General features: G+C 36.3%; 14 protein-coding genes and 1 long non-coding RNA gene across 22 annotated transcripts; 10 read left to right on the plus strand and 5 right to left on the minus strand.

The window, feature by feature from the left end:
• The first annotated feature begins 3,377 nt into the window (after positions 1-3,377).
• On the plus strand, positions 3,378-7,029 carry LOC103342573 (Leucine-rich receptor-like protein kinase family protein). The gene is made up of 2 exons (XM_008246205.2): positions 3,378-5,174; positions 5,274-7,029. Exons 1-2 carry the CDS (start codon positions 3,622-3,624, stop codon positions 6,748-6,750), a joined length of 3,030 nt encoding a protein of 1,009 aa, XP_008244427.1. The 5' UTR covers positions 3,378-3,621; the 3' UTR covers positions 6,751-7,029.
• Positions 7,030-9,750: 2,721 nt separating this feature from the next.
• Positions 9,751-15,127, minus strand: TIF3H1 (translation initiation factor 3 subunit H1). The gene is made up of 12 exons (XM_008246204.3): positions 14,924-15,127; positions 14,747-14,826; positions 14,319-14,435; positions 14,122-14,225; positions 13,741-13,807; positions 12,090-12,223; positions 11,938-11,986; positions 11,240-11,311; positions 11,052-11,153; positions 10,906-10,973; positions 10,374-10,526; positions 9,751-10,032 (listed from the first exon to the last, which is right to left on the minus strand). The coding sequence occupies exons 1-12, from the start codon at positions 14,931-14,933 to the stop codon at positions 9,975-9,977; spliced, it is 1,014 nt and encodes a 337-aa protein (XP_008244426.1). The 5' UTR covers positions 14,934-15,127; the 3' UTR covers positions 9,751-9,974.
• Positions 15,128-24,523: 9,396 nt separating this feature from the next.
• LOC103342588 (Transmembrane amino acid transporter family protein) lies at positions 24,524-26,632 on the plus strand. The gene is given in 4 exon segments (XM_008246223.3): positions 24,524-24,839; positions 25,119-25,568; positions 25,571-25,725; positions 25,895-26,632. Coding segments are annotated over 4 exon segments (1,407 nt in total). The 5' UTR covers positions 24,524-24,577; the 3' UTR covers positions 26,435-26,632.
• Positions 26,633-41,435: 14,803 nt separating this feature from the next.
• LOC103342586 (CRIB domain-containing protein RIC4-like) lies at positions 41,436-43,308 on the plus strand. Its single transcript, XM_089044643.1, has 3 exons — positions 41,436-41,715; positions 41,814-41,939; positions 42,594-43,308. The coding sequence occupies exons 1-3, from the start codon at positions 41,517-41,519 to the stop codon at positions 42,872-42,874; spliced, it is 606 nt and encodes a 201-aa protein (XP_088900769.1). The 5' UTR covers positions 41,436-41,516; the 3' UTR covers positions 42,875-43,308.
• Positions 43,309-45,257: 1,949 nt separating this feature from the next.
• Positions 45,258-50,718, plus strand: LOC103342571 (putative protein phosphatase 2C 33). The gene is made up of 6 exons (XM_008246203.2): positions 45,258-45,601; positions 45,740-46,145; positions 46,316-46,645; positions 46,858-46,975; positions 47,820-48,043; positions 50,112-50,718. Exons 2-6 carry the CDS (start codon positions 45,840-45,842, stop codon positions 50,361-50,363), a joined length of 1,230 nt encoding a protein of 409 aa, XP_008244425.2. The 5' UTR covers positions 45,258-45,601; positions 45,740-45,839; the 3' UTR covers positions 50,364-50,718.
• Positions 50,719-57,686: 6,968 nt separating this feature from the next.
• LOC148920393 (uncharacterized) lies at positions 57,687-58,912 on the plus strand. Its single transcript, XM_089046835.1, has one exon. The coding sequence runs from the start codon at positions 57,860-57,862 to the stop codon at positions 58,871-58,873; it is 1,014 nt and encodes a 337-aa protein (XP_088902961.1). The 5' UTR covers positions 57,687-57,859; the 3' UTR covers positions 58,874-58,912.
• A 470-nt stretch (positions 58,913-59,382) lies between these two features.
• LOC148920394 (uncharacterized) lies at positions 59,383-60,682 on the minus strand. The gene is made up of 2 exons (XR_016124446.1): positions 60,225-60,682; positions 59,383-60,005 (listed from the first exon to the last, which is right to left on the minus strand). It is a non-coding gene; the product is annotated as an uncharacterized LOC148920394 (long non-coding RNA).
• Positions 60,683-61,202: 520 nt separating this feature from the next.
• Z-ISO (15-cis-zeta-carotene isomerase) lies at positions 61,203-63,784 on the plus strand. Its single transcript, XM_008246202.2, is given in 5 exon segments — positions 61,203-61,548; positions 61,551-61,810; positions 62,532-62,678; positions 62,811-63,020; positions 63,256-63,784. Coding segments are annotated over 5 exon segments (1,155 nt in total). The 5' UTR covers positions 61,203-61,346; the 3' UTR covers positions 63,592-63,784.
• A 1,930-nt stretch (positions 63,785-65,714) lies between these two features.
• Positions 65,715-72,161, plus strand: LOC103342569 (Eukaryotic aspartyl protease family protein). The gene is made up of 10 exons (XM_008246201.3): positions 65,715-66,111; positions 66,206-66,335; positions 66,450-66,697; positions 68,292-68,519; positions 68,831-68,993; positions 69,111-69,184; positions 69,675-69,762; positions 70,306-70,381; positions 71,050-71,121; positions 71,631-72,161. Exons 1-10 carry the CDS (start codon positions 65,834-65,836, stop codon positions 71,777-71,779), a joined length of 1,506 nt encoding a protein of 501 aa, XP_008244423.2. The 5' UTR covers positions 65,715-65,833; the 3' UTR covers positions 71,780-72,161.
• A 1,367-nt stretch (positions 72,162-73,528) lies between these two features.
• Positions 73,529-75,612, minus strand: LOC103342568 (PHD finger protein). 3 transcript variants are annotated; one of them, XM_089044326.1, is made up of 2 exons: positions 75,368-75,612; positions 73,529-73,900 (listed from the first exon to the last, which is right to left on the minus strand). In XM_089044326.1, exons 1-2 carry the CDS (start codon positions 75,441-75,443, stop codon positions 73,587-73,589), a joined length of 390 nt encoding a protein of 129 aa, XP_088900452.1. In that variant the 5' UTR covers positions 75,444-75,612; the 3' UTR covers positions 73,529-73,586. The 3 variants fall into 3 exon arrangements, with proteins under 3 accessions (XP_088900452.1, XP_088900453.1, XP_008244421.2); XM_089044327.1 differs by lacking the exon at positions 75,368-75,612 and adding an exon at positions 74,084-74,498; XM_008246199.2 differs by lacking the exon at positions 75,368-75,612 and adding an exon at positions 74,051-74,374.
• A 1,300-nt stretch (positions 75,613-76,912) lies between these two features.
• On the minus strand, positions 76,913-92,246 carry ATX2 (trithorax-like protein 2). 4 transcript variants are annotated; one of them, XM_089045877.1, is made up of 26 exons: positions 91,383-92,246; positions 91,217-91,268; positions 91,029-91,103; positions 90,676-90,895; positions 89,696-89,819; positions 89,473-89,577; positions 88,754-88,959; positions 87,988-88,080; positions 87,704-87,801; positions 86,794-86,970; positions 85,926-86,069; positions 85,707-85,754; positions 85,387-85,504; positions 85,240-85,305; positions 85,101-85,162; positions 84,819-84,875; positions 83,772-83,840; positions 83,371-83,569; positions 82,524-82,808; positions 81,960-82,021; positions 81,801-81,878; positions 79,693-79,788; positions 78,573-78,676; positions 78,350-78,497; positions 78,095-78,136; positions 77,168-77,308 (listed from the first exon to the last, which is right to left on the minus strand). In XM_089045877.1, the coding sequence occupies exons 1-24, from the start codon at positions 91,976-91,978 to the stop codon at positions 78,356-78,358; spliced, it is 3,276 nt and encodes a 1,091-aa protein (XP_088902003.1). In that variant the 5' UTR covers positions 91,979-92,246; the 3' UTR covers positions 77,168-77,308; positions 78,095-78,136; positions 78,350-78,355. The 4 variants fall into 4 exon arrangements, with proteins under 4 accessions (XP_008244420.2, XP_088902004.1, XP_088902003.1 ...); XM_008246198.3 differs by lacking the exon at positions 78,095-78,136 and having other exon boundaries at positions 76,913-77,308; XM_089045878.1 differs by lacking the exon at positions 78,095-78,136 and having other exon boundaries at positions 76,913-77,308; positions 91,206-91,268; positions 91,383-92,060.
• A 9,709-nt stretch (positions 92,247-101,955) lies between these two features.
• Positions 101,956-112,086, plus strand: KU70 (ATP-dependent DNA helicase 2 subunit Ku70-like protein). 3 transcript variants are annotated; one of them, XM_089045929.1, is made up of 19 exons: positions 101,956-102,195; positions 102,291-102,368; positions 102,734-102,850; positions 102,973-103,087; positions 103,816-103,921; positions 104,096-104,213; positions 104,300-104,383; positions 104,493-104,551; positions 105,209-105,342; positions 105,445-105,488; positions 106,787-106,887; positions 107,427-107,574; positions 107,781-107,842; positions 108,527-108,587; positions 109,700-109,792; positions 109,876-109,996; positions 111,026-111,128; positions 111,259-111,445; positions 111,635-112,086. In XM_089045929.1, exons 1-19 carry the CDS (start codon positions 102,130-102,132, stop codon positions 111,746-111,748), a joined length of 1,911 nt encoding a protein of 636 aa, XP_088902055.1. In that variant the 5' UTR covers positions 101,956-102,129; the 3' UTR covers positions 111,749-112,086. The 3 variants fall into 3 exon arrangements, 2 of the variants coding, with proteins under 2 accessions (XP_088902055.1, XP_008222687.2); XM_008224465.3 differs by having other exon boundaries at positions 106,811-106,887; XR_016124131.1 differs by lacking the exon at positions 111,635-112,086 and having other exon boundaries at positions 111,034-111,128; positions 111,259-111,399.
• Positions 112,087-112,902: 816 nt separating this feature from the next.
• LOC103322560 (pentatricopeptide repeat-containing protein At4g19191, mitochondrial) lies at positions 112,903-115,343 on the minus strand. The gene has a single exon (XM_008224483.3). The coding sequence runs from the start codon at positions 114,856-114,858 to the stop codon at positions 112,936-112,938; it is 1,923 nt and encodes a 640-aa protein (XP_008222705.2). The 5' UTR covers positions 114,859-115,343; the 3' UTR covers positions 112,903-112,935.
• Positions 115,344-124,325: 8,982 nt separating this feature from the next.
• LOC103322538 (putative pectinesterase/pectinesterase inhibitor 35) lies at positions 124,326-127,485 on the plus strand. The gene is made up of 2 exons (XM_008224464.3): positions 124,326-125,502; positions 126,417-127,485. The coding sequence occupies exons 1-2, from the start codon at positions 124,431-124,433 to the stop codon at positions 127,115-127,117; spliced, it is 1,773 nt and encodes a 590-aa protein (XP_008222686.2). The 5' UTR covers positions 124,326-124,430; the 3' UTR covers positions 127,118-127,485.
• A 2,089-nt stretch (positions 127,486-129,574) lies between these two features.
• Positions 129,575-130,479, plus strand: LOC103322537 (transcription factor IBH1-like). Its single transcript, XM_008224463.3, has one exon. It carries the CDS (start codon positions 129,679-129,681, stop codon positions 130,165-130,167), a length of 489 nt encoding a protein of 162 aa, XP_008222685.2. The 5' UTR covers positions 129,575-129,678; the 3' UTR covers positions 130,168-130,479.
• The last annotated feature ends 11,947 nt before the right edge of the window (positions 130,480-142,426 follow it).

A 142,426-nucleotide genomic window follows, 5' to 3' on the forward strand; every position in this document is an offset into this window, starting at 1 on the left:
AGGGTTACTGGTTTAAACCTATTTACAATTAAAATTTCAACCAATAATTTTATTGTCATTCGCAAAGGAGGGAAAGGGGAGTATTATATTGGGTTGTCTTAAGGTTGTCTCATACGTTTAGAGAGTAGGAGAGAATTTGACCCACTTTTCCACCGTGTTGTCATTCAATGTGTCTACCAATTCTTTAATTATAAGTTTTAATTAGGGTTGGTGCCTGTCGCGGCGTATAGTAGAAGCTGGAATGGAGTTTGGGCTACCCATGATGTTTGGTGGATTAAAAGGTCCTTGGGCTTGATTGTTTTTCGAAAAGCTGATTTGCTCAAAATTTATCGTAATTTTTGCTGGTGCTGTTCTTGAGCCTGAAAATTGTGGTGAAATGCCTCACTTTGTGAGCAAGTAAAAGTTGAGTACCGGAGACTCACACGATTACTTAAACTCTAGTCACTGTCAGTGGTAGCATGGAAATACAACGATCGCACCTTGAATTTTATGAGAGTTTTACCATGATGCAATTTGGGTTATTATGGATTTGCTTAACTAACTTACGCACTTTCTGCCGATTAAAGTAACAAAGGCACTTACCAAACATTGGAAGAAAAAAAAAAAGTAATTTCATCTTTTCCAGCAAACCAACGCAACCTTAGGGTTTGACATCGGTGATGATGTACATGTTCCTCCATGTAAGAAATTAAAGAGGTCTTAAATGGAAGACGATTCAGCTCCAAGGTATAACGCTAGCGCCATAGCTTTCGAGCTATAAAAATGCTCCCTACATTTTGATGCTTTAAATGTATAAATTAGACCAACCTCACAATTAAGATGGGGATTAAGTATAGAAAAGCACACCCTAAACTTGAACGTTGATGATATTACTTCATTAATCATACATGCTAATCCTACTTAAAAAAAAAAAAGAAACATAATATAAACAAAAAATATATAATTTATTATTTATTTAGTTTTGTCAAATTGAATTGAGATGATTGTGCGTAGTGGAGTTGAAGTCAATATAATTGTGTTGAATGATAGTTTAAGGTGAAATTAGTGTTATAATGTAAGATAAGTATTTATAATAATAATAAATTAAAAATTCGGGAAAGGGGCGCATGGATAGTGGTCCTGAACCGGCCCATTGCCATCCCTAATCTCCCATGAGACTTTCTAACAACTAACCTATCATCCATAATTAGATGATTAAGACTTCCATAGACACCGGCCCAAAAAAAAAAATTGAATAGACAATTATTCAGTTGGTCCTCTTTTAGCTCTCTCTGCTCTCATAGGTATTTTATGAAATTGATGAAACAAATAGATTTGAAGGGTCCCTATTGGGCATGACTATATCTGTAATGTGAGAGTACCATTCATCTCTCCTGTCGCAATGGAAGCCCTAAGATTTCAATTTCAAGTAAAAGACAGAGGAAGCCCCACTCTCCCATTTTCAATAGTTGGAGTTGGAGTTAGGGACATGAACGCCGTGACAGACTAGCAATGCAAAGTGAAGGACCCCACACTGCCTTTGTCTTTGCCCTAAACATGTCCGCAAGCTGCCAAGGGCGTCCCCGTGAACCACAATTTTCATCATGTGAGCCCGGCAGCTGTCTTTCTCACAAGCCACCCATGCATTGCGTTCTTTAGATTTACTCAATTACCTAGCGACGTAATTTTGACTCCTTTCACTCTTTTTCTAGTTCTTGTTAGGGTAACTTAGCACTAACGGACATTCATTAAATATGTCGATATTCCTTTTAATTTAGTCATTTTGCTGCACGGATTTGAGATTTCACTTATAGATGGTTTGAGATTAATGTGTGGTCTAATTCTCTATATGCCAATTGACGACTCCTTACAAATTTAATGTAGGATTCTAACATATCTCTATTATGAGCCAATTTTTCCAATAACTTTGCCAGTAATGATTTTTTTAATTAATTGTACTATTGAACTGGGTTTCAAATTCATTTTAATTTTTGAAGGACACAAAAGAAAATGAGTAAATCTGTCGTTTGTGCTTGTATAAAATTTGAAAGGACTTTGTTTTAAGTAGAGACAGAGTTCATCTCAAAAGTTGTAATTCATCCCTATATTTTATCAGGCCGAAACAACAGGCATATTCCAAAGGAATCCTGGGGTTGATCAATAGTTGGTTAACTAAAAGTTAGTAATAATGACAAATGAATAAAACAAGAAACTAGTGTATGTTATACATAACATTAAGTAAGCAGAAAGGAATGGATTACTAGCTTTTGGAACTCTTGTAACATACAAACATATATGCAACAAATTATACTTAGTCGCATTGGAAATTCTTATCAGGACCAAGTGGGGTCATTGAGCTTGACGCATGGACAGATTGTTATGATATTATATTAAAATTTGAATATTCGCAAAATCAATCGGCAATAAGTAAAGAGGCCTAAGATGTTTGGAGCTCTTAAATTCACATTTTCGTTATTCGATTCGATGATGTGGGATACTCTCAATGCTTATGATTGTTGGATGAAGAGGAGGAAGACTTTACAACCCATGCAAATGTTTTGTCAAAGCCATCAATATGCAGACACAGAGAGAATTAGAGTTCGAAATGCTGGGAATATTAAACTGAATGATTCAACCAAGTAGTATTCAAACTCTTGCTATTTATCATGAAAGATGTTTTGCATGTATAGGAATTCACTTTCCCTATCGCAGTATACAATATATTATGTTTGGAAATGGCAGTTGGTTTGGTCCTGCACTGAATTATTATTAGTATTTGAAAGTTGAAACTGGAAAGTGAAGGAACGAGGCAACAAGAAGATGTGGCAAGCGACAAAGATAAAGAAAATTGCCTTGGTGTGCGGTTGGCAGGCACATGCTAGTAGAGACCCCAACACCCACGTTTTGGACCATTAATTTCTGCTAAATTGTCTTGGCTTGGGGGGTTTCACATACACTCAGTCCTTTTATTTATTTATTTATTTTTCAACATTCTTTCTTTCACAGGCTAGGGAATGTATACATATATGGTTATGCAAAGTTGTTTTAGATTGTGAATTTAAACCATTAATCATGTTGATTTTTAGTGACCGAGCCAATTGTGATCGCTTCACTCGACTATGATGGCTCCACATAGGGCTTGAATAGCCTTCAATTTGGTTTACAATATTTTAAAATTTGTGTTATTAGCCCCTTCTCCCCAAAAAAAACATTTATACTATGGTTTTGTCAAGATTAATTTTTGTCAGAATATGTGGTAAAGTAAGTATGACAAAAGAATATCACCCTTTACAATTTTGCCATCCACTCTCTTTTGCGTTTACAAAGGACCATCACACACGAAACTCCTAGTTTCACCCACCATTCCCCATTTCCTCCCACTTTTTTGCCTTTACAAAGGAGACATTACACATCCCATTTGATTTGATATTTAGTATAACTCTCTCTCTCTCTCTCTCTCTCTCTCTCTCTCTCGTGAGCTCACAGTGACAAATTAGTTTTCGTCCGTGTAGAGTAACAGTCTTCCATGGCAGATTTTTCGTGACGTATGGTGTTTCAGATGTAGTGTTTCTCTGGCCTAGCAAGCTAACCAGCCAGCAAGCAAGCCATTTTCCATAACTTGTAAAACTATTCTACTCAACAATGGGCTCTCTCAGACTCCTCCAACATATGCTGCCATCAATATTGATATTGGCTTCTCTGCAAGCCTGCATGGGAGACACAACCGTCCCTGCCCAACTCAACAACGACGTCTTAGGCCTGCTCGTCTTCAAATCCGACCTCCACGACCCTTCCTCCTACCTCGCTTCGTGGAACGAAGACGATGATTCCCCATGTTCTTGGGACTTTGTACAGTGCAATCCAGCCACTGGAAGAGTCTCTCAGCTGTCCCTTGAAGGCTTAGGCTTATTGGGAAGAATTGGTAAGGGGCTTCAAAACTTGCAGCATTTGAAAGTCTTGTCTTTGTCCAACAACAATTTCAGTGGTGACATTAGCACAGAGAAGCTTGCTCTCCCTCCCAATCTTGAAAGCCTTAATTTGAGCCGCAACAGTCTCTCAGGTCTCCTTCCCACTGCTCTTGTCAACATGAGTTCCATAAAGTTTCTTGATCTTTCTGAGAATTCACTCTCAGGACCCCTCCCTGATAATCTGTTTGATAACTGTTTTTCGCTTCGGTACCTCTCCTTATCTGGAAATTTGCTTCAAGGACCTTTTCCTAGTACACTGCCTAGATGTTCTGTTTTGAATGGCCTCAATCTCTCCAATAACCATTTCTCCGGTAACCCGGATTTCGCTTCTGGGATTTGGTCGTTGAAGAGATTGCGTAGTTTAGATTTTTCAAACAATGCTTTTTCTGGGTCTGCGCCACAAGGGATATCAGCCTTACACAACTTGAAAGTGCTTCTATTGCAGGGCAATGACTTCTCTGGGCCAGTCCCCGCTGATATAGGACTATGTCCCCACTTGGGTAGGGTTGATCTCAGCTATAATCTTTTCACTGGTGCATTACCAGACTCACTTCAGAGGTTAAATTCTTTGACATTTTTCAGTCTGTCTGATAACATGTTTACTGGTGATTTTCCTCAATGGATTGGTAACATGAGCAGCCTCAAGTATTTGGACTTCTCAAACAATGGCTTCACAGGCAGCCTCCCAGCCTCAATTGGTGACCTGAAATCACTCAGTTATTTGAGTTTGTCCAACAACAGACTTGTTGGTGCCATTCCATTGTCTCTTGCTTATTGCAATGAGTTGTCTGTGATTCGGTTGAGGGATAACAGCTTCAGTGGAAGCATACCAGAGGGTTTGTTTGATCTGGGGTTGGAAGAAATAGACTTTTCCCAAATGGGACTTACAGGTTCTATTCCACCGGGTTCGAGTAGACTGTTTGAATCTTTGAAGATGTTGGATCTGTCAAGGAACAATCTCAAGGGAAATATTCCAGCAGAAGTGGGACTTTTCTCCAACTTGAGGTACTTGAATTTGTCATGGAACAATCTTCAGTCAAGGATGCCTCCAGAGCTTGGCTTCTTTCAGAACCTAACAGTGCTAGATCTTCGAAACAGTGCCTTATTCGGCTCAATCCCAGGGGATATATGTGATTCAGGGAGTTTGGGAATTCTCCAATTGGATGGAAATTCATTGAATGGCCCCATTCCTAATGAGATTGGGAACTGCTCATCTCTCTATTTGATGTAAGTCTGATCACCTTCTTTTTTTATTTCTTCTCAAATATCTGTGTTTTATTAATTTGAACTGTACTAATTGTGATACTTTTTGTTTGTTTGTTGTAGGAGCTTATCCCACAACAATTTAAGTGGTCTTATTCCCAAATCCATTTCAAAGTTAAACAAGCTCAAGATTCTTAAATTAGAGTACAATGAGTTGAGTGGAGAGATACCACAAGAGCTTGGAAGACTGGAAAATCTTCTTGCTGTTAACATATCTTATAACAGGTTAGTAGGGAGGCTTCCTGTTGGGAGTGTATTTCAGAGCTTGGATCAAACTGCTTTGCAAGGAAATTTGGGTATTTGTTCACCATTGTTAAAGGGGCCATGTACAATGAATGTACCAAAGCCCCTTGTTCTTGATCCAAATGCCTACAACAACCAAATGGGTGGTCATAGACACCGTGATGAATCTCCGATGTCAACAACAGGCCGTCACCACATGTTCCTGAGCATATCTGCTATTGTGGCAATTTCAGCTGCTACCCTGATTGTTGTTGGGGTAATTATTATTAGCCTTCTAAATGTATCTGCAAGGAGGAGGCCTGCATTTGTGGAAACTGCCTTGGAAAGCATGTGTTCAAGCTCTTCGCGATCCGGTAGTTTGGCCTCAGGGAAGCTCATTCTATTTGACTCAAGGTCATCCCCGGAATGGATTAGCAGTCCGGAATCACTGCTTAACAAGGCCTCGGAGATCGGTGAGGGAGTCTTTGGAACAGTTTACAAAATCCCACTTGGAGTTCAGGGAAGAGTAGTAGCAATCAAAAAGCTGGTTACATCAAATATAATTCAATGCCTTGAAGATTTTGACAGAGAGGTTAGAATTCTGGGAAAAGCAAGGCATCCAAATCTAATAGCCCTGAAAGGATACTATTGGACTCCACAGATGCAGCTTCTGGTAACAGAGTTTGCCACCAATGGCAGCCTACAATCCAAACTCCATGAAAGGCTTCCTTCGACTCTGCCACTTTCATGGGCTAATAGATTCAAAATTTTGCTTGGCGCAGCAAAGGGACTTGCCCACTTGCATCATTCGTACCGCCCGCCAATCATTCACTACAACATAAAACCAAGTAACATCTTGCTTGATGAGAATTACAACCCAAAGATTTCAGATTTTGCACTGGTAAGGCTTCTAACAAAGACCGACCAGCATGTAGTGAGTAACAGATTTCAGAGTGCACTGGGTTATGTGGCACCAGAATTAGCATGCCACAGCTTAAGGGTCAATGAAAAATGTGATGTATATGGTTTTGGTGTATTGATCCTTGAGCTTGTGACTGGTAGAAGGCCTGTGGAATATGGGGAGGACAATGTTGTAATATTGACTGACCATGTTAGGGTTTTGCTTGAGCAAGGCAATGTGTTGGGGTGCATTGATTTAAGCATGGGTGAGTATCCAGAAGATGAAGTCCTACCAGTGCTCAAGTTGGCCTTGGTTTGCACCTCTCAGATACCATCATGCAGGCCTACCATGGCAGAAGTGGTTCAAATTATGCAGATTATCAAGACTCCAATTCCACACACATTGGAGGCTTTCTAATTTCTAAGATCATTTCAATGTTTGCTTGACTTCAACAACAAAGAGATTTGCCCTCCAACTTGTTGGAATTTCTTACTAGTTTCTATGTGGATTGATAGGGAACTGCTCCAATTGTTAATTGTGGTTTTTTCTCACCTACAGTTACCAGATTTTCCTGCGTGCTAAATTGAATATGAGCATATATTGTGACATCCCTTTTTCTTTGTGTTTTTTTTTTCCTTTTGTATTCATTCTAATTTTCAAAGTGGTAATGGAACTATCATATGCTTTCAAATTGAATGATTTGATTTGTTTCAGATGAGTGGTTCTGATAAGTGAATGGTTTGAAAACTTTTGTAAAGGTATGTGATTCAAGAAAATTGGTTTAGAATTCTTGCACCTCAAGAAAATTTAGTACCGGACAAAGAAAATTACCGTGCGCTTGGCCCCAAATATTAATGTCATGAAAATGAAACTTTTCAGATCCATTATATTTGATGGGACTTGTTTTTTTTTCACTAGCAATATAAGGGGATAGAGAGAATTAAACAGAACAAGTCGTCTGAACGAATAACCGCTCATAATAACTTGAACTACAAGTTTTGTGTGCTGATTTAGGAATTGTTACTCTATTGGGCTATATTAAACTGGATTGTATTGTACTATACGAAGCTCTTAAAAACTCTTTAGAATGATGTAAGCATGTCTTAAGCATCATATCATGAGTCGTGTCTTAGCAACATAAAACGCAGTCTAGTGTAGTTAAGTACAAACTTGTTCTATTTAATAGATTGTATTGAACAATTTGAACTGTTCATAAAAAAAAGAGCACAAATGGATTTTTTTTTCTCCAAAATCATTATTCTTGTAAACTTACCAAAAAAAAAGAAATATATATGTTTTAAAAAAAAATAAAAGAATAAAGGGCAAACGCATGTCTTGTTTTTCACCTTCATCTGATCCCCATAGGACATCTTCCGCTTTCTTCTTTAGGGATTAGCTTTTGTCTTGGTCTTATTTTAGAAACTTTCCATATACTTTGTTAGCATGATATTTGAGCCAAATTTCGATCTTGAGACCTGTAAGATGGAGAACAACAAATTAAAACTAGTCATGCTCAGTTGTCTCTTCGTGCTAAGCTTGCATTAAGTCAGTGTCTTAGTTTTCACCTTTACTCCGATTCCCCGTAGGACATCTTCCGCTTTCTTCTTTAGGGATTGGCTTTCATCTTGGTCTTTTTCAGTATTTGCTGCTTTCTTTTTCAATATTTGTTAAACAACAAATATTGAAAAAGACCTAGACGAAAGCCAATTCTTAAACAAAACAGCAGAAGATGTCCTATGAGGAATTAGAGTGAAGATGAAAGGCTAGACACGAGTTTAATGCAAGCTTATGTTGTGCGGTGAGAGAACTAAGCAAGGCTAGTTTAATTTGTTGTTCTTCATCTTACAGGTCCCAGGATCGAAACCTGGTTCTGATATCATGCCAAACAAAGTATATGAAAATTTTATGATATGTATTGTTCTCCAATATGGAGGTATTTATAAAGAAGTACAAAATGTGTTAATCTTAAAAGATAAAACATGAAATAAATCTCAATATTATAATAAAACTATATAAACGAGTAAGTAACTAAAATCCTACCTAAATAAGGATTAGAACTATATAAACGAGTAAGTAACTAAAATCCTAAGTAAATAAGGACTCGTCAACGGTGCACATATGAAGCATCTCCATCTACTACAGTTGGAATGCAAATAAAGAAGACGAATTTTTGGGAATAAAGTTCACGGGGTTGAAGACGAGTAGTTAAAAAAAATCACAATTTGATTGTGATTTTGCATAATATGAATTGCATGTGTAAATGGACCCTACACACGAGAGGTGACTTCTTTAACATTGTTTGTTGGTATGCTTTCCATTCTGTGTGAGGTAGACGACAGAACGTTTCACGGGTCTCCTTAAAATTCACTTGGGATATTGTGATATAAAACGACATCATCAAATTGTATATAATATGAAGGAATATAAAGAGGAAACAGGACCAGCCAATTTGCTTATGTCCTAGTGTGAGTATTTTTTAGCATTCTTTCTTATAAAAAAATGTCGAGATATAACGACAGGTTGTTCAATTATGTTATGCCAAATATGATATATCAGTTCTTCTTTCATATGGACATCATTGTAAACATAGAGAAAAGCATAGAGTGATAGTAGAAAATACATAACGTCCACACGATAATAACGTCCGGACGTTCAAATAGAAGAAAATCTATATAAATGTATATATAAAAAGTTATAACTATACAATCGAAAACCATTAAAAATAAGATTTGGTCTTCAGAAATTGCGGGAATAGAATAATACAAAATAACTCCCAACAGATAAGAAGAGTTTTCAAGTCTCCGAAGACCTTATTTGCTGATCAAACAGAGAACTGCAACTTAATTAATTGATAACTCAAGTTAGCATAAACAGGGCAGAGTGGAAAAACAAATCCTAGGTTCATTCTTTATTTTATTTTTTTGCAAAGAAAAATAAAAAATTTCTTCTCTAATTCGGTTAGATGGTGGCATAAGTCAAAAACAACCAAGCAACTATCATTCTAAACCAAAAACAAATTAAAAGGGATTTAAATGTCACTAGACTGGATTGGTCATCAGAAAATAAAATAAAATAAAATTGTTTGTATATGTAGACATGAACCTTTAATTTCCTCGTACTATTTAGGTTCCTTATAAATAAAAAATAAAAAAATTTAACAAAAAAACCACCTTCAAATTCCTTGTGAGTTTTTATATTTTATTTTTTTTCAGAACTCGAATTTTTCTAAAATTTACTTTGCTTGAACAAATGAACGCACCAGGGCATTTGAATCTTATATCCAACGAAACGCACCAAAAATACTATTTCACAATCAAGAAATGTCTCATGCAATCCAAGTCATTTGTAACAGAGTTCTACTTGACAAGTCAGCAGAAGATAATACCAGAAAAGAGGGAAAATGAAGAGCTATCAGACTAGAACGAATTGTTTGGTTAGGCATATTCCATGTTGGAATCATAATCTTACATCCAAACTTGATATTAAACTTCATACAAAATATTGCTCAAAACTTGACAGATTCATAAAAATGAATTTAAGATTAATAAAAACAAAAACTCTAAACTCATTATCTTATACAGATAGCAACTGCTAAGGATAGATAGTTCTCCTTTCGACGAACAATCGAATACAGCATTACATCAGTTCTCATGCAAAGCCTTCGTCAAGTACAATCTGCTGAAGCTCTGGCCAGCTACCCTGTAAATGGTACAATACAAACATAAAAATGAAATTAGTAAAACCCAAAATTTTCAATAACACTGTTAGAAGTGCAAATGAAACCCTTATCCCCCGTTACAGGCAGAAAACAGCCTGACCAACCTCTTAATGTACACATGTGTTAGTAGAAGGGCAGAGATATCTATTGAATATGTTATACTATATTACCATTAGTTTCTTGCCTTGACTCGAGGTTAAAAAAAAAAAATAGAAGTCCCCTACAACCAATATCTAAAGATACCAACTAAGTTTTACAAGGTAAAACAAACGAAAATGACTTGGTAAGATACGATCGGTCGTCAACAGAATTTGCAACATACCCATTAATTTGGTTGCAGTAGTTTGAGATTTGATTTGTTATGAGAAAGCTATCCAAACGTGATGGCTCGGGAAGTGGCTTAAATACAGGGTTTGAAGGATCCTCCTCAGGTAAAGGTTCTTCTCCTGTGGCCTTTCGTGCCATATTCTCCGCTCTACAAAACAAAGAACAGAAAACTAAATATGCAAAAAATGTAAATGCAATGAACACAGGCAAACTACATAACACAACCCTGAGTGGACAAAATCAATCATGCTCCAAATGTTGCAAGAGAAAAAACTAAGCAACAGATTGTATGATAGACCACATTTTTCTACTAGACTTTCTTCCAATTTTAGAATTCAACCAAGTTCATAAAATTGACCACCTAGCTTTATCTTCTATATGCATGCAATGTCTCTTAACAATAAAAAGCAGTATTGAAAAAAGAAAATTGCAAAGCTGAACACCAATCAACGTGCAAAATCCCCAAAGAATAACAAATCTATGAAATAGTGAGGATAAAAGAATCCATTTCAAATTCACTATATTACCTTCTCTTTTGAAGCCATGCTTGCTGTTGGGCTTGCTGACGTGACAGGTTTCTATAATAGTATTGGAACTGGAAGACAAGAAACAAATCAAGATATGTAAACGAGGAATCATAACTTGAGAACCTTCAGGTAAAGAGAGGACAAACCTTCTGCTGTTCCGTTGACAAATCGTCCATGCATTCAATAAGAAATTCCATATTCCTCTCCAGAAAAGGACTGGTTGACAATTGCAGACGATCATAATCACACTAAAACAGCAACATGGATAAAATAAGTCCTCAAATAATTTTAAAACTCATATAGAATTTCCCATGAAAAAGATCGTAATACAAACCTGGACAACAGGTGTATCAGCTTCCAGCTCTGTCATAAAGGCACTAATAAGTGCAGAATTGGAAACCTTGATCTGTCAAGTTCAAGCAGCATAAACATCAAAACAAAATGGTAAACCCATGTGCAACCTCAGGCAAAGATCAGGCAAAACAAATTAAAGGAAAAAAAGGCATAAAAAATTTCACCAGCAGCTATTAGAAAAAATGGAGGGTTTGAAAGTTTCATTAACAGGAAAATAACTCCATATCAATCAATGAACATATCTGGGATGTTTATATTTATTATGGTTTTTTTGGAGTAGTGCGTCTTCATTGGTTCTTTAAACTTCTGTCAATAATTTAAAGGATAAAGTTCTTGGCCCCATAACAAATTCATGTTACTTTTCAAAACATATTGGAAATTATGCTATGCCTAACGTACTTAAGAACTACTTAGAATTCTGTGGCTAAATTCTAGTACAGCTGATTGGTATGACCATCGATAAATACTCTGGTTACTCAAGTTCTACATACTGAATAACGGAATGGTTAACTGTAACCATTAATTTCCAAGTTGAAGAGTGATAATATAGAGAAATAATTAAGAAATAAAACATACAAGTCATGATATAAAAACAAAAGAGCATTTCAAGATATGAGCAGGCACAAGCATAGACTGTATTATGCTAGTACAAGAAATAATCAAGCTCAAAGCGCTTACCGGTATTTCTTCAAATATATCCACCCATGATAGATTTTTCTCCCTCAACCTAATGACAAAAAAAAACAAAAACAAAAACAAACAAAAACAAATGAGTTTCCATGCAAAAGTATAGGTTAACATAAAAGCATTGAAACAAAAAGGTAACATACTTCTCTCCTGTAAAATTGTTAGTGCGGTAAAGCTCCATGAATGAATCAGAAAGCTTCAACGCCTTGAGTGCTAAAACGCCTTGATTGGATTTCAATGGATCATAGATTATACACACACAACGCCGAATATTTTCCTGCAAAAATGATACTTATCAAAAGATATACAAGAAAAACAACAACCACATGAAAAGGGAAAAATATCTGAACTGAAGTAATCAGGTATGAAATCTAATGCGGTAACACTTAAAGCATGCGGTATTACTTTTAACTGCTTTGCTTTTTTGGAAGCCCAAGGCTACAGCAATGTACATTACAACGCAAAAATAAGACTTTTGGTCCAAACACAAGTGTCCACCGTAGGGTTTTTCCAATATCAATATTTTATCTCAGCTTGAATTGACTTTCATGCAATGGAGTAGGGTATCATTTTGGCAACTACAAAACTTTAAACAAGATGAGTAGGGTTTGGCTTTTACCTAATCGATTGATTTCTAGTAGATTTTGATTTATTCTCGTTAACAACTCTTCACAGTCCAAATATAAAAAAACTGAAACCAACATTTTCCAAAGAATTTGGTTCAATTTTGGGTAGCACATTATATACTGAAACTTCACCAATTATTATTTATATGTGTGTGTGTGTGTGTGTGTGTGTATATATATATATGAAAATTGTTCAAGCGTGAGCATACAGATGCAGACATGTAAGGGACTTGTGGACGTCTGCACCTATACTGGCCTTTGTGTGTGTGTGTAACTTGATACATGCCACATCTCATTAGCCACTACAATTGCACTAACACCTGTGTCCCTCATGTGAACACCCTTGAATATGATATTGCCCCCTTGACACCACCATCACCCTTATTTCCAATGCCTTGGACAGCCCTTTTTCTAAACTTGAGACTAGACGCATGAGCTGAAGCTGTAATCTTCAAGGAGTCCAATTTTTCACGACTAAGGCAGACAAAAGTACTTTTTATAGCATTAACCACCTGAATATTATCCAGTTCAATTTCATTCTATCACCAAACCTCCTCATAAACCGCCTCTTCACCCTATTTTACTGCAGTCTTCCTATTCCCCTCTTTTCAAAAGAAGACAAGTTGCATTATTCACAAACTAAACGGAAAGTTTCTTCATGTCCCTATCCAATCCTAGACTCTCCTACATTTAACACCCTAGAAGGCAACCTTTTGACAACTCTCAGGCATACACTAGCATATAAAAAGGCAGAAAATGAGAATAAACTAACTTTGCTGCTTAAATCCTTAACCTGATGCAACCAAGGCACCTTCTTTTGCCATACATTCCTATCGCTTGCCCACTCTCAATTAACTTACAAATCCTAAAATTCTTGAAGCACACATTCTTAGACTTGAAATCGAACCACAAAAGAAACTTGTAGGCAGATTTCTAAGTCACCTAGATGTGTTCAAATTCTTAAATTTTAGGAACTCGATTTAAGTAAAAACTCTATTTTATGTGGGCATGTCCAAATATTATGGTTCCACCACATCAATATTCTTGACTGAATAAAAGAATGTGTGTAAAAGGGTAAATCAGAGAAGTGAAGAAAAGAAACCAAAGGATTTTATCTTCTTTTTCATGAAATTACACATAACTAAAATAGTAATTTTAAAACCATTACCTGGTAGTTCATGAATGTCTCAATAAGCTCCACGGTTTGAAAAGAACCTAACAGTGTTGATTGGTACCTGAAGAATATTAGGAAGGAGTGTTATATATTACACAGGAAAAAAGAAAAAAATAGGTAAACTTTGGATCAATATCTTGACTCACACTATTCGAAGATGTCCATTCATCATAGTGTATATTAGGGAACTCATTAATATAAATATGTGGATATGCATATGAACTACCAGCTACACAGCTTGAGAAAGAAACAACAAATTCATAGAGAAAGAAAAGGAAAACAATAAAAAATTACTAAACACACAACTTGAAATCTTTTGACATGCTTTGTTTGTCTAAGAAAGCATGTTAACTCAAAAGAAAAGAAAAAACTTACCATCCAACAGTGTTATTGTCAACATTGACCTCTCTCAAACATCTCATCATCTCAAGCTGGTAATTGGCGCCATCAGCTTCAATTTCTTCATCCTCCTCTCGAATCTGAATTTTTTTACACACGAGGTGGAATTTTAACAAAAGAGGAGGGAAAATGCATTCAAGTATCACAAAACAGAAGCTAACACATCATCATACCGGGAAGGGGAAACAATTAGTAACTTCGAGAACACTGCCAACATCTAATCCCAGAAGCTGCCCTGTGACCAAAGCCGGTGAAAACTCCTTGCAATGTTTGATTATCTTTAAAATAACCTGTTTTTATTTTTATTTTTTGTAAAAACACAAAAAATATATATATATTAATACCAACAATAAGGTAACTCGGCAAACCCAGTTCCAAAAGCAATCAATTGGGGTTTCGTAAAAAGAGGAAAAAAAAAAAATCAGTATAACAAAAATCATAAGCTTACGAATGAGATTCTAGAATGGTACTAATTATGTGCCTAGTCTGATATTTTGGGAGACATTAAAACAATGTAACATTAAATTGAGCTCCTTTTCCTTTTTCTTTCGCAATTTACAAGCAGCAAAACAGAGAAAAGTCGATAATCATGGAGAGTTACCAATCCCTCGATCTGAACAACTCTGAGAGGGGAAGCAACCTCTTCTGTCGCTGCCACCTGAAGAAAGGATCTTGCCACCGCTGTACAATCAACAAAACAAAACCAAATTTTCACAAAGAAGAAAAACAAAAGCATTCAAATTTACAGATAAAAATACAGATAGAGAATTGTACGAACGGGTTGCCATGTTGTAATTTCACGGAGAGAGCAAAAGAAGAGAAGAGAGACACAGCAATAGTATAAGATGGGAAGATTTGTCTCTCTCGGGCGCGGAGGAACCTCTGTGTATAGTGAATGTGAAGATGATAGCTAAACCCTAGTTGTCGAAGGACTGGAAAATTGGGCCTTGAAAGCTCGTAGGGCCTAAATGAAGGGCCACGCAAAGTCCAAAATGCTTTCGGAAACCAAAAGAAAAAGGGAAACAAAAAGAAGAAGGAAACAATTATTTGTATTTAGGGTATACTAATAATCTGTCCCCCTGAATTTGTACTTAACTTTCGATTGACCTCCTATCCTTTTTTCTTTTTTTTTCAAAAATTAAGGATATGAACTTTTTTTTTCACCAATTTCCCTCCTGCCGTCTAAATCTGCAACATTTCATCCAATTTGCAGTTAAATGTGAGGGCAAAATGGACATTTTATACATTAAAAATAAATAAAAATGAAAAATAAAATAAAAACCAGAAAATTCAAAAAATATTCTCTCTCTCTCTCTCTCTCTCTCTCTCTCTCTCAATTGTTCGACCCTCAAAGACCTTTGTGAGCAGGCTGTAGAGCGAAAAAGAAAACTCCACAACCAAAGTTATGAATTTTCAGTTTTTCTAGAATTAAAGGATGGGGCTCTTCGAGGAAGAAGAAAGACTCTGCTTCTCACTTTTGATTTTTTTTTAAATGGTCCAAACCAAAGTCCATTTCTAATTGGCCTAACTTAAAAAATTCATTTAAAACTCATAGCCAAAAAATTCACAAAAAATTACCCAGAGGTAATCTCTGACCTCCAAATCACATGTGCTTTTGGTTAGATTAATTGGTATTAATTTTGGTTAGATTAATTGGTAGGGGTAATTGACATGGGGTGGTTCATATTAATTGGTAAAATTCTTATTTGATTGGTTTGGGAGTGGAGGGTGGTGGTCATGTCATGGGGAATGAGAGGAGAAGAAAAACCAAGAGGAGAGGGGGGGCTGGGTTTGGGGATGAAAATACTGAAGGAGGTAGGGGAAAGGTTTGTGGGGTGGGGATTGGTGGGAGTAAAAGATGGTGGTCATGGGGAATGGGGGTGGAAGGGAGGAGATGGAAGGGGTTGGCATTAGGTTTACTCTTTTTCTTCAATTTTTTTCAAAAAATAATAATTTTTTAAAATGATTTAATTGAAAATTGGATGAAATGTTGAGAATTTAGATGGTAGGGGGAAATTAGCCAAAAAAAGAAGTTCATATCCTTGATTTAAAAAATAAATAAAAAAAGATAAGGGTCAATCGAAAGTTAGGTACAAGTTCAGGGGGCAAATTACTAGTATACCCCTGTATTTATTGCACGGTGTTGTAAAGAATAAAGTAGTGGAGCCCACTTACTATTTGTTTGAAGACTTTGGTGTATGAGCTCACTGCACATTCACGGATCTTCCCTTGTACATAGGGCCACTTTGGGATTGTTGTCACTTTTTTAAAAAGTTGGTTTTGATGTGCTTTGAAAATAATTAACTGTAAAGTAAAGCAGCTTCATATTTGGTAAATAATATTTTTAATGTATTGTTAGTATAAAAAGCAGTGTCAAAATCATTTGGTAAATTTTAATATGAAACTATTGTAATTGTGAATAATGACTAAAATAAACATGATGTTCAAAGTTTTATGCGCTAATCATGTGGTGGTAGTGGTGGTGGTGATGAAAGAGATGGAGATGAATGTGGGGGTGAAAGAGGTGGTGATGAAGGTGGAGGTGGTGGATATGGTGGAGGTTGAGAGTGAGGGATAAGGGCGTGGTGATGGTGGTGGAAGGCAGTGGCAGAGTTGGATGTGGATGCATGTGGAGGTGGTGTCATTTAAAAAAATTAATGATAGTATTTTGAGAATTAAAAAAAATTCATTAAATGTTCATCTCTGCTTTTTTTGAAAGCAACTTTGAGAAGCAACCCAAAGCCTGCTTTTAATAGTTGTTGTCTAAATGCCACTGCTTTTAAAATAATCAGAATATTTGATTTTTACCAACACCTTAAACTGCTTAACTTTAAAGTGAAGTAGGCTTTTAGCAAACAAAAGCAATCCCAAACGTGGCTATAGTCATTTCCTTAGAGCATTTCCACCCATCTGTCATGGCAAAAGGTAAGGAGAGGCAAGAATTGTTACTATTCACATAAATAGTATCTGCCCTAGCAATTTTTTTGTTAGTTTTCCACCAATTGACATGGCAACCCAAGAGCAACCACTATTCACATGAGATATGAGGAGATGAATTTTTATAGAGTTTTGGTGTGAGAAGTGAAAAATATGGCTAGGTATTTATAAAAAATCTAAAATAAGATCTAAAAATTATGGTTTTTTTTTCCTTTTTTAAAAATTTAAATTGGCTGCTGACGTCACAATAATGTCAACATTAGGTCAGCTTGCCTAAGTATCAGCCTAGACAAGTTTTGCCTTTGGGCTTGCCCAAGTTGGTGGAACCCAGCTCTTACCCTGCAAGATTTGGGCGCTAGAAACGGGATTGAGGGCCTAGGGCCTCTTGCCCGGGCTGGGGGAGAACGGTGAAAATGATCTTAGCCTATAAATAAGACATTATTCTACCTTTGCATAACACACCAATTGAGAGGAAAGAAAGCACCATCATGAAGAAAATGAGAGCCCAGGCAGAGAGGAAGGGAGAAAGAAAGGAGAGTGAGAGGAGAGAAAAGAAAGCAAAGAGAAATTCTTCGTCATTAGGTCGTTGGTCGGGAAAGGATTGCCCTAGGCTGACGATCATGGATGGGCAAAGACCTAAGCACCCTAGGCCACACAACGGCGGCCCGAGCTAGAAGATGAGCTGAGGGATTCATAAGTTTCAGGTGGCGTTTCCGGCGGCTCCAACCACCATTTTCATCAATTGAGGTTTGAAACTTCATCCTCTTTTCGTGCTCTACCTATTTGTATAGGTTTTTAGGCTTGATTTTCTTGTTTGAGGGTTTGTTGTGGACACCCATGAGGGTCGACGGTTAGAGAGTGTTTTGGGGCTAAACTGGCCACCTTGAGTCATCGAGTCAAGTATAAAAGTTAGTCAGAATGTGTTGGTATCAGTATTACTCGTCGATGTGGAAATTTTCCATCTTCGGAAACCACCTCAATCCATCGCCTTTGCTAGTGGAGTGTGGCGGCTTGTGGGCCACTGTTAAAATTATATTTTGGTCCCATAATTATTCTTGTGTCGTCTTAAGCATGACGGTGTGCTCGGATACGCAATATTCCACCATTTGGTTGGCGATTTGGAATTTCATCTATTATGTGATTTTTGAGTTATTATCAGAACGTCGAATGGGTCCCGTTTTAGAATATGTCTTTCCCTGGATCTCTAGGGTCATGTGAGAATAGGATGTTTGTATTGAATTTGTTTGATAGTTTAAAGCCTGTTTGTTAATTGGGCAAGTTTGATTTCTTTTTTAATTATCGTTTATAACAGGATGAATTTCAGTGTTTATGAATTAATTATTTTATTGCTTTGCTTTTCAAGTGTGATGTATTTATGTTTCTTATTTAGATATGGCCTTAGGATGATTTTTAAATGTTTACGCATGTTCATAAATGGTGAATAGTTTGGAAAGTGGAAAATGGGAAATGGTTTTTGTAATGTGGATTATGGAAAACTGAATTCAGTTAAGGATTTGGAAAAATATTGGGAAAAATATTTTTATAAGTTTCCTTTGGGAAAGAATATTGCATGTACCTGTAGTTTGGATACAGGTGTCCGGCTAGGAGCATTTGCATGTACCTACAGTTGTAGGTGTTGGGACAATAAATTGCTTGTACTCGTATCACAAATACGGGTGTCTAACCAATGGGTTGCCTGTACCTGTATTGATATTGCTCTGCAGGTGTTCAACGAGGAAAGAATTGCATGTACTTGTATTGATGTTGCTTTGCAGGTGCACGCCTAGGGAAAAATTGACTGTACTTGTATTGATGTTGCTTTGCAGGTGTCCGACCAAGAAGGAATTGCATGTACCTGTATTGAGGTTTCTCTACAAGTGTCCGCCCGGGATTTCCCAAAGAATGGATTTTAGGAAAAAATGCTTGATCTTGGAGATGGTACGAAGTTAAAACTGTAATGGGATTAAACGAATAAGTTAGTAAGGTTTCGTGATATGATAGTATGTATATAATTTGACAGTAGCGAAAGCAATTGATGTCTTTAGCTATGTATCTGGATGATTTCTTTTTGGTTTTATGGTAGAAAGAACTATATGTGGCTTGATCCCTTGAGAAAAGGGTTACATAGGTAGCTTGGGGTTTCACCTAGGTGTAGCCGCGAAATAAAATATATTTTTGGGACTTTAATATGGTTATTGAATTCAAATCCTATTTATTATTTTTGTTGGGTTTGGTTTTGAATATGTTAGTGGGCCTGAAGCCCGATTGAAATTTGGGCGAGATAAATGCTTGTTTATTTATTAGTTATTATTGAATGGATATTAATAGAATGTATATGTGGTTATGAAGAGTCTGAGACCGTTTTGAATTGATGAATGATTTTGAATTTGATTGTATGGTGTAACAAACCTAAGGCCCTTAGAACTGCTTGTGATTGTGCATGGATGGTAGACATTGCATGCTAAAAGTTGAGAAATTATTTTATTATTTTTATGTAGGTTAAAAATGTGGGAAATGCTCCCATTACAAGGGAAGTTCTGCCGAAATTTCGGTAGAAATTAGAAATTTTAATTGATTATTTTTTTGTTTGTTTTGTTGGACAGGCACACGGTTAGTCACGGGTTCCAAGAGAGAATCCAGGACGAGTCCTGCCAAGGAGTGGGCTAAATCTAAAATTTGATTTCTTCAGTGTTTTTATAATCATTGTCCTTTAACTCTTCATCCTTCTCTTTTTCTTCATTTTCATATTCACTACCACCTTATTCAACTTCCTTATTTTCCTTTTCATTGTTTGTTTCATTACCATCAAATTCAACTTGCACATGTTCCTTTTCAGCTACATTTGCATACTCCTCATAGTCCAACAATGGCCATACCTCTTCTTTTTTACTGCCAAGTGTGTTCTGGTAAGTTGGATCATAAAAATACAGTACAACAACTCCATTTGATGGAATAGTACCAACTAAGTTTGCAATGCACCTATCATCTAAGATCTCCTTAACAACATCTTCTGCATGCACTTTATAAAACACTTTTAGGCTAGTCATCTTCTGGGTTATATCCACTTTATACCCAAGCTCTGCCCCAATTTTCTTTAAATCCAATAGTGACAAATAGTCATCCACACAATTGTCTGCAAAGCACACCTTCCCACCCTTATATACACAATTTTCCAACAAACCGAAATGGTGAAGTTCTAAAGTGCATAGCTCGGGTTTATCTAATAGAAAAAATAATATTACTTAGATTACAACATTTGACAGAAAAACAATATTTTGAAAGCTTTGAAACCACATTTTCTTGTTTCAAAGCAAGGACAACAACACAGGACCACACATATAGCCAAAACAAGGACAACAACATAGGACCACACATATGCAGACAAAGCTTAAACCTATAAAATATTCAACGCACTAAGTTAAAGTTGTAGTAACTTACCATAGTTTGGATGCTCTCCAAACCACCTAAACACTGTCCCCATGTGAAGTCTCTCTGTAAACACCGAAACATTGTCACTTTCAACTGTCCCAAAACTGAACCCTCGAATCTTCAATAATGCACTAATACTTCAATCAACACTGTCTCCCTTTCAAATAGAGCACTTTCGACCACAAATCGCACTTTGATGACCTTCGATACCTTTTAGTTTCAAAATCGCGAAACACTTTTCATCGGTGAAAATAGATTTGTGCCCATGCCACGGTGTAAGCTTTCTAATTCGGTTGAATCTTTTTAATGTGGAAAATACATTTTTGCCCATGCCAAGTAGGACTCGTCCATGCCATGCCATCAAATTAAACGGAAAATTTGATAAAGATGATGGAAAGGACTGTTTCTGATGAGGCATAATTAAAGTACTATGGTAATAATTTAGCAATGTGAGAGATGAAAAGTAAAGTTGGTGATTAGACCAGGGACCATTGCTACAATTTTGCCTTCAATATAATTGGTCCATTTCTATTAAAAAAAAACAATAAAAAAAATAGGTAGCATTCATTAAAACTTTAAAATATGCATAAAACAACGCAACATTAAATTATAGGGAGCTATTAGGAGTTATTTCACTCTCCTCATATTTAGGAGCTCCTAGAGGTCTTCCTATTTTAGGAGGTGAATAGGGAGCATGGTTGGAGTTGTATTTTTCCAATTCCTCTCTAAAATTTGTCTAAGAAAATGATTTAGGGAAACCCATAAGGTGCTCCCTAGTATGTGAACATGACAAGAATAATGGATGATATAGAACTCACCTTGATGTTTCTTTATCGTGGATGATATATATTAAAACGTGAATCCATAAGGTGCACGTTATGCAACATATTCTCCATGGAGCATTACCAACTATTTGCTTTTCTATATTTTCAAATTCAGTGAGTTAATGTAAGATTGTGTACGATCTTAGGGATTCGTTGTGATTCTTTTTGTGTATGTTTCTTTTGTTTTTTGTTTTTAATTAAAAATTCTGATTTAGGTATATTTAAATTGTCAAAATTTAGACAATAGCTAGTGCTTACAAATTAAAGAATCGCATCTAAGCTTTTTATTATATAATATTGTTATATCAAATGCATTTAAGAATTAATTTCGAAGCAAATGGGGATTCTCATTCTTCAGGATCACTTAGCATAAATGGCAATTGACATTTTGAACCAAATGAATTCGCTTACATGATGCTGCCGATGATCCCCATACTTTTTTTCTTGAGCAGCCTTGACATGCATTAGAATTTAGAATTTAGATCGATAAATGTCCAAAAGTATATGCAATAATTAATTAACAGCATCTGCAATGGTTATGATCAATGCAATTTTATTGCATAAAATTGAAGTAGAACAGTAAAATTTCACTTGTAATAGTGTGATGAACCCTTTATTGCAATTGCAATAGGCTAACTATGGGACCCACATGCCAATAAAAAATACAGTAATTAATGTATTATGTTGTTAAGAGCATCCGCAATGGTTGTTCAACAGTTCAATGCAATAGAAAAAATACAACAATTAATTTTTTTTTTCAAATATATTCAAAATTGATCTCTTTTTAAAGATCTCTTTAAGAATATTTCAATGGTACAATTTTTTATTATTATTAAATGTATCCCTTTCATTTTATTTGAGTATGTAAAAAAACATCCAAGTAAATATAACTGGAGAGATTCACTATTATACCCAATATAGGAGCACAAATTATTAAAAAAAACCATATATGAAATGGACTTTAGAAACACACCCAAAGCCCATTTATAATATAACAAAAAGGCTTAACTTATTTTAAATTACAAAATTGCAATTGATTTCTTAAAACAAACCCAATCCCAAAACCTCATAAAAAAACTTAAAACACTCAATATGGCATCAAAGTAATTTAATAATCAAAATTAAATTCAATAGGGCGTCATATTTTGGGTTTTTTTTTTGGTTTGTTTATAGAAATAAAATGGTATAGGATTTATCTATATTATTAGTGTTAAGAATGTGTATATGACTAAATATCTCATATAATTATTGATCTGAAGCTATTGAACTATACCATTGCAAGTAAAACTGCAATTCAATTCAATAGATGCCAAAATACTTCAATAAATTGAACTATTGAACAACTATTGTGGATGCTCTAAATATCATATATATACAGTGCATAAAAGGCACAAGGAATATTAACGGGGTCTAGCCCAATAAAAAAACCTTTACTTGCATGCAGACTAGTGATCTCATGTTCAAATCCTCATGACACTTTGGTTCGTAGTGCAAGTGGGAAACTCTCCTCCCCTTGTAGTTTAGACTATTACTTGTATTTAAAAAAAATCAAACAAAGAAATGACATCACCCATTTGTCCCCCATATCCAAAAAAGTAGATATTATAGAATCCATGTCTACGCATTTTAGGTTATATAAATGGTATCATTTTTTTTTTCTGTTTTGTTTTTGCGTTCCAAGCTGCAAGGGGAATGATGGTTTTTGCGCAGTTGCACCGGGTTCTTTTGGCATAAATTTTTGTCCTACATGTGCCAATTAGGTCATGTCACATTTTCAACTGCCGTTCATTGGTTTGGTATCATTTTCCTACCAACACTAGTTAGGGAATTCCATGTCTTAAAGATACCAAAAGAATATAAAACATTGTGAGAATAAAAGGGTACAAGAAAATTCGTGTAGGATTCCTTTCCCATTTTTGTAGCAGCCATGCAATGCATTTCTATTACGAAATTAACCACATCTTCTTTCCCATATGCTCGGCGTTGGTGGCAGATGTCTTTCGCGTTTCAAGTCATATTTTGAATATTTTTAATTATAACAGTTAAGTTGTCGATATTGTCTTCAATTTAAACACCACAAGTTTTATGTTGATATTTATTTTAAAAAATCCCGATGCAAAAATATATATATTCCACTTGATAAACAGAATATTAGAGAAAAAATTGTATTCGATCTACAAAATTCCTAGCTTGTCAAAATTGATATATGACAGAAATACCAAGAGCATATGCATTGAGTAAGTGTTGGGGGTGTATGGCTTGGTAGAAGTCATAGATGGGGATAAGTATATAATCTCACATCAGCGATGTATTACAATAATATACAACTTAAAAGTAGGTGGTTTGCTATGGCACCGAGGCTTATTTAGGTGATTAAGTTTAAGATTATATCAGTGCAATCTTAGACTTAATAGTGAATCCCAGCGTGTCCATTACACAACAAAAAGAATTGGGAATATTCATGACGTCAGGTTGGTTATTTGTCACTGGGCTCATGATGCCCAACACTTGTGTCCACACCAATATTGGCCTGTCTGCGTTAGCTAGAATGAAAACAACTTGTTCCATTTGCCAACTTTCCCAAGCAAATTTCCCAGAAGTATCAACCAGGTGGACGCCAAAACTCCCACTGAGTATCCACCAGATGATTAGCTATTATATTCAATATAGGAACCCAAATTGTAAAAAATCTTATATGAAATGGACTTTAGAAACACACCCAAAGCCCATTCACAATATAACAAAGAGACTTCTAACTTTTTTAAAATTATAAACTGCCATCGATATCTTAAAACAAGCCCAACCCCGAAACCTCATAAAAAACCCAAAACACTCAATAGGCATCAAAGTAATTTAATTCAAAATTAAATTCAATGGGGACAACTGTCATTTTTTGAGTTTTTTTTAGGTTTGTTTATATAAATTGAATGGTGTAGGATTTATCTATATCATTAGTGCTAAGAATGGATATATGACTAATTATCTCTTAAGTATATGCGTACAAATTTCATTTTGTCATAAATATACCCACTCGTTTTCTTCTAGATTTGCAAGACTGCAAAAGTATCAATTTATCTAACACAAAATTCTTTCAAATAGTAGTGAGTAGACTATACGAATATTGGCTTTGTTTAGGTATAAATATATTGTTGAAGCAAGGTTCACCAAGTATCTCTTAGGAAGCTTTTATTTGGCTTATAGAGTATCCTCATTTTCCATATTAAGCTATCTTGTACCAGAACATGTGGAACACCATTGGAAAATCGTTATGGCTTAAATCAAACTGCCTCTTCCACCAAAATCAAGTTGCTAGTGACTCGGTGCATCGTGGGAACTTGGCTTTGCAGCAGCTGAGCTGCAATGCTTGTCTGGAGGAAAACAAAGCGTGTAAGTGTGATCAAAGTTTTGAGAGCTGCAAGAGAGTCTCGGGTGTTGATGAGCACCATGCAGAGGCCAACAATTCTTTTACTCATTCAGTGATCAACATGACTGGGATGCTCATTGGTAATTTTTTTCAAACACTTACTAGTTTGTTTGATTCAAAAAAATATTTAGTGTTTTTATCATTTGTATGTTTACACGTGCATTTGTATATGTATGTGTGTGTATGTGTGCGCGCATGCGTTGCCAGATTGTGAATCTGAGAACCACGTTTAAAGCAGTATAGATTCACAGTCCAGCTATATATAGATGTACACAGAAAAACATCGATCTCTATTTACAGTTTACATGACTAAGAAAATATTGTAAGTAATTGATTTTTGCATATGTATGATGCTGCAGGTTTGGGGCAGTTATCAACTCCATATGCCTTAGAAACTGGGGGGTGGTCTTCTGCATTCTTAATGATAGGACTTGGGGTAATATGTGCATATTGTTCTCATATACTTGGAAAATGCCTTGACAAAAATCCCAAGTCAAGAAGCTACACAGATATTGGACAGCAGGCATTTGGAACCAAAGGAAAACTTATAGCAGCAACCTTGATTTACATGGAGATCTTCATGGCCCTTGTATCCTACACCATCTCATTGCATGACAACCTAAACACAGTGTTCTCGGGGACGCAATTTAAGATGTCATGGGCCAAGTTATCAAAATCTCAGCTCTTAACCTTGATGGCGGTGTTGGTAGCTCTGCCTAGTCTGTGGTTGAGAGATCTCTCTTCTATATCTTTCCTTTCATTCGGAGGTCTTCTCATGTCGCTTGTCATTTTCACATCAGTGGCATGCACGGCATTTTCGGAGGGGTGAAAGCTAACCACACCATACCAGCCCTCCGGCTTCATAATATTCCAGCAATATCTGGCCTTTATATCTTCAGCTATGCAGGACATATTGTTTTCCCCAATTTATACAAGGCAATGAAAGATCCATCCAAGTTCACCAGGGTTCTTTTCATCTCTCAAATTATAATAACTAATGAAACATGTGAGTGCTGATCATTGGATTTTTTTATTCAATTGGTGACCATGGAATTTTATGAACATGTGCTCCAAACAAAACCAATTTGTTTTCTGTGTTACTAACTTTGTTTTTCTGGTTTAAAAATTTCTGCAGGTGTCTATAGTGAGCTTCACTTTAGCGACGATACTTTACGCGACCCTAGCCTTCATGGGAGCCAAGTTGTTTGGTCCCCACGTGAATCCTCAAGTCACTCTAAGCATGCCTCCACATCTTATAGTGACAAAAATTGCATTGTGGGCAACTGTGGTGACACCAATGACCAAATATGCTCTGGAATTTGCACCAATGGCCATCCAGCTTGAGCACAACCTTCCTCATTCTATGAGCTCCAGAACAAAGCTGATCATCAGGGGTACTGTGGGTTCAGTGCTACTTCTGGTGATTCTAGCATTGGCTCTCTCTGTCCCATATTTTGAGTATGTTCTCAGCCTCACAGGATCCCTTGTAAGTATTGGCATTTGTGTCATTTTCCCTTGTGCCTTCTACCTCAAGATCTGTTGGGGTCAGATTTCAAGGCCTCTCCTGCTCCTTAACTTCACTCTCATTGCATTTGGCTTACTTCTGGGAGTAGTTGGAACCATTTCCTCATCAAAGTTGCTCATAAAAAACCTCAAAAGAGCTCACTCAGGCTGAAAAGATGAACCATGATATGCAAATAGACTTGCATTTTTCATTCTGGGATGTGTTGCTTCTCCTTCTCCTTTGATTTTGTTTTTATTTTTTCACCTTTTTTATTTTTAGTGTAGTATTTTTGAAGATTACACTCTACAGTGATGTATGTATCTGCGGTTGTCATCATATGAATAATATTTTCAGAAACAGTATTTTTTTTTTCTTTTTTCAATATAATTTTTGTTTTCTGGTGGACTTTTTATAACAAAATAATAAATATATATGAAGCCAGTGGCCTTGCGTAGAATATCACACAAATTTTGCTCGCCAACAGACCACACAACATGCAAAATCTGTTGACAACAGAAAAAAGCAGCCCGACTGAATGAATGAGAGATGATAATTGGTTATATATTCATATGGTTGATGGTTGCTCAACACCTCTCCACTCAAAAGAAGAAGTTTCCTATAAGTACTCCTGAAAATGGGAAAAGAAAAAGTTGTTCTCCCAATTGGGGAAGCAATTGTATGAAAACAAATGCATGAACCTGAACAAACTGAAAAAAAAAAACACAAGTGTAGGAATTAAATTTCTCACCAAGAAATATATACCAACATTTTTTGGTTTATTTTGATAAACCAAAAAAACTTACTAATTCTGAAATACTTGTTTAATCTTGATAAGCCAAAAAAGTTTGGAAATATCCTTGAATCGTAGCATTGAATCATAATTCCATCAGCAGATCGATAACAGTAAGTCCTAGTTACCAAGATAACATCCTATTTTTGATACACTATGTGTTTTTCTGGTCAAATGATGCTTTCATTGAAAGCCAGACAAGAGCAAAACAAGGAACAATACAAGGATCACCTTAGTAAAAGAAAAGCAGCAGAAAACTACTTGTACAAATACGCAACCTCATCAAACATTGACCAGGTAGGAGGGGGCTGACTTGCCCATCAACCATTGCTCAGCCTCTCATTCGCAAGAGCTGTGCGATTCCCAATTCCAGTTTACTCATGCAAAGCTCTTGTTACAAGGACCATATTATTACTTCCATTCCTTTCCATAGCTTTACTGTGAACTTCTACCACCAATTGGGGTTCTCTTCATATGACCACCAATTTTTTGACATTCATCATTATTAATTCGTCCTCTTCTGCACCAAACTTAGATGAATGCTTGTTGCTCTTCAATAATGAGTTTGACTTTTCAAAATTCCGTTTATTTAGTTGGATGCCTTTATTTTAAAAGACTTATTTACTGTAGTACTCCCTGAAACAATGGTCAAATTTCACTATACTTCCTGAAAGTTGAAGTGACCTAGAATGCCCCTTTGACCAAAGTTTGGTCGTTCACTTTGCCCCCCACCATTAACTATGTTAAAAATGTTGACATGGCACAAATTTATCACACCCTTTGATTGAAATGTAAGCCATGTGTGAAAAAACAATAAATATTTTATTTTAATAAATTTTAATAAATAGAAAAAAAAAAATATTTACAAAATTACTTTGTTCTCTCTCTCTCTCTCTCTCTCTCTCTCTGTGTACCCACCCCTTGCCACCCAAACAACAACCCACCCACGAGACACACCCTACCCACAAACTCACACACACAAAAAATATTCTTCTGTTTCCAACGTCCAAATTTAGCCCAATACATTTCTTAATTGAGGAACAAGGGAAGAGTACATTCACATATTGCAAAGCTTATTAAGTTTAGAGAGACAAAGAATATGGGAAAGTATATCGATATTCCTTGAATGAATATTTACAGCATCATACAACCATTATATGGCGATAAAGGAGAGCTATTACAGGAAAGAAATAATGTACAATATTCCTATGCTATAATTAGGGAATATACAACTAATCAATGGGATTTTGTCTAACACTCCCCCTCAAGTTGGCAAGTGAATGTCATGAAGTCCCAACTTGCTATTTAAGTGATGAAATTGTTCATTTCCCAATGGTTTGGTGAAGATGTCCGCAAGTTGAGAACGGGATGGTACATAGGATGGTGTAATAATGCCAGCTTGTAATTTTTCTCGCACAATGTGACAATCAATCTCAATATGTTTCGTGCGTTCATGAAAAACAGGATTTTTGGCTATGTGAATAGCCGCTTGGTTGTCACAAAATAAATCTACCGGCTGAGTTTGTGGAACCTTGAGATCTTGCAAAATATATCGCATCCATGTAATTTCCAAACAGGTTATGGCCATAGCTCGATATTCTGCTTCAGTGGAAGAACATGCCACATTGGCTTGTTTCTTTGACTTCTAGGAAATTAAAGAGTTTCCTAAGAAGACACAAAATCCAGAAACAGATCGTCGAGTCGTCGTACACCGTGCCCAATCTGAGTCACAATAAGCTTTTAAAATTAGATCATTAAAGGAAGGAAAAAATCATCCTTAACCTTTGAAAGGTGCCCGGGTGATTTCTCAACCTTAACCAGGATTGCCTTTAATGAACCATAAAACTCTCAAAGCAGCTTCCTAATGAGGTGTACGAGGATTCTGCATAAATTGACTCAGGATTTGCACAGAGTATACTATATCAGGCCTTGTCACTGTGAGGTAAATTAATCTCCCAACCAATCTCCTATATTTGGTGGGATCATGAAACAAATCGTCATCTTCAAGATTTAATTTTAAATGCTCCTCCATTGGGAAGGAATTAGGACGAGATCCCAATAATCATGCATCCTTCAAAATATCTAATGCATATTTTCGTTGTGAAACAAAAATCCCTTTTTGGGACCGAGAGACTTCAAATGCCAAGAAAATACTTTAGATTTCTAAGATCTTTGATGCGGAATTGTTGCAAGAGAGTATCTTTGAGGGACTTAATGGTGTGTTCATTATTGCCTGTTACAATAATATCGTCTACGTAAATGAGCACTGCAGTAAAGGAGTTGCCTTCAAATTTGGTAAATAAGGAATAATCGGCCTTTGATTGAATGAAACCTGCCTATTGGATAGCATGATAGAATTTCGCAAACCAATTGTGGGAGGCATGCTTTAAACCATACAAGGACTTGTTGAGCCGACATACCATATTCTCCCCCCGTCGGCGAAGACCAAAAGGAACATCCATGTAGACTAGCTCATCAAGATCACCATGAAGGAAGGCATTTTGAACATCCAATTGATGGAGGAACCAATTGCGAGAAGCACCAATTGCTAAAAGACACCGCACAGTTGTAAGTTTGGCAGTGGAAGAAAAAGTCTCCTGATAATCAATCCCTTCAAGCTGGGTATAACCCTTAGCAACAAGACGGGCTTTGTAGCGTTCGACAAAACCATCAGAATGGTTTTTTATCTTGTAGACCCATTTGCAACCAATAGGCTTATGATTGGCGGGTAAAGGAATGAGAGTCCAAGTATCGTTGTGCATAAGGGCATCAAGCTCAACTTGCATAGCATCCTACCATTTGGGATCTTGGATTGCCTGATTATAGTGAGTGGGCTCATGAAGACCAGAAATATTAGCAAGAAAAGAAAAATGGGAAGGAGAAGTACGAGAATAAGATAAAAAAAATTAGAGAGAGGGTGTCTTGTACCTCGTTTAGAACTGGACAATGGAGTCAATGATTGATGGGGTCCACAATGAGCAAAGTTCACGTAGTAATCTATTTGCCACGTGGGTTGGGTACGGGTAAGTGGAATGGCAGGGGGTGGAGGTGTGGGAATGGGAGGAGCTGGAGGTTCAATAGGTGGGACCAAGTGAGTATCAGAGTGGGAAACTGGGGAGGTAGGTAAAAGAGCTGGTTTAGGGGGCGCGATTGGGGAAGTAGGTTGACTGGTGGTGCAGGAGGTAGGAGAAATGGGGGGCCGGAATGGAAAGGTCAACAGACGAGTCAAAAAATGGTGCAAGAGGGAGAGGATGTGAAGTGGGCATGGGGTCCAATTGAAAAGTTGGAGGAAAAACTGTGGTAGGATCAGATGAGGTGATGGGTTTAAAAGGAAAAGTAGTTTCATGGAATCGAACATCCCTATTAACAAAAAATTGCCTAGAATCCAAATCAAATAATTTGTAACCCTTTTGCCCAGAAGGATACCCAACAAAAATACAACGACGAGCACGTGGAGCAAATTTGGAAATGGGATGGACTGTATTAGCATAACACAAACAACCAAATGTACGAAGATGATCATATGAGGGTGTGTGATTTATATAAACGTTCAAAAGGTGTGATGTTAGAGAGAAGTGGGGTAGGCAAACAGTAATTAAATAGACTGCAGTTAACACACACTCACCCAAAAAGCGCATAAGTACATTAGATTGAAAAAGTAAAGCATGAGCAACTTGTAAAATGTGGTGATGCTTTCTTTCGACAACGTCGTTCTGTTGTGGGGTGTAAACACAAGAACGTTGAAATTCAACACCATGAGTAAGAAAACAAGAATGCAATGAAAGAAATTCAGCACCATTATCACTGCGAATGATTTTAATGTGGGAATTAAATTGAATGGAAATAAAAGTAAAAAAAGACATAAGCAACTGAAGAGCATTAGATTTATGATTCATAAGAAATAACCATGTGCAACGAGAAAAATCATCAACTATGGTTAAAAAATATCGTGCACCCGAATGTGTAGGGTGTTTATGGGGTCCCCAAATATCACAATGTATTAAGTGAAAAGGAAATTTAGAAGAAATAATACTAGATGGAAAAGGAAAATGAGTATGTTTTGCTAAGGGACAAATATCACAATTATTATCAAATGAGAGATGAATAGAGGAAACAGACTTAGACACTAGACGCAGACATGCAAGAGAAGGATGGCCAAGGCGGTGGTGCCAAATGGTACTGGAAGCGGTGGTGTGACAGACTGCGAAGGACTTGCGAACTGGTGACATGAAGTAGAGGCCACCACTTTGCTTACCCCATCCAAGCATTTTCCCCATAGCCAAGTCCTGCAAAACACAAAAATCAGGAAACAAGATCACGCAACAATGCAAAGACTAAGTGATTTTACTGGCAGATAAAAGATTTAAGCGAAAGGAAGGCACATGAAGAACATCTTTTAAAATAATATCTTTGTTAAAAAGTATCATGCCAGTATAATCAATGAGGATGAAATAACCAGTAGGTAAATGAATAGAAGGTATGGTAGAAGGATGTGATTGAACAAATAAAGAGGAGTTTGAAGTAATATGGTTTGTAGCACCACTATCTAAAATCCAACAGTCCAAAAAATTGAATGAACAAGAGGGATAATTATACAGACCTGCTGCATTTGCATATGCATCAATATTACCCTTAGGCAAGTGGGCCATATTGGCCATGGCAATGGTCAACTGATTATATTGCTCGGTGGAAAGTCCTGGGATAATTGCCTGAAAATGATGGCTGTCAGAGGTGTTGATAGACCCATGGGAAGACAAAATAGAAGTGGAGCCGTGAGGATTATAGCCATTGATGGACTAGGAACCAGCGTCATTTTCTGCTGCATTTTCTGTTGCATGGATGGCATGAAAAACATGGTGTGAGGACTGGTCCATGTGTTGTCCTTGTCTATGACTATTGCCTTGGTTTGGCTGGTGAGCTTTGGACTTGAAATTGGGGTCATGGCTTGGGTGCCCAGGTGGGCATCCATGGAGTTCAAGACATGTCTCAATTTTATGTGTGTCCTTCTTGCAATATCTACAAAATAATCCCTCATTGTTGGAATTAGAGGAAGAATGAGAAAACGAGTTACCGGAAAATTTGTTGTTGGAATTCTTGAAATTTCGGACAGCCTACTGCTACTAAATTTTTTTCTACAATTGAATTGTTTCCAATTTCTCATTGTTTCTCCTCTTGAGTGACAAAATTGTATGCTTCCCGCACATTTGGAAAAGACTTCATAAGGAGGAGCTATCCTCGGACGGACATTATAGGAGTCATTAAGTCCTATGAGAAACTGCATTAACCGATCTTGTTCCTTTCGTTTTTCTATGGCTCGAACTTCAGTGTGTTTACTAGTTGGAGGAGGATGGTAAACTGAAAGCTCATCCCAATAAGATTTTAATTTAGTGAAGTAAGCAGCGATGGTAGATGTACCTTGCGTATGTGAAGCAATTGCCTTCTGAATTTGATAGATTTTGGGTGAGTTACCTTGAGTGAAACACTCACGGAAATCTTCCCACACTTCATGGGCTGTTGATGCAAAGACAACGCTAGATGCAAGATTGGGTGCTACCGAATGCATGAGCCATGAAAGAGTCATATTGTTACAATTCTCCCACAACTCATATTCGTCGAGCTACTTGGTTGACGATGGAGCCTCGAATTTGCCGTTGATAAAGCCAAGTTTGTTTTTGGCAGAGAGAGCCATTTGTACAGATCGACTCCAAATGGCATAGTTTTCACTGTTGAGCAATTCGATGACTAATGATTGATTGGGATTTTCTCCATGATGAATGTAATAGCGATTGTTGGTATCTAATGAGGTTGAAGAATCTGGAGTTACCATGGAGATGTTGAAAAGATGGAATTTTGATTAATAGGTTGTATGACGGCTATGGAGGATGAGAAGGTTCAAGAGTTAGGGTTGCTCTGATACCATATTAAGTTTAGAGAGACAAAGAATATGGGAAAGTATTTGATATTCCTTGAATGAATATTTACAGCATCATACAGCCATTATATGGCGATAAAGGAAAGCTATTACATAAAAGAAATAATGTACAATATTCCTATGCTATAATTAGGGAATATACAACTAATCAATGGGATTTTGTCTAACAAAGCTCATCAACATTCTCTTGGAGCATCTATTGTTTTACATGTATCAGGCCTTCTTGTCTAACGATTTGATCCAATTTTATATTTTTTTCCTTTTCTCAAACACACAACTATCTTCCATGGCCAACCCTGATTCTCCCACTCCAAACAATGCCCCACTTGCTTCCACTATCATTAACCTCTCTGCAATCAATACTACCATGCCCACCGTCATCAATATCACGCTTGATTGATTGAACTATCCACTTTGGCTAGCTCAGATTGTTCCCATTTTGAAGAGTCGAGACCTTATGGGGTTTGTGGACGGCACCTAGTGCTTGTCCACCATCAACTATTGCTGGAAGCACACTCTGTTGGATCAACAACTCGCTTACACACTTTGTTTTGTCAATTGTGTCATAAATCAGAATGCTCGCACAACCTGGTTAGCTTTGGAGAGGCGTTATGCTTCCACCTCTCAGAACATAATTTTGCATCTGCCCAATGAACTACTGCGCACAACTAAAGGTGATTTGTCTGTCAATGACTACCTTGATCGTATGAACGCTATTATTGATAACCTCTGGACAGACAATGAATGATGATGAATTGGTCCATATTTTCATGAATAAACTTGGCCCATCCTATGATATGATAGTTAGTGCAGTCCAAGCTCCCGATACACTTATCACATATGATACTTTTGAGGCTCTTCTTTTGAAAACTAAGCGACGAATGCAAGAACAAGTGGTCCCTATGGCTAACAATGGACTTGTGGCGTGTATGGCTGCTTGAAGACTTGTTACGGGTCTTTTTTAGGAGTCTTCTGCTTCGACTACCCCAAGAATTATTAGTCAAATCTGTGGAAAAGATGGCCATCCTGCTGTGGACTGTTTCCAGATCATCAATATGGCTTACGCAGGCAGAATTCCAGCTCAGCACCCCACTTTCATGGCCTTATCTCCTAGCACTATAACCCATCAACCAAATGGATCCTAACTTCTTAACACAAGTGCAAATGCGCACATCACTCCAAATTTACAGAATATTTTGAATCCAAAGAAATACAATGGTAATGAAAAGGTTGGAGGTGTAGGTAATGCTTCTACTTTACAAATTTCTCATTTTGGTTCAACTACTATTAACATTGATTCTAGCAAATTTTCTCTCAATGATATCTTACATTATCCCACAGCTTCTACCAACCAAATTTATATACATCGGTTTACTTCTAACAACCATTGTTACATTCTCATTTTTCCTGATCGTTTTGTTGTGAAGGACCTCAAGACTCGGAAGACGCTTTTCCAAAGGAGATGTGAGAATGGATTGTATCCATTTCATAGTGGCGATGACGTCTCCAATAAACCCTTTTCAACATTTGTAAGCACAAAAGTCTCAGTAAACTAGTCGCATTTTCGTCTTAGTCATCTAGCAAGTTCAGTTGTTAGGTTTTCAATTTCCAATAAACAAGTGCCAATTAGTGGCAAGAAGTTGGGTAGTAACCTAAAATAAATTTGTAAAATACAACTTTAATTTAAATCACAACCCCAACAATTTATAATAAAACATAAGAGTTTACAATGAAACGACAACATAACTTCCCAGTAGAATAAGAATATGTGCAGTAGAAGATGCATAGGATACAGGTTTAGTAGGAATCCAAATCGGGATTTGAACTTGAGTCGAGGTCGGAGTCGGAGTCGAAGTCAAGATCTGAGTCCGAATCATAAAGCGATTCGGGTCGGGTCGTCATCGGAGTCGGGGTCAGGGTCGTTATCAAATGGGATCTTGATTCAGGATCTGGCATCAAAATAGGATCTTGATTCAAGATTAGGTTAGGGGTCAAAGTCTGCATTTGTAGGAACTAAGCCACCTCGGCACTCAACTCGGCTATGGTTGGTTGAGAAGGAGAGAATGAGTCAGTGGTGCTACTTTCATGAGGTTTGACAAAATCATCAACCCTCATAGAGGCGACGGGGGTTTGAAACTAGAATCAACAATTCCAAGATTGTCACTCTGATACCACGCTAAACAATACAAATTGACATGCAAGAAAGAATTTGAGCCTACATCAATACAACAGACATGAATGAGTGGGTGACACTTCAACACAATCTGAAATGATGACACTTCTTTAGATTTAGCTCAAATGTTGACAAGTTATAGTCAAGACAAATATAAACAACTTTCATGAGGGGCAAGATGTCATTAGAGCACAAGAAAGCTATATTCAAGAGTGATTAAGTCAACATTATAGTTAAACCAACCGACAAAAAGAAAGAGAAGACTAGCACCTTGAAAACGATCTCAGGTAAATAGACATCTCCAATTCCCTTGAATTTTGGGTATGTCATGGCTATTAAACCAACGAACAAAATTTATGAATACTACTTCACCATAAGAGCAATGGAAAATAGACACGCAAGGCCAAACCCGAGCCTTACACAGAGCACCAAGCTGTGACAAATAGTGGAAAATAAACATGCTTTTGAGGTAGCTATACTTCTTCGATTGGGCTATATTTTTTATATGTTCTAGAAGACAAGAAGATAAACAAGTCTGAAGAATGAAGCATTTCGTTTTGAGCTCAGGAGAAATGGGTTTCGAAGCATGCAACAAGATTGACGGGTTTGGAAGGCTGTGAGGAGTTTGAGAGAGTTTTCTTTGGAAAATAGAAGAGAATGTGTAAATTGTAACATCCCTCATTGACCAACGGAGAGGGGGTGATGTGCCTTATATGTACATGTCCGCCTTCATTTAGCACGAGGCCTTTTGGGAGCTCACTGGCTTCGGAGTCATGGGAACTTCGAAGTTAAGTGAGTTAGGGCTAGAGCAATCATGATGAATGACTCATTGGGAAGTTGCTCATGAGTTCTCATAAACAAAACCTGTGAGGGCAGAGAAGGGGGCTCAAAGCGGACAATATCGTGCTATGGCGGAGCCGATTCCGGAAATGTGACATGATCATATGTGGGAGATCAAAGAGGCAGGTGTCTCTTTTTCCTTGTCTTCATCCTTGCCGCACCAGCACATGTGGGAAACTAGAGGCTGAAATGTGTCATAACCTAAGTGAAACAACTCCAAAAACTTATCTGAGGTCCGAAAAATTCGCCGAAAAATGCTATGAGCTCAACATCACCTCTATGATTCTTACGTAACAATCTCTCCTCCAAAATCAATCAGAATATTTTTCCAAAAATTCAATCCTCACCATTTTGAGTCCAGATTTTTTTTTTCTTCATGCAGATGGCTCCAACTAAAAATACAAATATTTTCAGAAGCTCACAGACTATAAGCCAAGAATTCAGTGCCTTGCAAACAAATTGGACTTGGACTCTTATCTTGTGTTAATCCAATATGAATTTGCTACCCAACAAGTGGGTATTTAAGATTAAATCGAAGTTCGATGATTCAATCAAACGGTATAAAGCAAGATTGATTGCCAATGGTTTTCACCAAAAGGAAGGTGTTGATTACACCCAGACCTTTATTCCTATCGTTAAACACAACATTATTTGGTTGGTTTTGAGTTTAGTTGTTTCCAATCGATGGCATGTGCTCCAATTAGATGTTCAAAATGCTTTCTTGCATGGCTATCTTGCCGAGGAAGTATACATGTGTCAACTGGTAAGTTTTGTGATTTTCAATTCCCAACATGTGTGTAAATTGCAGTAAGTCTCTATGGATTAAGTAGGCGCCCAAGGTTGTTTCAACATTTTTCTGATTATTTGCTGGAGCTTGGTTTCAAGAATCCAAATGTGACTACTCTCTTTTTGTATATAATTAGAAAGGTGTTTGTTTAGTCTTGTTGATCTACGTTGATGACATCCTTCGTAACATGTAATGATCAATCTCAAATTTCTCTTCTTATTCAGTAGCTTCGTACTTCCTTTTCCATGAAAGATTTGGGACGACTACACTATTTTTTGGGCATAGAAGTGATGATTCCATGTACTTAACTCAATCTAAGTATGCATTGGATTTGTCTGTCTCAAACAAAGTTCATTGATGCCAAGCCGATTTCTACACCTACACCGACAGGTCAGAAGCTCAATTTCGCAACTAATAGAAGCATTGTAGGTCCTCTACAATACCTCACCATCACCAGGCCTAATTTTGCATATCTTGTAAACTAGGTCTGTCAATTCATGCAACACCCTTCTTCCACTCACTGGTACACTATGATGAGGATTTTGTGTTACTTGAAGAGTACATATGATCATGGATTGGTTTATCGTCATGGTGACTTGCAACTTAATGCCTTTTCTTATGCGAATTATGCCAACAATCCAGATTCGCGACACTCAATTGGTGGTTTCTGCATTTATTTGGGCAAGAATATAATCTCATGGAGTTCTAAAAAGAAAAAAATTGTGTCTCAATCGAGCATAGAGGCTGAGTATAGGCAACTTGTGCATACTGTCAAGCAAAGTATGGCAAATATTCAGTTATGCTCAGATACGCTCATATTTTTATTCTTCTCCAACATTGAGGTATTTATATAAGTACAAAGATGTGTTAAATCTAAATAAAATATGAAATATATCTAAATGATACAATAGAAAATAAATCTCTATTACAATAGGACTAAATAATAATTGGTAAGTAACCAAAATTCTAACTAAATAAGGAACCAAAATCCTAACTAAAGTAAGGACTCGCCAACACTCCCTCTCAAGTTGGGCAAAGATATTTCGCACACCCAACTTGACAAGCGAGTCACAGAACACCATACTTGAGAAGCACCAATTGTAGAGACGGTATTTTCATCAACCACGAGTGAAACAAGTGACAAACTAAAGAAAAGTTCGCAACAGAAACACAAGAGCAAACCCTAAAAAATAGGGCACATATCAAAACACAGAAACCTTGTGAGCATGTCAATAGGTAAGGAAGAACACATAAACCCTATGAGCACGGCAGCAGATAAGGCATAACACAAAAACCCTGTGAGCACGGGAATAGGTATGGCAGAAACCAAACCCTAAAAAATAGGGTAAGGCAAGGTAAAGCCAAACCTCGAAAAAATAAGATAAGGTAAGGCAAAGAAATTCAAGAGCAAAGGCAAGGTCAACGGGCATGACCACAACGGAAACACACCAGTAAAGGCATGAGCAACAATACTGGTACCAACAACAAAGACATTACAAGGCACCGCACCAGAAGAGCAACAAGGAGGGACATAACAGGCATCATCAACATATATCAACATTGTCCCTAACAAGAGTCATAATAGGCAGGAGCAATAACATTGTCCCCAGCAAGAGACCCAACAAGTATGAGCAACGGACTGGCACCAGCAAAGGACATTGTAGTCAGCAACAATAACAATGACAAATACTTCCATTATCGCAGAGACAACTTCTCTTCATTCCCCCTCTCCCCCAAGAGAAGGGGTCGTTGGAAATAAGAAAAGTGGCACTTAAGAAACAGAAGTTGACTAACGCTCAGATGTATAAGAATCAGCCAAGGCAGATAAGTACTGAATTGCAGCGGAATAGATGAGCAGCGGTGTCACTCCCCTTCAAATTCGACGATGTATGAGAGTCGAGATTTGGAGAAAGCAACACCGAAAAATAAAGTTGGCAACACCCAAATAAAGCTGCATCTATCTCCCCATCAAATCCAACACTTGTAAAGGGTCGAGATTTGGAAGAAGAGAAATTGAAATAATAGTAAAGAGACTCAAACATGCCAGTCTCATGGCATAAATAAATGCAAGGGGGAAAGATGGTAGTATACGGTTGTCCCATGAAGAAAAACTTCATAAAATGAGAATAGTAAGGGAGGAAACCCAGCAATCATGAACAGAGACAAAGACAAAGATAAGGTGCTCAAACGGGAATTAGAGCAAATGACACCCAAAAAAGGAAACCCTTCATGTGTGTAATAGGAATAGATAGAATGCCCATTAAAAGGAAGCAATATTATATAAGGGAGCTGTGAAAGCAAGAGATAATGTAGTGAGAGAACAATAAAATGGAAAAGGTTGGTAAAAGAAAGATGAGAAATAGAGAGGACATGAAAAAAGTTTAGCTGTATAGCAGGGGAAACCACATCAGTAGATCAAAGAGGAAGAAACTAAAGATATTAAAAAGTAAGCATGGGAAATTGCATGTGACAATTTTTAAAAAGAAACTAGTGGAAGAAAGTGAGGTGCTAGAACCGAAAAAAAGGAGAGAATAATAATGTGATTGAAGGAAAATAATGACAAAGGAAGGTGTCTGTGAGGAAATAGACAGACAAAGAAAGGGATGAATATTGGAAAGAGGCCAAAGGTAGAAATAAATAAGCATAAGGGTAAAAGGGAAGGAGATAGAAAAATAAATAATAAACACCCAACGGGAAAGGCTAGAGTGATAGAGATGGAGCGATGGCGTGGGAAAGAACACAACAAACACTAGCCATTGGGCATAGACAAACAAAAGAGATAAACATAAATAAAAGAGAGCTAAATAGAGCAAAGAGAGAAACAGAGAAAGGGTGCTCAAAACTGAGAAGAAAGGCAACTCAAGAGAGCAGCCGAAGAAGACAGAGACCGTAGACAGTCAAAGGAAAGGCTCGAGCGGTGACGAGGCTCATGAGGAAAGCAAATGCTGGGTGAGCGATGATGAGGCTTGCGAAGTAAAGAGACTTATTATGAAGTTTCAAAGATAGAGAAGTTGAGACATCAAGAAAGACCATCTGGAATACAAAGATGAAAAATAAAAAATTTGGAACAGTAGCAAAGAAGCATGTGAAGGCTAGGTGCGGTGAAAACACATATGAGAGGATGAACAAAAGATGGTGACTATACATATGAGAGGATTGAACAAAAGAAGATGACTATACAAGATGAAGACCCATGATAGGTTAGGAATGAGGAGTGCCAACGACTCTCAATTTGGCAGAGGTTATCACGGGATCGGAACCTGCCTCTGATACCATATCAAACAAAGTAGGGCAAATATTCAGTTATGCTCAGATACGCTCTATTCTTCTCCCACATGGAGGTATTTATATAAGTATAAAGATATGGGTTAACCCTAAATAAAATAGGAAATATATCTAAATTACAATAGGAAATAAATCTTCTATTACAATAGGACTAAATGTGTCATCGCTTGCCATGGCTTCTAATCATGTCTTCCATTCTAGAACCAAACATTTGGAGGTTGATTATCACTATGTTCATGAAAAAGTCATTCGTGATGAACTGCTTGTTCATTGTGTTTTTCTCAAGATCAGATTGCTGATCTGTTTACCAAAAGGTTGTCCACGATACGTTTTAATTACTTGGTCTCCAAGCTTCCAGTTCTTCAACGGCCTGTTAGCTTGCAGGGGATGTTAGATAGATGTTCTATGAGCATTCAAATTCCAAATGTTTACTTGATGTGGATAAGAAGTCCTAGTCCATTGGGACTTCTTTGAATTGTGTTGAGATAGGTAGTCTTTTGATTTTCAAATGTATAGATTGGTTTCCTTGTAAATAAGGATTTGATGTAATCTATGTATTAGTTTTAGTTGAACATATCAATATAAATATGGCTACTTCATCGTGTTAGATGGTATGCAAAGCTCACCAACATTCTCTTGAGCATCTATTGTTTTATAGGTTCTTGGGTCTGAGAGAGAGGGAGAGAAAAATATCCTATTTGTTAATTTTTTAAAATAAAATTGTTCACACATGGCACTTTCGTGGCATAAATTTCAGCAAACTAGTGAGACCTATTCATTCCACGTCAACAGTTTTAATAGAGTTATAGTGGGGGGGCAAAGTGAACCACCAAAACATAGTAAGGGGACACTTTGAGTCACTTTAACTTTTAGAGGATAAAGTGAGATTTGACCATAATTTTAGGGACACTACAGTAAATAAACCTTTAAAAATTCAACATTTTTCTTCAATGTACTTCCTTATTCTACCCATATTTTTAACTTTAATTTTTTCTAGAAACATTTCCGTCCCCATAGAATACAAAAATGACTAAAAACAAAAAACAAAAAAAATAATCAAAGCATAAAGCCTATAAAAGGAATGACAATAAGGAGAGAGGTGGCTTGGTCTCAAAGAGAGGCAAGTGAGTGGGAGCCCACCATAAAATGATCAAATAGGAACACTTGAATGAAAACAAAGGTTGGTCTGTGGACCAGCTGTTCAATGCTTAATCCTCCAAATTAGACTTGCAATCAGCAAAAAGTAGGTTGAGTTTCAGTTTAACCAACTCTAACACCCACTCCATCATATTCATAATCATTCTTTTCGTATAAATTTCTCCCCACGTACCAAACTAGAACAACAGTATTGGATCAAACATTTCCACATTTGAATCATTCTTGCTTAACTTGTTCCTAAAGCCATCCCCGATTTCGAACTAATATAATACACCACATTGTGTTTCCATGGCTTCTAAGTCCAACAAAACAAGGGTTAGGCTTTGTAGTTTTGTCTATGAAGGCATGAAGGATCGCATGGAAAGATTTGCTGTTCTTCCTTTTGGCATTGGCTGCACTTCTCAGTCCAGCGTTGCCATTGGCACAAATGATGATCAAACAAGAAAATCAAAAGCAGAAACACAAAACCCACCTCCTCATGTCACAAGTATGTTCTCTCTCTCTCTCTCTCTCTCTCTCTCTCTCTCTCTCTCTCAAGTTGATATTGGTGTTAATTTGAGACTATATGGTGTTTTGATAAGGAAGACGATGGAAAAGCACAAGGAGCAAAAGTGAAGAACACTTATCGATTTCTGAACCTTAGGAAGAGTCACATTTCCAGTGGATTTGAAAGATTGATCAGAAGCATCAAAAGTTTGTCTCAAATATTTGGTAAGCCGATGATTAATTGAATGCCTAATTATAGATATATATGTGCATGCTCAAATAGTGTCTACTTATTCAAAATGCATGTTTAATCAAAAGGCCAAACATGTTTTATTACTTTTTCCTTAGATGATTCGTAAAAAGAAAGGCTTTAGAGTTAATGAAACATTCCGTAATCACATTATGGAGTGCATTGCAAGTTCAAAAAATGTTGCTTTGTCCATCAGTTTCTTAAAAAGTGGATGTTGACTTTAAAGTGCTCACATATATATATATATATATGGTACTGGAATACGATAACGTGGTATAATTCGCTCACGTCTTATAATATGGGTGTACAATATAGTTATCCACTTATATTATAATATGTGGATGAGTTATACCACATGATTGTACTCAAATACACCACACATATACATTCACCCGTTTTAAATCCTTAACTAAATCATGAGATAGTCGAGCCATTAGCTGTACGTACCAACTAATTTTAAAAAACAAAAACAGAAATTAGGTGTACCAAGAAACTTTTTTGTTTTAGTCTCATCCTAAGAAATTTATACAATGAAGAATATCCATATGAAAAATATATTATAACATATGTTATTTTATTTCTAATTAGTTGTTTAATATCTATATTTATATATATATATGGTTGTTCAGTTTACAAGGAAGATATTGAGGAAGAAGAGGAGAGAGAGATGGAAATTGGGTTGCCTACAGATGTGAAGCATGTGACACACATAGGATTGGATGGGTCAACAACTACCAATACAAACGGACCCATAAAAGGCAGCTGGGAAAACTTCAACAATGCTCCAGAAATACTCTCTTTCCCTTCAATTTCTTTAAAGCAGTTCGAGTTCGCCATGGCTGCACAGACCACCCACCAGTCTCAGCCGCTCCTTGTTGATGATCTAAACACGCCCACAGATGTTAACTAATTTTAATTAATTGAAGCTAGAGCATGCTGTGATGTGTTTGTGATTATCTTAATCATCATGTTAATGCCTCTCCACGTCAACTAATTAATTACAGATTAAGCATGCATGGTTTGGACCTTTGAATTTCTGAGGAGGTGGGGTGGGGTGATGATCATGTCAAGATCAGTTCATGATGAATCTTTATTGATGGAAATTGATTAGGGTGCGTGGAGTGACATTAGTGGAGCTTAGAATATTCATACTGAATCATTTTCGTAGTCTTTGCTGTATTAAATTGCCCACCCGCACAAGAAGGTGTTAGGATTGTTTTTGCAGAAATTAAGAAAGCCCAAGGGTTGATTTGGATGTAAGGCTACAAGATTATGGATTTGATTATGAGTTTTTAGTGTAAAAATTACTTAATCGAATTTCGGAATATTTTAAACTTTACCTTACATGAAGGTCTTGTTTGAAGAACAGCCTTGGGCTTACTAGGGCATTCCTTCACACCCAAAATTTGTCTATGGACACCAATTTCTTTAAACGCCTATTCTAAAATTGAAATGTTTTGAACTTATCTCCAAATACCCTTTTTTTTATTTTTCTGGGGCTGGTTACGTTCAAATTAAAAATTATTTGTGTTTAACAGGGGCTTGTAGTTTAAGTGATTACATTCGAAGTCTTAGATTCGATTCCACATTTTTCAATAACGTTTACGTCTCTATTACTCTTTTGTTTTTTTGGTCAAAATCTAATCTATAACACAATTATTGAACATAAAAAAGTGGATAAGTCCTGCAGCGTCAGCCTTGTGCAGACCCTGATCTTATGGATAAACGGAACCTTTTGTGTAACTGTAATGCGATTGATTGGTCCTGCAATTTGCATATGCACAATAGAATAATATTTTTCCATTTTCTAAACCAAAAAAAATAACATAAATTAAAGAATAATGAAATTGTACATAGTTTTAAGGCGTCACCACCACCACCCCACCAAATCCAGCACCCACTCTGTGCCCAACACATGTTCTTCATTCATGGGCTCCCACTTTGGTCGCTGCTCAGATCCGTCAGGTCAGAACGTGCATCGTCTTATAGCCACCCACCCATGCTAAAGTTACCAAACTGACCAGCCTCAGCCAAGAAAAATCAACAATAATCCTTTTGACTTGGTTTTGTCAGAAGAGGATAAATGCGAGAAATTCTCGAGTTCAACCGTAATACTGTGCCATGTGATATTATTAATTCATTTATTTTTTAATAATATATTTTGGATGCAAACGATATTTTATTTTAATTTATATATACTAGCTTCTTGGCACATGCTCACGCACATGTCAATTGGTTTTAGTTTTTATTTTATTTTTAAAATTAAGAAAAGATGACATAGATAGTTATGTTCCATAAAAGTAGGATCTATTATCTGATTTTGTTTTTAATTTTTATTTTTATATATATGAAAAATGTGAATTTACCATATTATTCTCATTTAATTAATAATCTCAATTCTTAATATTTGAATTAACAAAGGGTATTTTCTGGTATTTGAATGTTTCACCATTCTCTATTTTTTACTTTATATATATAGATAAAGTAAAATGCAGAAAATTGTGAAACATTCAAAATACCAAAAAATGTTTTTAGTTCATGCAAGCATTAATAATTGAAATTATTAATTAAATGGGGATAATATGGTAAATTCATACTTTTTCATATTTAAAAATATTTAAAATAAAAGAAAAATAAGATAATGGATCCTATTTTTATGGAACATAACTACCTTTTTATTTTTTTTAATTCTAAAATAATTTTTTTTTTTAAAGCCTCTCACATGCGCGAAAGCACGTGTGAAGAGGCTAGTCTAATCTAAATTATCAAAAGAGGAATTTGAATTCATATACAAAATGAGGAATACATTCGTTCTAGCCAATTTGATTAAGTTCATATTTTATTAATGGTATATTTACTTACACATAATATGAGATACGATGAGTATTAGAATTATTTCCATTAATAATTTCTCATGCGTTTTAAAAAGTATATAGATTTCACATCACAATATGTAATTCAATACCTGAACAATCATGAATTAAATTAATTAGAAGATTCAGTTGATCGAATTCCAATTCATTTCCTCTTCCACCGATTATAACTTCCCTCATTTGAAGTAAATAAACAAACAACCGTCATACTATATTGTAAATTCAACCCAAATATAACACGTGAATCACGTCATAATGTGATAATCACACTAGGTGATTAGGTTGGAGTAAGTGATGGGTTAGAGAGAAGGGATAAGACCAAGTCACTTCTTCATGTATATAGCGCTGGCGACCACATTACATCAATTACTTTTTTCTTTTTTTTTTGGGTTCATCAAATACGTCAACTAATTTTGGATTTTGTTGTTCCGGCAAACAAATAGAACAATCTGTTAAAACAGATAAACTAATACAACTACTGCTAAGTATTAGGTATTAGTAACAAATCCAATTATTTAACGGCCAGTGCAGTGAGAGAGAGCATCGAAACAGGCTTGTGAAGTTAGTCTTCTTTCTTCAACATCCATCACCTACCCTCAGTTTGAGCCTTGAGGGAAAAAAAAATATATATATATAATTTTCTTGTCTTCAGATGGAAAGGTCGTCTCTCTCTGTAATCAGAAACCAGAATCTATGGTGCGCTTAGGTTGTCTGATCAACTCTCTCCTCTGCCCCTTTCCCGTCAACGTCAAATTGGCAAATTGGTAATTTTACATAAATGGGTTATCCTTTTTTTTCTTGAGGTCGAAAATGAATTGAATTATCCTTATGAATATGAAATTTGATGTGATTTGGGAAATTGGGATTGAAATTGAAATGCTTTTTATGTGACTTACTGACAGAACTGACAGAAATTATCCGTTATCCTCGAAATCAATCCAAATTATCCGAAAAGAAAGCAAGACGGATCCGCCGGTGGAGCCAAGGAAGGGCCCCGACTGTATGGTGGGGTTGGAGTGCTTTCTGGACGTCGTCAGGGCACTCGGCATGGGCTCCTGCCTCTCCCTGGAAAGCGGGTCAGCCTACGGCCCAGTCCCTTCCTCCCCAGGGCCGGGCAACAGGAGGAGGAAGAGGAGGGTGACTGGGAACTCCTCTGCCACGGCGGTAGCGCCGCCTTCCAATAATCTGGAGATGTGGCTGCACAGAATCCCTGGCAGGCAGTTCCTGAATGGTTCCTCTGATTTTGCTTCCTTGTTCTGCAAGCAAGGCAAGAAAGGGGTCAATCAGGACGCCATGATTGCTTGGGAGGTACTTCGCTTTCTCTCTGCAACTTCAACTTTTACTCAGTTCTCTCTCTCTCTCTCTCTCTCTCTCTCTATATATATATATATATATATATATATATATATATATATATATGGAAATTGAATTCGGATTATTGAGTAGTACAATACTAAAGAATTTGTGGTGTTTTACAGAATTTTGGTTCCCCGGATACCATATTTTGTGGTGTTTTTGATGGGCATGGCCCTTTTGGCCATGTGGTTGCAAAGAAGGTGAGGGATGCTCTACCTTTGAAGTTGACTTCACAATGGGTATTGACTAATAACGCCAAGAAAGGGGCTGCTGATGATACCAATGAGGCTGCTTCATATCAAGACCACAAGGATAACGAGCACTGTGAGCTTTTTATGACATTGAAAGATTCTTTTCTGAAGGCTTTTAAGGTCATGGACAAGGAGCTCAAATTGCATCCTCGTATTGATTGCTATTGCAGTGGGACAACTGCTGTTACCTTGGTCAAGCAGGTAGTTCATTTGCATCACAAATTCATTGTTCTTGGTGAACACTTACAAAGAGTCTTAATCTAATAAAGTTGCAGTACATGTACGAAATATGGACACTTGAGATTTACAATGGGTCAATATCTGATGCAAGAGCTGAGATGCTATTAGTTAAGTTTTGGTACATCGAGATTGCACCTGTAAATTTGTCTTAAATACATATATGCTGTTTACAGGGCCAGGATCTTGTTATTGCAAATGTTGGGGACTCTAGAGCTCTACTAGGCACCAGAGATGAAGATGGCTCCCTCGTTGCTGTTCAGTTGACTGTAGACCTCAAACCAAATCTTCCAAGTAGCTTTCTTTCTCCCACTCTTTCTAATCCATGGTTAAAGTTCAAAGATATGAAGATTCCAACTTTACAGAAAATACACAGCATTTGGTTACTACTTGTCTTAGAAACAAATGCATAGTTCAGACTTAATATCAATCTCATTCTTTTTTATATTGATAATAAACTTTTTAAATTTTTACAATAGAATCCAGCTGAGGATTTCTATCTTTGATAGTATCTAGAAATCAGGAGCAGTGCCCCATTGATAGCTTATGTTCCTTATGATAATTTATTGTTACAGTTGGCACACTAAATAAAATAGCTGTCGCTACTAATACTATGAAATTTACGTCATTTAGGATTTAAGACCAAATAGTAGTGCTGTGAAAACTTCTGTAAATAGGATTTGATTAATGTGATGCTTAGTGAGGTAAAGAAATCCAAGGCTGAAAATCCTCAGCTGCATAGTGCTTTAAAAGGTTTTTTCTCTGCAATGGGCTAGGTTCAAATGGAGATCTTCTCATTATTTGTATAATTGATGCAATATGTCCTAGTAGATGTTGTATAATCTCAATAACATAGCATGTTTTCTCTATTTCTTGATCTTGGATTGCAAGTTTGTTTTAACATTGGGTGCATGGATATATAGATGCTTTTTTGTTTAAATTGATCTGAAAGTAAGTTCACATGCAGACATGCACGCTTGCAGCTCCCATCTACACACACGTGTTGATGCATACGCACTTTAATCTGGTCTTATAGTAGTTGAGAATACGGATTGTTCTTTATTATGCAGTTAGGAATCTTGGTTGAATAATACGGGATGATTAATCTTATTTTTAACACAATTATTTATGCATCTAGGGGAAACAGAGAGGATTATGCGGTGTAAAGGACGAGTATTTGCTCTCCAAAACGAGCCTGAGGTCGCTCGAGTTTGGTTGCCCAACAGTAATTCACCTGGCCTTGCCATGGCACGGGCTTTTGGAGATTTCTGCCTAAAGGACTTTGGTTTAATCTCTGTCCCCGATATTTCTTATCGTCGCCTCACTGAGAAGGATGAATTTGTAGTATTGGCTACTGATGGGGTAAGAAATCTACTTGTTTATATAATATGATTTACAGCTTCTTGTTATGATGCAAATTTTCCTGCATTTTTCTTTTGTCTGGGGGGCGGTATAGAAAGAGTCGTTACTCAATGAGCCAAGGCCGGCAGCCACCTAAAGCCCTAATTTTTTTTCCAAAATAGAGGTAGCTAACTAAGTTCCTGTAGTGGTTGGGAGCCACTTAATAACGTCCCTTCAAGTTGAGTTGGCGTAGAGTAACTGATATCCATTTGGCCCCTTGAGTTAGCAGGGGATCATACATCATAACCAACAGTCTCTTTGCGCAATTGTGCGGACCTTGGCATCTGTAGACAGTTCGGAGTCATGATCACTCTAGGATTTCAGTTGAGTGTAATGGGATCTCACCACCTCGGGTATGCCAATGATGTGCTGTGCTAAGGAGTCATGGCACTGTTCTTAGCTTTAGCAACTTCCTCTAAACCTGAGGAGTACTCTCCTATAAGCTACACCGTTCAGATGGTACTCCTTAATCCACCAGCCAAGATATATCATCATCTTTGACTGGCTTCCATGAGTGCCTAAGCATAAAAAAAGCCTTGTTCCAGAGATGACATTTGATCCCTAAATACCCTTAATTTTCCTTTTTAGGACATCAAACATCAACCGAGCAATCTTAGCTCCCCTACTTCTCCTAGTTCTTGCATCCTTGAGGAAAAAGCCCACAAATCTCCATTTACAAAGATGGAGAATGTTTGGATAGAGATGCAAACTCTCATCAATTAACCATAAGCAGCAAGAGACTTGAAAGCTGTAAAAGTATAAAAAATGATACTCAATCTACCATTCCATCTGGCCTTCATCAGATCAACCTGTCCTTCTCCCAACAACAAAGGCATTTTTATTAGGGCTGGTAAGGTTGAAGAGCATCTGCTTCACTCTATTAAAAATGAACTTAGCAATTAGGTAACAATGTTACTGAATAGAGAGAGGTGTTTGACATGTGCAAGTCATGCCATAGGGGGTTTGGGAGCAAGAGTGGTGGCAATGATGCCCATAAGAAGACAGGATCATGTGTCTGAAATCCAAATGGAAGATTGTTTATGAGTTTCCAAATGCGGTGGAAGCACCATGGACATGGTTTAGGCTTGAATTGAGTCTTTTATATCACTAGTCTGAAAAGTGTGTGGTTCTTTATGTGTAATCAAGAGGATTAAGAAAATTCCCGACTAAAAAAAATTATTTGAAAGAGGAAAGGTTCCTTGTGTGAGTTAATAAAGGTTAGGAAAATTTTGAATGAGGAAAAACAAGACAGAGGAGAAAAGGCTTTATCTTGACCTAATATCGAGTCGGGAACAGGGAGCACACTAGAGAGAAACAGAAAGGAACTATGGTTTGTTTGTTTGTTTATGAGAATATGCACGGATATTTGTGCAGGATCTAAGTATGCGGAAAGGAACTATGGTTGTTTCTTTGTTGCCGAGTGTATTCGTTACTCATCTTCCGTATGGACGTATTGTGTCAAGCTGTCAATTCTGTGAAGAAAATGGAATTGTAAAAAAATTTCTTTTTATACATTTATCTTTTGTTTCCCACTTTTTTCCTTGCAAATTAAGAAAATTATGACCTTTGTATGTGTACATAATCTCTGTAATGCTCCTGCTTAACCTCATCTATTGCAGTCCTGATCTGGCTTAAATTGTATCGTTTGCGTGGTTAATCTTCCACTTCTCTATGCCTTTTTATGTGTCTCTTTGAATGAAAGTATCATGGTCCTGGTCTGGTAAACATGATAATCCAAAACTTTGAAAGGCCTTGACGTTGTTAATGTACTTCATGTGAGTTTGAGGACAGAAGTGCAGTTTATTTATCCACTTCTGGAGATTTCTTCATAATTGTTACCAAGCCTTATTCAAAATTCAATTGGATGTAAAGATCTCTTGTGGATTGTGAGAATGGATTAACTAGAAAGACCATACAAATCCAAATTGACGTCATAGATTTAGAGTATTCAGCTTCACATAATGCACATGAAAGATTATCATGGGACAGATTGTTTAGCATTGGCTTATATAAATTTACTTTCTGGCAGATATGGGATGTCCTCTCAAATGAAGAAGTGGTAAAAATAGTAGCATTAGCTCCACGAGCCTCTGCTGCTCGAGCCCTGGTAGAGTCAGCAACTCGAGCTTGGAGGTCAAAATACCCATATGTCAAGGTTGATGATTGTGCTGTGGTTTGCCTCTTCCTCACTGCCAGTACATCTGACATTAGTTCCGATTTCTCACCAACCGGAGAGGAAATGAGCTCTGGAAATTCTTCCCAATATCAGGATGGGAGCTAGTATTAAGAAACATCAGAAGCAGTGGCATATACTTTTATGACTTGCCCTGAGCCTTGTTGATTGTAGGGTCATTAGTTTTGTTATCATTGTCTATATTTCTTTTCCTTCTTATCACCATTTTATTGATTTTTATTTTTTTATAAAATCTTGGAAAAAGGTTTGAGAGTTTCATTTAGATTGGTTGGAAGAGAGACGTGTTATTTCCTTGTCTCTCTTTAGCAGTGTCGATTGGAGTTTTTGTAAATACATGTCTTGAAGCCTTCTTGTTCTTCATTACAAAGGCTACCCTGATTTTATACGTTGGTGGGTGGTTGGAAATTTTATCCATGAGTTCTTCTTATATTTCTGCATTTAACTTCTTTGGTGTTTTGGTTTTTTCTTGTAATTCCAATATATCTTTTCTTCTCCGGTCGCCTTACCTCTGATTTCTAATTCCTGATTTTTTGTTTCTAGAGGATTTTAATAGATTGTAATAACATGATTTTAATGCAATGGATTTCAACAGGATTTGTAATTACAAGATTTTACTTATGATTTTAATAGATTGTAATTACATGATTCTCTTATGATTCATTTAGGACTCTTTTATATTCTCCAAAGAATCAAAAGATTTGCACTAGGATTTCATATGAAATAAAAATTATATAATAACATGGATTAATTGTTTGGTATGCAAACTCTTGATTATTTTTCATGTTCTAGGGCCCAAAGGATTATTTTTCATAAACTTTCATAAATAAACTTTCATGTTGTGTAGTCTCGGTGGTTCTATGACCTCTCTTTGGTCTTTATTAATGAAAGTTCATCTTTATAAAAATTAAAAAATAAAAATCGTAGCACAGTGGTCCTTTTCTCCCAAGGGAACTAGAAGACCCAAACACTATGCATTGAAACCAAGAAATAAAGCACCCTAAAGGAAGGAAATTTCCTAGTGATGAACTTCTTCTAGTCATTCCACCGTAAACTATTTATTAGTATTATATAACAAGAAAGATAAGAAAGACTAGTTTAGATCAAAACAAGTCTCTATAGTTATTTGAATAGTTATTCTCCAGTTTTTACAAAAGTAATAAAATATTATTTTATAAAATAATAAATAAATAAAGAAAAATCATTCCTAAAGAATGATGGAGTGCGCAACAAACCAAAAACACCAACTATCTTTACAGATTGGTTTCTTCTTCTGTCTGTTCCACAGCAAAGCAACACAAATATACATGGATGTATGTAGGTTTGTGCCCACAGCAAAGCAACATAGATAATGCAAATACACACACACACACACACACACACACACACACACACACACACACACACACACAAAAAGTATGATAGTATATAGGAGAACAAGTATGTGAAGAGAAAAGATGAGAACCTTCTTCACTTCTCAAGTCTGTTCTTCTCCCCCCAAAACAAACCAACGTGAGAATTAGATGTAATAGGGTGTGATTTTTTATGTGGTTTGGTTTTTATATCATGCACTGAAAAGTCTCACAGAATACATCATTTAATGAAATACCTCAAAATCGGTAAGTTTTTGAATACCATCGTACTTTTCTAATCTTTTGAAAGTCATAATTGAATACCACCAGACTTACATTGATAATTTTAAAATCCTAATTGAATACCATCATATTTTTATTGATTACTTAAAAATCATAATTGAATACCACTAGACTTTTAAGCTTCAAAAAAATCTATTAAAATCCTAATTCAATACACCCCCTTAAACAATAACATTTTTCTTTCCAAAACACCTTAATTTTAATAAACGGTAGCTTTGTTGAACGAATATTTAACCACATATTCTCCTTTAAAGTAAGTCAATCTATTCTTACACCTATGTATAAATCTCTTAATTTAGATATAGGGGATTTCACACGAACACACATTATCAAGGTGTTATGTTGGTTTAAACATGAGACCACTGATTTGCAAGTCAATGTCCTTTCTCACTAAGGATTGATCTATGTGTTTGGGCTAGAATGGGATCTAGCCTAGTGCTAAATTTGGAGATGAAAAACATTAGTGTTAATTTTATTAGTCAAAATCAAGTTAATTAAAAATTGCCCACCCCTCATGGTTGAAATTAGCCCACCGTAACTCTAAGATTTTATCTCTACAGCCACCCACACACATCAAACATCATGTTCTTCTATTACCTACTTGTTTGGGCCTGAAATCTGCGCTAGCCTGTAATGACCATTGGATTCACTTTCCAAAATGGTAATGGACTTAATTTACCAAAAATGGTGAATGACCTATACTATTCAACAAAAGGGATTAAATTAATTATTTGATCACTTTTGATAATTGAGAAATAAGTTACCACTAATGGTAATTGAATCCAAGAATCAAATTATTTGAATTAGTTTATCTCTAGCTCACAAATTTCTTAACTATTAAGGTATGTCAGAGTGACTCCTCACCATTGGTAGCTAGACTCCAAACGAATTTGATGACCATGAAAGCTAGAAAGTGGAGTCAGACTTGCTTTAGTTGGAAATCACAGGTATTTATTGTAAGATCGCCGGATTTCTGCTACTATCAGGATATTTGTATTTATGGAACCAACATTGGAAGAATCTGGGTATTATTGTTCACTTTAGTCTAGTGTTTTGCAAAAGGAATGATTAGGAGACATTCAGGAGCATTGATGAGCAAGGAGCCAAAAATCATCAAAGCAACTGGCTCACAAAAAAGCTAAGGAGCTAAAAAGAAAGGTTGTTGTGGAAGAGTCATCTCAAGATGATAAAGAGCTCAAAGAAATTATGAGGTATTACAAAGATTGTATGATTGAGAACAAAAAGTTGAAGGTTATGTTTAAGGAAACCGCCACAATCCAAACTCTGGCGAGAAGGCGATGGGTCCAAAAGAAACAAGCCAATATTATCACGAAGAGTGTTTCCCGTTCGCTAAACTTTGAGGATAAAGTCTATCGTCCAACCCCCAGAAAATGATGATTTCTAGAATAGTTTAGTAGTTTATTTTATTTAAAGAATGTTGTAATTTGTTTATTTAAATTCCATTGTTCTTTGTTTTATTATTTTAAAAATGTTATGTTATAAAAAATATAGTTTTCCTTTTTCGTAAAGCCAAATACAATTACATTTATATTATAAATAACTTATAAATAAATTGGAAAGCTTTTAAGGTACAATGAAATTGAAGAAAACAAAATAATAGGTAAGTAAAAGCACAATAAATAATAAGTAAGAATGTGAGTTTGGTACGGTGAAGCACATCAAAGATGTTGTCTTAAAGCTTTTGTAGCCTCTCTATGTGCAGGTTCTGACAGTCCACAAGACTCCAAGATACGACCCCTTATACACAAAATCAAGATTCGCTATGAGCACGTTCATAGATGGATATAGGTATCCAAGTCACAGAACCATTGCCAAAATAATAATATAAAGTAGAAAATATATATAAAAGTAGAAAATGAGAGAATTAGTTTGTGGTGGTGATTGTGGTATGTAATATTCAAATGGTGTATTGTGGTTGTTACAAATGTGAAGGAGGATTATAGGCATTCAAGAACATGTAACCTTCACCAACCCAAAAATTAAGGCATTTAATATAAAAATAAAACCTGAATATTAAATATTTATAACCCCCACAATAAATAAAATAAAATAGCCAAAATAATTAAATCAATGGTTAAATTTTTAAAACCTTTTTTTTTTTTAATTCCAACATGTTCTAGTTTGTTTAACTTAATGAAATGATTGAATTAAAGGAAATTGCAATTTAGTTATTGAATTCTAAACACACAACTCTAAATTGCAAGGACATTGCAATTTAGTTATTGGATTATAAACACACAACACTAAATTTAAAAAGACAACAATTAGAGTTCTATTCCATATTGCTCCCACAAGTGTTGAATGATATCAAATTGGAGGTTGTAATAGGCAGTTGGATTATTTATTATGCTTCGATTAATAGATTTTATTTGTATATTATGTGATCCACGTTCATGTTGCACTAGAGCCTCCTCCACATGATATGGTGTGTCCTCAGCAGGAGTTATGTCGTCTTGGTCACGCTCATCTTCAATAATCATATTGGGAAGAATTATGCAAGTCTTCAATACCTCCCAAATGTTTTCTCGGTACCATTGAAGGGCAGGCCTCGTGACAAATGCAAAACGAGCTTGAAGAATTCCAAAAGCTCTCTCCACATCCTTACGATACACCTTTTGCATCCTAGAGAATAATTGATGTTGTCGTCTTTGAGGATCCGAAAATGACTGGACAATTGTGTTCCACTTTGGATATATTCCATCTGCAAGATAGTACCCTTGCTTGTATTGTTTCCTATTCAGATAATATTGGACATGCGGAGCACGTCCTTGAATGACGTCATCAAAAAAGGGTACTTGTATAGTAAGTTCGAGGTCATTAAATACTCCCGGTATTCTGAAGTTGGCGTGCCAAATCCATGTGTCGTAAGAAGCAATCGTTTTAAGGATTATGGGTGGATGACCATGGTAGCCCGTGTATGCCTCATGGTGTGACATTAGGCAGTTTTTCCACTCTCAATGCATGCAATCAAGGCTTCCTAGCATGCCAAGAAACCCTTGTTCCTCAGCTTTTTGGAGCAATTTTTGTAGGTTCGCTCTCTTTGGTTTATGAAGATATTCAGCTCCGTATAAGTGGTTGACTGCATGAAAAAAATCTCTTGCAAGCTTCAAATGATGTGGTCTCTACTATCTTCAAGTAATCATCATTGATGTCAACTGCCGTACCATATGTAAGCATACTCAAGGCAGTTGTCATCTTCACTTGTGGTGAGAAACTAAGCTTTCCAATGGCATTAGGGTTTTGTTTGAAGTAATCATTGAAAGGGACAATTTGTTCTATTTATTCCATTACACAACTCACGCCTCATGCGAAACCTATTACAAAAATCTGACGACCATGGATGGTTAGAGAAGTAATTTTGAAAAAATGGGCCTTACTAGATCTCTTGGTATAGTAAGTCATCGTGATGATGTACCCCTGTGGACAACCATCAAGGCCTTCTCCTTCTTCTTTGCTGCTTTTTTCTTTTGGTAGCTTTCGAACATTTCCAAAAATATTATGTTAGCACCTGTCTCATCACTAGAAGAGCTATCATATCCATGGTTGGCCATTCTAGTGCGGTGGTAGAATAAGGAATATTGAGAATATAAGAGTTGGGAGGGGGTGTGTTATGAAAATAAGGTGGTTGTTTATTTATAAAGGATATGATAGTTTAAGAGATAACAAATATGCGGATGAGATTCATATGAGGTAATTGGATCTAAAGGTTATTGTAAGATGTAATATGAAGAGAAAAGATTTTTTATCTGAAGCCATAACGAATGGGACCCATATCCATCTACCACAATTATTATCTAACAAATGTAAATGTCATAAGGATGGAAGGCCATAACGAAAGGGACCCATATCCATCTACCACAATTATTATCTAACAAATGTAAATGTCATAAGGATGGAAGGCCATAACGAAGGGACCCATATCCAGCTATCACCATGCTACCACAATTATTATATGACAATGTAGATAAGAGAGGGGTGGAAAGCCATAATGCAAGAGACCTATATCCAACTTTGAGAGGACCACCAAATTAATGTTGTGCATCTTGTTTTAATTTAACCATGTTGTTGTATTGTATCTATGAAATAACATGTTAATTTCCAAATCTTGTCCAAAGTTTGATTTTTTTTTTTGGTTGAGATGTTCACACCAAAAAAAAAAAAAAACTAATGTAACATGAACAAACATTAAAGTAAAATAGTTAACAAAAAAAAAACCACATAAATCAAATACATCATAAAAAAAAATATAGGGCCCACCATGAATATGGGTCTGCTATTGTGGGAGAGATGCCTTTAAATCCCCAAAGATTCCATTGGAGCTCTAAATAGAGCTCTATCAACCCCTTTTAGAGCCTCAACCATTAGGGATATCGTTAAAGCAAGCCCAATGAAAGGCTCTATCCGCCGCAAGGCTACAGACGGTACAACACCAACTCAAAAAAGCAATACTAATGATGATGAATAGTAGGCTCTAAATGATTCGGGCCACCGGAGGGTTGCAACCACACACACCCATGTATATAGGTTCTCGGTTAAAGCCACTGAAACCTGCGAAACCCACTCATTTTTGGACTATAGGCACGCATGAACATAAAAAGCTGATCCTCAATAGCACAAGACTTGCGACTGCTTCCATTACTCGCTAAATAAAAACTTTTTCTTATTTAAATTTATTATTTTGCAAATAACTGGCTGTTCTAATTACTTTTATTCTTTTTTATTGTTTGTTTGGTTTTGCAAATCAACGTCTCTTCCCCCCTAATTTACCATTTTTTCATTAAAACCCGGTTTATTTCACTCAAATTTAAACTCTTTTTTTTTTTTTTCCTATAAACACGTATGCGTAATGTCTATAAATCAAAATGTAGTTTCATAATTTCATCCAAATATTAATTCTTTTTAGTTGAAATGTTCATAAGAAAAAAATTAAAAATATATATAAATGAAAAAAAAAGGACATAAATCAATTTTCATTATTAAAAAAAAAAATTAGAGTCCAAATATAGAGCCTACCACTATTGTTGGAAATATACTTTTAGAACTCCGAATATTCCTTTTGAGCTCTAAACAGTAAAAGGCGCTCTACCCACTTGGGTTGCCCTTAGAAATTTCATTCTTCTTTTTCCAGAATAGCACATACAACATACTCTGCAGAGAAATATAGATACACAATCCTAAAAATGGTACGTTCTCTCTTTTAATACTAGGCATTCGCCTAAAAGCTTAATAAAACCTAAGGCAAACTATCTGGAGTGCGTACATGCGCGTCTGTTAGAGCATCTCTACCCACAAGGGCTAAGTCTAAGGCAAGGGCAAGCAAGGGCTGCCACTATTCACGTGAATAGTGTCAGCCTTTGCATTTGTGGTTCCACCCACAAGGGCAAAGTCTAGGGCAAGTCTAAGGCAATTACTATTCATTGTACTTTATTTCCTATTTTTTTATACTTTAAACCATTAATTTTAATAATCTTTTGTAATTAAATTTTCGGATAAGATTTTCACCCTCTAAAATTGTGCCACGTGTCCCATATCAGATACGATTTTCAGATATTGAAAAAAAAATTATAATATCAGATTTCAGATAAAATTTTCACCCTCTAAAATTGTGCCACGTGTCCAATGTCAGATAAGATTTTCAGATATTTTTAAAAATTATAATCTCATATTTCAGATAAGATTTTCACCCTCTACAATTGTGCCACGTGTCAAATGTCAGATAAGATTTTCAGATATTTTAAAAAAATTATAATTTCAGATTTTAGATAAGATTTTCATCCTCTAAAATTGTGCCACGTGTCATCTCTATCTTCTAAATCCCTCTATAAAACTACACCATCAACTCATACCTCTCACACCATCTCTTAGCTATTCCTTCATTTCTTAGATTTTAGAAAACACATTCTACTCTCAATGTCAAACTTGTCGAGGGTGTTGGAGAGACAACAGAAACAAAGGGAAGAAATCCGGCGTAGACGTGCTCAAGAAGATCGGGACGCCGATGAAGAAGAGGAACAACTGCTTGCAGCAGCGGTGTGTATGATGGATCAATCAAGGCAACACCGTCGTCGTCGTGCCCCGAATGTGGACAGACGTAGGGAGTCTCGGGGTAAGAATCTCATGGAGGATTATTTTATCCCAAATTCGTTATATCCTGCTTCTAAGTTTCGAGAAAGATATAGAATGCAGCCACATTTGTTCCAAAAAATCATGCATGATATTTGTAATTACGACACATACTTCATTCAAAAGCATGATGTTGTTGGAGCTTTGGGTCTTATCCCGGAGCAAAAACTTACAGCTGCTTTGCGGATGCTTGCTTATGGGGCATCTGCAGAGCAGGTGGATGAGATTGTAAGGATGGGAAAATCTACTGTCCTAGAGTGCTTGGTGAGATTCTGTGATGCAGTGGAAAATTTGTACACGAGGGAGTACCTTCGCAAACCCACGCCAAGAGACCTGCAACGGCTTCTACAAAAAGGCGAGGCTCGAGGTTTCCCAGGAATGATTGGAAGCATCGATTGCATGCACTGGCAGTGGAAGAACTGCCCTACTACTTGGCAAGGGGAGTACGGGAATCGGAAGGGCCAAAAAAGTATAATTTTGGAGGCCGTAGCTTCATTCGATTGTTGGGTTTGGCATGCCTTCTTCGGGGTTGCCGGATCTCAGAATGACCTCAATGTCCTTGGTCAATCCCCGGTGTTCGACGAGGTATTGCGAGGTCATTCTCCCCAAGTCACGTACCAAATCAACAATACCGTTTACTCTAGTGCGTACTACCTTGCCGACGGAATTTATCCTAGGTGGACGACATTCGTGAAAACAATTCCGAATCCCCAATCCGAGAAGGAAAGAAACTTTGCTTCCTTTCAAGAAGGTTACAGGAAAGACGTGGAGAGGTGTTTCGGTATCTTGCAAGCTCGTTAGGCAATTATTAGAGGTGCTGCTCGGATGCTAGATGAGGAGGTGCTGCAGAGTATTATGATGATGCATCATCCTTCACAACATGATTGTGGAGGATGAGTATGACATCAGGTGTTTGAACCCTCCAATGAACACATCGTTGACATGCCGATGGACCAAATGACTACCACTGGAACCCTTAGGATGGTGATTGACGGTATCAAGATGCTCATAGAGGTGACTTGGTCGAGCACTTGTGGGAGATGAAAGGCAATCACAATGGATGAAGTCAAGATTAGTGCTTTGTTTGGAATTATGCTTTGTTTTTAATTATGTTTTATTTTGTGGTACGTTTTTTTTTGGAATTATGCTTTTTATTATTATGCTTTTATGTATGGTTTGTTTTGTGTGTTGTTTGCAATAAATGAAGGTTTTTTTAAATTCATATTTGTTTTGATGCTCAAATGTTTTTAATAAATAGTCATTTTATTTAATGCTTTTTTTATTGAATAAAAAGGAAACAATACAACAAATTAAAGGATAATACAACAATACAACATATGGCAAAGGTGTTTCAATACAACCTAATGGTTTTCATCATTTAACCAATCCGTATTGCTAGGTCCGTCGTCATTGAAAAGTTTTTTTCTCATCACATCTCTTCGTCGTAGCTTCCAATAGGCCTTTGTTTCGGGAGACATATGGCTCGTATCCATAGCCATGATTTTCATCTCTCTATCCTCTATGTCTTTTTCTTGTGCCATTTGTTGTTGCAAGACAAATGCTTCCTCTCGTGCCATGTCCATTTCATCTCTTTTCAAGTCTCTCTCCATTCTTAGTGAGGTGCTCTTAGCTATTTGCTCCAATAATTGTACACATTCATTGGTCGAAGTGCCCCCTCTCTTGGCCTTTGCCGCCTTTCTCCCAATAGGTCTTGGCGGACGTGGCACAAATGGTGACTCCGTTTCCATTGGGAGTCCAATGGAGAATCGGTTGATGGAGAATCGTGGAGTGGCGTCTCATTCATCACAATCGGCGGACCGGTGGGAATAATTTTGAATCTCGAACAATCCTTCACAATTTCCCAACAATGGAAATGCACGAAACTTTTTTTGCCTTGCCCCATGGCACCGAACCACATTTGTGCTTGTATGATCTATTAAAAATAAATAATTGGAAGTGCAAGAAACAAAAATTATTATGCAAGAAAATATAAACTATTTTGAAATGCAAAAATAAAATTGATTATGCATGAAAATATAGACAAATTAAAGGTGCACCAAGAAAAAAAAAATATGCAAGAAAAACAAATACAATATGCAATAAAAAAAAAGTGACATTGAATTGATTAAAATGGCAATTATAAATATTTTACCTCATCGGTCAAATTTTGACCGCTTTGAATGTTCGCCTTTGCTTTTGTCAAGGCATTTCTCCATTTCCCTAACTCTTTATTCAGAAGTTTCCATCTACTAGACAACGCTATTTCGGTCCGAATAGAACCCGATCTTTGACAAAATTCTCCATGAATTTTGCTCCACATGTGATGAAACTTCATCTCATTACCCGTGATAGGATCATGACTAATGTTCACCCAAGATTGACACAACGCAAGATCTTCATTCGTTGACCACGAGCCTCCGACTTCAATAGAAGATGCCATTCGTTTTTTTATACAAATGGAAAGTAGTAGAAAAATGTGAGTGGAGAGTAAAAAATATTGGAAGGAGAAGAGTTTGTATGGAGAATTAGTGTGGAAGTGAAAAATGTGAGTAGAGATAAAAAAATATTGGAAGGAGAAAAGTTTGTATGAAGAATTGGTGTGGAAAGTGAATAATGTGAGTAAAGAGTAAAAAATATTGGATGGAGAAGAAATTGTATGAAGATTTAGTGTGGAAAGTAAATAAAATGGTTAGGTATTTATAGAGAAAAAATACATAATTTTTGGGTATTTTTTAAAAAAATTCAGAATTTTTTCGATTTTTTGCAATTTTTTAGCCAAAAACGAGGACCGTCGGATTTTGGAAAAAATCCATCGGAGAGTCCTCGTCGCGTGGCACACGCCGCGTCGGCGACGAGCGTCACCAAACTCGAGCTTCCTCAGGCTGGTGGGACCCACCACGAAACCGGATTACGGGCCCTGCGCTGGAGCTTGCTCAGGCTCTCTCTGGCAGCCTTTTACCCGAGTTGGGTTGGGCGCTGGAGATGCTCTTATGCCATCCGCCACTAACCAAGAACAAGGAATGAGTGAGGAGTGAGAAGATATGATAAATAAAAAAAGTCCTCCAAGTAGGCAGGCAGGTTACCACCACCAACAGTCCAAAACCTCCACAAGAAAGCATAACTTCATCCAGATGCTCTCTACAACTCCTCCCACCCAACAACCTTCATGTTTCTTGCATTTATTTAGTAATAAAATTAGAACAAGTACAAAGTGATTGTGATTTCTCAGCTCACTCGCTACCTCACTCTCAATCCCAATCCCAAAAATTCAACAATGGCCTCTTCCTCCTCCACTCTTGTGCTCTCAACCCTTTTCTCTTCCCATCCTCACCAAACCCTAAACCCCAACAACAACAAGAGCCCCTTCTCATCACATACAAAGAGACCCTTCTCATCCCTCACCCTCAAAGTTTCATCCTTTGTCAAACCTAAACAACCCCCTCCGTTTCACATCCCCCATAATCATCAAATTCGATTGTCCGCCAATTTCGTACCTACATCACCGTCAGAGATGGTGCTGATGGTGGTGGTGGTGATGGCGATGGAAATGAGCAACCAGTGGTGGGCGAGGACTCAGCTGAGTTCATTTTGTCAAAGCAGAAGATATCTTCGTGGGTTTACTTCACTGCAATTCTGGGTTCGGTTCTTTTTATACTCAATGTGGCTTGGATCGATAATTCCACCGGGTTTGGGAAGCCCTTCGTCAATGCAGTCTCGGAGCTTTCTGATAGCAAAGAGGTTAGTGTGTTTGTTTCCCAATCTCATGGTGCTAATTTAATTGACCTGAACTGTATTGTTAGAAATTGGTGTCAGCTTGTTTGTATGTTGAGGAAATTAATTGCAACTATCTATAACATCATTAATCATAATGGGTTTTTACTAAATGAGTGTTATTGGGAAATCAGAAAAGCTTACTCTTGGATTGAATTTTTTTACTACACTCAATTTTAGTGTGTTTTAGTCTTTATATTAAAACAATCTCCATGGTAGATGTGAGCAGGGATGATACAGAATTATTAGACTACAACTTTTGAACCATAGAGTGGAAGTGAGGAGAAGAGGGTGTGTAATGAGGATGTGGATGTGGATGGAAAAAGTTATGAATGTTTAGTTGGAATCGTGATAAAAGGTCTGTTGTATAAACTTTAAATGTTGAATTCGGATTGGGGAAACAGTTCCTGGGCTATGATGTGAATTACGTTGCCTATAATGACGAGGATAATGGGGGTGACAATGTCCATACAGAGCAGTTGTATGGTAATCTGGTTTAAAACTTGTTTCCTGGAAATAGGATAGAATATTCATTTGGTTGAATTTTGTAACAAGAGCATGCAAATTCCATTCTGGTTTACTGGTGCTTGCAAATGCCTCCCTTTTTATGATTATTTGCTCTATTGAGCTGTAAGATGTGATAACAGTTTTAGTTACAATGTCTGAGGTTTGCAATGGTATTCTGCAGGTTGTGATGTTGATCCTAATTCTAATATTTGCCATTTTCCATAGTGGCTTGGCTAGTCTACGAGACACTGGTGAGAAACTTATTGGAGAACGTGCTTACCGTGTTTTGTTTGCGGGGACATCTTTACCGCTGGCTGTTAGTACTGTTGTGAGTTCCTTACTCTCAATAAGGAGGACTATCCTTTTTTTATATCTAACCTCATTCCTTGCCACTTTTTCTGTTTTGAATTCTTTTGTTGTTGGTGTGGAGGGAATTGACTTCGAAGGATTTGTGGTTCAGGTGTATTTTATCAATCATAGATACGATGGAGTACAGTTATGGGAGCTCAAGAATGCATTTGGCATCCATGAATTTGTATGGCTCTCTAATTTTATCTCGTTCTTGTTCCTCTATCCGTCCACTTTCAATCTACTAGAGGTAGCAGCTGTTGACAAGCCCAAAATGCATCTTTGGGAAACTGGGATTATGAGAATCACCAGGCATCCACAGGTGACTAATTCGTAATCTATACATTTTCAAGTCATTTAGCATTTTGGGCCTTGGGATGAATGCTGGTGTGTGTTCTGATCATCTAGGTGGCCAGAATTAACCTTAAATCTACTTATACCATCAATAATACAAATTATTATATTACCAACATGTTCAAGTTTGGGTTTGATTTTTTTCCTCTCTCACTCACTCACTCATGTACTAAGACAATTTGGGAATGGATGTGTTTTTTCAGCTGGTCGGGCAGGTGATATGGTGCCTGGCTCACACGATTTGGATAGGGAACTCAGTGGCAGTGGCAGCTTCTGTTGGTCTAATCGGGCACCACCTATTTGGTGCTTGGAATGGTGACAGGAGATTGGCGGTGCGACATGGCGAGGCCTTTGAAGTTGTGAAGAGGCGAACAAGTATCATACCATTCGCAGCCATTCTTGATGGCCGGCAAAAGTTGCCGAAAGATTACTACAAGGAATTTATTCGGTTGCCATATCTCTCTATCACTGTATTGACCTTAGGTGCATACTTTGCTCACCCCCTTATGCAGGCAGCCAGTTTTCGGCTCCATTGGTAGGAATACAATACATTTCGTACTGGATAATGAACGTGAAAAGCTCGAAACTGTATATAAATTGTGTATGAGAGAAAAGTTAGGTTCCTCAATATGCTAGAAGTTAATCATAGGCATAAGCATGTTGTATGGAACTCCCAAGAAATGTAAGTATAGAACCTGCACACGCAGCAATATCAATTATCAAGTTTACCAATCTCCCAACTGATGATGTACTTTCTTTCACTATGGCTCTTTTATTAACCTCAGGGGTTTTGTTTCACATAACCCGGGTAAAATGAAGTTTTAACATGATTTCCTAAAACCTGTTAATCATAAACAAATATGACACAATCTCTTAAAATACCAAAATAACCTGACAAAGTTAAATAATATTCAACCGTCCTTGCATATAAACAAAAGACACCTTGTTTGAAATATTTAAGTAATCCAAAATATTTTTCTCTCGTCTGAAAATATTACTAAATCAAAGGAAGGTTTTTTTTTCTTCTGCAAAACATCATAATCAAATAAATGATTTATTTTTAGTTTTTAGACAATCAAATAAATTGACTTAGAGCACTTCCATCCATGTTGTCATGGCAAAGGCAAGGACAAGGAAGGGCAGATACTATTCACATGAATAATGATTGCCCTACCCTTTTTTATTTTGCTTTTCAACCAATTGCCATGCAAATAAAGACAAACACTATTCACATGAGATACGATGAGAGGAATTTGTATGGAGTTTTGGTGTGGGAAGTGTGACATGGCTAGGTATTTTTAGAAGAAAAAAAAGTATGAATTTTTTGGTATTTTTTCCTTCTTTTTGTAAAATTTAAATTGATCACTAACGTCAAACCTAGGCAAAAGCTTAGGCAATTCTTGCCTTTGGGATTGCATAGGTAAATGGGGCCCAAGTTTGCCCTGGCAAATGAGCACCGGTGGAAGTGCTCTTATATAACACAAGCTAGTGACAAGGACTGGCTGGTGCTTACGCTTGGATTTATTTTATAAGCCACTAAATCTAAGAGGTATGTTGAAGGAGGAAATTAAGGTAGAGATAGAATGATTTTTCATTTTAGGAGATTATGAGAGATAAGTTATGAGTTGTCCTTATCCTATCATCTAGTGAGGATTAGATTGGATAAGTTTTATTCATGAGTAATCCATCTTCTACATTCTACTTGGCCAATAAATGTTCATTTCTTTCTTTAACATGCTTTAAATATAGAGAGTTATCTTAAACAATCTAATATTATGCACCGAAAGAACGGGCATAATTTCAACTTACAAGACATTGAAAACATAAATTAGTTTTAATTTCATTTTTAAAAAGGGAAAAGCAAGAAACTTCGTTGGAAATTGATTTATTTTCCAAATTCAAAAGAAAGCTGAAAAAAGTTTCGTATAGTTTTTCAAACAAAATCTATTGAGAGAGTTGGGAGTTTTGAAACAAAATCTATTCAAAGAGTAGGGAATGGGCTCCGACGCACACAACAAGACACAAGACCTAGGCCCCAAGATCCTACTTGGATTTGGACCCACAATTCTGAGACTCCAACTTCAACACAAGATTAGGACCCAAGACTATAAATTCGAACTTGAATGCGAGGGGACAGATTTACCTATCATTCTTAGAGGCATAAAGATTATGATAATTTACAAAATTCAATTCAAACCATCTTCTTAAAAAAAATTGAATATAGTTATGGATTGTGACCGAGTCGTAAAGCAAGTAAAAAAGAAGACTGGTTGTTGTTTTATAATCCAAATCCATGCCCACAAACCTTCAAAATCAAAACAACTGGATGCCTAAAAGTCGTTAACCCGTAGACCAAAAAGGGCAAAAACTAACCCATCATTTATTCACAGGCATGTCTTTGATTTGAAAGTTGAGAGGATTTTCTGTCTTTTTTGAAAAAGTTTTGGCTTTTTGCAAAAGTGAAATTTTTTTTTTGGCTAAAACCTAAATTTACTAAAAAATGATAGTAAAGAAAAAGAAAAGAAAGCAAATCACTAACAAGGGAAAGAAAGGGAATCAGCGGTTGAGGGACTTTTACAGTACGGAAACTCTGTGTGTAGGGCTGTGGGCCCCACGGCTGCCACAGTAAAGCCTCTCCCACCAACTTGTGAGTCTTCTTCTTCAGCCGAAAAAAGGAAGGAAAAAAAAAAGAAAAAAAGAAAAGACTTTACAAATTTCTCATTCTCTCTTCTTCTTCTGAGTCTCTCTCTCTATGCCATTGCCAGCCAGAAGCCCACAAACATGGCTTCAACGACGACGACCATGGCGATCATGGATATAGCGACGCTCACTCTGAGAAGCTCCTTTGGCAGCTTTGCTCTGTTGTTCGTGCTCTTGATTTCGACCAAAGTCACGACCAGCGTCGCTCTAAACAACGCCTTTTTGAGCGTCAAGTACAAGTACGCAGGCCGCGAGCCTTCCTTGAGTGCCCTTAAAGCTCACGATACCCAGCGGACCCTTCGGATTCTCGCCGGCGTTGATCTCCCTTTGGGTGGCTCTGGCCGCCCTGATGCCGTCGGGTGAGCATCTCTTCCCTTCCCTATTCTTCATATACCTCTGTGTGTATTTCTTGTTATTTTGAAAGGTTTAATTATTGTTTCTCTTGTTTTGTAGTCTGTACTACGCTAAAATTGGCATTGGAACACCTACGAAGGACTACTATGTGCAAGTTGACACTGGAAGTGATATTATGTGGGTCAACTGTATTCAATGCAAAGATTGCCCACAAAAAAGCTCACTTGGTGTATGAGATTGAAACCTCTCCCTTCGTTTCTTTATGGTTTTTGTTTTTGTTTTGCTTCTGAATTGGTGGTGAATTAGTATTGTTTTGCTTATTTGGGTTATTTTTCTCTGACAGATTGATCTTACACTATATGATGTTAAGCAGTCTTCCACTGGTAAATTGGTTACTTGTAATCAAGAATTTTGCTTAGAGGTGAATGATGGTCCACTGTCTGGATGTGCGGGTAATATGTCATGTCCCTATCTACAAATATACGGAGATGGCAGCTCCACTGCTGGTTATTTTGTCAAAGATGTTGTGTTTTATGATCGAGTGTCTGGTGACCTCCAAACTACCTCTGCCAATGGGAGCGTCATTTTTGGGTAATTTCTTTCTACTTGGTATGCTATTTTCTACTTGATTTGAAATCATTATTTAATGAAGCTTCAGTGTGGTAAGTTTAACATATAACTCATTGAAAAAAAATCCCAAATCAATTACTAGTTCAGCCATGTTTGGAATATAAGTGGTCAAATTAGTGATAGCAAACTTAGCCGTGCTTAAAGGAGGAGAAATATATGCTATGCTCAGCTGTAATCTAAAAATTGGATATGTGGATAGTAGAAGGTAGAGATGAGAATCTTCTTTGTTTTTTCCATGTAGTTCTTACATTTAGAGAGTAATGTGATAGCCACTCTTTCTAGATTGCTACCGTCTTCTTTGATTTGGAAGGCTAAACTCCTTCCTAAGGTACAAATTCTTACTTGGATAGTTTCTTATGGTAGGGCTAATACCTGGAGTTTGATTTAAAGGTGAAGAACAAATGTTTGTCTTTCTCCCAATTGGTGCATAAATGTGTAAAGAAGGGAGTGGAAGTGTGAATCATTTGTTTCTTCATTGTCCTATAGCCTTAAAGTTGTGGTGGAGGCAGTTTAGGGAAGTTAATTTGAGTTGGGTTATTCAAGCTGTGTTTTTCCCCCCCTTTGTCATGAGAGGTACAAGGCCTTTGGCAGAAGAAAGAAGTCCCAAGTCTTATGGAGTTGCAAAAAAGTGCTTTAGGTAATTTGATGGATAGGGGTAAGACGATTTTTCAGTCACAACAGGAAGGGAGGAGGTTTTATGGGATAAAGTCAGATTTTGGTTTTCACTTTGGGCTTCAGTGTCTACAAAGTTTTGGGATATTTTGTTATCTTCTATTTTGGCAGATTGAACACACAGTTTCTTAAGAGTCTTTTTGTGTTTGTGTGTGTATAGATTTCTGTTCGTTGTTAGGAAAGGGTGTGTGACTGCTAGGTAGTTTAATTTTCATTGATGTGTTGCTGTGGCAGACAACTTGTTAATGCTGGTAGTACGTATTTGTTCTTATTAATAAAATACTTTTCTTCCAGAGGAAAACAAAAGAATTGTTAGATAGAAGGCTTTTGATTTGTCCATTAGAGTAACAAAATTAAGAAATAAGCTCTTAGTGGATAAACCAATAATATGTCCTTCCAAAATCTTTAAAAAAAAAAAAAAAATTTGCTTTCGACTCAACTAAGTCCTTTTCCCATATAGAGGAGGTTGGGTTAAGTACATGAACTCTTTTTTCTTTTGTGTTCTATTTCCCACATCTAAATGGACTGAAGTTTGTGTAACTCTTATGCTGAGTAAAACTCTTTATGCAGAAGTTATTACTTGTATCCTTACCAATAGTGACCAAAGTGAACAAACATCTGTGATTTTGAGAAATTTTTTTTGGGTGGACTACTTGTCCCCTTCTGGACAATGATATTCTACCTTTTGATTTTATTCTCACAAAAGTCTTTGTTTTGTATTAAAGGAAGAGAAAGTGCACAAACTGTTATGTAATTGATTGGAGGAACAATCTCTCTCTCTCTCTCTTTCTCTCGCATGTGTGATCTTGCTCTGTGTGCCCACATACATGTGCATGAGTATGTTGTTGGTATTCATGTGGTTGTTTTGACTTTTGTGCAATAGGTGTGGTGCTACACAATCTGGTGATCTAGGCTCATCTGGTGAAGGAGCACTTGATGGAATACTTGGCTTTGGAAAATCAAATTCTTCAATTATTTCACAGCTAGCTTCATCTGGAAAAGTGAAGAAGATGTTTGCTCACTGCTTAGATGGGAAGAATGGAGGTGGTATCTTTGCTATTGGGCGAGTTGTGCAGCCAAAAGTTAATATGACTCCTTTGGTACCAAACCAGTATGTGTTCATTCTGTCATTTTGATAGTGTACTGTTTTCATTCATTTTATTTATTGTCATCTAAGTGGTATTTTAGCTTGTATGTTTACTAGACAAAACTGGTGTTTTATTTTCATATTTGTTTTCTCATAATTAAGTGCTATTTTGTGTTTTAACTTTTTTTTTTGCTTGTTAGGATGCATAAGCATAGAGAGGGATCATCAGACTTATAATATGAATTTCATTAAAAGCCAATTTGATTAGTATTTTATGTTTTACATAAAATTTGGATTTTCCATTTTTGTTTTGAAAATTCATTTAAAAAATTTAGGCCGCACTACAATGTCAACATGAAAGCTGTTCAAGTTGGCCACACTTTTCTAAATCTTCCAACAGATGTGTTTGAAGCGGGAGATAGAAAAGGGACAATAATTGACAGTGGTACAACCTTGGCTTATCTTCCAGATGTGGTTTATGAGCCCTTAGTAAGTAAGGTATGTGATGTATAAGACTTTCCTTCCAGAGAGTGTCATTAATATTTCCCATACACCAATATGATTATTTTTGTGTGAATATTGTCGTCAATATTAACAGAAATATTTTATTATTAGATTATCTCTCAGCAGAAGGATTTGAATGTTCAAACTGTTCACGGAGAGTATACATGCTTTCAGTACTCAGGAAGGTATGGTGCATGCCATCATGATTTTTATATTATGTGATAATAGCAGAAGAGAACATTTTATATGTTGAAGTTTTTTTATTTATCACATCTTGAATGTTTGAGTAGTTAGGTTAGGATTTTTTTTTTTGGCATGATACATCATTCTAGAGCAAAATATCTGATGTATATATATATATATGAGGTGCTTAAATGCTAACTGGAATCAGATAAGATGAGCACTGATTACAAATCCGGAAAGGATACTTCAGCTGTAAATGTTAAAAAGCATAGAAGTAAATTTGTTCTATCATCAATTTATTCTTTATCTTCTACTTGTTCCTTTGTAACAGATATATACATAATATACTAATATATTTGCTAATTACTGGTGGTTTTTAGTTTTTGGCACTGCTGCTCCTTTATGTTTGTGTTTCTTATCCAAGAATAGAGAAGAATGATTGTGTAGTACAGGATGTTTTCCTGATATTTGTACCTTTCGTTTTTATTGCAGTGTTGATGATGGATTTCCTCCAGTCACCTTATATTTTGAAAATTCACTTTCTTTGAAGGTGTATCCACATGACTATTTGTTCCCTTATGTAAGTATATTGAACTGAAACTTTTTACAGGCTTTTTCCATTCATTTTTTTTTATACAGGTTTCCAGCTTGTTTTTATATTAATTTATTTTCCAACAAAGTGGCTTTGCATTTTAATTTTCTGTGTATATAGTTTACGGGCCCCAGCTAGCATACTTATACAGTATACCTCTGATACCAATTATCAACTTTATTGTTATTTTTTCTTTATAAGAAATAATAATTCTGTAAAAGAAAAGAGATTGAAAAAAAATATATATATATATATAGAGGAAGACAAATTGCCCATAGAAGAGTCCGACAAAAAATTTATCAAAACTAATGAAGCAGAACAGTCAACCCATAACTCCTCCAATCAATATAGATCAAAATAAACGGATATTCCTAAAATTGTTAGGCATTAGAAGCCCATAGACTCCAAAAATCTGTTTTCTGTTACCTACTCTTTCTTCTCGTGTTGGCTTCTATTTCTCTGCTTATGTTGAATTCCCCATTTTCATGATTGCTATTACTTTTACTACAATCTATGATTGTGGATATACAGGAAGCCTTTTGGTGTATCGGTTGGCAAAACAGTGGGATGCAATCAAGCGATAGGAAGAACTTGACCCTTTTGGGAGGTAAACCCTAATAATTTATGTCTCGGAAAGGAAAATTTTCTAATATTTCAGAAACTAAGGAAATAAATTGGTGGTGGAGCCTTTTTCTTTTTTCTCCTGCCCCTCGCCCAATAAACTGGAATTTTGGAAAAGTTTTCAAATTTTTAGCCCTTTGTCTTGGGAATCAAATATACCCCCTTTTCAGTTGAATTTATTCATTGACATTATAGATGCAGGAAATTATAGATGCTCTGCTGAGATGTCAATGTTCATTCTAATGAAACAATTGAACAAAATGTACTAATTAGACCTTATGCTCTTAACTTTCTTTTATTTCTTGTGAAATTTGGGATACTAGAGAATAGTGTTTGGGTTTAGCATAGTAGTACGGTTCCATATGTCATATATGTTCCAACTTTCCCACACTTATGTTTATTATTATTCTTTTTAAAAATTACACTTGTGTTTATATTTAGTATAATAAGTGATTATGATAAAGGTCTTCATTATAAGCTATTATAGTCACTTGGAATTAATCTTCAAACACAAGTAATGACTGATTGGATTCTTGGGTAATTAAAGTTCTGTAGGGTTTAATTGGCATGATATATGATGGTTTTGCTATAAGCAAGACATGAGAGTTGCATGAAATTCATGGACATTTTGATCATTTTAAGTGTACCTTGCAGATTTGGTACTTTCAAATAAGCTAGTCCTGTACGATCTTGAAAATCAGACCATTGGATGGACTGAGTATAACTGTGAGTGATCATTTTATTTTTCATTCTTAATGCATCTGTTTAACTTCTTAATTTCAAGGGTTCTTGCATGCTTGAGTACCCAAAATCCACTATTTGTGATGACAACTTTCTTTCAATACTAGGTTAGTAGAAACCCTTACAGTATTAAAAATAAAAAAACATTTTAGTGCTTGATACCAATTGAGAATTAGGATATTTGCTACTTGGGAAAGTAGACCTTTTTGTAGCCTTAACTAGTTTTAGGCCATTATCTCGACTGGATCTATTATTAATTTCAATGTAGAAAGAGAGTAAGGGGAGATTGTTATATTAACTGTGTCGTACTCAAAATATTTGAAGGGAAAATATTATGGTTAATGACTTCCTATAGTAAACCCTAATTACTTTATACTATTATTGGCTCTAAACTTCAGTATGAATTTCTGTTATCTCAGACTACTCTTTTAGTTTCATACTTAACTGAACTGCTGTCAATCTCTTTGCTAACTTTAGTATATGGTCAATTTCAGGTTCGTCAAGTATTAAAGTACAGGATGAACAGAGTGGAACAGTACATTTAGTAGGTTCTCACTATATTTCTTCTTCCGCTTGCCATTTGAATACCGGACAGGCTATAATCTTCTTGTTGCTAACCATGCTGCTGCACAGTCTAGTTTAGTGAGGAGCAACAACTAAAACAAAATACTGACAGCCAGATTCAAGATAAAGAAAATTAAAAGATAGAGAAAATATAATGAAAATTCTTGTTCAGATATGGTGTATAGAGAGTTGGTGATTTCTGTATTTACACCCAAGGTGAAAAACTTAAGCTAGGATAGAACTTGTGGTCTTGAATCTTCACTCACTCTGGGTTATAGTTTTTTATGCCCATTGTGAATTTGTGGAGATTTATGAGAGCTTACTTGCTTCAAAATGCTTGAGAATATTGTATATGATTTCAAGTCGTGAATTGTGTTGGCTTAGGTCCTGAAAGAGATTTGTACATAATATCCTTGGTATATTTCCTTTCGCAGCTCCTCTGGTGGAGGGCTTTTTTCTAACTGCATGTAAACTTGAGGAGACGGAGGGCTATTTTTTTGTTCAAAAGGAGAGATCATTACTAAAATATCCTTAAAACTATTTTGTTAACATGTACGAAAATGGAAAGTAAATAAACAAAATTGCTTTTTGGAAGCTTATGGCTCATTTGATAACCGTTTCATTTTTTATTTTTTGTTCTAGAGTATAAAGGAAATGAGAGTGAGAATGGGAGTGTGGATGAGATTGATAGAGGATGGGAAAGAGTAACAAAAGTGCAAAAATATATTGTAGTTTTTAGTTTTAGTTTTCACTTTTTTAACTTCTTCCTCTCATCCTCCCCTCTCCTCTTTCCTCACAATCCCGTCTCTATTCTCATTCTCACTTTTATTCTCTCTCTTTTTCCTCTCTACTCTAGCGTAAAAAAAAAAAAAGAAATTGTTATTATCAAACAGCCCTTAATTTTTCAGGTAGCTACAGTTGCTAATTTGGCTGTCGTTACTGCTAAATAGACGCGTACACTGAGATGTATCCTTCTCCATCGTGCTTATAAAATGCAAATCTCCAACCATGTATGCACTTAGAGCACTTCCTGCAGTTTGTCCTTTGCCATGGCAAGGGGGAGGTTAGGGCAGCCACTATTCATGTGAATAGTGGCTGCCTTTGCAAAAGGTTGTGGTGTTTTCACCAATTGTCATGACAACAACTATTCACATGAGATATGATGAGAGAAATTTGTATAGAGTTTGGTGTGGGAAGTGAAAATTATGACAAAGTATTTATTTTTTAAAAAAAATCTTGAATTTTTTTTTTTCATAGATTTTTTTTAAAAAAAATTTGTTGCTAACGTCATTGCTAACATCAGACCCCCGGCTTGAACTTGGGCTCATCTTGCCTAAGGACTGGCCTGGTTTCGTGGGCCTTAGCAGCTGACCTGGCCAGCCCTTGCTGCTGGAAACTGTTTGTGGGCCTAAAACCCCCCAGCCCAAGCGCCCCCAACCCCTCTCAGACCTTGTTGCTGGAAGTGCCCTTAAGGAAGAGTGCTATAATTACAATTGTATGCAAGGAAAATCCTCCATTTAGATTATAAGACATAGTTTGGATCTGCGTAAAAGAAACACTCTGCTTGCCAAGCATTGTGTTAAGCAGCCATAGTGGCTGTGGTCATGTTCACATAGCCTAATTCTCATTTTAGTAGTCCCATTTTCTGCGTATTTAAGTTGAATTTTAGGGTTAATGCCATGTTTAAAGCTTCCCTGGTGGTTACTTTCTGTCCATCAATTTAATTTCTTCGGGTCCAGAGATGTTTTCCATATGTTCTCATGTTTATATACTTAATATTGTTAATTAAGACGAGATTAAGAATAATTCATCACATGGACCCAAAGGATGCAAGACAAAGGAAACTAATTAACTGCTTAATTACCTGGTAGGCCTAATTAATCAAGTCACTCACATTGAAAAGACCAGATTTTTGGATACATGAGATATTTTTGGTGAGAATAATTGAAGGAAAATGTCTGCAGAGGTGCCAATGGCAACCCGCTGTTAATAACACAATCATCGACGCCTAGCACCTTGAGCAGTCTCGGGTTGACCAGAGCCTGAGGAAAGCTTCCACACTTCAAATGAATGTCGATGATTGGGCACATAGGGCACTCGTTATTCACCACCACCATGAACTTTGGAGAGCTTCCAAACCCCACTTGGGTCTGTTGAACTGTTGGAGCTTGACCATTGTTAGTACATTTTTCTCCCCACCCTGCATACATCACATTTAAATTAGCACTTGATATAAGTTGTGTATGAAAACCAAAACTAAATTAATGCTTTTTCTTTGTAGCGATTTTGACACTACGAGTTTAGTTTCTGGCACTCTCGATGCCAAAGGTATAAAAAATTGCTACTTAACCTTTTCTTTTTGGAGAGAGAGAGAGAGAGAGACCATGGGGGATAAGAGACGCAAATGTAAGAGAAGTCCAGAGAAGAAGCTTGAAAGCTGGTTGGCAATGCATTGTGAATTCAAGTGAGGATTATTATGTAACAAGAAGTTTGAAGGGGTGGATTGAACTGGTTGGTTGGTTGGGTTATATAGAGACAATGAGAAGGCGTGGATGGGGTTAAGTGACTTGCAAGATTTTATGTGGTTGTTGTTGTTGTGAGTCTTGTTGTGGAGACAGAGTCACATGCAACTGGAAGAGAAAAAGGGCATTAGGAATAAGAGAGGACTTGAAAAGTTAAAAAGGGAGGGAGTGAAGAGAAGGGAGAGGAGGGTTTGGAGATATTGTACATGGCATTGCCTCCCTACCAAACAACCAGCTTCACATGACCAATGTCAGATTCAGACCCCAAAAGACTGACAGCAATTCCACTGAAATGCAGCAACTCTCTCTCTCTCTCTCTCACTCTCAGACCAATCACATGTTCTGCTTATTTACACTACACTACAGTATAACACGGGTTTGTCTGCGTCAACCTATCTGCATATCGCATCCTTGCCACCCATCAATGACAGATTCAATCATTAGGTTTTTATTAACACGGGATCTTGCTTAAATCTTGCTTTTGTTATAGTTACTGTTAGAATTTTGTGCACATTTACATCGCTCTCTGTGTATATGATATTCTACTTCTGAGTTATACTGCCATGCGATACCGACACTTGAGTTTAACAAGCAATGGCCACCCTAAAAGCCTGAAGAAACCTAAAAGGTTCCAAAATAATCTTAATTAAATTCAGAATCTAATTGGATTCGAAATTATATTAAAACAAAAAAAAAAATTAAAAATAACAACATGCGTAATCAATCCACTTGATGTTCACTTGAAATTCCTGTAAATCCCAAATGCTTTTGTTTCGTAATAACTCTGAACAATTTTGAATTTTATTTTCTTCACGTTTCAGTACTTTGAATTGATTCCCTCTTTATCCTACGTCGTACACAAACTCCACTTCAAGAGACATTGAATCCGTGATATCACCCTGCTGTGGACAGTGGACTGGATCAAGGAAATCCATCCTCCTTTCTCCTTCACGTCACCCAATGAATGATATTCCATTACTTTACTAAAAGCATCTCAGAGTAAAGTCTCAGTGTTCGATCAAATCAAACAACAGCTCGCCCTCTCCTCTGTGCTTCGAAAGTGAAGCAACCCAAACCACTGATTTTCTTTTTTAATACAAACAATAGTCTAACTCTAAACTACAAGGAGGAGCGAGATTTCTAACCTGAGACTACTCTGAGACCCCGTCGCCCTCTCGTCTGTAAGTTAAGGCTATTTTCCACTAGGTAGACCGTTGGCATGGCAACCACCGATCTTCTTTAAGGAATAGGCTTGGTGAAAAAAGGAGAAGAAAAAGTAGAGGGGCAAAAACTAAAATTAGCCAACCAAATTTCATTGGTTAATGTAAGAAAGTTTTTATTTTACTAGTGTCTTTATAAGAGTACACTTCTGTAATTCTAATGTGTTTGAGAATGTAGGGCTGTAAGTCGACTCAATACAATTCAAGCTTGTTCGAGTTTGATTCGTAAAGCTAATATCTCATATGAACCGAGCTTGAGAAACTTGGCATTTGGCTTGGCTCGGGTCATTTAAACCCCTGGATATTAGCTTTTCGTCTATTGATAAGTTATAATGCAATAGGTTTGTTTTGTACTTTGTTTGCCATGAATTTTCGAGCTTAACTTTTAGATTCTAATGGTGTTATCTCAGAGTTTATTTATTTATATTTTTTACAAAAGCGCTATTCTAAACTACTTCAATGTAAGGGGGAGGGGGGGTTTTCAAACTTGGGTGCAATGGGGAGGGCAAACTGCCTTGGTCAACTGGCTTAACCCACATTTGCGTCATCTCACAGAATTGACACACTACATACTTCTGTTACTAAGATACCCTAACCATTAATAAAACGGGAACAACCCTCTCTAAAAGCGTCAGAACTGTCCCTAAGTGCAGTTACAATTGCATCAGCCTAAAATCAGAAACACAATTACAAACAAATAGAAATAAAAAAGTGTAGAAGAACTAGGAAGCACAAGTTTTGAAGAAAAGAAAGAAAAAGAAATGAAATATGAAAGCCTGAAAGATTGGGGGAAAACAAGAGAGATGTCCTAGAAATCCCCCGTACTGCTCTTTGTTTCTGCAAAAATTCCAACATTTTCCTATTCATGTTAACTAAATAGCATTCACTTTTTAAGCAACTGAACTTGTTGAATGAAAAGCACTAGGAATGAAACAAGAAAATTTCAATTAACGAAAATGGACCCCAAGGTAAGCCAAAAAGAAGAGATATTTAGTTATATACCCATTCTTAGAACTAGTGATATAGATAAACCATACACCATTTAATATCCATAAACAAACTCAAAAAATAACAACTAGCCCTATTGAATTTAATTTTGATTATTAAATTACTTTGATATCCTATTAAGTGCTTTGAGATTTTTTTTTTAATGAGATTTTGGGATTAGGATTTGTTTTAAGAAATCAATGGCAGTTTTATAATTTGTAGGAAGTTTGAAGCTTTTTGGTTATGTTGTAAATGGGCTTTGAGTGTTTCTAAAGTCCATTTTATATGAGGTTTTTTTTATTCATAATTCGGGCCTGTATATTGGGTATAACAATGAATTTCCCAATGATTTTCTATTTTATCACTTACACTCCTTTTTAGTTATAAAAAGGAGTGTAAGTGGATAAAATAGGAGAAAAAAGTGGGGAAATCACCACTCTTTCCCAACAAAAAAAAGCACCTCCAAGAGCTAAGAAACCATCCTGAGATGACAACAAATCACTTTTCATTCATAACTTTTGTACTTGCTTTTCACAAAGGTTAATGTAATTATATGAACAATTGGGTCCCTAACCTTACAGCATCAAGACAAATGAGGAAGAATAATCCAGAGTACCTTACTTTATCAGTAAGTGAAATTGAATTTGGTTATGAACCTCAATGACGTCTTCAAATTTACATGCGTGGACCAAGAGGAAGCAGCTTGAGCAAAAAAGAAAAGCTGAATCACTTGATTTTTTGTCATGTCAAAACAAGAGGAAAACCGGAGCTCTACAACCCTGTCTTCCTTGAGATAATAGCAAGTTGTAACAGATTGTTGGGAGTAAACAATCCGTCTCCGAAGTATCTCATGTGAACATATTTTACAACAATAAATTTCTGCAAACAAAAATGGAGGAAATGATCAGTACAAGGAAAGCATTCTCAAAGCAAATGGCGTGGAACATCAACCCCAAAAAACAGAAAAAAAGGAAAAACACCTTGCTGAGTGCTATAATCTGGTAATTTTTCAACGAACAAAGTATGATTGCACTTTGACTTCTATTACGACACCAGCGAAGCTCTTTAATCAGTAGCTTTGCCAATGAGCAAGTACCTCATCAACAGAAAACATCCTCAGGTTTTCTACACATATTACATACCACTTTGGGTACTGCTCCCCCTTATAAATTAAGTACGTCAAGTTCAGATCAGTGGCTTAAAACAATACATTGTCCTTTCACTTTAAAACATAAAAAGACTATGGATCCCCTTTTTGTTTTGTTATTATTTTCTGCTCTAATCCTTTTCTTCCTCTGATACCTTTCTTTTATTTATTTTCTATTCTCCCATCCTAACCTTATTAACAAAATTATGCACCTTTCAATGCATTTGTTTATACTGTTTTATGGGAGATTGGCTGTAGTATATATATGTTGAACATTACACCAAGGCTCCAGTTGGATGGATGATTTGAAAGAAAGGATTTCGATTTGACAATAAGGCTAAATTTTCTTAATTCATAAGATTTTAAACAAACATATCCAATCTTTGTCTATGAGCCAAGGCCTAAGGGCATAACAAAATGTTAACCAGATACACACAGAGCTACATAGTATCAACTCACAACCAATAAGTACTTCACAATTCAGAAAAATGGAAGTTTCTAATGTCTCAGATTCTTACTTAAGGCATGCCAATGGTCCGTGGAGCTAGTGACACATCATCCTCCATTTAAATCAAGGTGAAGGGTTAGTTAAATATGAGGAAAGTGGACCTATCTTGTTCTTATTATTCAAACATTTTCATATACAGTTTTTAATAAAAAAGCAAACATTATTTCTGGCATAAAAATGCAATTTGAATCAGTGAAATGCTAGGAAATCCAGCTTTGAAGGGAGTTAATATTGGGGCACAGGAAAGACCTTACAGTTCACCTACCTTTTATCATTCACCACTCCAATTTATTAACTCACTGCGCGGTGCATAATGCTTTGTTGCTCGCTCTTCTGCTTCAACATCATTAACCACCCCACGGCATCTCGGAAAACCACAATAGCATGCTAGTTGTTCATCAATTGAAAAAAATCTGTGATGTTAAGGAGAAAGTTAGCACCTGAAATGATAAAGAAAAACTGCATACACAGCCAGAATTGAGGATAACCTATAATCGTATGTAAGTTCTTCCCATCGTTTGATGTCTCTCTTTGCAAATATAATTATATGCTCATCATTATTAACACTTATGACTCTTGAGTAGCAATTTGGCTGCACACAAGAAAAGTAAAGCCGGTCAGGAATTAACAAAGTTAAATAAATAACTTTTGGGGAAGCCATCCAATATAAAATCAGTAATCACAATAGCGTAAGCAATTTTAACAATAAAAACTATATGATTTCCACCAATATAAAATGGCAACATAAACCTATGAGTACAATTCCCAGGATCTAAAATTAAGTTCCCCCAATAAATACATGGGTTTAACAATTTGGAGAAGAAAAATGTGATGAAGAAGATAATTGAAAGATCATAATTAATTAAAAAGGTTATATGAGAATGGATCACAGTACAGAACCCTTGACAACCACTATTTTACTTGCCAACATGCAGCCAAAACTACAGGCGAGTTTTTCACCAAAACAATAGACTACAGCAGACATTATGCTTTGACATTGAAGATGATGATCCGAATACAAGTGAAATACAAAATAAAAGAAAATTAACAATGGCAAAAATAATGCATATGGCAATCCTTGAAGGCCAAAAGATTTGCATGCCAAAACATCTTACACAATAGTTTAGGGTTGGTTGTCTCCATATTTCAAAAGACCTTTTATGCCACCCAAAAAGCGAATATTTCTTGAAATGTCTTCTCGAAGAAGCTCAAATGCATTGAATGGAGGAATGCTTTTTTATTTCCCAATCCAAATGTTTTACAAATGACAGCGACATCCACCATTTGTTTCTTCTTTTTTTCTTTTTTCCTTTTTTTTAAACATATTTACTTTGCTAAAACTTCATTAGGGTGAACGTTCACCTTCAGGATTGCAAAGTGATACGCAAATAGGAAAAAGAAAACTTCTAATCTCCAAACTCTTTCATTAGGTTATATCCAATAAGATAGGTAGTTGCTAAAATGCCATTTTTCACGCATTTAGCTTGCTGCTAAAATGTCAATGGTATCATGTCAATCCATGCTTAGATTATGAGTAGCACAAAGGCAATTTGAAATACTTCATATGAGTAAAACTAAATAAACAGACAAGGGTCAGATAATGCTCACTTCACAAGAGTGATTAATCAGGTGAGCAATGCTTCCAGCTCTTGTGGCATCAATTACCCGTTCATCATCAATCCGGAACATATAAGTCCCAGCCCCCTGCATGAGAACAAGTAGATTTTTCCAGTCATTTCTTTCTCAGTTCATATGCAAGCATCAATATATGTAAAAATTCCTAAATGGCAGTTACATAAGTTGTTTATAAGATGCATACAAATGCTAGAAAATCAAAATTTGTAAGTGTAACAAAAATGCATCTAATAGAGATGCCTAATTATTTCAAATCTCTTGAACTTTGGTTGGCAACTCTGACATCTGAAAAAACTTACAAAGACCAAAGGCAGCATGATTCATGTTATCTCACAACAAAATAGAAAAGGACTTGCAAGAGAATAACCCAGATCCCTAACCAAGCCAAACTCTCTTGTGAGAAGGGGTGGGAAGCAAAGTGAGGCTACTAATACAAGATAATAGATCAGAAACTTCGTCAAACTCCCTATCACTGAGATTTCTTCTAAAAGTTAGGTTCCAAGAAACAACCCTAAAAGAAGGAGAAGGCAAGGATGAAATGGTGGCATTATGATTCAATGGGGATCTGTACAGTTCTGGAAATAGTGATTAAAGAATGACTCACCTGACCAAATGTCTTAGTCCCACTCAACAAGATAGGAGCATGGTCTGAAAGAATTGTTAGAAGTATAGTGACTAGACAATCCTAGGGTACAAGCAATCCACTTCCTAGAATCAATCCAGGAGGGATAAATTCAAACATTGTAAAGCAGATGCAATGGAGATGAGAACTCGGCCACCTCGGCCTCATTCAGGTTTCGCCTGAAACTGAAGGTACTAATTCCTAACACCACTTGAGAAGGCCCCAAGCTTGATGCTTTTTTTCTTTTTTTTCTTTTTTGAATAGAAACATTTTTGTATTCAAAATTAGAAAGGATCAAAAGAGAGGACAATTAGAACACAGACAAAAAGAAAGAAGCAATAGCCAGTGAAACAAACGCAAGGCCACGCAACACAGAAAACATAACAGCCAATCAAAAAGACAACCCCTTAAGACATTACAGCCAGCAGATTGCGCATAAATGTAGGATAGGATATATCCTTAAAAGCAGGGGAAGTTGATGCCCAAGGGGCAGCCCAGAACTTCACTCTATCCCATAACTCTACCACTCCCACTACCTTATAATCCTCGAAGATTCTCCTGTTACGTTCCAGCCAAAGGTTCCAGATCACTGCCTGCATCAAACTGCCCCAAAGAATTTTAGCTTTCTTTCCCTTCCTAAAGCATCAAATTTGATGGAATAAAGCTCGACACAACCTTTCAGTATTACCCACACAGTGTTAACTTCCTTCAGTAACATCTCCCACAACTTTAGAGAGAAAGAGCAATGAAGGAGGAGGTGGATGCATTTTCCACAAGCTTGATGCATTTTCAAACAAGTATATACACATATGCATACTCTTTGTGAAGGAAAAGAACTATTTTCATTCCTATTGATCCCACCTTCATCCTTTGGGTATTCTTTGAGGAATAAGAGTGAACTGAAGGTCACTCTAGAAGCATCAAGAAGCCTATTTTAGAATCTCATTCAGTGTAGCCATGTGTGGAGCATACAAGGGGCATTCATCCACAAGGACATGCGGCACAAGTCAGAGGATAAGTCATCTTCTATATGAAGGTGTTGTCCAATATTAAGAAATACCAGTGCCATTCTAGCAAGCACAATCCCGAGCATAAAAGATGATCCTCTATGGTCTTTGTGATGGAGCCCTAGATAAAAGAGAAGTATTTGCTCACACGGTGTTACGCTTTTAATGGCTTACACTAGGAGTCCAAGAGAAAGACTACTCAAGCAAGAGAACAGAAAAATCAAGAGAAGACATAGCACATTGACTTCCTATAGAATTAAGGCCAAATGTACAATTTGGTTTAAGATAAAATCACATAAAGCCTAGTCACTACCATGAACAATTTGAAATCTATTTCGATGTGATTTGAACAATTTGAAATCTATTTCTGATGTGATTTGTTAGGACCAACATAAAATGCATGCAAGCATAAGTTGCAATGAGCACAGCAATGGCTTAGTTACGTAACTTACCACCAATGAATTATATATGAAGTGCTCTCTCCTGTCAGCTACAGGAGGTCTAACAAGTTCACCCGTGTATTCAATCACCTGCAACAGATATGAAGAGATATGATCAGCATTCAAAATTCTCTTCTACAGGTTCAAAATATACAAAGAAAATTACTTTACCATGTCCCCTGCTCTATGTGGGTGCTTAGCAAAGATACCAAAACCATGAATTCCTGATTTTCCTGCAGTTAAAAGTAAAACAAGTTCCAAAAGACTGAATTCAATAACAATAGTTAGGGTAACATATAACACTGAATGACATGGCAGACACTATACAAGCAAGGTCATGAACACATGTAAGATAAAGCTAAAACTCTAAAATTTCAGCACATAAGAATGCATGCTATCTATTAAAAAAAAAAGATTGGTAAAATAACAGGCGCCTACAAATAGCCACATGAGTTTTAACGTACAGCAATTTTCTAAATTGTATGTACATTTATTAAATGTTAAAAGCGTTACAACATGATCCCCAAAAGACCTAATTATCTACTTCTAGCTTCAAAGAAGAAACAAAATTCTATTATGAATACCAAAGAGTGAACCAAAGAACCAGATGGTAGATTGGTGAACATAACCAGAATTGAACATAAATAGGACAAACTATATTTACATACAACATGCTTGGAGGTTTTTTAAGGAAATTCAGATTCACGAGTAAAAAACAGAAAAACTATATCTTACCAAATGCTAGTCGTTTCCGAAAGGTGTCCCTCATGTATTTATACTTCTCCGCCATAGAAAGTATGTCGTTAGGAGCATCAAGTTGAGAGGCTTTCATCCTTTGAAGGTTAGAGCAGAACTTAGAACCAACGACACCATTGGGAGGCCGTGAATTACTTGACAGTTGGTGTTGGCTGTAACCACCAACTAAGTAAGGCTGGTTCTCAACAAACAAACGCTTTAAGGATGCAGCAGCTATGGCTTCAGGTTCTTTTCTCCCTCTTCTACAGAAGTAGTTGTATGGCTCTGCCCAAGCATTGGAATGAGAGAGTAAAATACAAAGTTTATTGAATTTATTTTGAAATTCCTTAGTTGAGTATCTATATCAATGATAGCCAATAAACTAAATGAGCATTCATGGAACATATTTGACAAGACAAACAAGCAGAACCAGTCATAATCAACTCTGACTCCTGAGAATGATTTTTTATTTTATTTTTTCTAACAGGAAACAAAGATTTTCAATAAATTGAGGGTGGTAACCCCAAATAGGCATCACACACTATGTCGTAGAAGTCTGCAAGAATAAATAAACAATTATGCCCCAGCTCATGGCTACATAGTACGATCTCCCTTGGTGCAAAAACTATAAATAATTTAAGCAAGACGAATCTTCCCCACAACATAGAGACTGGAACCAATACACACAAAGTACACAACAAAAGGTGGAGAAACATTATAATTCATAACACCATATCTGTTAAGTGTACTAAAAGCAACGTAGAGATGTAAACAAACTTGTGAGGTAATTTACAGCAGGATTACTAAAAATACAACCCAGGAGCATACTCACTATACATTTACATACCAGTACGAGCACATCCAGAAGGATTGGATGGCGGAGTGTAGTCTGAGCATCGACGCACTGTTCGGCCAATACGGTCATCAGCAGCTGAACGATCATTAGTTGGCTGCCTATGCTTCTTGCAAAAGGAAAGAAGGCGGATACACTGATCTTCTTCATCATCTTCTACAGAAAGTAGATGCAGCCGGTCCTCATCCTCAAGCTTCGTAGTAATAAAAATAAAATATAAAAAGAAATTCAGGACAATTTGGGCAAACAATTCTAGCCATAGCATTAATTAATACATTTAAGAATACAAAGTACTATAAAACCAATACATGAAGACATCCAGCAAGCTGTTGAAACAATACAGAGTTTAATATAAAAACAATAATGTCATGTGAAAATGAGGAAAAAAAAACTACCTCAACACAAAGACCAGCAGCTCGTGCACAAAGTGGATGGTATGCCGCACAACAGGTATTGTTTGAACACTGGAAAGAAACAGAAAAGGCAACAAAAAAATAAGAAACAGTTATCAAGGAATTTTCATACCAAACTGTATACATTTAAGAATGAAAAATAAATCAGGAAGATACCAAGATGTATACATGTAAGTAGATAATCATAGAAGAACATCAAGAAATTTCTAGCTTAGATGCTGCAGTCATATATTGGAAACGAACAATGACATTGATACATTTTTAAGCTTTTTCAGTAATATTCTAAAATGGATTAGAAATAAATGTTTTTTTTTTCCTAAGACAGACTAAGCGTCCCAGATATATAACCCCAAATAAAGAAAATTGGTAACTAGCAAAAGTGTAAAGATTCTACCAAATGCTCAACTTTGGAGCATTCATTAAGTTAATTCTTTTACCAGGACCAGGTACCCTGTCTTCTTCAAAAATGTAAAACTAAATAAAGCAGACTGATGACCACCATATGAGTAAAAGGTTCAAGAAAGCCCTCAATATGAATCATTCATTAAGTTCATTTCCAAATAGGCAATGAAAAAATGTTCAACTTTTGACTCCCGGCATGTTGCAACAAAATCTACAGGCACAGCGTACACTCCAGATCTAATTGCAAAAAAATTCTCCAATCTCTAAAGAGCAGCATCAATTCTCGCTTCATGGCAATATAAACAATCTTTGCATGTAAAGAACACAACGGATATGTACTTGCGTATTGGTAATGCCTAATATATTTTTGTAGCAAACACCAAAATGTTCTAACTTGGTTATATTAAGTTGAACTGACTTTGTCATAACTATACTGATATACTTCTTCCATCCATTAGCTTTCTCTTTTTGCCTTTTTTTTTTCATCATGTTTCTATTTTTTATACTTCCCTTTAAAACAAAAGAGTGGTTCAGAACCAATAAAGCAGAATAAGCATTTCCCCTTGAAAACTGTTTCAGCATCATAATAGTAGCCTGAAACAATTTGACTAATCTAAATGAACTTACTTGAATACAGGCTCCATAAGAAACTCCACAGATAATACATAATAGCTTCCAACGGTCCTGTAACAAAACAGGAGATTAGTGGAAGCAGGAAAATCTTGACATAAAGGTTTTGGCAATTTTCATTCCAAAGGATAAAAATATATATGAGACCACTGCCATAAACAAATCCTCACAAGATAAAGATAAAAAAGGTGACATATGTCAAGGAAAAATGAGGGTGAAGGGGAACAAAGGAAGGAGGCCATAATGGTGTGGAAACATAAAAAGTGAAAAAGGAAACACCTTGTTGATTCTACTAAGCCCATCAATTGGCTCCATTCTCTTCACATCAGATAGGCAGGTTTCTGGAATATTTTCAGAGCATTAGAAAAAATAAATAAATAATTGAACGATCAGAAATGAAAACTGTGTTTTCATGAACCTGGTATCCATATGGCACAAGCCAGATGAGCCCAGCGCCCATCAGTTGTAGGCTTCATTGCCCCCCCTAGAGGAAAATCAGTTCAATAAATTAATAACGTGAAATCCATGGCATTAAAAAGGTAGACTCTTAATTATTTCTAACTACCTATTACAGGACAAAGGCAGCAAGGCGGTGCAGGTTCAGGAGCCCCAGGCCGACATAAGTTGCATAACCATAAGACGCCACCAACAGGTTCCAGTTCTCCATAGCATCTTGCATGGACCTAGGAAAACATTATTTCTTCTGGTGAAACCAATAACCAACCAGGAAAGGTAAACACGTAACAAAGTAGAGAAAGAAGTGTTTCAAACAGCCTAGAAAAAGAAACTTGGTTGACTAAAGCATATACGACAAAATCAAACTTGAATTTGATAGTTTAACCAAGACCACAGTAATGTGATCCCCAGCATCAGAAAAACACTTACCATCATTCTGCATTTGTCACACTGCAGGAACAAGTTGTTTTCGTATTCCTACAAACAAAACACCAATTAGCAAAACCCATAGGGAACTAAGTTTAAACGAACTCCCACCCAAAAACAAAAACACAGAAACTTGCGGAAAAAGGAAAAGGAAAAATACATATAGTCTATCTTTTAAACAGTCAGTGATACAATATGACAGGAAAAAACATTTGCATCCACCTCATCCATGTGGCAAACACTACATTTATCGAGGTCCTTCCAGTCCACACGAACAGGTCTGTAACCAACAGGAACATCTCGATATCTTCTAGAGGCTAACTTGCACTTGGGTAATTTTGAAGAAAGCTTGGATTTTATTAACCCCTGCAAAAACGCCAGGTGTTTATATTAGGCTAGAAATCACGGAACATGGGAAGAAGGAACAGTTTATGGAGCATTTCAGAATGGCATGGGCTTCAACAATTAACAAGATGGCAGCCAATACCAAATGAGTAAAACTCAGCAACAGAAAGATTTTCCAAATCCTTATTTGACACTTAATTCTGTTCATCAGAGAGACGAGCAGTACAAACTGATGAACATGCTTGAAGATTACAAATTATAAAAATCATTATTAAGAAAACTATTAGATGATTTTTCTCTCTTTGATAGGAAACAAATTTCATCAAGAGAAAAAGAACAGATCAATGGACAAGATGTCCACAGGAGCAAAGAACAAGAGAACTCTAAAACATCACCAACAACCTTAAAACGCTATGAGATTATATTATTATCATCATTTTATCAACAAAATGTCAACTTTTGCTTTAAGTAAACCCATTAAGAAGTTCATGTGAATGATTGTATATATTGACACCAAAATAATTAACAAATTGAGGAATGTCATTCAAATGTTTGTAAGATGGTGGATCAGCCTTGATAATAAATTCAGCAAGACAACCATAAAACATAAAATTAATATTTGACTGAACAAATAAATAAAATTGACATTATAGCCCAAGAAAACATGAAAATACATCGCTGTATCCACAAATGTATAACAGTAGAAGAAACCTAGTAGGTCTAATGCACAGCTGAGCTTAGGTACCTGAATAAGTTTTGCAACTTCAGGTATAGAGAAACCAAACATATGAGAACCAGATTTATAGGTCCCTTCCAATCCACGGTCAGCATTAGCATTAGAACCAACCAATGATGTGTTTTGTGTTTTCCTTATCCTCTTGTATATTTTATTCCAACAAGCTGATGGTGTAGATCCCTTAAACTGGAAAAAATAGGGGAAAGGAAGATACATAACAGAACAATATCAGCATATCTTCATTCCAGATACTCTAGTACTGTACATCCTACTCCTGTGCTCAATAAAGGAATCACAAAATAGAAGGCAAAACAAATAACAAGACAAATATGTCCTTTTATTACAAACTGAAAAGGCAGTGCTCCATAAGTAAGAAAGCTTACACATCCATTCTCTCAAATGGATATTACTTTCTAGATTACTTATATCAAAATTTATGGGGGAAAATAAACAGTAAATATGTATTCTGGATTATAATTGTAGACCATAATTTATGAAAATTTAAACTAAGGAATGATAAGTCCCTTATCCCTTAATCAGATGCCTCACCAGTTTACATACAATAGGATTAAACGGAGGAGAATATAAGTGTTTACTATAATTCAAGAATATGAGCAAGACCACCCCTATAGTAGTAGATGGAGGTATCATTACAGCTTGACAGGTGATGACACTATAAACAAAAAAGAATTCGTTGGGAACTCTAGAGACAAGATCCACATAAACATAAAATGAAACAAGTACATGGACCGCAAAGAACACAACCACTGCTAAGAAAGTAAAGAATAATTAAAATTACAATGCATGAATATAACATAAGTATACTTTGAGGTACAAGTTGATCAACTTCTGAAGGATGTTAAAGAAACAAGCACAAACTATCAAATGCACTCAAAATGGAAACTAGAGAAAACCGAACCTGCTCTCCTGTATCTAATGTCACTTTGAACAGAGGTCGAATCTTTGATTCGGTATCTCTCAACACCTCCATCTTATATAATGTACGTACAGTTGGATCTGACCAAAATATTTATGAGAAAGAGAGATTGTTATTAGAATGATACCATTGCAATAAAATATAGCCTTTGAAACTCAACATAAAAGAGAGAATAATCTAATATGAAAGGCTATATATATATATATATATATATATATATATATATAATAGAGAGAGAGGGAGAGAGAGTGTGTGTGTGTGTCCACCTGTAATTGAAGTAAACTTCCTCAAGGCAGTATAACCTTCAGGCCAAATGTCTTTCTCATCCCGAAAATATTCTGAGTCCCTGACAAACTTTCCTGCAAGAAACTCCATATGGTGATGAATAGAATGGAAGTCTCAAAAAACCAACTGGTAAACTCTTTATACAGAATTAATAATAATAAATAAACTACCAGATCTTAAAGGAAAATTTCATAGGAAGGATCGAAATAAATCAAAATTTCCTGCAAGAAACTCCATATGGTGATGAATAGAATGGAAGTCTCAAAAAACCAATTGGATAAACTCTTTATACAGAATTAATAATAATAAATAAACTACCAGATCTTAAAGGAAAATTTCATGGGAAGGATCGAAATAAATCAAAATTTCCTGTCTGAAGATCTCTAAGTAAATTGAATACTAAAAACAGAAAGACAAAAAATAGCCAGCAACAGCATCCTTTTCTCATTTTTTTTTCAAGAGAGAGAGGTGTGGGCTACAAAATGGAAATTAACCTTCCCTCTCCCAACCCCCCACCCCCTCACATAGATTGAACCAAAGACCTTCCCCTTGCTAGGGGGAGAGTACAACTTTGGCTACATTTCCATTCATGGTGTTTCCTCACAGGGTTGGGATTCAGAAAGATCTAGCTTTGAAGAATGAAAATGCATTCATCAATTATAACATCAAAATGTAGACAATACATGGGAACCGTGAAGTTTATATTATGCAATGTCAATGAAGAAGTACAAGACTACAAAGAAGTACCTAGGTTTGTTATCTGCAAATCCCCGATCACGTACGGAGAAGTTCCAAGGCGATCCAGTGTCCTCAGAATCCCTACATCATCCAAACATCCTTCACCAGAATCTGCACTCACTTCATCTTCTCCACTTACACTTTCACATTCATCAATGTTAATTCCATTTTGCAGCCGTAGCATTCTTCTTGGAAGCTTTTGTTCATTGAGATACCTGATGATAACCAAAAGATTTGACTAGTTGGTACTCAGTTATGCAATAATTAAGGTCTTCATATTGCATTGTTAAACAAAATACCTGAATCTTACAAATGTTTGGAGCAAATCTGATTGAGGCAGTCATATCCAGTGAAAGTTACAAAAAGTGAAGTGCGGATATTCAAATATTATCCATTTAAATGTCATAGCCTCCAAGTCCATAGGTACACATGATAATGTCTCAAAAACATACACTACTTACACATTAACATTTATTAGAGTTAAGTACAAAATTGTCTCATGAAAACTATGCCACCTAGGTGATTATATATTTGCACATCATAATGAAAGCATGCGAGATACTCCAAAGATGCTTGATTTGTGATGGACGCATGGCCATGTTAAAAAATATAAATTATGATGTATGCATGATCATATTAAGAAATGACATTAGATGTATGATTATAAATTTATGAGTTCAACAACATGAAAAAACTAAAAGGTCATGTCAAAAATGATATAAGATTACATTTTTGCTTCTTCCAAGCTTTTGATGAATCCAGGCTTCTTGCACTTCAAATGGAATGAAGAAAGAAGTCCTTTGAGAAATGAGATTGCCTGTTTCACTTTAATCCTGTATAAATCACAACAGAAAAATGGTGAGTTCGGATTAAAAAAAAAAGGGGGAATTCAGGTATGGTAAGTGCACTAAGATAAATAAAATCTCCTCAAAATGTCAAAGAATCCCAAACCTTGCAAAGTCGTGGGTTCCAAAAAACTGCACTGGAACTGATCGTCCTCCCAAACTTTTGGTTAAGCCTTTACGATCTCCAATAAGGGATTCATCCACAACTATTGCTGGCCACATAGCATAACCTGCACTACAGCAGTTGAAAGTAGTTTGTGTGAAATCGAATATTTGAAATCACCAGTTGGTGCAAAATCAAAGAAATGAAAAATAGATGTATAACAGTGGAAGAAACTTATAACTCATGTAACTGAAAATTTATCTCTATGATCACCAGAACCTAATAAGTCTTCTAAATAAAGCCAGGTAACAATCCGGGAAGATGAAATGATCCAATACCCAAAGTATGACACTTTCAATTTAAAAAATAAAATAAAATAAAATAAAAAGTTGCAAATCGATTCTGCAGATATTTGAATATATCTCTATTCACAAGGAAGCCATTCTGTAGGAGTTTTGATTTGGACATAGCATGTTATTTGCTTCATGTTTCTAGGACTGATTTTGATGAGCACTATTGATTCTTTTTGTAGCTTTTTTTTCTTTCTTTCAGTAAAGGTTTCTGATTCTTATCCGCAAAAACAATATATACATACATAAAACACAAAGAAAACCAATCATTTGCAGCGAGATTATGTAAGTGTACATCCTATTAGTGCATAAATCATAAAAAGGTATATCCCTCTCTGTGCTGAATTGCTCCTACAGAGATTTTGGCCTGTTCTTACACCATTGTGAAATGGCAGAAAATTACAGCACTTTTGCATGGATAAGGAAAATTACAGGCAGAAAACTAGCCTGTTAGGTCCAAGATACAATCATAGACAAAGGTTTTTTTTTCCAACACAAGCAAGGGGTTTACAATATGAAAACATTTACACCTTCATCTAATTGGTTTATTATATTTGGACATACTCTTGCTCAGGCCATAAGAAAATTAAAAACAAGTGAAAACAAAATCAAAACAGTAGATTAAGCACACACCTGTAAGCTTGGCCCATATGATATCCCCAGGCTCTAGTTCTTGGCAGTCATCCAAACTCGCAGCCAACACAACCATCTCATTATAATCATAGACATCATTATCCATACTCCTCAGACTGTAACTCAAATTCAAACTCTCCATTTCTTCCCGAGAAATATAAAATTTGATTCTCTCATTTGATAGAATCAAATCTTCCTCATCACCATCTTCATATTCAACCTACATTGCAAAGTTCATAAGTAATGGCTCCAACAAGTTTGCAAGCAATGCCCTAACTTTTGCATACTCGGGCGCTCTCAACAACATAAGAACGATCAAACAAAGAAGAGAGCACGGAAATGAATAGTCATACTTGATGTCTATTAGTGTCAGAGTTGTAACCCACAATGCGACCAGAATACGAATTAGCATCCAATGGCCAATAGACCTGTACTTAACAAGAAGCAAAGTTTCAGAATTTCCTACAAGCACAGCAATGCTATGCTCACATCCTCAAAAACAACTTTAAAAAATGTCAAAAACAGCTTACAGAGTGCTTGCCTTGCATTGTAATCCAATAAAAGTTTTAGGATCAACGTCGCTGAAACTCAACCTGTTGAAAATCAACCATTAACACTTTCTCAAGAACCAATTGTTTAAGAATTGAAACCCTTTCGACCAAAAAAACAAAGAAAGAAAGAATTGAAACCCTAAACTAAATACATACCCGACCCATTTCTTCACAGAAGAAGGATCCGAAAGAATTTTCTCGCAGCTAACAGAAGAATTCCGCTTCTTCAGCCGCAATTTCTCTCCATTTTTACTCCTATCGAGTTTATGATTGCTGCGAGAATCTCTCAATCGAGGCCCGTCCAAATTACACAGAATGCTAGAATCAACCCCCAATTTCAGTAACTCGTTAATCCCGAGCTTCCTCTTCTTCTTGTCCAAACCCCTCTCAAATTCGTCATCTCCATCAGCCTCCTCAATCTTCACCGCCGCCGCTGGGGACTCATTCCGGGCCACCAAAGCATCGAAGAACGAGGAGCTCCGTTCGTAATGGCGGGGCCTCTTGGCGCGGCGCGAGTAGACATTGACAATTGAGGGTTTCGGGGAGGGCTTCTGGTGATTCTGATCGCCATCGTCGAAGTGATTGAGCTTGCGAGCCTTGACCTTCTTGGACATGACGTTGGAGGACCCGCTGGCGCTGACGCAAGGCGACGTGGCCGAATACACGTGGTCCAGGGAAAGGTAGCGGAGGGGCGTGGAGGTGTGGATGTCGATTGAGGCGTCGTCGTTTTGGTGCTTTTGGGGAAATGCCATGAAGAAGGGAGAGAGAGCAAAAGAAGGGGGGCTTTCTCGCTTTTGCTCTCTCTCTGTTTGTGTATGTGTGTCTCTGTGACTCTGTTTGCGTGATTAGGTTAGGGTTGGGGTTTTAAAGAAAGAGGACAGAAAGAAAGAAAGAAAGGAGACGGATCTGTCAGTCTGTCTCTGCGGTTTTTGGAGGGAGGGTTTTGATCCCAATTATCAGTTTCCCGCCTGCAGTAGGGAGAGAGGGAGAGAGAGAGAGAGAGATGGAACCACTGAAACTGAGTTAAAAGTGTACATTTCATTATATACGTAAACCATAAAAATAATTTTAAAATAAAAGACGTGGATTAGCTTCTTTATAATATCACTTTTTCGAGAAAAAAGATTTTGAAATTATATTATGAATTATCTGTTGACATGGAAAATTAAATTTATTCTATAATTCTTACTCCGGAACAGTGTTAGTTAAACAATGATCTATTTTACAAATTTGAGCATATGTAATTCTTTAATTGGATTGTTTTGATATGGCAAACATTTTCTATTTAGTAAGAATACCACAACAATCAAGTTATATTCTTGTTTTTATAAATTAACAAAATTTATTGTATTTCCTTGAGTGTAATTTGATTTTGTTAGCAAAACTATGATGTTGTTAGTGTAATTTGAAAGGTTCACCATCTTTTTAATCTTAAAGCATCTACAGTTGGGAAGTGTAAATTCGGAGGTGTAAAGCCATTTTTACATCTCCTTTGACCTTCCGGAGATGTAAATATTATTTTTGCTCCAATGAGTCGGATGCATATTCAAAAATGTAAATTCGATTTTCTTGTATTAATTCATTTTTTGTGTTAATTTTTTTTATGTTATTATTTTTGTGTGTTAGGTTTAATTATTTTTCTAAACTATGACGTAAAAATTTTAAAATTCTGATAAGATATAATTTCATTCCATATGATGTAAATAAAATTAATCTAAACCGTCGGCTTTGATATGGATTTATTTTTCACCATTAATCAGTGTAATTGTTAGTTTCATATTTCAATTTGAATGAAATATGGCCATACATTAGAGAGTTGTTGGAGAAGAACTTTGTACATTTGCATCATTTTAATAACTTTCTCATTTTAATAAATCTCGTCCAAGCCCTGGCCCAACCATTTTAATAACTTCCCTATCATTTAGGCAGCTTTCCTCTCTCATCTCTCTTGGGTTTTCTATTATAGGACCCACTTGGCTGGGTGTAAAATTAGATGTATATTTGCATCTTTTTTCCCATATCATGGCTATGATGTACATTTATAGCCGTATACGCCTCCCCATTACAGGACATTCCGATAACCAAATGTGTATATTTGACATACACCTCTATGCAGGGGCGGACATATTAAGGCGCAAGGAGGTACAACACCTCCACTCGTCGGAAAAACCATTGTAGGTGCTTTAAATTGCCCCTTTGTTCAACTGGTGTACAGATTATCTCATTTCCATTTTGTCGTTTTACTTTTATTTATTTTTATATTACTCCATTTACTTACGTTTACAATGTAAATAAGGATGTACCCCCCATTTAGATTCAAATAAAAATAGTAGAAAATCAAATTCCCACCAAATCAAAATATGAAAATTCGGTTTTAGTGCAAAATACTATTTAGGCTAAAAATGATGGCTCATTAAGTCAATATATACTTCATACTAAAATCTCATAAAATCAAGTTTTCTTATTTGATGTATAAGGAATAAAAGCCGCCAAAAATTATCTTGAGAAAATGATTATTCCGAAAAACCATTTTTCATACTTGGTCAATATTGCACCTCCGCTAAAAAATTTCTGGATCCGCCAATGCCTCTATGTACATCTTACCATTGTGGATGCTCTTAGAGCTCACGAAACTTCCACATTTGAGGCATTTTGGGATGAATAAATTGACCAGGGATTTTGCATTTAAGTGAAGAGCACGGTAACACATGTATCTAGAAATGGTTGTCTAGTTTAAGGAAATGCAATCAGAGCCTTCTGGATTGAAGTAAAGACAAGTTTCCCGCAATGGGAAAATGATCGTCGAGCTTTTGAAGAAACAAGTCATTACCACCCAAATTAACCTATGCAACAACTCCTAGAAAGTCCTAGCTATAAAAACAAACAAAATCATAAAAAGTAGAAATCTCATTCCCTTCTTATACCCCATCCTCGACACTAGCTAGACGAACTAGCTTTCGTTTGTCAAAAGCTACAAAGTTATTTTTCGGACTCAAGCATGCCAAACAAGTAAGTAACTCAGTACATACCTCGTTGAAGCGATCATTTAAATTTGCAAGTTGCCCATCAAATACATGAATAAAGATCTCCACATGATAACGATGATAATTTGTCTTCATTGGAGCATTACGCCGTGATCTCCCTGGAATTACATATTCCTCATCTATGGTAGGAACTGTTGTAATAACCCAAACCCAAAATTAATATTTAATTATTAATTTATTTGAGAAAAAGACAAAAATACCCCTAGAATATTTTATTAGTTTAAAAGTTGGCTTTTTGACCAGGAAGGAATTTGGGGATTTTAATTGTACTGTTGCGTAGAGCGCGACGAAACGAGTTCGTAGACATGTAGTGGACTCAAATTGGAGTTGTAATGAAGGAGTTACGATCAAAAGAAGTTCAGTGGCATAACCGTAAATATTTCAAACTTCAGTTTATATAAACTCAGAAATTTCTGGGTTTCGAGGGGCTCGACCAGCCAGTTTCCCGGGGCGATTTCTCCCACCTCCGGTCACCGATTCAGGCAAGACCGGTCACGTTAGAACCACCACACTTTCCTCTTCCAGTCCCAGCCCATCTCAGTCTCGATCTGCCGTCGTGATAGCCGGAAACCGCCACGAAAGCAGGCGGTTTGGACGATTTTGTGAATTTCGTGGAGCTCGTTCTCCCTCCTCCGGCCATCGTTTCAGACGAGTGAGGTATGGTTTTCTAGCTATTTTCCGTGCTCTAGCTGCTGGTTGGGTAGAATTTCAGAAATTTCCAGCGTAGATAGCTCGATTTACGAGCTAGGTTTCAACAGTTTTCGGGTCACTGTTCCGGACCACTTCCGGCCAGTTTTTGGGGTAGGTCCAAGAACAAAAGTGGTTCCAAATAGGGTGTTATACCTAGAATAGGAGTCTTGAGCTTAGATGTTGAGTTTTTCTGGCAAGGCGTTATCGCTTAGGACACCCACGTGCTGCCGACGCGTGTGGCGGCACGTGAGCAGATTGGTCGAGATCCCATTTAGTTCCAGAATGATCCTTGGGTCGTCATGAGCGCGTAGAAATTCGCGGATCTTAATTCGGATACCGTTTGAACCCCGAACGGATCTCGCCTAATATGCGATTTCCGGGTTCTATATGTTTGAACCGTTGGATCGTAGTCAACTTCAGGTATGTTGATCTAGGTTTTTCCAGGATCGTATAGTATTTGGCGGATCGTAAAACGGAGTCCCGGATACTCATAAGCGTCAGCCCTAGAGTATGTTTTGCGATAATTGAACCGATTCTGGTCGGCGGTGAAAGAACTACGTGTGGCTTGATCCCTCGAAAGAATGCGTAGGCAGCCTCTGATTCCCAGCGCAGCCACGAGATAGGGCCCGAGTTTGTGTTATCGCTTCGGGCATTTTGGTCATTTACGACCCACAGGCACTATGTGTCGATTTTGCGAGTTTCGACCGGATTCCAAAGTGGAATTTCGGTCAAGTCGTTCAATTGGTATCGAGCATTAGGTTAACTTCCTGTAGACACTGCATTACATGTGCATCCGTATTTTCAGAATTGCTGGACAATTATTAGGTTGTTTTATTCTAATTGTTATTTCAATTGTTATTTTATATTGTTATTTTATTTATTGCATTGGTGTGACGGAGAAAACAGATATCCAGAAGGATTTGAAAAATTTGTTAAGGTTTTCATTTGAGAAACTTGTTATACATGTTATTATATGCTTATATGTCGAGAACTGAGGTTTAGCAAGATCAGTATTTAATTATCTATATTTGTTCTTATGATTAATTGTGTTGTAAGGGTATAAATTTATTATTGGAATTATATGCTCAGCAGAGAGTAAGGTGGTTAACCAACTAGCTAAGTAGTTGATGCATATATTCAGGGGTTGAAAAGGAAGAAATTTAATTTTTGGTTTTCATCAGATTTTGGTATATATAAATATATGTATATAATTATGTATATATGAATATATTTTAAGCTCAGTTGAACACCAATTTATTGGAAGTTGTGAAAATAGCAGATTATGGTTTTCAAACCCACCGTGAGGGTACCCCCCGTTGCCTTGAGACAGTTATTTTGCCCCATGAGTTCGGGGCGCTGAACCGTGTGGTGCCGATGTCTGATCGATTATTTTGCCCCACGAGTTCGGGGCGCTTTGACCGTGTGGTGCCAGTTGCGGCTCGGATTGAGAGGTTGTCTCGAGACCTGCCAGTTTGCGGATCGGTGACTACGGTCCCCGAGTCCTGCCGATTGCGGCTCGGGTTGACTTTGTGTCACCGAGACACGCGGAGGAATTGACGGATAACAGGAATTGTGGAATATCAAGAATTGTGGATCGGATATAGAATGCGCCTAGGTGGAGAGGATTTTATACAGTTACCATTATTTTCTTAAGCATTACATCTATATATGTATATATACACACACATGGTTACTTATGAATTTTAAATGAGTTCGATGCAAGTTTATTCAAAGTTTGTTTATTTCATTTTATTTTCATCCAGGGTGCTTTAAGTTATCTTATTTTATGTTATTTAAATTGTTGATAGTAATTTTTATTGTTGGTTATGATATTAAACAGTTCAAGTATTTCTAGCATATTTTGCCCCACGAATCTTACAGTTATCCGGACCGTGGGAGCGAGAATTGCGGATCAGTTGACAGATGTCTCCGAGTCCAGCCAGGATTACAGAACATGATGAGTTATACATTCAGTGTTTTTCAGCAGAATTACTATTTGATAAGTCATGCATGAGTCAGGATGTTTGAGATTGTCATAGTATCATTGCTAATCTAAAAGTTGACATGAATTGCATTAGTAGATCGAATTATTTGAATTGTTGTGGCCTGATGCCAAAATATTATGATGTTTGATTACTTGAATATGATTTGATGCATGATGGCAGATGAGTTATATAAATATACATACTTGTTTTACAGGTAGAATGTTTTGGGGAATGTTCAGTTTCTGAGGAGATTGCGAATTTTTAGAAGTCACATGAATTTGATTAATTTGATTAAAAGGGCAAATTAGTCTTTTGTGCCCAGCATTAGCAGTGTCGGACACTCATAAATAATTTTAGCTAAATACCAGATTAATGGCAGTGAGTTTTAAGTTTATTAGAAATTCAGTTAATTAACAGATCTTTTCAGAGTTTTATATTTCCTTAAGCCAGCACAAGTATTCATATATAAATGTGTGGCCCTCAGATTTTATTGATTACCCTATAGATACAGTTATTGAGATGCAAGTAGTGAGTACAGTACTAGAGGGACAGACTTGAGAACCCCGGGTAACAGATGTAGGCTTAGTACCCATCACTCGAAAAGGTGAGGGTAGACAGATATAAATAGGTTGCTCTCGGATTTTATTATTTGAATTATAGATGCAGATACTCAGACTTATAGTTACAAACGAGTAGCAGTTGTGGGTCCAGTACCCTCACTCCCCTCCGTTAAAGGAAAGTAAATTTCGAGGACGAAATTTTTGTAAGGGGGGTAGATTGTAATAACCCAAACCCAAAATTAATATTTAATTATTAATTTATTTGAGAAAAAGACAAAAATACCCCTAGAATATTTTATTAGTTTAAAAGTTGACTTTTTGACCGGGAAGGAATTTGGGGATTTTAGTTGTACCGTTGCGTAGAGCGCGACGAAACGAGTTCGTAGACATGTAGTGGACTCAAATCGGAGTTGTAACGAAGGAGTTACGATCAAAAGAAGTTCAGTGGCATAACCATAAATATTTCAAACTTGGTTTATATAAACCCAGAAATTTCTGGGTTTGAAACTCGACCAGCCGGTTTCCGGGTGATTTCTCCCACCTCCGGTCACCGATTCAGGCAAGACCGGTCACGTTAGAACCACCACACTTTCCTCTTCCAGTCCTAGCCCATCTCAGTCTCGATCTGCCGTAGTGATAGCGAAAACCGCCACGAAGCAGGCGGTTTGGGCGATTTTGGAATTTCGTGGAGCTCGTTCTCCCTCCTCCGGCCATCGTTTCAGACGAGTGAGGTATGGTTTTCTAGCTATTTTTCGTGCTCTAGCTGCTGGTTGGGTAGGATTTCAGAAATTTCCAGCGTAGATAGCTCGATTTACGAGCTAGGTTTCAGCAGGTTTTCGGGTCACTGTTCCGACCACTTCCGGCCAGTTTTTGGGGTAGGTCCAAGAACAAAAGTGGTTCCAAATAGGGTGTTATACCTAGGATAGGAGTCTTGAGCTTAGATGTTGAGTTTTTCTGGCAAGGCGTTATCGCTTAGGACACCCACGCGCTGCCGGCGCGTGTAGCGGCGCGTGAGCAGATTGGTCGAGACCCCATTCAGTTCCAAAATGATCCTTGGGTATTCATGAGCGCGTAGAAATTCGCGGATCTTAATTCGGATACCGTTTGAACTCGAACGGATCTCGCCTAGTATGCGATTTCCGGGTTCTATATGTTTGAACCGTTGGATCGTAGTCAACTTCAGGTATGTTGATCTAGGTTTTTCCAGGATCGTATAGGATTTGGCGGATCGTAAAGCGGAGTCGGATACTTCGCAAACGTCAGCCCTAGAGTATATTTTACGGATAATTGAACCGATTCAGTCGGGCGGTGAAAGAACTACGTGTGGCTTGATCCTCGAAAAGTGCGTGGCAGCCTACGATTGCGCAGCCACGAGATAGGGCCCGAGTTTGTGTTATCGCCTTCGGGGCATTTTGGTCATTTACGACCCACAGGCACTAAGTGTCGATTTGCAGTTTCACCGGATTCCAAAGTGGAATTTGGGTCAGGTCGTTTCAACTGTAATATCATGTTTGTAACAAAACGAAAATACTTGCTCAACCAATTCTTCAAACTCATTATCCCTAATCAATTGTAGGTTTTCTTTGCATGTTTTCACTAAACTCATTGCACTCACAATGTCTTGATCTTTCTTTTGCAATGCTAGGGACAAAGTGTTTATTATTCCCAATATAGCTTTCATTAAAAATAAGTGAAACACAAACTCAAAAGATTGTATTTCTCTCCATAACTTATAGGCTTTACCCAAACTATCATTCGGATTATCATCAACAATCATTTGAAGCACATTCACCACAAAGGTTATGAGAAGATAACAAAGACTTCAATTGATAAGTGCTTGAACTTAACATTTGAAAATGAAACAGAAGAGGGTCCTATGGATAAAACAAGATTGATATTCCTACAACTCCTTATGACCAATCTCTTCTGCAACTTTGGTTGTATACTCGCTTGGACCTACACAACTACGATAGACACCTTAAAAAAGATGGAAAAATATAATTGGGCTCAAGGAGTTTTAGCCTACATGTAAACCACTACTAAGCACAAATTTAATTTAATTTTTCATTCTCTATTTAAACACATAATCAGAAGAAACCAAAGACAAACCGCTTTTTCTTAAATTTGTTTGTATTTACATTTTTAGGTTGAGATTTGTTTGACATCCAACATTAGGACTAATTCAGTTCATTCAATTGAACTTCATCATTTTGGTGTGTTCTTTGTTTTCATAATTTACTATATGGTTGAAAAAACTTTTTTTTTTTGTTTGAGAAAACAAACAAATATATGCATTTGTTTACCAAAATTTATATGCAAGGAACTCATAATTGTTAATGCAACACAACTACAATTGTTCTTGAAAATAAAACATGTTTAAACGACAATAATAAGCAAATTAGGTCATATAAATCAATTTCTTTGAAACCGTAACTCAAATTAGGGGCATACAAATTCTTTTCTTACAAAAATTAAACTACAACCCTAATTTGAAATGAGAGTTAGAAAGAGAGGGAGAGAAAGAGATTTTGTATCTTAACCTTGATAAATAATCTATTGCGCAATTAAGGAAAAAAATTTGGGAGAGAGCAAATCAGAGAGACACGATAGAGCCAACGAGAAAGAAAGAGATGAGATCGTTTTCAGGTAAGAAAATCAAATAGAGACCACCTAGCCAACGAGAGAGACGTAGAGAGCAATGGAGAAAAAACAAAAGTGATAGACATGCGATATGATGTATCTATAAGGGTCATTTTACAAACTTTCTTAAAAAGGGATCATTTGACCAATATTTAGCGGAGATGAGGTCAAAGTTGCTAATCTCCCCAAAAAAGAACAACAAAAGAAGGCAAGACATCTAATCAAAAGACGGTGGGACATCACTCCAAATTATAATGTGTGTCAATTCACGAATACCCGTTAACTTGTTAAGCTTAGGGACATTTTTGTAATGTTACAAAAGAGTTGGATTGAAAAAATATGAGAAAATAGATTGCTTGGAAGGGATTCGAACCCTAACCCACTTTTGAGAAAGAATCACTGCCTTTTCCAGCTCTACTATCTTCATTCTTTTAATGTGAATCAATTATGTGTATATTTATACAGCTTCCACTATAACTTTATTTGTTTCTTTCTTTTTTCTCCATACTTATCTTCCTTATCTTCCCTCTTCACAGACTGTTATGCTCCAACTCTCTTCCATTTTCCAAAACAAAAAACTCACTCACCTGCCACTAGGGTGACAATTTTCGATACGACCCGTTACACGACTTGAAACCTGCACGGAAAAAACACGACACGAACCCGCACGATTAAAATACGGGTCATTTTCGAGTCAACCTGCCAGTGACCCGTTTATAAACGGGTGGGTTTCAGTCAACCCGCCAACCCGCTAAAACACTTTTTTAACCCGTTTATTAAACAGGTCAACTCGTCAACCTGCTAACCCCGTAAAATATCTATGTAACCTGCCAACTTGATACTTGTTTAACTCGTTTATTAAACGAGTTAACCCGTTAACCTGCTAAAATACCTATATAACCCGCCAATCCTCTAAAATACTTATGTAACCTACAAAACCATTTCTTTGTTTTTTTTCATTTTTAATTTTTTTTTAATTTCTCATTCTCAATTTTATATATAGAGAGAGGCAAAATACAATAATTATTTATATACAAAATAAAAAATGCAATTGCTTGATTAATTTTATCAAAATTTAGATTTTTTTTTAATTTTTTATTTGCTATCACTTAGTGGGTCAACCCGACATGACCCGAAACCCGCAAGGAAAATAAACGGGTCAACTCGAAAATGACACGTTTATTAAACGGGGTTGGATTTGAGTTTAGTATTCTTCAAACTTATATAATCCTAACACAACACGAACTCGACAAGACACGACCCACTACCAGCCCTTCCTGCCACAAACACAAGCCCCATAACGGAAGTTTGAACTTTTTTTCGATTAATTATCTATTAAAGTTTGATGAAGTATTTGATGAATTTCAAGTATTTGATTTTGAACTTAGATTGAATTTTTGAGCTAAGTCAATTTCTTTGATAGAAATTTGGGGAGGCGAGAGGAGAAGGTTGGCTGCGTGTACTGTGATTGATTTTTGTTTGTTTATTTTTTTTTTTTATATTCTTAATGGGTGAAATGGATCGTGTTGTGTTATTCGTGAATTATAAAGAGGTATTTGTGTTTAGTATTTTCCACCCGTTTTCTTAACGGGTTAAATGAATTAACATAACGCTACACGATTGCCAAGTCTATCTGACCAATATTTAGTGGATCCAACCGCTAATTTCCCCGAAAAAAGAAAAAGAAAAAAACAACAAAACAAGTCAGGGTATCAGATCAGAAGCGTTAATGTGTCTCACGCATTTTCCAATATGAACCGTTGATCTCATCTACGCGGATAAATGCAGCTGAGTGCACTACAGGAGATCCGTGCCCATTTCCCCGCTTCGGCTTGCGCGAGACTCTTCTTTTTCAGGCTTCTGGAATTCAAAACTGGACTTCTTCTTCTTCTCTCTCTCTCTCTCTCTCTCACTCTCTCCTTCTACGGCTCTCCCAAAGTTTAAGTGCAGTGAATAATTAACTAAGCTCTCTTCAACTGCCGCCATGGAAATAGACCCCGATGACCTTTTCAGAGACGACGAAGACGACCCAGATAATGAACTCTTCCAGGTTCTTTCTCTATCTTTTTTCCTTTTTCCTTTGGTCTATTTGCCTATGACATATCTTTTTTCAGTGTAAAAAATGATTTTTTTTTCCTAATTCAGGAAAGAGAGTCGACCAAGGAGCTTGTAGTGTACCTGGTTGATGCTTCCCCCAAAATGTTCACCACTACTTGTCCAGCCGTGAGTTTGTTTGGTTGTTTATTTGCTTAATTTGTTTAATAAATAGCCGTTCTTGAATATTATATCTTCGGATCTCAACTTTTCTAATTACTTCACTCATGATGTGATACTAACCAAATCATATATGGGTGGATATGTGGCTAGGCATGTTATGCAAGAAATGCTTGTCATCATTTGACAGTTGCTCGAAATGTGCTTCTAAGCGAAACTAAACATAACCTCTAGACTTGCTTTCCAATGTGGTTTATGGAGGAACTATTTTCTTGTGCTTCAAAAAATAACAAGGCCATGCCAGTTTGTTGTTATCAGCACGTACTGGTTTTCATTAATTTGTTTGAGGCTTCTTCATTTGTCAATGTTTGCAGGGAGACCGGAAGGATGACACTCATTTTCATGTTGCTGTGAGTTGTATTGCACAGTCTTTGAAGACGCAAATCATTAATAATTCATACGATGAAGTTGCCATATGCTTCTTTAACACTGTAAGATTGGAACTCTATCAAGCTAAAACATGTTACATTGCTTGAACTTCTTACTACTTGATGCTTTAATATTAGTCAGAATATGAGTCATTCTCTTGTTGAGCTTACATGTACATCTGCAGAGGGAAAAGAGGAATTTGCAAGATTTAAATGGTGTTTATGTGTTTAACGTCGCTGAACGAGAGTATCTAGACAGGCCAACAGCCAGGCTAATAAAAGAAATTGATAACATAGAAGGTATTTCCTTGGTGAAATAGTGTTTTTGTTGGCTGTTTTCTTAGATACTTTTGTTAGAGTTGATTCCAGTTATAATTTAATTGACAGTGTCCACTACTTGAAAATTTATTTTATTTTTTCAATTTGTTTTAATCAAGATATTATCGATCTACTGGTGTTAAAATTTAGTTTGTTAAGTCTAACATGCATTGAGTTTTTCTTGGATATTTGTTTTTTTATTAAAAAAATTGCAGGCAGAATTTTGAAGCGTATAGGTCAGTTAATAATGTGTTGTGCATCTGTGTTTGACTGAGGGCTGTCCTGTGTGGGTGTGGCTCTGAGACTGTATTTTATGTAAATCTACCCTAAAATATACTCGGGAAATGTTTATAGTGAAATCACATTTTCTCTTGTAAAATTTGGCTTCTTTTATATGCTTTCTGGAGTTCTCATGTTGATGATCATAGCTGGATTAAAGATCTGACTTTGAGGGTGGTACAACTCTGTTAGCTTTAGGCTCCCATGTTATATATTTTTATATCCCATCCCCAACATAGACTGCTTGTATAGACCAATGAAATTTCTGGTTATATATATATATATATATATATATAATGTTAAATAGTTTGTGGTAATGGATGTAAACTGAAGACATCACATGATGATTTTGTTTGTGATCCAAGTTCTTCTTTTGACCGAATGCCTCTTTGGAGTGTCGAAGTCAAACTTTTTTTTCTTTTCTGTGGCAGAGTCATTTATGAGCAAAATTGGGAGTCAGTATGGTATTGTCTCTGGGTCCAGAGAAAATTCACTTTACAATGCCCTCTGGGTAGCCCAAGCACTGCTGCGTAAAGGGTAAGAGTAACGTGTTATCAAAGTTTGGCTCTCTTAAAGAAAAAAAGTAAAAGAAAAATGGTATCAAAGTTCATTCCCCTTTCGAAATTATTTTCTATTCTGCTATTTTTATTTTGGTAGAATTGGACCCCATCTGTGTGCTCTCTAACGTTATTAGCAAAACTACTATCTCAGATCTGCGAAGACAGCTGATAAGCGTGTTCTTTTATTTACAAATGAAGATGATCCATTTGGCAGCATTAAGGGAGTGATAAAGACAGATATGATGAGAACCACGTTGCAGCGGACTAGAGTATTTGATTTGCACATCTTTGCAGTTTAACAGTATATTTATTGAAATTCACTGTTTTAAGAAGTCCACCCCTTAACCATTTCCAGGATGCACAAGATCTTGGCATCTCAATTGAACTTCTTCCGTTGAGTCGACCTGACAGTGATTTCAACGTTTCTACATTCTATTCTGTATGGCTATATCCTTTATTCTAGTACTTTTTTTGTTTTTTATTATTATATGCTTCTTTGAGGATTTAAGTCATCGCACTGCTCACTTCACTACTTTTATATGTTTCAGGATTTACTTGGACTCAAAGGTGATGATCTTGCACGATTTATGCCTGCAGCGGGAGAAAAGTAACTTTTTTCCCCAATATTTATTTTATTATGCTCATTTGTGCAAACCATTATTTCCGGTTGGTCTTTTAATACATCTCTTATGTGCATTTATAAGGAGTACTGCATATAACATTGGAACTGGGGAAACCAGTTGCTTCCTTACAGATTCAACATTGCTTAAATATTTCAACCTGTTGATCTCCCACATCTTTAGAAGCATGTTGCTTATAAAAGTAGAGTGACTATTGGAACTTGATGACTTAAAAGCTGTGGGAGTTTCCAGGATATTATGGAAACAATGGATTGAGTTAAAAGAGGCGATATAGAAGTTTAAAATGAAGCATATTGATGAAACTTAAATATGGAATAATATTTGAATGTTAAGGAGCTATGCTGCTACAATTGAGCACTGAGCATCAAATACAATGTTTCTTAGACGTTTTAGCAACAGATCCTTTGATCTTAAAAGTTAACTCTAGGGGTCATGTGGCATTTTTTATATTAAATGACGATGATGGAACATCTGGATTCAATGATCTATTAGGTTGTGCACTGCTGCGTTAATCTCAAATGCTTACTCTGCTCTGGACCTTTTAAGGCATAAAACCTAATAAATAAGTCTCACTTGTTGCCTAATTTACCTGTTTCTTTTTGTAAATATCTACTCTAATTCAGATTGGAAGATATGAAGGATCAGCTTAGAAAGCGAATGTTCAAGAAGCGCCTAGTTAGAAAGATCACTTTCTCAATTGCCAACGGACTATCAATTCAACTGAGTTCTTATGCTTTAATTCGTCCTACTCTTCCAGGTATTTGCATCACCATTTGTTCAATTACTTACTCATTCTGCAAGTCAGTGTCTGCCTATCAGTTTGGGCTCAGAACAATGTTTCATTGACTTTGGATAATAGGAGCAATCACCTGGCTTGATTCTGTGACTAATCGTCCTTTAAAGGTGATACTGCTTTACTACACTACATATCTTTTTATTGTCATTACATGGATATCTGTATCAATGACTAATGAATTGAAGACTTTGAAATGAGAAAATTTCCGATGCATTTTTTATGGCACGTAGCTACTTCCAATTTTGAAACAAGGTGGACTTTGTTGTTTATGACATGTATGGATAAAGGTTATTTAGTCAACCCATTTTAGGAGGATAATGATTCTCAGATATGTGTTTAAAGACCAGATTGATTTGATTTTGTATCTATTCATTAGTTTGGCTCACATTCGGAGGCTGGGTATGTTTCCCCTCTTTCAATCAAAGGGAAGGAGTCTAGAGACTTGAAATGGTATGATTTGAACAGTCAAGGACCTGTTTGGTTCTGCAATTCAAACAGTTAAATGTTGTTGAAGACTAAAAATGGGAGAATACTCTTTGGCTTGCTCCTCTAGGGTGTATTTTTAGTAGTTTTTGAAAATCGACATAAGGAAACCTTAAATATCTTTAGTGATTTTTTCAAGAAATTGGGTTGAGTTTTTGAGACCCTACACACATAGAAAACATCTCTCGTTGTTCCCATTATATTTATCTTCCTAATTCTGTGTGTATTTTCTCCCAAAACTTTTGTATAAGTAAATGTGCAGTAAAACTTCAACTTCATTGGAGGCTTATTAGGCCTATTGTATAACAGGAGGGTAGCTCTCTCCCATGACAAAAACCCCTTCATGGGTGAAGCAGGATTTGATCCAGTGTCCCTTTTTTGATACAAGAGACGTTACTAGCTAAACTAGCTGGCATCTTTTTGGTGTTGATGTTTAGCCTCCTGTATTTCTATTGAACTTTAATTACATCCTTAGAGTTTCAATATGAGAAAATGAGTTTCCATCAATGATTGAACTTTTGTATAAAAGCCATTGCCCCCAAGGTTGGTGTTATTACAAGTGTTGTGATTGGCATATTTGTTGGATTAGTTTATTATAGCAGACATATCCATATCCAAGGAAAAATGTTCCACTTAGAGTATTGCATATCACGGAGTACTGAATTTGTAAGACAAAAATGCACATGTGTACTTGGGGGCATGCCTCACTCACACACAAAGAAACACATGAACTATGACCTATGTCTTTTTAGTTCCTGGTTTACTCTACTAGAAAGTTTATGATTAACAAAAATTAGATAGAGTTACATTCATAAGATCTCATCCTGGTTTGTTGGAATGGTTCTAAGATGCAATAATTATCCCTAATCTAATTATTGTTTCCGATTGGGTAGTGATGCCATTTAAACCATATCTTAAGCAGTGTCTGTGTGCTGACATTGTGCAGACTGAAAGATCTTTCATCTGTGCTGATACTGGTGCTTTGGTGCAAGGTTCTGCAAAACGTTTTCAACCTTACAAGACGTATGCATGTTATGCTACATTTCTATCATATTCTTTCTTATGTTTTAGTTTTTCCTAGCTCAATTCGACTTAACGTTACCTTCACCAAGTGAAAGAACATTGGCTAGTTTATATTTATTTTGTAAAAACTCTTTTCTTCTTCATCTCTCTCTCTATCTCTTTTTTTTTTTTTTTTTTCTCTTGTTTTTTTGTTGTTGTTATTTTCAGTTTACCATTACCTTAAAAGAAAAGAAAAAGAAAAAAAAACAGCAGGGGCCCTAGTCTAATAACATCAAGTTGATGTTACCCGAATCTAGCTTCTTGTTACCATAGTTTCCAGCATACAGTTACATGGACAGAGGAGTGCTTGTCACGAATGAGATACACAACTAGGCGTAGAAAACTAGCTGCAGAACCTTTAGGCAGCTACCTCTGTACTGGTTGCACTAGTCTCATTATGAAATCGTCTTATCAATCTTATGATTTCACTTCTATGTATAGATATTATACTGTGAGTTGGCTTCTTGAAAATTTTCCTGACTGCTCCATCTGCTTTCTAGTGAAAATATCAAGTTTTCAGTGGAGGAACTTTCAGAGATCAAAAGATTTTCCACTGGACATCTTCGTCTTCTTGGTTTCAAGCCATTAAATTGCTTAAAAGAGTTCCACAACTTGAGGCCGTCAACATTTGTTTTCCCTACTGATGAGGTAGATTCTTTAGTCCTATAGAACTGAAAATCTCAATTTTCTGGGTTATTGTTGATTTTTTTTGTTTTACCTTTATTTGTATAGACTATTTGTTCTTCATGGTTTATTGCAGTAGTTATTTTTTGTTGAACATTTAGGTGATGGCTGCTTCTTTCGATTTTAATACACTTTTGGGATTAAAACTGAGAGATTGTACTCCATTGCAGGAACTGATTGGTAGCACATGCATTTTCATTGCCCTGCATAGATCAATGCTACGGCTAAAACGGTTAGTTCTTGTAGCATACATTTTCATGGACTTTACTGAACTATTATGTAATATTATTTTCATCCTATAATAATGAGGATAAAATGATTACTTGTTAATTATGTTATTAAGATTTTCAAATATAAACATCACAGTAAGTTGGGGAAGAAAAATCCAAGTTTGGACGTTTGAGGCCTGACGTGGGTGCATCACAAGCATGAGATGGGCCCTGGCTGCAGGACGTGTTGGGCTACTCAGGCCGAGGCATGTCCTAAAGCACAAGTACTTCTGATTTAAATGGCTCGGTTCCATTTGACACTACCCATTTTACACCTTTATAAGGACAAAGGGAAATATTCAATTCTCTCTACAAATTGTTTAGCTCTCTCTCTCTCTCTCTCTCTCTCTCTCTCTCTCTCCACATTGCCTTCGCTTAAACATCCAATTCAACTTTTATCGTCCCCCGCTTTTCAAATATGTTTGCATATGCAGATTCTCATTTCTTTTATCTAGTTTTGTGTTTTACTTCGTATTTTATTTTTTTAGAATTCCTCAATTATGCTTTTTTGGTAGCCTTGCTTGTGGTTTGAGTGGAGCATTATTAATATCTATATATTTTTTAAAATGATTGAGGTTATTTGTTTTTGAGGGTTTACTTGTTATTGTTGATTTTTTATTTTTTATTTTTATTTTTTATTTTTTCAGTTTCGCAGTTGCATTTTATGGTAGTTCATCTCGTCCTCAATTAGTTGCCCTTGTTGCTCAAGTAAGATTTTATTACATTCACAAATAAGTTATGTTTAAATGCATACAATTTTATTATGTCCACAAGCATATATATATATATAGATATATAATATTTCTCTGGGTTGTTTTAATGCATGTGACTGAATGAATTGTTAAGAAGGGTGTGATTTTGTCAGATTATTTACACTGGATCCCCTTCTCTGAATTAGTGCTAGTGCTGACAAATTGTTTCTCTATCAATAGATGCCAATATAATCTACTTTTTTGAATTCTTAGTAGTTGTTTATTGCCAAACAGGGCAACATTTTTTTAATTTGAAACAAAGAATTTGTTATGATTCCATATTCGTGATAGAGGAAACATGTGTTGGTGGTAGGTTTTAAATATTCCAGATAGCAGTCACTTGTTTGTGGGACTTTAAAAGTTGGTATTTGAACTAATTAATACTCGGCATTATAGGAACCAATGTTTTTAAGTATTTGAACTAAAAGTTGGTAAGTTTTTGCAGATTTCCAACTCAATGGTTTTATTAAACAATTTCAGAATCTTAAATTCTTTTTACTTATTTATGTTAGTGAATGGCATGGACAACTTTGGTCATAGTTGTGAAGTATTGTTGGTGATAAACCACACCTCATGTTATGGGTATGCTAATTTCTTTAGGCATTCACCAAATACAAAAAAGGAACTTGTGCAAAACATATAATTAAGAAGAAAATTGCAAGCAATTTCTATAGGAGTTATATAATTCTCACTGGTTACCATTGTGGTCATGTGTGTTTTGCTCAAAAGAAATACAATTTTTCATTGTTTATGTTGTCTCTCACCTCGATAGTTATATACAAATTTGTAAAGCAATAATTTGAAATTTTCTGGTAGGAACTGAACATGAAAATAAAAACAAAATGGAAAAGGTAAGGTCAAGTGTTTTTATGTACTCTCATGGTATAGTTTTGTAATTGAGAAAGCTGCTTGATCTTGTTCTCAATATCTATCAAACTGCTAAAACGATCAGTGGTTTTCAAACATTTGTGAGATTTTTGTGTTTATATTTGTATGTTATTTGAGTCACAAATATCCTTGTCAAAATTTGTTTTATTAGAACTCACAAATCTCTTTGAAAATTCACAGGACGAAATAATTAGTGCTGGTGGTCAGGTTGAGCCACCGGGAATGCACATGATATATCTTCCATACGCTGAGGACATTAGAAACACTGAAGAGGCAAGGGTTTTAGTTGGATTTGTATTATAGAGTATCTCCTACTAAAGTTATCTAACAAATGTCATGGTCATGACAATTTGCAGCTTCATACAGGTTCAAATGTTGCACCACCTCATGCAAATGATGATCAAACTAGAAACGCTGCTGCTTTAATCAAACGTTTTGACTTAAAAGATTTCTCAGTATTCCAATTTGCCAACCCTGGTATTTCGTTTTGCAAATCCTTCATTGAAAGTATTCTATCAATATTCGAGCTTTCATTTGCGTGTATTTTGTTTGTTCTGGTTGCTTATCGTATACTTGGCCATTAGTTTTTGCTTAAGTCAAATAGAGTAAGATTTTGGAGAGGCAGTTGGGTGTGGACTTTTGTTTCATGCTTGTCCTTTCTGGGTTTATAAACTGTCATATTCTCATGATGTGTGAATTGCCAATATGCTAGTTTCGTCATCTTGTCATGTGGAGTGGAATCTAAACTTCTGAACGTGGGTATGTTAAATTGAAGTTGGGGAGCTTTCTCTTTTGAGCTGAATCGTAGCCACTTAAGTGTTCATTTTACTTCATGTATCCCACTCCCCTCCTTATATGTCTTCACCCATTCACCTGATTGGGCTGGAACCATCCCATCGTTTATAATCTCTGGGCCTTCCCAGCGCAGAAGCATATTCCTGCAGAATATTCTTCTCTTCTTTCCCCTATCCTAGAGGATGGGAATTCCTAGAAGAGGATATTTGGTGATTTTGTCATCAGTGGAGGAGCATGCGTGATACAGATCTATTTCAAAACAATGCAATATAATCATCTGATAGCATGAGGTCTTAAAGATATTCTTACCTTTAATTCTAGATTGGGAGTAATTGTCTGTGTTTTTGATATCCTTGTTGAGTTGTCTTTCTTTTTAATATAGCAAATGAATCATTACAAGAATGATTGAAATTTATAACTCAAACCGTGTTCTGGAAAACAGTCCTTCTTGAACAATTCTTTGGATGCTTAGGGGGAATACACCTTCAATTGCTTAGTATAAATGTCTATAATATATATTAGTAGTTAGTTGTACTCATGCATTAGTGTGCCATTGTGTTTGGACTTTTGGAAGTTGACATCTTGGAGATCTCTTGTCCATCCCCTGAAATCGTGGCTTTTTGACAGTACCAAAATAGTACACTAATCTTTTTACTTTCACTGTCATAATTTTTCTATAAGGTGCATAGTATGAAACAGAGATTTTTTCAGCCTTGCAGAGACACTATGCAGTACTGCAGGCCCTAGCTCTGGAGGAGGATGAGATACCAGAAATCAAAGATGAAACGGTGCCTGATGAGGAAGGCATGTCTAGGTAATGGAAAGTGTATGCTTGCATATCTGCCTGCTCGTATCTCTTGCTTCCCAGTAACTGAGCACTTACTGTTTTTTTTTCTCCTGCACAATGTTCCTAAGTTGATGTCTTTGCGTATATGGCTTTACAGACCTGCATTTGTTAGTGCATTAGAAGAATTTAAGCAGTCTGTTTATGGGGATAATTATGAAGAGGAAAACGATGCTGTGGGAAATGGAAAAGCAAGTGAGACCTCCAAAAAACGAAAAGCAGTTTCTGAAAATGCAGTTAAAGAGTCTGGTAACTATGATTGGGTTGACCTTGCAGACAACGGAAAGGTGAAACTGAAAATGGCTTTCCTGTACTTTAATACTTGTGGTTTTTATCTCACCTTTTTAAGCCGAGATGGAAAAAAGAACATCCAAAAGATAACGTTTAAATCCAAGAGTTTTCATCCTGTTGATGTTAGCGTGGATAATTTTTTTTCAAGGATGCTAATCGCTTCTGATACAATTCTTATTTTGCAGTTAAAGGATTTGACTGTCACGCAGTTGAAGTACTATTTGACAGCAAATAATCTTCCGCTTGCCGGAAAGAAGGAAGCTTTGATCAGTCGAATTTTGACACACATGGGGAAATGACCAAGGCCAACTATATATCTTTGTTGCAAGATCGAGAGCTGTGTGGCTACGTTTCCGATGAATGGTACGTTGTGATCACCAGGGGTTTATGTACTTACAGCTGTGCATGAAGATCGCCAGGGATTTTGAAAGGTGAAGGCTCAATTTTGTGGTGACGACGGCAGTTGACTCATTGAATCATGTTCAGAGTCAACAACCAACTCACTAATGAATTACAAATGAGCTGTTTCTCATCATGAAAACATGATGCAAATTTCACTTCACCATTGTATGAATGAAAAATTTGTTCATTTTCGTCTTTAATGATAAGAATTGGAAACTTTTCAAGTAACTTAAAATCTCAAGTAGACCTTAACATTTTCCCTGCATATTTTTCTCAAAGATCATTCCTTCGTTTATGTTTAACATCTTCACTCATTATAGTGAAGGAAACGAACCAACAGATGAGATGTCTGTCTGCTAGGTGTAGATGAGTGTTGTTTTTGAGGACTCGAGTGAATTCAGATCCGGAAAATTTTGAAAAATAACTTTTTAAATTCACCATTGAAGAAGTGTAACTAGGAAGTCAAACTGAAAGAAGAATGCTGCATCTCGGACTTTTAATGTGATACGATATGTATATGCCTATCGAACGGTGAATTTTCCTAGAACCTGTTAATCTTTTACTTTGTCTATCTCATATATAACACTAACTAGCTATTGTTCTATTTATTATCATTTATATTGCAACGTATCTTAAGTTTGAATCTACGTACTTTGTCTATCCCAAATGTTGACTAGCTATTGGTATATAGTTCTATTGGCAATGAGATGTAGCCCAGTAGACGCCTAGTAGAAAAAGGTCGTGACTTGTAGACTAGTGGTCTTAGGTTTAAATTCTGATGACATCTTGGTAGTGTGTGTGAGAAAACCCCTTGCATTTCCGAACTTTGGCAAAAAAAGATATATATAATTCTATTTATCATTTGTTATTGCAATATATTTGTTACTAACAAGAAACCAATAAAAAGAAAGGCAAACCAGAAGAGATGTAAGTTATTTGTAAGGGAAGGGAAAACAGACTGCTATGTTCAACTTTTGGAAACGAATGGAAAATTCAAAAATTGGTAGGGGTGGCCTTTGGTCAAACGAAATATCCACAGTATCATTCATGCTTATGTTGAGCAAATTTAAATTATTTAAATTAATCATTTCACAAAATTCTCTGAACGTGGCGAGTATTTTTCTTCTTTCAACTGCAATGCCAAACTATCTAACATTGCATATATAAGCAAGCCTTCAGGATGACCCCTATCTTCGACTGTAAATACATGAGGTTTCCCATTAACATGAAGAAGGCTTTGTCCTGGAATTTTTTTTACTTTCTTAAATTTCATAGCTGTCCTTAATGCAGCAACTTCATCCCACCTTCTCTCTGATGCATATATGTTGGCCATCTCCACAAATGGAACTGCACCCTGGGGCTCCAACTCAAATAGACGGCGACATGCATATTCCCCGATCTCTACGTTACGGTGAATCTTGCAAGCACTAAGTAATGCACCCCATATGCGAGCATCAGGTTTCATCGGCATACTTTTCACAAGCTCCGTTGCTTCTTCCAACCTTCCTTTACGCCCAAGGAGATCCGCCATACAGGAATAGTGGTCCACCCCAGGATTTATCTTGTAAACTTTTTTCATCATGTCAAAGAACTCCATTCCTTTCTCAAGAAGACCTGCATGAGTGCAAGCTTGAAGAATGGCAAGAAAAGTTAAGTGGTTTGGTTTCAAGTCCAAATCCACCATCAGGCAGAAAAGGTCCAGAGCTTCTTCGTAGTTGCCATTCAAAGCAAAGCCTGCGATCATAGTTGTCCAGGAAACAACAGTTCTCACTGGCAAGGCATAGAAGAGCTCTCGAGCATTGTTAATATTTCCACATTTTGCATACATGTCAATTAATGCATTGCAGACTACGATGCTGTCTCTTAAACCGTTAGAAAAGGCATAGTTATGAATCCATTTTCCAAGCTCAAGTGCTCCTGTTTGGCCGCAACCTGAAACCAGAGAAAGCACAGTAACCAAATCAGGTTTCTCACCAGCTGCTTCCATAGCATGAAACAATCTTAGCGCCTCATTCAAATCTCCTTTATCAGCATACCCACTGATCATAGCAGTCCATGAAACACAAGTTCTATTTGACATGCCATCAAATAAAAATCTAGAAGAAAGTATATCACCACACCTGGAATACATTGATATAAGGGCATTGACAACAAAAATGTCAGAATCACAGCCCATTTGAATTCCATGACAATGAATCAGCACACCCTGTAGCAATTTATCAGGTTGAATGCATGAAGAAAGGAGGCTCACAATTGTGCTTATATCAGGCCTATATCCATCACAGAGCATCCACTTGTAAAAATTTAGAGCATCAAGAAATTTCTCTAAGTTTGCATATCCTGCAATCATTGAATTCCATGAGACAACAGTCCTTGCGCCAATTTCAATCCTATTAAAGACAGCCATGGCCAAACTTAAGTCATTGCATTTGGAATAGGCAGAGATCCAAGTGTTAGCCATTGAAACATCTCCATCTATCCCAATCTGAATTCCAAATGCATGAATGGCTTTCACCAGTGCCAAATTCTGTGTCTCCAAACTTGCCTGAGTCAACCCCATAACCGTGATGGTATCTGGCAGAATTCGTGCAAACCTCATCTCATGGAACAAACGTAACACTTTATCAAGAAATCCCAATTGCGCAAAACCCATAAGCATCACATTCCAGCAAGCCACGTCTCTCATGGGAATTCTCTCAAACAGAATGTAGGCATCAGCCAACCGATCACACTTGACATACATATCGAGCATTGCTGTTTGCACAAAGATATCTGACCGAAATGGTGATTTTAAAACATTGGTGTGAATAATTTGGGAGAATTTGAGGTTGGAGAGCTTGGCACATGCTTTAGCCAAGAAGGGAAAGGTGAAGTTGTTAGGTTCCAAACCATTTTGTTTCATTTGGAAAAAGAGGAGGAGGGCTTTGTGGGGACGGCTTTGGTTCACAGATTCTCTTACAGCAGAGTTCCATCCAACAATGGTTGAGAATTTTGAAAGAAGGACCATTTATCATTGTCTCTTAAAATCTAACTTAATATTGACAACCATCAGTTTTACATATGCCTTGAAACTGCCGCGTAAGCATCATCAACTTCGGGGATGCATCCAACTCTATTCGAAGTCTCAACAGCAGTTCCAGAATTCACAGACAAACAAAGAGAGAATGTTGGAAACACCATATAAAGATGACGGCGACTCCAGGCCAAGGCACCAGAAGAGAGGCGGTCGGAAACCCGAGCGACGAAGTCAGCAGAGAGCAAGGCAGCGGCTGAATCGCAGAGAACGGAAATGAGATGGACGACTTGTCGTGCGATGGGTTCGTCGTCGAAGGAAGAGAGAGCATGAACGAGAGGCGAGACGAGGAAGTGAGGTTGGAAGCAGGGCTACCGCCAGGGGCGTTTAATTTTTACAGCCCAAAGTAAATTTTTAGCCCGCCCCAAGCCCACTCGCACAGCAGCTACCTTCACGAATTGTCTGTCTGTGTTGACGTTGTTTGCTTTGGTTGGCATGTTTTGGTTCCTTTAGCTTAGCTGGCATGTTTCGGTTGTTTTCTCCTATATTCATTCTATCAACATCTTTGTTGTTGTCTTCATATTATTTTCTTCCCTCAATTTGTTGTTATTGAAATTTGAGGATTTTTTTAGGGTTTATATTCTTCATTACATGGTAAGAACTAGTATCAGTTTTTTTTTATGAAATTGAGAATCCCTAACTGATACTTTATAAACCCTTAAAAAATTAGAGATTTTCAATTTTTTTTAATAAAAAAATTAGGGATTGTAATTGAGTATTATAAATTATCAAGTGATTATATGAATGATGAATTATTAATCAGGGATTAGGTGAATTAATTAATTGCTAATATGTTGGGTTGCTCTTTCGTTCATGCGAGGAGAGCCTTGATGGCTAGAGTTAGGGTTTCTCCAGTTTTCTTTACTCATTCTCTGCGCCGTCTCTCTCAGTCTTCTTTGATTGTCTCTTTGGGTTCTTCTTGGTGAATTTGGTGGTACTCTTTCATATCTCCGGATTTTGTTTCTCTGTGAAGGTCTTAACGAGACCACTGTTAACATGCTAGTTCTTACCATGTAATGTTCTTTTCGGTTTAATGAAATACCATTTTTTCTCAAAAAAACTTAATTGCTAATTGAAAGGAACATTACCATTTCTTCTATTTATTCTTCAATAGGTTATATATTTAAAATGTTGGGTCAACATCAAAATCCTAAGATATTAAAGACTCTTCGGGATTTTTTTAAGAGGTTATATTCTTCATTGCATGTTTAGTTCTTCGTGTTTGTTTGTTTTTTTTGAGTTTACTAGTTACAATTAGGGTTGGTTGCGGTACGGTAACTGCAAATTTTTGTGAAAACTGCAAACCGCCCAATTTGCATAATTTGATATCGTAACCGGCCGAATTATTGCGGTTCACCGCAACTCGATGGAACCGCAAATGCGGTCAGTGTCCGCAAAAAAAGCGGTACCTACCGATTGGGCCGTGTCAACCAAAACAATCCAAGCAACCCCAAACAATCCAAGCACCCGCAAACAATCCAAGCAACCCCAAAATCCCAAGCCTCCTAACCAAGAACCCCCCGTTAGCCATCAACTCATCAACCATAAACCACCACCCAACATCCATAAACCACCACAAAGAAAAAGCAGAACCGCAGACAAAGAGAGAGAGAGAGAGAGAGAGAGAGAGAGAAGAAGAGAGATCAGAGAGAGAAGAAAGAAGAATCCATGGAGAGAGAAGCTTGAAATCGAGGAAGAGATAGGCTGAGACGGGGAGAGCAAGATCAGATGAGTTGTTGAAAAGAGAGAGTGAGGCACTTTGTTTTGATAAGGAGAGAGTGAAACACTGAGATGAAGAGGAAGGAGTTTTTAAAAATATTAATGTCAAAATATAATTTTATATATAATATTTTAGTGTTTTTTTGGACTTGTATTGTAGGCAAGTCATCGTGAATGAATATGCCTTTGTCTGACAAAGCCACGTGAAGAATGGTTGGCTTTGATTGACACAAAGAGAAAGAAGAGGGAGAGAGACGCATAATATATACATGCGGTCGGTATTCAAAACCGCAGCCACATATTGCATATTGCGGTAGGTACAAAACCGCAAATTGCGGTTGGTATTTCGCAATGAGCGGTTCACTTTCGATATATTTGCGGTTGGTTTTTGCAGTTTTGTGGTACTGCAGTGTAAAATGCTAGCCCTAGTTTCAATCTATGTACTAGATGCATTTTGAGGGGTAATGTTTATTATGTTCCCCCAATTAGGTGTAATATTTTGGTTATCAATGAAATTCACTCGTATTGTCGAGTTTTTTTTCTTCTTATTAGGTTTTGTACATAAGGTAAATTTAGCCGCCTCAATTTGGAATCCTGGGTTCTTATAACAGTAGTGTTTGAAACTGACACATTCTTATATGTCTTAATAGGGAAGGTCTAATGCTACATTTCGTGATGCAATCACAAGACACTCAAGTATTGGTGTCTTTCTTGCTGCTCCTGGATGAAAGAGAGTAACCTTTAAAGAAGCATGAAAGATGAGTTGATTAATTTCACAGATATTTAACTAATTTAGGAAAGGAGTAGAAGAAAAAGGTAAAAGTTTTTGAAGATAGAACCAAATAGCATCACCATGCATGCTTCATTTAAAGAGGGAAAAACCATGAACCAGTTCAAACTTGTATACATGCAACTACTGGAAATAGAAGTATATCCAACCAAATTCAGAGACCCACAGTACACAGTTGAATAACCACAAAACAGAACCATTTAGTCAGCTGTGCTATGCCCCCACCAAAGACACATTGGATCCCTAAGCTTAGAGAAGTGAAAGAACTATTACTATAATGCTCATGAATAAGTCCTTCTGGAAGTCTCTTGAGATTTCCGGATTGATGGATTCTAAATTTACAGCCAAAGTAAAACTCAACTCAGAAAATCAGACTGCTGTGCTGCGTTCGAAACTTGGAAGAGAAGACTGGAAGTGGAGAGGAAGTAGAGGGTGACTGAGTGAGTGAGTGATGCTAAGCGGGTCAGGGGCAAAGGACTACGCCGCTGTGCTGTGTGTCAAATTTCGAAGAGAAAACTGTGAAATGGGCTTGGGCTTGGGCTTGCATGTAAATTTCATGAACTATTATTTCTGCTTAAAAACTTATTCAGCATGAATGTTTGATTGCATTGGCTCAAGGGCTTTTGTTTAATACGAGTTTATTTACGTTGGCACCTAAAGCTTTTTAATGTTTTAAATTGTTTTTACAAGTTCTTTCTTGTTAATTTTCGGTTAAAAAATTACTTATATCATTAAAAGATTTCTCCAAATGACAAAGCTAATTCAAAAATTACTTATCACTTTTAAATAATGATGAGAAATTTGTCTTATGTTTGGCAATTGCCTTTGATACCCATAAAAAAATGAAAAAAAAGAAGCCAAAAGTCTGCTTTACCATCAATTGCTGAATCGATACTCATCAATTGCCAAATTGATATTCGTCAATTGCCTATTTTGCTTTCACTTTGACATGTCAAGTCGGCAATTGACAAACAGACAACATGTAATTACCATTCTAATTTGTGAACCGACTGCCTGATTGGCAGTTGCAAAACTCATGGTTTTACAAGATTTGGGAACGTTCATGTCCCAAAAAGATGTAACATGGGTCCGTATTGTTGTAAACCCTTGTTTTTACAATAATAAGGAGCAATTTTACTTGTTCAAGGCCCAACAATTCATGAGTATTGTAATTGAGATCCTTTTTATTGTAAATAAGGCTATTACAATATTATCGATTAAATTGAACCTTAACGTTGTAATAACGATGCCAAATCTCGTAAATTTGAACCTGAATTTTGTAATCTACAAGATTAGGGATAAACTTTACAATGTTATGAAACACTAATGTGCCCAACACTATAATATGAGTCATTGATATTGTAAACCCATATTTTTACAAGATTAGAGATAAAACTATACAATATTATGGAATGCTTAAGTCCTAAACACTATAACCTAAGTGTTTAATGTTGTAAGCCATTGTTTTTACAATATTAGAGATAAAATTTACAATGTTATGGAACTCTCATGTCCCAAGAAGTAGTCCTGAATGTCGTAAATCATTGTTTTTACAAGATTAGGGATCAACTTTACAATGTTATGGACCTAACATGCCCCAACTATGATAAAATGAGTCCTTAATTTTGTAAATCCTTGTTTTTACAAGAATAAGGAACTCTTTTACGACATTATGGTACCCTCGGTGCTTAAATTTGTAACAAAATTGTTTACTAGAATAAAGACCCATTTTACATTAGTAAGGTCCACCATTACCAAATCCTTGTATTGTGGATTCATATCCATGTAAACTTATGATTTACAAGAATAAGGAACAATTTTGCTTGTTTAAGGTCTAACCAAACCTTAATATTTTAATTGATATCCTTTCCATTGTAAATTAGGCTATTACAATATTGTGCATTAAAGTGAACTTAACGTGGTAACCACAATACAAACTCTAGTAAATTCGAACCCAAATATTGTAATCTACAAGATTAAGGATAGACTTTACAATGTTATGGAACGTTAATGTGCCAAACATTGCAACATGAGTCCTTAATATTGTAAACTCTTTTTTTTACAACATTATGGATAAACTTTACAATGGTATGAAACTCTCATGCCCTAAACACTGCAATATGACTCATTAATCTTCCAAAACCCCTTGTTTTACAATAATATGGATAAACTTTATAAGGTTTGGGAATTCTCATGTCCCAAACGCTGTAACATGAGTCTTTAATGTTCTAAATCCTAGGTTTTACAAGACTATAGATCAAAGTGAACCTTAAAGATGTAATAACGATGCAAAATCTTGTAAATTCGAACTCGGATCTTGTAACCTACAAGATTAGGGATAAACGTTACAATGTTATGGAGCATTCAGAGGTCATTTGGCAATTGCCAATCGTTCGGTTGGCATTTGCAAAGTGAAATGGCCATTACATATTGTCTGTTTGTCGATTGCATTGTCATCGAGAATGTGCACCTTTATTACAACGTTAAGGTCCACCCTAATCCTTAATATTGTAATACCCTAATTTACGAAGTAATGGACCCCTATTACAATGTTAAGGTGAGAGTGGACCTTGGAGGAGTATAATTAGTCCTTATGCTTGTAGACACAAGGGTATACAACACTAAGGACCACATTTACATTATGATGGACATAGGCCTCCATAACCTTGTAAACTTCCTTAATTTTGTAAGTTACAATATTTGGGTTCTCATTTATGAGACTTTACAGCTCAGTTACAATATTATGGTCCACCATAATCCATAACATTGTAATACCCTAATTTACAAAGAAAATAACACATAGTATCAAGGTCAGAATGGACCTTGGAGGAGTAAAACTGTAAACACAACTGAAAATCTTGTAATATACAAGAAAACTTGTAAATTTTCTACTTTTCTACTTGTTTTTCTTGTCTTTTAATCCTAACAATGTACTATAAAATCCATGACCATGTTAGGAAAAAAATATAAATTTATAATACTTCTAGGATGTCTACAAAAGTACAACCATGTAAAATAGAGTTCAACAATTAATATAGTTCTTATTTTAGAAATTGATTTTATAAGAGCATCCACAGTGGGGGGAGTGTATATGGGGGTGCATGTTAAATATACACCCCGAGTCACCAGAATCGTCTCCAATGGGGAGATGTAAATGGATGTAAATATATATCACTACCATGGGGATGTAAAATAAAATGTATATTTACATATATTTTTACATCCCTTGCAGATGGGACCCACCTGAGAAAAGAGAAGAAAAATGAAGAAAAGTCAACATAAAAGGCTGGGACCCACGGCTACACCCCAATTTACACCCCCATTGGAGCAAAAACATATTTACACTCCCGGAGGTGTAAAGGGGATATAAAAGTGGCTTTATACCCCTGAATTTACATTCCCCCACTGTGGATGCTCTAAATGCAATTGGATATGCAATAAGGTATACAATTGCATTGTTCTCTTCAACCAATTACATAGACAAAACTCGCGGTGAAATTTTTTGATAAATAAAGACTTTCTAACTCTCAAATAAATGTTGATGCGCATTCATCAATTCTATGAAACAAAAGAAACAAAAATTAAAACTGTCAATCTCAATTGTTTTTTAAAAACTAAGCATAATAAAATACAGAGGAATTAACCACAACTAGCCATTATAATTCACATAAATAAAACCAGCACCTCATAATGAAATTGAATAAAGCTACAATGACGTGACATATCGAAATCAGAAAAGAAAAAAAAAAAAGTGTCTAAAATGATTCTCATAAAAAAGGGCGTATAAAATGGTAACTTTAGATTTATAAAAGTAAACAAATGTCATTGTGAAATTTATAAACATGTTCTCGTGAGTCAAATAAAATAAACTTAATTGAAAAATAAAATGTCAAATCATATTCCACTTACCAAACAAGGAGGCCATAATTGCATGACCATTATGCAATTGCATTAAATATTAATAAAAGTGAAAACTTGACAACTTATATAATCGGTAATCAATTTTAAAAAAATTCTGAGCGCGTCAGTGCACTATGGACGTTGCCCTCTTGACAATTCAATTTTGGAAAGGCCCCATGCATTTCATGATCTATATTGTCATAACAGCCATGCAATGCAGATATGACTTTTGAAGTACGCATATGCCTCCAGGTCCGCGGTCCACCCCCCTTAATTAGTCAATTTGAGCAGCTTCATGCCCACCACTAACCAAATTGTCCTCCACTCAACTCGTTTAACAACCAAGCATCTCTTCAATCTTAAAGAGGCGTTAGATTTTTCCTAGCTTCTTTTTCCTTTACTTCTTATTAATTCTTAATTAATTTCTTTTTTGTCATTCATTAAGAAGAAAAACGAGAGGAGTATTATATGAGATTGCCTCAAAATTGTCTCTTACGTCATTCGAATTTGGGTATAATTGGAGGGGAGAGAGAGAATTTGGCCCACATTCTGTTGTGGTGTCACCCCATATGCTAATTCTTAATTAATTTTTAGTCTCTTTTAAGCTGTTGCGTTGATACGCTTCCATCTGTCATGCTAACTTTTTCTATTGGAGAATCCTGGTATCATATGTCATGCTTTTCGATTGAATAGTGTTCTCTTTTGCCGTCAATTTTCTAGAATAGCTGTATTTGCAATGAGTTGACATCATCAACTTTTCTTAAGGATGAGTGAGGCCCCATTCGTTTTTGTGTTGATATTATTAATTTTTATTTGTTTTTCCAAAAAGAAAAACAAACCTATATGAACTCACAACCTTATTTCGGAGACAACAAGCACCATATCACAGAAAACGTATATATTCACATACATACATACATACATACATATATATATGCATATATTTTCCTTTCCAACTACATTCATGTACAAACAGGTGGAGAGTACTTAGCTTTTAGCTTTGATATGTAAGTTTTGAATTTTTTTTTTTTTATAGTTTCAAATTAGTATTTTACATTTAGACTTCCCAACTTTACAATTCTAGCTCGCCTGGACTATATTATTCTTTCTTCTTTCATTATAAACCATATATTGTTCTTCTAGTTATTAATCACTTTTCTGATTGAAGAGACTGCTTTGAATTCATCAGCCATTTTGTTGGATATAACTTAATAATCGTGTACGCTTTGCTACCAATAATAGTGTGCACTGATTAGTGATTACTTAACCAGCAAGGATTCTTATATGGCACGCAAACACACATAAACATTTTTTGGAAAATAAATTTTTATGTACTTTTGTGATCTATATCTCGATAATTCATATATATATATATATAAATTCTTCTATGCGGACGTCCGGGCATATTATCGTGCGAACGCTATGTATATTCTATACTCCTTTTAACTTTTCTCCCAGTTTACGATAGCATCCACATGGTTATTAGATGAGAGAATAAGTGTGTGTGTATATATAAAGCTTGATTTGATCCATTGACTTTTCAATGTCTAAAGCTCTGTCCTTTTGGAAATAGAGCTTGGCATGGTCACATTTGGAAGTATATACCAAACCAAATCATTCTTAAAGCTCTCAACTTCAAACTTATTTCTTTTAACTCACCATAGATTATTTCAATCTTTTTATCTTAAAAAGTCTTCGTGCAAATTTCAAGTATGCCTCAAATTATACACAAATCACAAATTTAGATTTACGTAGAATACCAATCAACGAATTATTTAAAGACCTAAGATCTAAAGACAGTAGGGCATTTCCTAATATCACAACAGATAAAAAACAAAAGTGTGAGAGTGAGAGCATTATAATTTGTAATGTGAGTGTGACAATAACACAACATTATTACATGAAAATTATAATACATGTACATCAAATTATTAATTTGTAAACTAAATATAAATTAAGATGCTCTATAATTTGTGCGTGCGCAATTGTAACGCTACGTCAGCATGCCACGTCATCTTCACACTTCAAAATTATTGCGAGAACGCCAACTTAGAAGATGCTTTAATTAAGCTGTTCATCTCAAAGACTTCTTAATTACATTATTTTTTTTTGGTTCGGCTTTGAGTATACAAACTGAAGAGCATCAAAAGATGACAACGGGAAAGGATAATATGCTTCTGTCTTTAGAAAAGCCATAAAGTTGGTTGGGCCAATGGAAATTACGCTTCTACTTAACTTTGGCCAAAGCAGGTTGGTTAGCTTTCCTTATCAATCATGATTATTATTATTTTTTAATTCTTATGCATGGATTGATCTAATAACGACGTGGACGTAGGAGTGATAGGAAATCTAGGCAGCTGGCATCCTGCCAGCCTGCACAATCTGCTTTGGTCTCGGGTCCTTTGCCAACATATGCATATGGTTTTAATTCCTTATTGTGTAACAAAGTAATCAATTAGTGTAAACTAGAAGTACTTGATAAATGCAAACATTTGATCAGTTGGTTAAGGTAGTATACTCTGCTTGTATCTGCGTTTGATCCCCCTTATACAAGGACGGTTTCTCAGTACGTATAGCCCAGATTGGGGGGGATTGAATAAAATCTCTAATACAACCCACCCGAGCCTACCCATATATATAGCACCCCTTCACACGTAACATCTTCACATAAGGTAAATGTCCGTCCCTGTCCCTACATATTGGTTGTTGCCTCTTCTACTACAGGGTTATAATAAAATATAAGTTCTCACTAAATTTGGCCAAAAATAGTCGTCACAAATGTAAATGAAACTGATACACACATAAATTAGTCTATTATCTATAAGTAACTGGCTCCCAACTTGTACCTAGGGACGCAAATTTAAGATAAGGTTGCCTTTAAACAAATATTGGAAGTGAGTGCAATAATGTTGGCAGTATAATGACATATTATAACAGCCAAAGCTCCCTTTATTCCCTTAAAAGTCATCAGGTGACATGAAAACTGAGGCCCTTATATACTCAAGTAATCAAGCTAAGTGCTTGCTCATGTACCCCTCTCTCTCTCTAGATCCCTTCTCTTTATTCTCTGTTCTGTGTCTTTCTCTCTCTGTTTAGCATGTTGGCTATACTTTCCTCCCATGGAGGACACACAAGCAAAGCACACACTCTCTTTCTACCTTTGTTCTTGACCATAGAAATTTTATCCTTCTCAAGCTTATTGGCAGAAGCTAACCAAGCTTCTTCACCATCCCATTTCTCCAAATTCTCTCGAGGAGGACCCTCCAAAGAAGCCAACAATAATATTCCATCGTTTTGCAAACATACTCCTCACCAAGCAGCTTGTGAATCTATTTTCATCTCCTCATCATCCCAAACAAGTACTACTTATAAAGAAGCCCCTCAAACCCTTGAAAATCTCTTTGTCCAGTCAGTCGACTTCAGCATAATTAAGGCTCATTTGGCTCGAGCCCTTGCCTATAACTTCACCATTTCCCATCGTCAAAATGCTCACCAACCACACTTGCTTGGTGGCATCAACGACTGCCTTGAGCTGCTCGAGGACAGTATCTATTCACTCGATAATGTCATACGCAAGCACGACAAAAGTACTAAGAGCAGCACCTATGGCCATGTTGACGATGATGTCCAAACCTGGCTCAGTGCTGCTCTTACCAATCAAGAAACTTGTCTAGAGAGCCTTGAGAATGCCAAGTCTAAGGTAGACAAGGGCCTCATGGAGACTTCAGCTAAGAACTTGAGCCAATTCATAAGCAACTCCCTATCACTTTTCATGATGACTAGTAGAGCTAAATACACAAACCCTAATGTTGTCGGCGGCAGGAGGCTGTTGTCGGATGATTTTCCGACATGGGTCTCAGGCACGGAGAGGAAGCTTCTAGAAGCTTCTGTGGATGAATTGGAAGCACATGCTGTGGTGGCTTTGGATGGGAGTGGCACGCACAAAAGTATTGGTGAGGCACTTGGGCTAGTGGCCTCATTGGAGGAGAGTGGTACAACTGGAGGCAGATCTGTAATTCACGTAAAAGCTGGGACTTATAATGAATACATAAACATACCCACCAAGCGGAAGAACGTTATGTTAATTGGTGATGGATTGGGGAAGACTGTTATTGTGGGCAGTAGGAGTTCGGAAGCTGGTTGGACAACTTACCAGTCTGCCACTGTGGGTAAGAATTTATATATGAGTTTCCGTCCTCTTTAATTAGGGGTATTTTAGGAATTAAAATGGCTTTTAGGGGTCCATCGATAGGAGAAATTATAGGATACTATGGAAGATTTACGGTCATATGGTACATTTTGTACACTTGTTATAATATGGGTAGACGACATTATTTATTTTCCCCCTTTAGAGAATAATATCTATAAATATCTACTTATATTATAACACATATATAAAATATACCACGCGACTGTATTACCGCAGTATTCTATAATCTCTCCATCAATACGTTGAGTATGCTATTCTTTCTTTAAAAGTTTTTATGAGAGGTGGGCGAAATATAAAGTGGGTTGATGAGAAAAACAACAAACCAAAAAAGTTATTAAAATCATATGAAAAAGGTGTTTGCATTGTTACTTCATATCAAACGAATAAATTTTCATAAATTAGTGGATATGGTTTAAATGAATTAATACTGTTAAACTAATTACTAATGAATAATGTTATTTGTACTACATTTATTAAACACATTCTTGACTACCTCTCTAATAGAGGTGGACCCCACTAGTGTATGTGAGCCCCACATGTATTAGAGAGGTAGTTAACATTGTAGTCAGTAAATATGGTCCAAATAAGTAACAACTTTATTAGGGTTTTCGTTCTTTGCTATGATAGTATGACAACAAAATATACTCTTCTTTTACCTTTTCAATTTATTTACTACATACCTTTTTGGCAAATAAATTTTATTACACTCAAGTAGTTTATCTACTGCGTATTGAAACGGATTTACCTCTAACTGTCAAACAATTTGCTCCTTAAATATTTATATTCCCCAACACAAGGGGGTAAAAATGATGATAAATTTGGACATGTTGTACTTCAAATTAATGACATACAAATGTGAATTTCACATTTCAGCTGCTATGGGTGATGGATTTATAGCACGCGACATAACATTTGTGAATAACGCCGGCTCTGCAAAGGAACAAGCTGTTGCTCTCCGAGTTGGTGCAGACAAGTCAGTGATTTTCAGATGCTCCATAGTTGGCTACCAAGACACCCTCTACACTCACTCCAAGCGCCAGTTCTACAGAGAAACCGAAATCTATGGAACTGTCGATTTCATATTCGGAAACTCAGCTGTGGTTTTCCAAAACTGCAACATATTTGCAAGAAAGCCTGCATCATCTGGCCTCAAAAACTTCGTCACAGCACAAGGCAGAAGCAGCCCAGATCAAAACACAGGCATTTCAATCCATAACTGCAAAATATCAGCTGCATCAGATCTTGCTCCAGTCAAATCCAATTATGAGACATATCTTGGGAGGCCATGGAAGCAGTATTCTAGAACAGTTGTTATGCAGTCTTATTTGGATGACTCAATAAATAAAGCTGGGTGGTCTCCTTGGGCAGGTGGGTCTGCCCCAAAGACTTTGTATTATGGTGAGTACTTGAATTTTGGGCCTGGGGCTTCAACTTCAGGTAGGGTTCAGTGGCCTGGATACCATGCTTCAATTACAACAACTGAAGCTCAAGGTTTTACTGTTGGTGGTTTCATTTCTGGGAACCTTTGGTTGCCTTCCACCGGGGTGTCTTTCGATTCAGGATTGGTTAGCTGAAGGGTAGCGATTTTGGCACTCCTCGTTACCATTGCGACAGTACAAAAATAATTCTCAGTTTGGAGTGCCGAAGCTAAATTATTAGGAGTGACAATCACTACTCTTCGGTGAATTGTGCATTAATATAAGCTCCCATTTGTATTTTGTTAGCTGTGGTGTGAAAGGTTTGGTTACTTATTGATTGTAGTAGAATTGTATGGTGATAGGGCTGGTGTGGATCGGCCTAGGATTGTGGGGTCTTAGTGATTTGGGCCTCCTTGAAACAAAGGAAAAAGCAAACCCACAATGTTAAAAAATTAAGACTCCTTGTTCATGTTTATTTTTAATTAGCCATGTTAATCTAATTTCAATTTCTTTTCTTTCCTTAACTTAACGTTGTGTATCATTATTTGTCTATTCACTAATTTTTCTCTCCTATTATCATTTTCTCATAACCAGTGTGCTTTTCTCCATCATTTTCTCACCATTCGTCTCCTCCTTACCATTGCCTCCATCCAAGGATGGTACATCTCCATCAATTTGACATTAGCATGTTGATGAAGATGTCTGCATGTCTCTTTCTCCTGGTTTCGAACGAATGGGGGAGCGTGGTTTGACGAAGAACATTTTCACGAACAAACAAAGCACATAAAATTGATTGTCACTATGTCATGATTAGAACTTCTCATATTTCCAACACTTGATCAGTAGTTGTTCACCAAACATTTGAGTTTGTCACAATTTGAGACTTCACTTAGAAATTTGGGTGTCTTTAATTTAAACTGATCAAGAAGTCACCAAACATTGATGTAGGATGAAAGAAACGAAAAGAAAAAACAACTTTTGTGAATTGTGTTCTAGACAAGAAGCAGAGGCTGCCGACATCGGATTTAAGGAAAAGATTAAATGTAACACAAACACAAAAGCATTAATTGATAAGCAAGTAATGAAGATTAGATTAGAGAAAAAGAAAGGAAGGTTCTCTCATTAGACAAGTGGGTAAGTGAGCCATGTGCTATCATGTGGTGGTTGGTCCTTCGGTGGGTCCACAACCGCACTTCTCCTACCTCCTATTCCTTCAAATTGAAAGCTACAAACAAAAATGGGCAAAACCATATACAGCACCGAAAATCCCACGCGACTCATTCACTGGCTTAGTTTACAAATACGCCCTTCTTTATACAATAGCCTCTCTCTTTTAGATAAATTTTTTATAAAATAATTTCTTCACTTATAGTGTGTTTATTAATCAAGAATTCGAATTTCGTCTATAGAGGATTTCTGCGCTTACTTAACATCAAGAAATTAAATTAAAAAGTAAGTGGAGCCCATGCAAATTAGGAATTCAATTTATGATTTTGGAGGAATTTAATTCTTGGGTGGGAGGTGGTATTTTAATTCATGGATACTAATCGATTAGAAATTTATGTTTTTTACCTATTATATCCTCACACAATTTTAAAAATCTCCAAATTTGCCATATACTTTAACCCAACAACGAATACATTTTAGTAATTAGTACCACTTCTATCCCAATTTCATACGGTTTAGTAAACAACTTCAATTAGAATCCGAAATTTAACTCTCCTTAATCCATATAGTTTAGTAAACAACTTTAATCGGAATCCAAAATCTAATTTTCCTCAATCCAACTCCTCCTTAATTCAATTCATCTTCATTTCAATTCCTCCTAATTCAATTACGGATTAGTAAACATACCACATTGGGGTGTTAAAAAACCTACCCTTTTTTTTTTTGTGAGAGTATATTATTAAAACAAAGTACAAACTAAATGAAGGCAGACATTGGCTCAAAGGATTAAACGGGCAAGCTTTAGACATGATGATTTGGTCATTGGAATAACCAACAGCCTACTTGTTTGCTATCGCTCTCTCGCTCGTATTTAGTCTTGGACAAAATTTACCAGCAACCTACCTTCCTTGTGAAACTAGTTAGAAAACTAACTTATTTCAATTGGAAATCTCGATCCACATCTCAACTATAGCATATTATGAACTTGATTTTGTCCGAAACAAGTTTGTTATCTTAAAAAAATAATAATAATAATAAAAAAATTATAGGTAGTCTAAAGAGTGTTTCTTTTTTTCCTTTTGAAAATTATAGGATTAGGAACATTCCATCTCACCCTTTTGTAGCTTGCGTGATGCCCACGCACCTTAGTGGATATAGACACATGGCATGCCTTTATAATAAAGATAATTAAAACAAAACAAAAAGTTAATAAAGTTCTTCAACCCACCACTCATGTAAGCCTAAACTATTCCCGCTTTCTTCACCATCCTTCTATTTCCCCTAATCTGTGTGCTAATTAGACTCTAAGAGCTCATCAAAGCTTATGCCTTTTGTCATTGCAAAGCAAGCAAGAGGCCCTCCAATTGGCCATTGCCTATCTTTCTTTCCTTAATCCCATAAAGTCATTTCTGTCAGAGCTACATATAGTCACTTATAGGATTTAGATCCCCACCACCACCACCACGAGAGAGAGAGAGAGAGAGAGAGAGAGAGAGAGCGCTCCTCAGCTCACCTTCCATGAAAAAACCCTAAAATTTTATCTCCTCACCATGACTAGTATAACTACAAGCGGTGTCACCTTAAACATCAAATCCTGCAGAACCAAGTTTGCTCATAGATTTGTTCGATCTCTCTTGCAAATCAGAAACCATGCTCGGCCCAGTTCATCGTCGTCTTCAGAGGAAAAACTGATCCAAAAGCGCAGGCAGAGAATAAAGATAGCAGCTTATTCATCCATGGCTAATGCTGTTGGGCCAAGGATGAACTGGAGCAGGGCTCTTCTCTTTAAGCTTCGAAACCGGGCCTGCAGGCACCGTAAGAAGAAAACGATTGTTGTGATCAGAAGAAAGACTAAAAAGGCCTCAAGATCATCACAGGGATCGGTTCCTGTGGATCAAGCAAAAAAGCTTCGGCGGCTCGTTCCGGGGGCCAAGTCCATGGATTTGTGCAGCTTGCTGGAGGAAACTGCTCACTACATAACATGCCTTTCCACGCAGATTAAGGTGATGCAGGCTTTAGCTGATCATCTTTCTAAATGAGAGGAATCAAAGAAGTGGACGGAATGAAATTATTGATACATACAGATGATACAGGCGAGTGTTGTGTGGGCGGTAAGTATATATATATATATATTATACAAATCACATGGATTATATATATAGTTTTGGTTTACTGCATATGCTCAAACTCCAACATATATGTGGTTATTTGAATTTAAAGAAGGATGATGTAAACTCTGACTTGAAATTAATGTACGGATTAAATATTTTGTATATACAATATTCAAACATCACATTTACATAAACTCTGACTTGTATAAAGTTAAAGCCAGAGGCTCTCATTTAAGTTAACATCTCTCTCTCTCTCTCTCTCTCATCCTCTGCATGTGCTTGTCTATGGATTGTCTTCTGTGTGTGTTTCTTACATAATCGACGCAGGTCTCAATTATTATTGCGCATGCTCCCTACAGCACGCAGGTGAATATGAAGATATATATATATATATATATATATAAAGAATAATATGGAGATTAAGAGGGTGTTTGCTGCACGTTTCTTGCTACTATAATATGAACATCCACTTTTCTTCTATCTGTTAATTGGCTACCAACTTTGGGTTTCTTGCTACTATATGGTGTTTGGTTTTGATTTAATTATTCAATTTTACTAATTTACCCTTATTATAGTAGTTTATTTTATATTTTATTATACAATCAATATTGGGAAACAGTTTTCAAACATACAGGGGCGGAGGGAGCTAAAGGCCCGGGGGGTCCTATTTCCCCTCTCAATTTTCTTCAGACCTTGGATTTCTTAACACAATTACACATCTTTTATCAAACTTCAAAGTGCCTTTTATGTGTTTCTTCTCTCCCTTTTCCCCTATTATTACTACCATTTGAATTTTGTTTTTTTGACTTTGATTGTAGTAATAAACTACCATTTGAATTTTGTTAGTGTATATATTTAACTAAGTACATGCAGTATCTCTTGCTAGTATTAATGATGAGTAGATAATTAATGTGATATATAAAATAATAGAATATAGTAATTAAATTTATGAATTTGTATCAAGTAAAAAATTAATTAAAATGTCACCAAAGAAAAATAAATTTCAATATATGAGGTGTCCTCTCAGTAAAATTTTTTGGCTCTGTCATTACTCACATACACTGTCAAAGTGCGGATTTCAAACCTAAGATTATTGGTTTGAAAGTCAAAGCCTTTTCTACTGGTAGGCCCATCGCCCCCTTATTACATTATATTTATTTTCTCTTTAGCATATTAATTTCTACTTCCAACTAAGGATATTTGTTGATATTTTCTCATTGGATACGATTGTTTTTCATTAAATTTGGGTGCCGTATTGAAATTTGATTTCGGTTATTTGATTAGCTAGTTTATCAATAAAAACTACCGCTTATTCTTAAAAAAGAGAAAGATAATATCAAAACATATTTAAGTGATTACGGTAAGTCAATTGCCTCTATATAAAATGGCATAATTCTCGGCAGAAGCTCTCTGTCCAATTGGTTCAAGTGAGACCTCAGTGAGAAACTTATTTGGATGGAAGTTCTTCTTCGAGACTAATAAGTGTTGCTGATGGAAAAAAACTCAACCTTGAAGATGTTCGTCGGTCATGAGCTTGGTAGATATTAGAGCCAGTTTGACATTTCTGTGTTGTGAAAATAATCACTGTCATATTTGTTGTGAGAGAAATCAAATGTAAGAGAAAACATTTTGGCGTTTGGTAAACTTTTCGTTAAAAAGTATTGTTGGTATTGATTGCCGCATAACTAGAAAATGATTGTTGCATAATCATTTGTTTGGCATTGCTATGCTGTGAAAATAATCGTTGTTAGATTAACTGTAAGGAAAGCAGTTTGGTGTTTGTAAACTTTTGATTCCACATAATCATTAAACCCACCTCTTCAAATCGATTCCTGCATAATCAGAAAATGAAAACGCCTCATTTGCTGCTTTCCCTTATAACTTTCTCTCACATCAATTTTTAACAATAAGTGATTTTCTCATAGTTTACCAAACAGGCTGAGCTTCCCAATATTTTTAAAAAATCACTTATCACCTCAAATAAGCAATGCCAAACGGGCACTTACATGGCCATAAAAAGCTATTTGTAATACCGTTGACAAGAAATCTGAAAATACCTAAAGGATGACTAAAAATGGAGAATTTATATAAAAAAAATCCAAAATTTAACCCCCACTTTCAACAATGTCAGTTTTTATAAAATCTTTCAAATATAGCCAAAAACTCACATAAATAGACACAAATACCCTTAAAATTAAAACCAACATAAAATCTCAGGTTTGGTTTTCTCTCTCTCTCCTTCCATCTTTGTTTTAATTCCATGGTTTTTTGTTGGCCACTTGAAATAGTTTATTCAACTTACTAATTTTGTTTGTTGGATTGGATTTGAAGATAAAGAACTTATTAATTGTATTTCTTTTTCGATTTGGATGAATAAAATATTTCCAATTTGGGTCTGCCTGGATCATTGTAAGTTGAATTAGGGAGTATTGAGGCTATACATACGTGTTGCCCATTGGTATGGTTATTAAGTTCCTGATCAACTCACATAGAGACACTCCTCATTTCATGCAATGACGATACTTTCTACAAATTTGATCATATGACCTTTATGTGCGAAAGAAAGAGTTTTTCAATAAGTTGAATATTCAAAACATAATTATTGAATACTAGTGTCTCTAATATAAGTTTTTAAGTTTCTTGGTCCTATTTATGGATATTTCCTCTCAGGTTGCTGTGATAAACACAGCAATGACAACTCTCACAAAGACAATGGGTGTATTCCCGAAGTCTTTGATAACAAAGTCTTTGCACATAGATTCAATACTTAGCCATTTTCAAGAGAAATAACGTCACCTGAGAAGGAAGGTGAACAACTTGTTTTATCAGCAAAGCTATAGTTCAAGCTAAAGTACAGACCCTCCTAGAGAGATTGTGGACCTTGGCAGCACTGGATCTCTTTGTAGATGTTGATTCTCAGGCCTTTTTTTTTTTTTCCATTAGCATGATCTTTCTTTTTAAGTTTATGTGGGTTTTAAATTTTAAGGGCATTTTTGTCTATTTAAATGAGTTTTTGGCTATATTTGAAAGATTTTATAAAAACTGACATTTTTGAAAGTGATGGGTAAATTTTGGCTATTTTTGATAAATTCCCCTAAAAATGCCTAGAGATGGGTGATTAGGCCAATTTAAGATTATAATTAATAAACAAAAATTAAACTCTGGTAGCAGGATATGGCTTATCAATCCGGAAACGTGTTGGACATAAAATAAAGAAACACGCAGGGAATTATTTTACGCTGTAAAACCCCACCTCTGGGGAAAATTCATGGGACTCCTCACTCCAACACAAATCTACTATAGAACGATGATTACAAGAAGTACTCACACACTTATCCTAGACACATTCTAGATAATGTTTACCGACTTCTTCGTAACTCAACTTCTGTCACGGGATGATCTTCGCCACTCTTTATGTTGAACGCAATACTGGCCACGATTTCTTCAAGCTCGTCGGAGGAAAACCACTACCACGGTCTTGGTGCCCTCAACCGTATGAGTTGCCGACATGCATATGAATGCAATATGAATGATGAAGGTGTATGATAAATCACCAAGTAAACAAGGAACACTTGATGACTTATCTGAAAAATATGCGCATGAGCTTTCTCTTGAAAATTCAATCTATGCAAAACCAAATATGTCGAAAGCTATGTATGTGAAAATGAAGACACACGTTTTATTCAAGGGAAGTTATCTCTAGTAAGAGAGAAACCCAATAGTCCAATAATTCTGTTCAATTGTGATTCTCTCAAGTGAATCACGTCAAAACAAAAGACACACTACAATGCCATTATGAACAATACCTTTGATTCAATATCAACTTCCTGTAAGGACGCCAAACATGAGACTACAAATAGTATCAATCATGAATATCAATTTTGATCTAGTATGGACTCTAGATGACAATGCCAAACAACCAATCTTTGTGTGGGAGAAACAATATCTCCTAAAACAAACTAATTAGACCAATCAAATAGGAGATGAGCAACATGCAAGTCATAACGGGAAAAGATAAAAATTAAATCAAAATAGAGTCCAACTAGGAAAGTAATCTCAAGAGATAAAATTTAATCCTATTAAAAATAAGATTAAGATAAAAATACTTTGAGTGAAAATAACTCCAATTAGGAATCCTATAATGAATGCATGATTATGTCATGATTTACCTGAAATCAGTTTCTCATATAGGTCAAGCCATGCCTCAGATGTATAGGGTGGAATGAGTTGTGCCAAAACGTTCAGTAACAATTCTTCACACACTAATTTTCAACCTATGCTAGAGTCTAGGAAATGACAACACTATTTTCATACTAACAATCTCACCCTTTGGCATTTCCTAGACAAAATATCTATTACAACTCAAAAGAAATTGCTTGGGATTAAACAAATGAAATCCTACTCTAAATTAGAAGCTCTGAATCCCTACACATTATGAAACAACAAAACCAGTGAAGCATGTGGGAGAAGAATTGTAAGTCAAAGAAAAATTACAACATCACTCCCCCTTAATTCTACCACACAATCTCTCCCCCTTTTTATCATAATTTCACACAATCATCTCTCCCCCTTTTTGTAAGGAAATTCAAAGGGCAAGGAAAATACACAACGGAGCAAATAGAAAAGCATGAAGAAATCACGAATGTAATGCCCAAGAAATAGCAGGATGTCAGAAGCCAAAATGGGAATGCTCTTGAGAACATACTGTGCAATCTACAACTGACAGGATTGATAATGGCATTGCAATCCTCATATTCAATTTATCATGTGTCCTCAGTAATTTTGAGATTTACTCGAAGCATGAGGTGCAGCATGAAGCAAAGCCTAGCTGCACAATAAAACAAGAAGCATAAAACGACACGGTTTGAAAAAAAAAATATATATATTTTTTTATTTTTTTTATTTTTAAGGACTTAAACAAAATTTTAAAAATTACCACACCAAGAAAAATAATAAACAACTAAAACCTAATGGGAAAATAATAATGAGAAGTTGTTAAGAATCAAAAGCAACACACTCAAGACAGAAAAGTCAAAACAATCAAGACATAAAACACAATGTAGATGCAGACCCAAAGCTCTCTTGAAGATCTAATTATTTTCCTTTCATAAACATGCCAAGCATGTGAGTAAGAAGAGACAGTAGCAGCAAACCCATCGATGTCTGAAACGCAAAAGAAGCAAAGCATGGCAGGGACAAAAGAAAAACACCACACGAGACGGACAAACTCACAGATAATAGTAGAGGCATACCACAGTCATTGTGAAAGATAAAAGGCACCAAATGAGTCTACCATCAAAGGGCAAAGATGTTAAATGAACTCTTTTTCAATTAAGCACAAAAAATATGTCCACACAAGACAAATCCCACCAAAGATTGCACAAACACTGAGTGCATAGTAAGTCTATGATGACCAATTTATTTGGGATTTGAATTTTTTTATTTATTTTTCTTTACAGTTTGGTGGCTCACTTTCTTTAGCTTTCAACATGATCCATGTAGCAGATGGTCAATCAGTGTGCCCAAGTCAGATGACCATAAGCAACTGGGTGATGAGGCACCCTTGGGGAAATACTAATCTGAATCATGAAGGCTCCGAAGATAAGCAAGGATCGCAAACTAACATAGCCTGTTGACTCGAACCTCGACGGTGGTTAGACAAGAGGCCCGGTTACTGAGCAATGAGAAGTCACCAATTTTTTTTTTAAATTTTTTATAAATATAAAAAGATCAAAAGCTTATGCACAGTAGTGGGATGGCAATCCAAAGAGAGACAAGAGCAAGTGAGGGGATATTGAAGATACTTCAAAGAAAGGAGAGCGCGGGTGCAATTAAAAAAAATAGATGGATAGATCATTTCATGAAGTTTATCAAGCACCAAGACAATGGAAACCTTTGTGTGAATCTGAGAGTGTGAGTTCTCAATATAGGGCAGTGTCAGAGCCCAATCTAAGATCATCAAATACGTTCAGACAGTTACATGATTGATACACCTTAACAATCCTTGCACGAGCTGGACAGATTTATAAACACAGAAAGTAATTGAATTATCATAAAACATGAAAGAGGCTTTGGCATGCAATAGACTCCAAATTAATTTAGAGCATAGATACCTAAAGACTGCCTAAGGTTTCAAACCATAGATTGTCTAGAGGTTTGGTAACAAGACATTTCATATCCAAATTTTCTAAAGCAACAGGTTCATGCACAACGTTAGTGGAGGCAAACATACAATTATGATTTTCCTTTTTCTCCAAACTAACTTTGTCTTAGTTGACGGCAAACAATGAAAAGAAGATAGTTTGGATAAGCAGTTTACCTCTTTCATAAGATTTGAAATCTTATGTTGGATACTTACTTTTCCACCCATGCCATGAGAATTTAAACGAACAAATTCGTTTCGAAGCTTGTTGCATCTTGGTCTTATGTGCCCACGAGTTCCACAAAAGTGACAAATTGGAATAAATTTCTTGACTTCATGAGCGGCAGAAGGCTCAATAGGTGAAGTGAATTTGACAAACTTTGTTTTAGACACAGCGGAAGACTTATTACTTGGTTCAAATCCCAAGCCTCGTTTGTCACCATCTCTTCGTCCCATGCTAATCATCTTGTCAATTTTTTTTTACACCAATGGTTAAAGAAACAATCCTTTCATTTGAATTTTTAAGTTGAAGTTCAAGGGCTTTGTTGTCAAAAGTTAGATAAGCAATTAATTTATTCTGATCAGTCAATTTTTTATGCAAAAACATCAATTTTTCATTCATACCTGCACTTACCTTTTCGGAATCTGCATTAGGGGATTGAAACTCATTTGCAATCCTGCAATTTTTCAGTTTCAGCACAACAACTTCTTTGACGAGCTCACTATTTTGTTTACTGAGCTTCTGAGAAGCAGCCAACAAATCATCATATTTGTTCATGTTAAACTCAATATTTATACCTTTACAATCATCATCCTCATGTGATTTATCCAAGCTAGCTGTGGTTATGAGTGCAACCATCTTTTCATCATTCTTGCATTCCGATTCACTATCACTCCAAGTAGTATGCATTGCCTTATTCTTGCCATCCTTTTGTTTCTTTAAGGTGTTGGCACATTCCGAAGATATGAGTCCATAGCCTTCACAATTGAAACATTGGACCTTTTCTCTTGGATTCTTTCGTTCATTTGACCTAAATTCAGAGCCACCATCAAGTATAGTTAACAAACCTATTTTTAGAATTTATACCTTTTGAATCTCGACTCCTTGGATCATGATTCTTGAGAAAGTTCATGAATTGTCTTGTGAGAATCATTAATTCCTCATCACTGCAATCTTCATTTGAATGCCCATCATCTTCTTCATTCACAACCTTGAAAGCAACACTTTTGCTCTTTTTAGGAGCTAGATGTTTCATTTCATAGGTTTATGTGGACCCTATGAGTTCTTGAACTTTCAAGGTGTTCAAGTCACGGATCCCTTCAATAGCCGTGATCTTTGGTTGAAATCGTTGAGGCAAGGATCTCAAAATCTTTTTCACAACCCTGTCTTCTGGAAATTTTTCACCTAAACTTGAACAAGCATTCACAATTACACACAGTTTAACATAAAATTCAGAAAAAGTTTCATTCTCATCCATCATGAGTGTCTCAAACTGTAAAGTGTGTATTTGAAGCTTAGCTCCCTTAACAGTATCTGTTCCTTCATGAGTAACTTGCAAAATATCCCAAACTTCCTTAGAAGTATCACAACCAGATATATATTCAAATTGATCTTAAGACACATCAGTAAATAAAGCATTTAACCCCTTTTGATTATTAGTGTTGTGTGTGACTTCTGCAATGGTCCACTCCTCTCTAGTTTTGAGGACTGTGGTTTCTTCATCTCATTTTCCGATCTTCTTTGTGGGTTTAGGAAATTCATGAACCACTATACTCCATACACGTTCATCTAAGGACCAAAGAAACGACTTCATTTTGGCCTTCCAAGCGCCATAGTTGTTGCCATCGAAATATGGTGGATGTGCAATTGAGCCCGAGGCACGATCCATCTTAAGGTATGTTAGATCTTGCTGAGTATGTCCAACAACTTGCTCTGATGCCAATTGAAAATACCTGAAGGATGATTAAAAATGCTGGAGAGGGGTGATTAGGCCAATTTAAGATTATAATCAATAAACAAAAATTAAACTTTGGTAGTAGGATTGATATGGCTTATGAATCCTGAAACGTGTTGGACATAAAATAAAGAAACATGCAAAGAATTATTTTACGTGGTAAAACCCCACCTCTGGGGAAAATTCACGAGACTCCTCAGTCCAACACAAATCCATTATAGAACGATGATTACAAGAAGTACTCACACACTTATCCTAGACATATTCTAGATAATCTTTACCAACTTCTTCATAACTCAACTTCTATCACGGAATGATCTTTGCCACTCCGTATGTTGAACGCAATACTGGCCATGATTGCTTCAAGCTCGCCAGAGGAAAACTGCCACCACGGTCTTGGTGCCCTCAACCGTATGAGTTGCCGACATGTATATGAATGAAATATGAATGATGAAGGTGTATGATAAATCACCAAGTAAACAAGGAACACTTGATGACTTATCTGAAAAATATGCGCAGGAGCTTTCTCTTGAAAATTCAATCTATGCAAAACCAAATATGTCGAAAGCTATGTATGGGAAAATGAAGACACACGTTTTATTCAAGGCAGGTTCTCTCTAGTAAGAGAGAAACACCCAATAGTCCAATAATTCTATTCAATTGTGATTCTCAAACTTGATCCCATATGGACTCAAGTCAATCACGTCAAAACAAAAGACACACTACAATGCCATTATGAATAATACCTTTGATTCAATATCAACTTCCTGTAAGGACGCCAAACATAAGACTACAAATAGTATCAATCATGAATATCAATTTTGATCTAGTATGGACTTAGATGACGATGCCAAACAACCAATCTTTGTGTGGGAGAAACAATATCTCCTAAAAGAAACTAATTAGACCAATCAAATAGGAGATGAGCAACGTGCAAGTCATAACGGGAAAAGATAAAAATTAAATCAAAATAGAGTCCAACTAGGAAAGTAATCTCAAGAGATAAAATCTAATCCTATTAAAAATAAGATTAAGATAAAAATACTTTGAGTGAAAATAACTCCAATTAGGAATCCTATAATGAATGCATGATTATGTCATGATTTACCTGAAATCAGTTTCTCATATTGGTCAAGCCATGCCTCGGATGTATGGTGTTGAATGAGTTGTTCCAAAACGTCCAGTAACAATTCTTCACACACCAATTTTCAACCTATGCTAGAGTCTAGGAAATGACAACACTATTTTCATACTAATAAAATCTCTCCGAACGATTAGTTAAGTTACTCCTACTCTTAGGAAAATGGTAAAAGTAGAGAAAGAATGTGCTATGCGCGAATAAGGTTTTTTATTTTATTTTGAGACCCTTTATTGGTCTTGATAGCATCATATCTCTCAATGATGTTATTTTTTTTTTTTTTTTTAAAGGTTAATGTGTAGAATCCTTTAAATTGCATCACATCTTTTAACTTTCCTTGATTCCCAAGCGCTCAAAATATTTCCAACAAATATATCAAAGAACATTACCATGATTATTAAAATCATAATAATATCTAGAAAGATTAAAAACTCACATTGATTTTTCTTCTAACCAACAACCTAATTCATGGGCCAATGGTTCCATATCCCACTCTTCCTTTAGTATAAAATGAAATTGCCTCTTTCCAATTTTTTTTTTCAAATCATATAACATGTCAACATTCATTAAGCCTGGTTTGATATCATCATAGTTCTTGACCATTCTAGTAGCCTATTGCAAAACAAAATTATCATTTGTTACCTTCAATTTATTTACCCCATGATTCTCATGTACATCATGCATATTTATAAGCATCTTATTATTTTGAGGTACCCCTCTTTAAGGGCTTTCATTTCTCTCCAAGGATAACATTTTTCAAGATGGATTGTTTAGAGAATGTGGATCGGAACATTATTTATCAACAAGGTTTTAATTTTCTACCTAATCTCTAATTTTACGGAGTTGAGTATTTAGAACTTTATAGATGTTACATGCTTTAGGCATGCAACATCATAGGCTGCTTTGCTGAACACACGAGGAGTAAACTTCATCACACCATGCCCTCAATAGACATCGGTATTCATGTTCTCCCCAAGCATGTCGATGAGGATAGAATCAGCCAAATGCATTGGTGGAACCAGAAATTATTTAGCGAATGTACAATTTTGAAGACTAAAAGCTTTATGAAAAAAATTGAATAAAATAAACAAATCATAATTGATCATGGCTCAAGTCGTGCGTTGCGTAACCTTTTCCTCCTTGAGTTTGTTACTGAAACTAATCATAAGAGCTAAATTTAAAATAAATATAAAATAAACAAAAAGGAAGAAAAAAAGAAGAAGAAGAAACGAATTGGCGACCAAGAAGGAAAAAAAAAAGCGCAGCACATGAGACTTACTTTGGGTGAAGAGGGAAAAAAACCACAGCAATAGCAAACAAATTGATTTCCTTATTGTTTAAATCCCTGTTAAAACAAGAAAGAAAAATAGGTTTAAAGACTTTTTAAAGCCCACGAAATGAAGGCCTAAGCATGTCTTGAAAGCCCATGATTGCAGTTCCGTTTTTTTTTCCCCTGACCCAAAACGACGTCGTTTTGGCAAGGACTTAAAAAAAAAAATTAGGCGTGATGCGCAGTGCAACAAATAGACTTTGGCTGAGATATTTTGTCGAACACCTAGAGTGCACCATCACCAACTGAGCAAAGGGGAAATTTGAAGCACCCACAATAGTTTTTCTGGCGAGGAGAGATGTAGTTACACCTCCTTATGCCTTAATAGGTTTGCCACTAGCCAAATCCCCCACTTAACTCTCCCTCCATCCCTCCCTCCTTGAACATAGAAAACAAATTACTAATCTTCCAAAAAATGCTGCTCCTTTTACTTAACCTATTTTTCTTGGACAACCCTTTTTCACTTTTTTCTCTTCACTTTCTCTATCCTCCACATTGAAATTAGAAGAAGAGTACAAGTAAGAGCTCATCTTCATAAGTGCTTCTATTTCTACCCACTGTCCTATTTCCTCGCCCACCTTGTCTTCAAAATTTTAAAGATAGATTTATAAGTACTTAGGGAAAGAACCTCAACTCGCGAAACACCCACCTATTCTATTGTTTGACCAAAAGAAAAAAAAATAGAAAGAAAGAAGAAAGCGTACGATTCCTCAGTGCTCAAAACTCAATTCTCAAACAATTTTTTTCTTTTTTTTTTTCATTCAATCAAATTATTTGTGAAGAAGAAAATAACAGGAGAATGAATGATGAAGAGAACAACTCCATCGAAAAAGTAAGGAAATCATAGTGAATAAAAAACATTTATCCAAAATATTTCCAGAAGCTACAAGCGAGAGAATAAAAAACTAAAAGATCAAGAAAATCAAAATATTAGACTAAAAATTATTTATGGTTAATTACAGTTTAGTACATTGTGGTTATACCCATAAGACAAGTTAGTCCATACCTTCTCAATTTTAATAAGGACATACCACGGTCTTTTAAATTTGTTACAAGGTGGTTCAACCGTTAAGGTTTCCGTAAGTTGTCCAGTTAGTTGCCTATGTGGCACTTATGGGTATCACTTTTCCGCTAGTTTCGAAATCCTTCCAAGTGCATTTTTAGACTTTTTTTATTCATTCCCCCGACCAACCCTCTGTTTGAACTCCCGCCCACGTGGCATAGGCTGATTGGCTTGGAATGCAAAATTTTAAATTTTTTAATTTGAACTCCTCGTCTATATAGCTTGATAGAAACAAGAACCCTAAGTCCTCAAATTATCTCACACCAATTCTCTCCAAATCCTATATTTTTCTTCGTGAAGTAGGAAATACAGAATGAGTGAGATGCATCGATGCTTTTATGGTGGGTTTGCTCAACTGGAAACCTTTTGGACCAAGGATAATCCAGGGAGAAGAATCTGGGCATGCTGCGCAAGGTAATTTCACTAATTTCTTTGTTATTTGGGTGTTAGGGTTTCAAATTGGAATTGAATTAGGCAATTATTTAAGTTATTTACCTCATGTTCAGCAAAAAAAGGTATGCGTATTTCGACTAGTTCGATCCTTAAATGAGTGTCGGTA

Source organism: Prunus mume, linkage group LG2, assembly GCF_029339155.1.
Source record: "Prunus mume cultivar Tortuosa linkage group LG2, ASM2933915v1, whole genome shotgun sequence".
NCBI lineage: Eukaryota > Viridiplantae > Streptophyta > Magnoliopsida > Rosales > Rosaceae > Prunus > Prunus mume.

Bases quoted from the DNA above. Each gene is read 5' to 3' on its own strand.
- ATX2 (XM_008246198.3), bottom strand. From the start codon at position 91,978: ATGGCATTTCCCCAAAAGCACCAAAACGACGACGCCTCAATCGACATC. The intron at 89,820-90,675 runs GTGTGTGCTTAA...GCTGTAGTGCAG, and splicing joins CATATGGGCCAAGCTTACAG to GTTATGCTATGTGGCCAGCA. The intron at 85,306-85,386 runs GTAGTTAGAAAT...ATTTTCCTCTAG, and splicing joins CTGCCTTTGTCCTGTAATAG to GGGGGGCAATGAAGCCTACA.
- TIF3H1 (XM_008246204.3), bottom strand. The intron at 11,312-11,937 runs GTAAGCGCTTTG...TGAACTTGACAG, and splicing joins ATATATTTGAAGAAATACCG to ATCAAGGTTTCCAATTCTGC. The intron at 10,974-11,051 runs GTTTGTCCTCTC...CTTGTCTTCCAG, and splicing joins TGTCAACGGAACAGCAGAAG to TTCCAATACTATTATAGAAA.
- LOC103322560 (XM_008224483.3), bottom strand. From the start codon at position 114,858: ATGGTCCTTCTTTCAAAATTCTCAACCATTGTTGGATGGAACTCTGCT.
- LOC103322538 (XM_008224464.3), top strand. From the start codon at position 124,431: ATGTTGGCTATACTTTCCTCCCATGGAGGACACACAAGCAAAGCACAC. The intron at 125,503-126,416 runs GTAAGAATTTAT...TTCACATTTCAG, and splicing joins TTACCAGTCTGCCACTGTGG to CTGCTATGGGTGATGGATTT.
- LOC103342586 (XM_089044643.1), top strand. From the start codon at position 41,517: ATGGCTTCTAAGTCCAACAAAACAAGGGTTAGGCTTTGTAGTTTTGTC. The intron at 41,716-41,813 runs GTATGTTCTCTC...TTGATAAGGAAG, and splicing joins CCCACCTCCTCATGTCACAA to ACGATGGAAAAGCACAAGGA. The intron at 41,940-42,593 runs GTAAGCCGATGA...ATGGTTGTTCAG, and splicing joins AAGTTTGTCTCAAATATTTG to TTTACAAGGAAGATATTGAG.
- LOC103322537 (XM_008224463.3), top strand. From the start codon at position 129,679: ATGACTAGTATAACTACAAGCGGTGTCACCTTAAACATCAAATCCTGC.
- LOC103342571 (XM_008246203.2), top strand. From the start codon at position 45,840: ATGGTGGGGTTGGAGTGCTTTCTGGACGTCGTCAGGGCACTCGGCATG. The intron at 46,646-46,857 runs GTAGTTCATTTG...TGCTGTTTACAG, and splicing joins CTGTTACCTTGGTCAAGCAG to GGCCAGGATCTTGTTATTGC. The intron at 48,044-50,111 runs GTAAGAAATCTA...ACTTTCTGGCAG, and splicing joins TAGTATTGGCTACTGATGGG to ATATGGGATGTCCTCTCAAA.
- LOC103342568 (XM_008246199.2), bottom strand. From the start codon at position 74,153: ATGCATTGCCAACCAGCTTTCAAGCTTCTTCTCTGGACTTCTCTTACA. The intron at 73,901-74,050 runs GTTAAGTAGCAA...TGATGTATGCAG, and splicing joins TCTCTCTCCAAAAAGAAAAG to GGTGGGGAGAAAAATGTACT.
- KU70 (XM_089045929.1), top strand. From the start codon at position 102,130: ATGGAAATAGACCCCGATGACCTTTTCAGAGACGACGAAGACGACCCA. The intron at 104,552-105,208 runs GTAACTTTTTTC...ACTCTAATTCAG, and splicing joins ATGCCTGCAGCGGGAGAAAA to ATTGGAAGATATGAAGGATC. The intron at 106,888-107,426 runs GTATGCATGTTA...TCTGCTTTCTAG, and splicing joins CGTTTTCAACCTTACAAGAC to TGAAAATATCAAGTTTTCAG.
- LOC103342573 (XM_008246205.2), top strand. From the start codon at position 3,622: ATGGGCTCTCTCAGACTCCTCCAACATATGCTGCCATCAATATTGATA. The intron at 5,175-5,273 runs GTAAGTCTGATC...TGTTTGTTGTAG, and splicing joins TGCTCATCTCTCTATTTGAT to GAGCTTATCCCACAACAATT.
- LOC103342569 (XM_008246201.3), top strand. From the start codon at position 65,834: ATGGCTTCAACGACGACGACCATGGCGATCATGGATATAGCGACGCTC. The intron at 69,185-69,674 runs GTATGGTGCATG...TTTTTATTGCAG, and splicing joins TGCTTTCAGTACTCAGGAAG to TGTTGATGATGGATTTCCTC. The intron at 70,382-71,049 runs GTAAACCCTAAT...TGTACCTTGCAG, and splicing joins GAACTTGACCCTTTTGGGAG to ATTTGGTACTTTCAAATAAG.
- LOC148920393 (XM_089046835.1), top strand. From the start codon at position 57,860: ATGTCAAACTTGTCGAGGGTGTTGGAGAGACAACAGAAACAAAGGGAA.